The sequence below is a fragment of the Phodopus roborovskii genome, unplaced genomic scaffold (assembly GCF_943737965.1).
Source record: "Phodopus roborovskii unplaced genomic scaffold, PHOROB, whole genome shotgun sequence".
NCBI classification, from domain to species: Eukaryota; Metazoa; Chordata; class Mammalia; order Rodentia; family Cricetidae; genus Phodopus; species Phodopus roborovskii.
The window spans coordinates 6,523,005-6,667,183 of record NW_026126540.1 but is presented as its reverse complement, the minus strand read 5'-3'; the positions used below and the strand labels follow the sequence as shown (position 1 = coordinate 6,667,183).

Here is a 144,179-nt window from a genome sequence, read left to right as displayed (position 1 = left end):
TACCTACATAGGAATCTTTTTCTATGCATATGATAATTTGTTTGTATTATTTTAATAAAATAGGTTTTTGCTATAGTGTTTTTTTTTCCTTTTTCAATGCCTATAGTTTGAATTTTGATCCTTCCATTATATTACAATGCACTAACATGTTTATTATGGACTTTTTCTGAGTTATCTAACATACAAACTTTTCATACAGCTATGATTGTCTTCCGTATGATTCACTCTTTCGGTGAAGTTTTATTCAGCTTCTAGAACTTCCCATGTGCAACATTATTACAGTTTGATTTCTCTTATGTTATTTTATCCCCCTAGTGAATCCTGGCCCATACATTGTATTGTCTTTCTGATATAATGTTTGATGTAAGATGTCATTCTGTAAATATGTTTGTTGGTTAATGAATAACATACTTTTGGTCTATAGGAGAACAAGATAGGCAGGATTATGGGAGAGGAGTCAAGATGTAGGACTTGAGAGAAAAGGTCCAGACCCTCTCTCTGGTAAGATATCACTACATGAAAACACTTAGATTGATAGAAATGGGTTAATATTTAGGGCACAGATAGCCAATAAGAAATGCTAGTAACAGACCAGCTTTATATCTACTACCATGTCTCTGTGTGTTATTTGAGGCTGACACAGGTGTGGGAACAGGCTGGCAAGAAAGTGCTCTTCACAAAATGGCTCCTACAATTTGAGTACTAAAACTTCCACTTAAAACTTGTCAAAAAGCTTTAAAAGGGATTTTAGAAACAAAAGAACAGAGAAAAGCAAGGATTCTTGTTAGCAGCAATTTTCTTGGGAAGGCTCTGTTTTGTTATAGACAAGCAAAGATTCAAGCAGCTCCTTTAAAGGAGGTTTCCTGACTTAGTATAAGCAGAAAAAACCTCAGGGCTCTTTTAAGACGCACTGTTAACAATTCAATGGTGTGCCCCATCACTGGGCCTCTGCCAGAGGTGAGTCTGTGACCAGTTCATGTCCCAGAGTTCTATGAGATGAACAATAGGCATGATGGCCTAGAACCCAGGGTGGAATGGGGTGGGAAGGAAGGTTTAGAAAATTTTAGGCCTCAACACTATACAAAGAATAGCAGAGGCTGGACCCTTGTCAGATACCCAGCTATCCACACAGGAACACCCTGATCTCCCACCTGCCTGATCTTTGACTCCTAATACCGGCCTTTGCCTGAGGTGAGTCTGAAACCAGTTCATGTCAAGTCATAGCCCATACCCTTCCCTGAGTACTCCCTGGTAAGCCCCAAATCTCCCTTTCCCATATATCCTGTTCTCAGCAAGAACACTCCTAGTATGCTGATCCAAAACCACCCACTACCCAGAACTGCCCTACCCCTGTGCCCTACCTAGCCCACTGCCCTACTGCTATGGTTGAGCACTGAACCAGAGGGCAGGACCAACAATTTTGTCACCTCCAATGAACTTCCTAGATCTGCTCTGAGCAAACTAGACCCACCTATCCATGCTGAGTCATTTTCTGCCTTATCTTTGACCCCAAATAGCCAGGTCCCTCCCTGAGGAGAGACATCATAGTGAGTTTGGACCACCCAGAGCTACAGACATCGAACTCCTGTCCCACCTAAGCCCAAAGGGGGAGTAGCATAGAGACAGAGAGAGAGAGAGACCATACCTGCACCCATTGGAAGAAGCAAAGGGAGGAAGGCAATACAAGAAAGCACATAATAATAGAAAGATAAGCATTACCTCACCAAAATCTAAGGGCTCTACAACAAGTAGACCTGAACACACCAAAGAAGATAAAGCAGAATAGAAGGACTTAAAAAGTATCTTCATAAAAATGGTAGAGGCCCTCAAAGACAATGTGAGAAAATCCCTTAAAGATATGGAAGAAAAAAAAAAAAAAACAAACCAAAAAAAAAAAAAAAAAAAAAAAAAAATGGAAGAAATGAACAAATCTCTTAAAGAAATTCAGGAAAGCCAAGATAAACAATCAAACAAGTGAAGGAAACAGTTCAAGGCTTGAAAACAAAAATAGAGACATAGAGAAAACACAAACTGAAGGAATCTTGGAAATAGAAAATCTGGGCAAACAATCAGAGAGTACAGAGGCAATCATTGCCATCAGAATACAAGAGATAGAAGAGAGAATCTCAGATGCTGAAGATAAACTAGAGGAAATAGATTCATCGACCAAAGAAAATCTTAAGTCCAACAAATTCTTAATACAAAATATCTAGGAAATGTGGGGCACCAAGAAAAGGCTAAACCTAAGAATAATAGGCATAGAGAAAGGTGAAGAAGCCCAGCTCAATGGTGCTGAAAACATATTCAACAAAATCATCAAATAAAACTTCCCCAATATGAAGAAGGACACTCCCATGACAGTGCAAGAAGCATATTGAACACCAAATAGACTGGTGCAAAGAAATACACCCCTCGACACAAAATAATCAAATACCTAACATACAGAATAAAAAAAGAATATTAAGAGCAATGATAGAAAATCCCAGGTAACATATAAAGGCAGACCTATCAACCTGACTTCTCCATGGAAACTCTCAAGGCCAGAAGATCCTGGATAGATGTTCTACAAATACTAAGAGTTCACAGATTCAAACCCAGGGTATGATACCCAGCAAAACTCTCAATCACTATAAATGGAGAAAACAAGAAGACATTTGATGACAAAGCCATATTTTCACAATATGTATCTACAACTCCAGCCCTACAGAAAGTTCTGGAAGGCAAATTTCAAACCAGGGAAGTAACTATGCTCATAAAGACATAGGCAATAGATAGTCCCATTTCACTAGAACCCAAGTATAAAGCAGGGCAAATATATTCACAATACCACTGCCAACAACAAATCTAAAACAGACAAGCATTAACAGCCAATGGTCCCTCAACATTAATGGTCTTACCTCGCCTATAAAAATGCACAGGCTAACAGAATGGATACAAAGATATAATCCATCTTTCTGCTGCATACATGAAACATATCTAGCTTCAAAGACAGACATTACCTCATGGTAAAGAGTTGGGAAAAAATCTTCCGATCAAATAGACCCAAGAAGCAAGCAGGTGTAGTTACCCTAATATCTAACACGTTAGACTTTAAACCAAAATCAATGAAAAACGATGAGGACTGACATTTTGTATTCATCACAAGAGAAATCCATTAAAACAAATTCTTAAATCTGAACATCTATGCCCAAATACAAAACCACCCATGTTCATAAAACAAAAGCAACTAAAACTTAAAGCTCACATAAAACCTCACACACTCATTATGGGAGACTTCAACACTTGACTCTCACTGCTAGACAGGACAACTAGACAGAATCTTAACAAAGAAATAAAATCTTAACAAAAAATTTATGTTTCAATCGGGTTTAACAGACATGTATAGCGCATTCCAACCAAACACAAAAGAATATACTTTCTTCTCAGCTCCACGTGGAATCTTCTCTAAAACTGACCACATACTAGGCAACAAAACAAACCTCCACAGATTAACAAAAAAAAAAAAAACAGAACCATCCCCTGTATCTTATCAGACCTCCATGCTATAAAGTAGTTGGAATTCAACAACACAAATCGCAGAAAACCTACAAACTCATAGAAACTCAACAATGCACAATTGCACCATACCTGGGTCAAAGAAATAAACAAAGAAATTAAGGACTTTCTAGAACGTAACAAGAATAAGGACACAACATACCTGAATTTATTGGACACCTTGAAAGCAGTGCTAGAAGGGAAGTTGATTGCACTAAGTGTCCACATGAAGAAAATGTAGGATAGTCAAATTATAGAATTAACAGCCAACTGAAAGCCTTAGAACAAAAAGACACAAACTAACCCTTGAGCAGTAGAGGCCAGAAAATAATCAGTTTGAGGGCTGAAATCAGTTAAGTAGGAACCAGGAAAACATCAGAAAAAGTCAATCCAACATACAGTTGGTTTTTTGAAAAAAATCAACAAGATAAGCAAACTTTTATTTAAACTAACCAAAAAGCAGAGAAAGAACATGCAAATAAACAAAATGAGAAACTAAAAGAGGGACATAACAACTGACACTAAGGAAATCCAGACAATTTTCAATACTTGGAAAACATGTACTCAACAATTTGAAAATTCAAAGGAAATGGACAGATTTCTGGATAACTATCACTTACCAAAATTAAATGAAGAACAGATAAGCAACTTAAAAAGATCTATAATCTCTAATGATATTGACACATTCATCAAAAGCCACCCAAACAAAAAATTTAAAAAAAAAAAAAATCCATGGGCCCAGGCACAGATGGCTACAGTGCAGAATTCTACCAGAATTTCAAAGAAGAGATAATACCAATACTCCTCAAATTGTTCTATACAATAGAAGCAAAAGGTTCACTACCAAACATTTTTTACGAGGCCACAATTACCATGGTATACAAACCACAAGAAGACACAACTAACAAAGAGAACTACAGACCATGAACAAAATACTGGCAAATTGAATCCAACAGTACATCAGAGAAATCATCCACTATGACCAAGTAGGCTTCATCCCTGGGTTGCAGGGATGGTTCACCATATGAAAATCTATCAATAGGATCCACCATATAAACAAACTGAAAAAGAAAAAACACATGATCTCCCTAGATGCCGAAAAAGCTTTTGACAAACTTCAATACCCCTTCATTATGAAGCTCTTGGAGATATCAGGGATACCAGGAACATAGCTAAACATAATAAAATCCATATACAGTAAAGCAACAGCCAACATCAAATTATATGGAGAGAAGCATAAGGCAATTCCTCTAAAATCTGTAACAAGACAAGCCTGCCCTCTCTCTCCATATCTCTTCAATATTGGACTTGAACATCTAGCTAAAGCAATAAGACATCAAAATGAGATCAAGGGGGTACAAAGTAGAAAGAAAGAAGTCAAACTTTCTCTATTTTCAGATGATATGATAGTTTACATAAGCGACCAAAAAAATTCTACCAGGGAACTGCTACAGCTGATAAACACCTTCAGTAAACAAGCAGGATACAAAATAAACTCAAAAAAAAAAAAAAATCAATAGTTTATTCAGACGACAAAGGGGCTGATTAAGAAAGCAGAGAAACATCAACCTTTACAATAGCCACAAACAACATAAAGTATCTTGGGATAACCCTTCCAAACAAGTGAAAGACCTATATAATAACAACTTTGTGTTAAAAAAAAAAAAGAAATTAAAGAAGATACTAGAAAATTAAAAATCTCCCATGTTCTTGGATAGGTAGGATAAACATAGTAAAATTGGTAAACTTGCCAAAAGCAATCTACAGATTCAGTCTAATCCCCATTAAAATCCTACCACAATTCTTCACTGAACTTGAAAAAATAATAATCAACTTTATATGCAATAACAAAAGATCAAGGATAGCCAAAACAATCCTGCACAAAAAGGGATTCAATAGGCCTCTCCATCCCGGACTTTATGCTCCTCAACCAACCTATAGTCCTGAAAACAGCCTAGTATTGGCACAAAAATAGACAAGTAGACCAATAAAATAAAAAATTCTGACATTAACCCATACATCTATGAACACATGATTTTTGAAAAATAGCTAAAAGTGTCCAATAGGAGGAGGAAAGCATCTTCAACAAATGGTGCTGGGCACAACTGGATGATGATGTCTAGAAGACTGGAGATACACCCATGTTTGTCCCTGTGCACAAAATCAAATCCAGATGGATCAAAGACCTCAACATAAATCCAGCCACACAGAATCAACCCCTTAGAAGTGAAAGTAGTAAGTAAACTTGAACAAATTGGTACAGGAGACCAATTCCTTAACATTAACATAACTATAGTATCACAGACATTTATATCAATAATTAAGAAACAGGATATCCTCACACTTAGAAGCTTCTGTTAGGCAAAGGACATTTGACAAGACCAAACAACAGCCTACAGACTGTGAAAATATCTTCTGACAGAGGACTGATCTCCAAAATATACAAAGAACTCAAAAAGCTAGTCAACACAACACCAAATAACCCTATTAAAAATGGGGTACAGAACTGAATAGAGAACGCTCAATAGAGTAATTCAAAAAGGCTGTAAGACACTAAAGAAAGTCTTCAACATCCTTAGCTATCAGCAAAATGCAAATCAAAACATCTTTGAGATACCTTAATACTCCTGCCAGAATGGCTAAAATTAGAAACACCAATGACAATTTATGCTTGAGAGGAAGTGGAGAATGGGGAACACTCCTCCACTGCTGGTGGGAGTGCAAACTTGTACAGCCATTTTTGAGATCAGTATGGTGGTTCCTCAGGAAAATGGGAATCAGTCTACCACAGGACCTGGCAATCCCCCTTTTAGGTGTATACCCAAATAATCCATATCAATGCAACAAAGACATGTGCTCAGCTATATTCTTAGCATCATTGTTTGTAATAGCAAGAACCTGGAAGCAACCAAGATGTCCCTCAACTGAAGAATGGATAAAGAAGATGTCACACATTTACACAATGGAATACTACTCTGCAGAAAGAAAAAAAATGGAATCTTGAAATTTCAGGCAAGATAGAAGTTGAAGAAACCATCATGAATGAAGTAACCCAGTCACAAAAAGAGAAACATGGTTTGTACTCACTCATATATGAATTTTAGACATAGAGCAAAGGATCACTAGACTGTAATTCATACCGCCAAATAAAGTAGGAAACAAGGCCGATTCTAAGCGATCCATATAAGGTCCCTCACAGAAGGGGAAAGGAAAAGATCTGAGCACATGGCGCATGGGGGGGGGGTGCAGTGAATGAAGAGCGAACTAGCAGAAATAGAAGGAAACCATTATAGGCTTGAAGAGAAAACTGAACCCAGGGAACTGTTTAGAGACATAGAATACTGACCCCAATTGACCATTTGAGCAACAGTGGAAAGGCTACCATAAATGTCCTACCCTGATAATGATATTGATGACTATCTTATCCACCATCATAGAACCCTCATCTAGTAGTGTATGGAAACAAAATCAGACACCCACAACTAAACACTGAGCTGAACTGGAATCCAAATGCAGAGTGGGATGACAAGACCAGGCTACAGAAATACATAGAGACAGCTGACCTGAACAAGGAGGAGCTAATGGGCTCCCAGACGAATAGCTGGAAATCCAGCACAGAACAGACTCAGAAGCGCTGAACTTGGGTCTCAGCTAGAAGGCATGGGTAGTCTAAGGTACCTTGGACAGTGAAACTAGGATGTATCCCTGGTGCAATAAAGGATTTTGGGAGCACATTCTTATGGAGGGATACTTCCATATCCTAGAGACAGGAGAGAAGTCCTAGTCCCTACTCCAAATGACTTGACAGATTTAGATGACCCCTCCTGGAAGGCATCACCCTACATGTGAAGTGGGGTGGGAATGGGAGGGGAGGGTGGTCAGAGGGCATGAAAGGGTTTGAAAGAGTGAAAGAGGGAGTAAGGGAGGGAGAGAGAGGGAACTGGGATTGATGTATAAAATAAAAATACAAAAATACAAAAACAGAAAAAAATAAATAAAACTGCTATAATGAAATAAGAATTTCAATTCTGCCTTATCTGAAGGAATCCAGTAAAGTAGGAATACTAGTCATACTAACTGAAGCAAGAATATTTGAAGTTCAATTTAATCTTATTTCAGTTGTACACAAATATTGTGGAAATTCTTATCACTATCACCTTATATTTCTCTCTCCTCTCTCTCTCTCACATATGTGTGTGTGTGTGTGTGTGTGTGTACATATATGTGTGTATACATATATTTGCAATAGTCAAGGTAAAACAAATGTGTGCCATCAGATAGTCATTATTCATTTCTTAGTAGCAAAATATTAATAAAGAAGTTCATCCTAAACTTCTCAGTTATAAAGTCAACATCCACTGGAAATCATGAGAAGTTTACTTTTAGTGGCAAACAGTAAAGAGATTGGATATATTTTTACTATGAGAAACACAGAATGACTTTTTTATAGAGTTAATAGTATACTGAGCATGAATGGAAATGAACACCATAAAAGGGAAATTACAAAGCAATCTTTACATATTACACAAAAAGAAACTGCAGAAGACCTACTGTGTTATGAGCACATAAGTGATAGCTTTAATGGATAGAAAGTTAATGTGGACTACCTTGAAAGTATAAAATACTGTATGTAAAAGCTGGATCACATTTACACTACATGTGTAGGGGACCTCATCTCACAGCATTTATAGCTATATGAAACAGAGTAAGTCAAAAATGAACTATGTCATATGCTATTCTAACAGGAAACGTGGTAACTTCTGGACCATAGAGGTAGAAGTACCAACAATGTAAACTAGAAGAAAGATGAGACTATTTACTTGGTGATCTGGGTGAAAGGAGAAATTTTTTTTGTTCTGGCTAATCAGGTAGTTACCGGGTAGCTAAAAATTTTTGTTTGTTTGTTTTTGTTTGTTTTGTTTTGTTTTGTCCAGGACTAACAGGTGGTATCAATGATCAAATGGCTGGACTGCATTACATAGCAGAACATACTCAAACACTGTGAGTTACAAATAGACAATAAGTATAGTGTCTATGTTTAAATAAACAAGAGTGGTGAAAGAAGTCATGTAATTAATGAAACATTATTTTTCTTGTGCTGAAAAATTGAATATGTGCATGACTTTTTTCTCAATTTATTTTCAAATCTGAAATGGATGTGTATAATGAAGAGACTTGAGGAAACACTCACATACTGAAAAAAAATTGAGGTCTGAAAATCTAATTTCAATGCAATATTTTGAGGCTGTAGTGACTGAATATATGACATTTATAACAATATCTACATTAGAATATAAAACACAATTTGGTTCATTGAAAATAATAAGTTATTACTATTGTCTTTTGTTTATATCCCAGAGACCCTGAGCAGGAACTGACCTACTCTAAGGACTAGCTTCATGGTATAAAAGTCACTATTGTGGTTTCAGTATCAATCATTTCCATTGGATCATATATTTTAATGTTAGGTCCTCTGCTGGTGGAAATAATGGAAAAAGTTAGAGGTCTAGTTTTGCTTGAAGAAATGCCACTGTGGCCTGGTTTTGTGGTATCAAAAACCTATGCCCTTGCCAGCTCTCTTTACCTCCTACTTACAAATAATGACATAAGCTCATAGGTGTTGTCCCAGTGCCGTGCTTGCCTACATGCTAGCATGTTGACTTCTGTGACTAGCATGCACTCTCTAAACTGATGGAACCATGAAACATTTTCTTATATAAGTAGCTTAGTCACATTGTCTCTCTAAAACAACAGAAAGGTAACTGTGGCAGGGGTCATTCTTGGTGGCAGCCATGAAGTCTTGCCAGGTATGATACATATAGACCACAATAACATCTAGCAAGGCACGATACAGTAAGAATGTAATGGAGTCATGTACCTTGGTGACAACCAACAAAACTTTAATTGGACTTAACTTCTGCTCAGGAAAAGACAAAATGAAGCTGGTACTGGAAACGTATTTAACTCCCCAGCTTGAAATCATTGATATTGGAGATGAAGCTACATGTTCTGCTTTACTAAATGGGGATAATCCCCAAGTATGTTTTAAATATTATCTTTGCAAATGCAGAGAAGTGTAGTCCTCTGATATTATTTAGAAAAACAAAGTCTCTTTGTAACTCATAGAGATGACTACCGAAAACCAAAACTAAACAAAATACAAAGTTGTGGAATCAAGATCCAGGAAATCAACTGCTATATGTAAGGCTCAGAGATCAGTGTGGAAATGCAGGTTCAAAGGTGGGAAGAACCAGAGGATACTGTAGTTTGCTGTAAGATTATACTTCATAGTAATGTTCGAAGCTATGTGTGGGAAGTAGGGTTGACATGTAAAACAAGCTTGTTTCAGAGTTAAATAAAAAACATTTTAATTAAAATAAAAAAAGTTATGCCCATAAAGTCTCAGTGTGATTGCCTGTTTCAGAAGAAAATGACAACAGCAATAGACATATCAAGTGGTTGGAGAAAGAACCAAGAGGTCTTAATCATACAGAAAGAACTTCATGCAACTAAGGGATGATGAAAGCAGGATGAATAATCTTCATTAGAGAACAGTATATTAATCTATTATCCTATACCAAATGGTCAGCTCTGTAAAAAAGAATGAATGTAACACTATACAAAGTGAGCAGTGTATAGTGTACATTTACATGTGTAGAAATATGGATGAGTGTGTGTGTGTGTGTGTGTATAAAACAATCCATTTAAAAAGGCCATTATATTTAAAAGGAAAAGGGCAAGGAACAAAATTTGAGACAGTGTAGAGGGATGGCAAAAAAGGAGTGAATTATGAATTATTTTGTAATTTCAAAAAGAAACTCATTGAAAAAATACCCACATTCAATTTTTTATATATATATATATATATATATATATATATATATATATATATATAAACTGGGTTAGGGAAAGACATTATTTTAACCAAAATATACTAGAAAATATTGATTTCTTTGTACAAGTAAATTTGAATACACAAAAATTTTATAAAATTTTCGTATAGTATTGTAGGCCTAAATGGAAAGCTAAAAATGTTTTATAAATACTAACTGGAGAAAAAATCTAACATTTTGTGATACATTTTATACATATTTAGAGGTCTGCTACAAATAAGTTGTCAAAAACTTTTTTTTTCGGCTGACAACACTAGATTTGAAAATAAAAATCTCTCCCACTTGTTAGAAATATCATTTCAAATTACTTATTACTTAGTATAATTTTAAACAACTCTTTATTGATTCTTAGGGAATTTCACATCATGCATCCCAATCTCATTTATCTCTGAATCCCTCCATATTTGCCTGTCACTCTTCATCATGGCCCTCCAAAGAAACTCTTAAAATTAATTAAAAATTAAAGAACAAGAAAACCACCTTGTTCATCAATCTTTTCAACATCTCTTCATTTATTACTGGCATAGGGTCATGCGGTGTGTCACTGAATATACACTTTGGTTCAATCAGCAACATTCACAAATGTACTTTTTGACTTTTTGATGAATCATTGTTCTGGTTCAAGGCCTCTGGCATACCATCAAAACTGAGGCCTCACAAAACTCCTCTTAGATATTTTGCTCTTGCTCCAAGTCACTGAATTCCTGTGTTTATCCTTTTATATAACCAGTTTCTTCATGAAAAACAGTAGGTCATAGATGGGTTAGATGTTAGTGTGGGACAACCCAAGGCCCAGGATGTGTGTCAAGTAGTAGCTTGAATTTCAACATGAATTCTCCCAATAATCCTCTGTAATAACACTGGTAATAGATATCATCTCAGACCCCAATTGCAGCTGGAACAAACTCTGACACATGGATGGAGAATATGTATTGTTTCTATGTAAAGGTTTACAAAATGGATGCATTTTAAATTTTTTTCTTCTTATTTTACATATCGATCCCAGTTCCCTCTCCCTCCCTCTCTTCCTCCCATGCCCCCCAACCACCCTTCCATCCCACTGGTAGGATCAACAAAATCTGTCAAGTCATTTGGAGTAGGGACTAGGTCCTCCCTCCTGCCTCTAGGTTAAGGAAGTATAAAAATAAATGCATCTTGTACATAGTTATTTAAACATTAAAGGTTAGCATCTGAGATAGTATTAGGTATCAGTTACACTATTATAATTTTACAAGGACATAATGCAATTATTTTTCTCAAAACAACCAACTCTAGGCAAATCACGAACAAAAAATTTAAGCCAACAATGGTGGATACATTTGAAAATATGTATTTATAGTATGTCAGTATCATACTGTGTTGTAATGATGTTGGTCTAAATAGTATCAGTGTATTCATCAAGGAAATCTATACTGAATTTTTCTCTACTTATGTAGCTGAAGGATGCATGTCTTTCAAGGTGTTGGTTTTTATGTATGTAGATGTCATGGGTCATCTATGAGTACCCTTCCTCACAAGCAATGCATTTTGTGTCTATGTTTTCCTTTTCTTTTTTATGTTCTGATGGGTGTTTTGCCTCTATCCCTGTCTAGGAGCACATGTATAACTTTTAAGTAAAGAGTCCAGAATGGGTGCACTTGGAATGGGAGCTATAACCCCAGCACTCACATGGACACTAAAAGTGTTTGTTACTATTATGATTGTTCACATGGGTGTTGGGAAGAAATGAATACTCTTAATGGGGCTGTATCTCCAGCTCCATCTTTTGTGTCTGCACATGATAGGGTTCCTCCCTAATCTCAAAGGCTTGCCAATTAAGTTATGATGGGAGATGCCATTCTGCATATATGTTTCTTGTATTTGTTAATGAATAAATCACTATGATATGTTGGCTGGGATGCCACAGGGACCAGACTAGCAAGGAAAACCTGCTTGTAACAATATGGTGCCTTCAACGTGGCTAATAAGAACTTCTACTTAAAATTTAACAAAAGCTTAAGAAAGGTTTTAGAAACAAAAGAAGAGAGACAAGCAAGGCTTCTTGGTAACAGCAATTTTCTCGGCTTGATTCTGTTTTGCTAGAGACAAGCAGAAATTTGTGCATCTCCTTTAAGGGAGGATTCCTGACTCAGCATAACCAGCAAAAAACCACAAGGGTTTTAAAGAGCTCTGCTAACAACTAAATGGTGTGTACTAGGGCAGTGACCACATCTCTAAACCAGCAACATGCTGCTGGACAGCAGCATAGAACAAGTCAGTGAGCGCAGCTCACAGTTCTGGCAGTAAAGTACCCGCTGCCATCTTGAATAGACCACAGCAAATATAGCTGTGGCTTTCATTTTAACAATGTTATTTACCAGATAAAAGACTCATGGCTAGAAAAAGATAAAGATTTACAGTAAAGATAAATTCAGATTAAGAAAAACATCTAAAAGTTTACAGTGTGTTTTAAAATATACATATCTTTGGAAGAGAAAAAAACAGGATGAAATGGTTTTAAAAAGAATAATAAAAAGATAGAGAGTAGCTGATTCTAGGACTTGGGAAACAGAGGCAAGCAGATCTCCGTGATTTCAAAGTAAAACTGGTGTACAGAATAAATTCCATGGCAGCCAAAGTTACACAGAGAAACCCTGTCTCAAAAATTGAAAAAATAAAAACAAAATAGATTAAAAAATGCATAAAGATGGAAAGCACAGAAAGTATATGGATAGTGTGATATTATATTATCTTTGTATCATTTGACCGCTAAGGAAATAACAACATCTGTTAAAAGAAATGCTGCTGAATTAATTGAAATTATATATTTTAAAAATGCTTTGACTTCAAAATTTAGATTCAAGAACAGGATATTTGGAAAAAGGATTTATATTTTCTTTCCACAGAAAATAAAAAGCTATGGATTCCTTCTAGATTTACATGGTTTGATCAAGCCTGATCTCCTGAAACAGTGTCCCAGGTGACACATTATTCAAAAAGTTGGGACAAGGCAGCCTTGCAGACAAAGCCAGGATTTCTGCATCTTCTTATTTATTTATTTATTTAATTTAATTTTATATAACAAAGTCCAATTAAATGAAAACAAACATTTATACACAATATTTGGGAATTTGGGTGTTATTCTTTCCAAACTACTTCCTCCTGGTAAGAGGCGTTGTCATGGGGGATTCGAAGAAGATTCAGATATCCTGACTGTAGTCTGTAGGACTGTTCTGTCAAGCTGTTTTGAATGTAGGATCACCTCATACTCTGTTTCAGGCGGTCTGGCATGATCAAACCACATTAGTCTGGAAGGAATCCACATCTTTTCATTTTCTGTAGAAACAAAAATAGAAATCCTTTTCCCCAGTAACTTGTCCTTCAACATAAATTTTGGAGTCAAAGAATTTTTTTTAATTTAATTTATTATTTTACATGTCCAACCCAGTACCCTCTCCCTCCCTCCTTCCTTCCCTTTTACCCTCTCTGCCCTCTCACATGCACTCTAAACACCCTCCCCACCCCAACCCCATATGTAGGGGAATGCCATCCAGTTGGGGTCATGTAGATCTGACAGGTCCTGTGAAGGAGGGACTAGGGCTTCTCTCCTGTCTCTAGATTAAGGCAGTTATCCCTCCATGAGGGATATGTTCGCAAAGTCTTTTTGTGCACCAGGGATACAATCTGGCTCCACTGTCTGAGGTCTCTTAGACTGCTCAGTTCTTCTGGCTGAGACCCATATTCAGAGGGGCCTGGGTCAGTCCCATGCTGGCTTCCCAGCTATCAATCTAGTGGCCATTATCTCCTCCTTGTTCAGGTAAGCTGTCTCTATGTGTTTCTGCCACATGGTCTTGTCCTCTCCACCTGCATCTGGGTTCTAGTTCAACTCAGTGTTTATGTATGGGTGTTTGATCCTGTTTTCAACAGGCATTAGTTGAGGGCTCCATGGATAAGTTAGTTGTTGATCTCACTCTCCAGTAAGGGCATTTATGATAGCCTTTCCACAGAAGCTCAAATTGTTAGTTGGCAGTAGTCTTGTAGTTCTCTAGACCTTTCATTGTGTTCAATTTTATCTTCAAACCAATGTTGGCTCCCTCTTTTAGGTTCTCTCTCGGTCTCTCTCTCTCTCTCTCTCTCTCTCTCTCTCTCTCTCTCTCTCTCTCTCTCTCTCTCTCTCTCTCTCCTATCTTCTATTCCTAACCAGGCTCAATCTTTCTGGTCACACATGTTTTCCTTTCCTCCCCCTCATTTTCTCCTACTTCTCTCTCCATTCGCTGCCCCCGCCCCACTTCCCCTGAGTTCTGGGGGATTTGTCCCTTCCCAGTTCTGTGAGGGACTTTATATGAATCTCTTAGAATGCACCTTGTATTCTAATTTGTCTGGTGATGTGAATTATAGGCTGGTGATCATTTGATCTAGGTCTAAAATCCATATGTGAGTGAGTACATACTGTGTTCCTCTTTTTGTGACTGGGTTACCTCATTCAGGTTTGTTTCTTCAAGTGCCATCCACTTGCCTGTGAATTTCAAGATACCATTATTTTTTTCTGCAGAGTAGCATTCCATTGTGTAGATGTGCCACATCTTCATTAACCATTCTTCTATATTGAGGGGCATGTAGGTTGATTCCAGGTTCTTGCTATTACAAATAGTGCTGCTATGAACATAGTTGAACAGATGTCTTTGTTGCATGGATGTGAATCCTTCAGGTATATGCCTAAGAGGGGGATTGCCGGGTCCTGTGGTAAACTAATTCCCATTTTCCTGAGGAACTGCCACACTGATCTCCAAAATGGCTGTATGAGTTTGCACTGCCACCAGCAGTGAAGGAGTGTTCCACTTTCTCCATATCCTCTCCAACATAAGTCATCACTGGTGTTTCTAATTTTAGCCATTCTGGCAGGGGTAAGATGGTATCTCAAAGTTGCTTTTTTTTGCATTTTCCTGATAGCTAAGGATGTGGAGCATTTTCTTAAGTGTCTTTCAGCCTTTTTGATTTCCTCCACTGAAAATTCTTTCTTCAGTTATGTACCCCATTTTTTAAAATAGGTTTATTTGGTCTTTTGTTGACTAGTTTCTTGAGTTCTTTGTGTATTTTGGAGATCAGCCCTTTGTCAGATATAGGATTAGTGAAAATCTTTTCCCAGTCAGTGGGCTGCCGTTTGGTCTTGTCTACTGTGTCCTTTGCCTTACAGAAGCTTCTAAGTTTGAAGAGGTCCCATTTATTAATTGTTTCTCTCAGTGTCTGTGCCCTTGGAGTTATGTTCAAGAAGTGGTCTCCTATACCAATTTGTTCAAGGGTACCTCCTACTTTCTCTTCTAAGAAGTTCAATGTGGCTGGATTGATGTTGAGGTCTTTGATCCATTTGGACTTGAGTTTTATGCATGTCGACAGACATGGGTCTATCTGCAGTCTTCTACACACCCTCATCCAATTGTGCCAGCACCATTTGATGAAGATGCTGTCCTCACCCCAATGTATAATTTTAGCTGTTTTGTGGAAAATCAGGTGTTCATAGGTGTGTGGATTAATATCAGGATTTTCAATTTGATTCCATTGGTCTAACTTTCTATTTTTATGCCAATACCAGGCTGTTTTCAGAACTATAGCTCTGTAGTAGAGCTTAAAGTCAGGAATGGTGATACCTCCTGAAGTTCTTTTATTGTATAGGGTTGTTTTGGCCATCCTGGGTCTTTTGTTTTTCCATATAAAGTTGATTATTATCCTTTCAAGGTCAGTGAAGAATTGTGGTGGGATTTTAATGGGGAGTGCATTGAATCTGTAGATTGCTTTTGGTAAGATTGCCATTTTTACTATGTTAATCCTACCTAACCAAGAGCATGGGAGATCTTTCCATATTCTGGTATCTTCTTTAATTTCTTTCTTTAGAGGCACAAAGTTCTTATTATATAGGTCTTTTACTTGTTTGGTAAGCGTTACACCAAGATACTTTATATTGCTTGTGGCTATTGTAAAAAAAAAAAATTGTTTCTCTGATTTCTTTCTCTGTGTCTTTGTCGTCTGAAAAAAGTAGGGCAATTGATTTTTTTGAGTTCATCTTGTATCCTGCTAGTTTGCTGAAGGTGTTTGTCAGCTGTAGGAGTTCCATGGTATAGTTTATTGTGTCGCTTATGTAAACTATCATACACCCTTTCATGATAAAGGTATTGGAGAGGTCAGGGATAACAGGGACATACCTAAACATAATAAGAGCAATATACAGCAAACCAACTGCCAACATCAAACTGAATGGAGAGAAACTTAAGCCAATTCCTCTAAAATCAGGAACATATCTCCATATCTCTTCAATATCGTACTAGAAGTCCTAGCTAATGCTATAAGACAACAAAAGGAGATCAAGGGGATCCAAATTGGAAAGGAAGAAGTCCAACTGTCTCTATCTGCATCTTCTTAAGATCCCCATGACAGTGCCCCCTACCAGCAGGAAGGAGTTTGGAAAGAACTACATCCAAATTCCCATACATTGTCTATAAATATTTGTATTCATTTATATGCAGTTGGTTATAAATGGTTAATGATCACAACCAATGTCTTTAAAGTAGAAAGGGGATTATGGTATAGATATGACTACTTTGTTGTAGAATGGGTTTTCATATATTGTTACAATTTAAGGTCAATTTGTGATATGTTTATTATTTCTCCACTTGTTTAGTTATTGTTTTTATATAGCTCATTTAGAAATGTAATATATAATTTAGTACAGAATATAGAGAGTTACCTATAATAGTCAAAATGTATAGTGTTAGGTTTTCTAGGTAATTTAAGATATCTTTCAAATGGATAGTCTTTCTTTAACCTTTCAAAGACCCACAGAATATGGCATTTAAAATAGTTTAGAGTTTTTCTTAACAGTGAGACATAACTGCTCCTGGCAACACCACCTGTGTCAGAAAGGAAGATGGACATCAAAGAATCTTGTTAAAGAGTTTGCTATTAATATGGCAAGACTAGCAATTTGATCAAGATACTGCTCTTGTCTGGATTGTTAAACTTTATGCTATATAAACTGGGCATGCAGGACCCACAGGAAAGTGACTGCTAATACAAGGTGGATATTTCTACAGGTTTCCTGCATCATAGAAGAGTCTGCCAGACATTCTGCAGAACACAGAGAAAAGAGACTGCCAAATTTCCAATACAGGAGGATAGTTTAGTTTCCTGTTTTGCTGAGGATTCTACAAGACATACTATGGCCTATAGGCTGCAGATGAAATATTACAGAAGTACATCAGGTGACTGACCAGGCAGTGAGTTGGCCTGTAATTTCTACAGTTTATATATTATCCTTCTGTGATCTTTGGTGGACGTGAAGACAGATAGTTATGGTTACAGTTTCATTTCCCTTAGTTAAGATTAAAGATAAGTTACATATGAGACTTTAGACTCACAAAGATAGAATAGATGATAAAATATTTTATTTAAATCTTGATAAATGTTAATGGACTAAATAATGTTAACTGTGATTCTTATTTGATAAATGTTGTGTTATATATTTTGCTGTGCTAAGGTTAAAACCCTTTTTATTTTAGACAGAAAAGAGGAGATGATAAGAGGTGTCATTCTGCAAATATATGTCTCATATTGGTTAATGAATAAAGCACTGTTGGCCAATAGGAAAGCAAGATAGGTGAGACTAGGAGACAAGGGGGATTCCAGAAGTAGTAGGGAGGAGATTCAAGATGGAGGACAGAGAGAGTAGAACACTGGGTGCTCTTTCCGGTAAGATAAAACCACATGGAAATCCTAATGAATAGAAATGTGTTAATATTTAAGACAGAGCTAGTACATAAGAAATTAATAATTGGCCAACAGCTTTATCTCAAACATGGTGTCTCTGTGTGTTATTGGGGGCTGTCGTGTAACAGCGACCAGACTGTCATGGAAAACCTGCAAGTAACAAACTTAGCAGGTGATCAGTTAGCAATGTAAATCCACTTTCCTCTTCCTTCCTACTTCTGCAATTATAAGTGCATCTCATCACACAAAGCTTCTTACGTAGGTACTAGCTTTTGGTGTCAGGTCCTGATCCTTGCATAGCATGCACATAACCTACTGACCCATTTCTCCAGAATACCAAATGCCTTTTAAGTCTCTTATTATAAACACATGAAGCTCAGGATATTTTTGGGGCAACCTTGTTTCTACATACCATGTCTTTGAAATTAAAAACTATCCCTTTCTTTGCTCTCCCACCTAGTCACTGCCCTGATGCCTCCATACTCTTCTCTCATATTCTAATTGCCCATAATCAACCTTATACCAATTTTGCCCCAGTTTGCCAGGAGATCCCCTCTATTTCCCTTCCCTGAGCAAAACATGTGTTCTTCTTAGGGTCTTCCTCTTCACCTTGCTTCTCTGGAGCAGTGGATTGTGGATATAATATCCTTTGCTTTACTTCTATTATACATTTAAGAATGAGTTCATACCCTGTTTGTTTTTCTGAGTCAGGGTTACCTCCCAAGTGCTGGAATTAAAGGCATGTACAACAACCTCCCAGCTAAAATTATTTATTTATTTTTTAATTCAACTTACAATTTTCTTTTATTTAAACCAAGTAAGCAAAGATGTAATACAACACACACATCTTGAAAATTTGAAACAGATTAATATTCAATGAGCTTTAAATATGGTAGCTATCAAGACATATCTTTAGTTGTTCACATAATTATGCCAATAAATTTGGCTTGAAATTAGGCCCCTTCAAAATAAAAATAGTACTACTCACTTCTTAACAAGAAAGGAATGTGGAACAGATAAATAAAGTAGAACAGAAATTACTCTGTGGCATCTCTACTTCTTACTATTCTAAGTTTTACTTCACCATTTTTCTGCAGTTTTATATGTGGAGTAAACACAACTGGCAAATGACACCCACATCTAGATTTTTTTCATGTAGAAGAAATTATTATGGACAAAGAACAAATTCTGTCTGTTCTGTTTGGAAGCAATATCCTGTGCTCTAAGAAATAATAATAAGAGTGGTGGAACAAAGAAGTTAGAGGAAGAGGAGAAACAAGGTAACTCAGATTCTAAATTCAAACTGGTAGTTGAACTTGAACCTGGGTGGACTGTAAGTGTGGGTGTGTAATGTCATATCTTCTCTTTGTGATACTGCATACATATAAGTCCTGCTATGCTCAATCATTCAAAATCAATTTATTTTCATATATTTTATGTGCATTAAAAAGCATACACTTAAAATTGTTTTAGAATTTATCTATTCTCTATGTTTAGGAGTTCTCTTTATTAGGTAAAAAAAAATCTGAGAATTCATAAGTTTAGTTAAAGATTATTTTAATGTCACAGATTCGTTAACACATCAGAGTGTGACATAAAACTTTTATTGACTATTATTTCAATGTGGTTTTTGTTTATTTGTTTATTTTGTGTCTGTCTGCCTTTTTGTCTGTATAACTCTGTTTCTATGTTTGGATACACATGCAAGGAATATTCTTAACATCAACAGTTACTAGTCACTATAAAATAACCTATATGAAAAATAGGAAAACTTACTATTTAGTAAATAGATTAAAATGATTAACTAAAAATGGGGAGAAGGGAGATATTCTTCTGGCATAATGTACTTAACAGAAAAAAATGGTTTGTAGAATATAAGCCTCAATAACAAGTTTGGGATGCCACTTTATAATTTGTTGATCAAAAAAGGGTATTATGACAATTGGCAAACTGTTGGTTTTGTATCTCAGTAATATCAGAAATTGCATCCATAAATTTTCATCAATGTAACACCAATAGATATAGCAAAGTGGATGGAGGAAATCCATGAGGCCTCAAACCTACATAAATTACTACAGGCAAATAAGGAATAATGAGAGTGGTAGAAATAGTCATCACCAGATATGACCATACCCATTGGCTGTCTCATTCCAAATGATAAGGTCTGAATAATGCACACAGTAACATTAGACAGGCTGAAAAATTGTCATTGTTGCTTTCCTATTGACACCATGATCCAGAGAACTCTTTTAAAAGAAAACATTTTAATTGGGACTGGTTTACAGTTTCACAGATTTAGTTCATTATCATCAAGGAAGGAAGCATACAGGCATGTTATGGGAGTTATTATCGGGGAGTTTTAAATCATCATCACTGATGACTAAACATGTAAGTATACTAATATGTTAGCCCATGGAGAGTACTCTCATGCAAACTACCACCATCATGTATTATAAAGTTATAACCTCATGTAATATATATTAATATAAATTTATGAAAGGTTATGTATTGAAAAACTAGTGGGAGCACACAGAGGATGTGAGGGAGTATATCCTTCTGTATGCTGTAAATATATGTTTCTCTTATTAGTTGATGAATAAATGATGATTGGGCAGTAGGCAGGCATGAATATAGGAAAGTGTACCAGATTAGGAGAATGCTAGTAAGAGGGACAGATAGAGTGAGTCTCTAGAGAGATGCTACATAGCCACTGGGAAAACAGCACACCTGGATATTCTCCATTAAGTCAAAACTATGTGGAGATAAATAGATTAATAGAAATTGTTTCATAATTAAGAGAAAACTTGCTGTTAAGAAGGCTGATCAATCAGCTAAACAGTTAATAATTAGTATAAGCCTCTGTGTATTTATTTGTGAATAAATAGCTGTGAGACTGGTAAGGAGAGAGTATCAGTCTATAACCCTGGGCGATTTTGGAGGGAATAAGGGAAAAGAAAAACAAAGTTATAATATCCAAAATGAAAGCAAATATAACTTCTAAAACAGAAACAATAATAATAATACTTATTTTTAAAAACACTATACACCCTCTTTGCAAGATAGAAAGAAATCAATGTACAAACAAGCTGAAATTTTCTCCCTGCTGCTTTGCTTCCATAATGCTGAAGGATTGTTGCAGATTGTTCAGTAGAAAAGATACTTATCAAACTATGAATCTCAAAAAATTATTATTCCTACATATAGTACAAGATGTGTCCAGTTTTTCAAAAGTGCCATAGGTGTTCCAGTGCCAATAAAATGCTGTCTTTAATTATCCAAAACCTTCTATGCAAAAAGAAATTCATGTCTAGTACTGTAAAATCAGATAAAACATAGTGAAGTCATGAGCCCTTGAATAAGACCTACTAAAGTTGTTTAGCAAAATTGATATAGCATCTAAATGTTAATTTGCATATTACAGATAATATCACTACTAGTCTTAATCTCAAAGTTCAGAAACTTTGGAATTTCAAGCATTTTTAGGCCTCTCTGGCCAAAACTAGGAGAGAGGTCACTAGGTCCAGTAATAGAGTTTTTGCAAATAGTTCATGGCTCTATGTGGAACATTATTATTTTGTGTTGCTTAAGTAAGCAAATAAAATATTTTCCTATTGCTTTGTAAATGTCTTAACATTATTAGTATGTTTTTCTTCTCCCCTTCTCTGCATTACCCACCATGCTCCCACTCCACGAACAGTTATTAATGGGATTATTTCTTAATGTTGAAACTCTATGTGTGTGCATATCTTCTACTGATTAATTTACGTCTTTAATACTTTATCATCTAATCTAATGGATCAACTGACAGAAAGAAAGCATTATTAATGTCTCAGTAATCATGATGGGTCATAGTTTAATAACAAGAAGTAAGCATCATTTGCATTTTGGCTTATGAAATAAAGAAGCAGCTCTTTCACTTGAAAGTGTACCATCATTTGGCTAGTGGCTGACACAAATCTCTTGGTATTGTAGTGTTAATGTGCATTACAACCAAGTAGGACCCTGTTTGCATTTCTTTCTTGGAAGCTTGCATAGTGTCTTCTGATTCTAGGAGAAGTCCTATAAGACAGATCCCCCAGAACAATTCCCTCAAGTCTTGTGTCGAAGTGTGTAACTTCTTCAGCAATATAGGTTTGTCTTTACATCTAGGAAGTAACCAAAGATAATGTTAAAAGCTCATTTTTTTAAATAAAATTGAGTGGAAATATATTCATATAGAGCTAAATACCATATATCTACTTGTGAAGTTCCCCAATGATTATTTTACCACATATCCAGGGCTAAAAACACCTATTTCCTGTGTTTGATTACCCAGTATAGTTCAATTAGTACAGAACATTCGTATATGTATGTGAGAAATTCATCTCGAACACAGGAACCTTCTCAATTGAAACATCCTCAAAACAGAAAATAACTCTTGCTTAAAAGGGATAAATAGAAATAATAAACACACCATTTTACCATTTCAATGATTTATTAGAATGAATTAGGCTATAGAGTGTCTATTGTATTAGTTTTGTTAATAACAGCTAGAGCTTGATTATAGTATTTATGGATGATTGCCTTTCACTTTACGAAATCTTTTAAATGAAAATCTTATTCTATAAAACTGGAAGGCCTGGCAAGAGTGAATTGGAAATTATATTGATCTTTCAGTTTCAACCTCCTAAACCCTAGGATTTATAGGTTTCACTTACCGTAAACTACATAATTATGGTAATTTTCTTGGTATCCACATCAAAATAAAATGAATAGTATGAGAGAAAACAAATATAGAAGTCATTATGAAGCAGTAGATAATGTGAAAGCAAGTGAAATGTGGAAGATGTATTGTATAGATGTGTGTGTGTGTGCGTGTGTGTGTATGCTGAGTGATAAAAATACATAAAACTACAAATTACAAAAAACAATAATGATCTACATTAAATATTAAATCTACATTAAAGGCAATTAGTTACTAAACATTGTCTATGAATGTTACAGTATCAGAAATTTTAACCTGGATAGGACAATTATTCACCGTTTTTATTGCATTAGGCTAACTTCTTATTGTATAATGAAACCACAAATAACAACTACAAATAAAGTTATTAAGCACATTTTAGCTGATGCTGAGTTATAGAACCAATAATTTAGATTAACAATGTTGTGATTTTTATGCAAGATTTTTCAGGTTGGGTCTTACCAAGAGTAATTAGGTCATAAGGGACCTGAACTAGCAATTTCAATATATGCCTGTTATGTGAAAACAATGAAAGAAGACACTGTATAGGAAATCTAAGCATTTATATTAAACATAAGGGTTAATAGGTTAATATCTTATTTTATGAGAAATACTTTAAAATATAAGGAGAATTTTAATTTACAAGCTGGCGTACAAAAAAATAGGGCAGACAGTGGAGTATGCCTTTAATACATGTGCTCAGGAGTCAGGGCAAATGGATCTTTTTAAGTTTTCAGCTGTATTGGTCTGCAGAACGAATTTCAATATTGCCAGGGCTACACAGAGAAACCCTGTCTCAAAATATTTAAACAAAAAGCCATAAGTACAAAAATAAATGAGAGCAATGAGTAGTGGTTTTCATCTAGGAATGAACCTTAGCTGATTCATTGTCAAATATTTTCACCCAAGCAAACCAATTTAAGACCAGGTAATTTCGAGTAGTTAAGATGACTCACAAAGCTTTATTCTTTGCTCTATTGCCCTTACTGTTTATTTTAATATCTTATTTCCTCTTGATTATATACTCCATGTTCAAAAGAAAGAGAGATAGAGAGACAGAAATCTGTTACAGGATATTTTCATTGTTCTTGCTTACTCTCCAGAACCTCATGGCAAGAGCCTGTTGCTGAAGAGAACACATACTTGGCACACAGAACATGATGAAATCAAGGTGGTAACTGAACTGAATCTTCATTGGTTATCTTCAGAAGTGTTGAAAGACACTACACATCCTTCTGGAACAAAAAAGGTAATCATCAATCATAACCAGCTGTAAGCCCTGGAAATAACAAATATGTTTGGCCAGGAAAGACATGATCATTGATACCCTACACTTTCTGATTGGAATGGGGTTACACTTCACAAGATGAAACACACAATTGTAATGATTATTCAGAAACATGTATGCCTTGGCATGCCACAGTTACTAGGGAAGAGCCTAGTACTACTATTGTACTTATTATACAATGTTTTAAACTGACTTCTAATGACTTATTGCTACATTATATATAAACCCTACATTATAAATCAGTCCCTCTCTGATCCCTAATAAAAGAGGTTTTGAAATGCAGGAAATGGTAATTAACCAAGATGCTTGACATGTGCAAGGTGAATAGAGTAGAATGTTGCAAAATGACCAATCTTAAGAGAAACATATGCACTGAAACACTTCTTCCCAAGGCCCAGTTATCTAAGTAGAAGAGAAGAGAAATTCTAAAAAAATCTAAAGGTGATAAGTGAATACAAAAATAGAGGAAAAAGGTACTTAAAATTGGGTAAAGAGTGACAAATCTAGGAAAATTTGAAGTATGAGAGGAAAAAGAATATTATCAAAATATATTATATATAATTATTAAAAATTATTTTAAGATATAAAATGATATTAATGCAAATATTCAGCATTGTTATATTGGTGGTATTTTTAAACATAAATGTCTTCAAATGAATATATTTTAAAGAAATATTAAATTAGTTCTAATAATGCAGCTATTATCAAAGTTAACTTGAGGTTTAATTAATAAATATCCTTCATGAAAAGAAAAAAAGATATGTTTTGTATTTCTAGAAAAATAGTTACCTTTTAATTCACAGTAGAATAAATGATTGTTTTACTTCTCTCATGTTCATCTTTATAAAGTTCAAACTTTATAAACTGACCATTAGATTGTGTCAGACTGGGGTCACTTCAGTTTATAGACTTTATCACTTTCATTTTTAGTTTAAGAAGAATGATAGAGGTGTCTATAGTATTCCCTCTTATTTGTTATTATCTTAATATGAAAATTAAGAACCATAGGCTCTTTTAACAGAAAATAATGTATCTTCTATATCATTACCATTTTGAAAATGTAATTGAATTTCAAGATTTTCATTTTTGAAAGACTGAATATTAATTATATAAATACTGTTGAGGAATAAATTTCAATACTTACTGCCAAATTGCTGTGTTTCTAATATATCACTCAAAACATGAGGAAACAAAGATGACCTCAAATTTTGATTTTAATTTAAAAAAAGCTTAGTTATAGTTAAAAATCCTTGTTTTTGTATATATTTAGTTTGAATATGTGTGTGTGTGTGTTTAAAATCACACACAAAAAAAAAACTAAAACATCTGAATGAATGAAAAGTTTTATATGGGATTACTGCTTTTAAGCATTTGAATGTGATTAATTGTTTGTATAATAAACTTTAGCGGTCTTAAAGTTTGTACCTACAACCTGGGAAGTGATAGTGTACCCCTTCAATCCCAGTACTGGGGAGGAAGAGGCAGGAGGATATGTATTAGTTCCACGACAACCTGATCTACAAATCTACTCAGAGAAACCCTATCTTGGAAAAAAAAAGGTTGTAAGGAAAAGTCACAGGGTGAATTGGACTATAATACACTGCTGGGTGACATACATAAACTTTTCTGCCCTCCCAGCCACTTCCTCAAGTAATCCCATTGATGCTTATTATTAATTATAAATACTCAGCCAATATCATAGACTTGTTAATAGCTAACTCTTACATTTTAAATTGAGCTGTATTTATCAGCTATACTCTGCCAAGTGACTGGGTACATTCTCTCAGTACAGTTAGTTCATCTTCTGTGCTGCCTCATTATTTCTGAGACACTGCCCTTCTTCACTTCATCTAAGCAACTTTTCTATCAATCAGCTTTTTATTACCAATGAGAGTAACATATTACCACTGTGTACAGAAAGCTTATTTCACACCAGAGAGGTGATAAGTCTTGGGTTCAAGTTGGAGAGGAGAACACAGGTACTTTCTAACACAGTTAAACTGATACGAAAAGAACATTCTAAGTACTTTCTGTAGCCAATCTGATTCTCAACCATAACAGGATTAAGGTCTATTTAAAGTGCAAATTCTTGAGCAGTTAACAGAATTATAAATGGAATACTAGACATGTGTCAGTAGATTCTTAATTTCAGAAAGAAATCTTTGAAATGTATTCTATATTCTGAAAGATCACAACTACCTACTCCGATGGCTCTACACTAAAAATCTACTAAAATAGAATAAATCAAACCATTCGTGAGAAAACTGACTTAAAGAATTGATAGTAAACAGGAAGAGCAACACACTATCTAACTAAAACCCCAACACCAGCCATAAGAACTAATCTTTTGAATTGTTTGTTGGGGTTGCCCAAGAGAGTTCAAATGCATAATAAGCTATTCCTGCCCTTGTTAGCTACAAAGGTAGAGATTAGTCTCCATTGCTAAAGACACCTATATTTTGGACACATGACGCAGAGAGCTCAAAATGTATCTCATCAGCAACTTTCTTCTAAGAAGTAACTTTCATGATACCAAGAGACCTCATGCATACTTCCTAAGGTGGGAAGAAAACACTAGTCCTACTCAGCTGTGAAACAGAGAAATCAAAATAATGACCAGCATGGCACAATAACCTATGGTGCTCTGGCACATTGACATCAATAGTTTTCTAATTTTACACACACACACAAACACACACACATGCACACACACACGCACACACACACACACACACACACACACACATGCACATCACAACACAATTCCATTAAATAGCAATATAACATGAAACATACTGACAGTAAATACACTTTAAAGACTTTTATCCAGAAATTAGAGAAAAAGTAAGCATGAAGGTTGATTTCCCTCAAATGTATGTTTTCATGCCCAGTCCAGTTACATTAATCAGTATTAAAAAAGTATTAACAATCTCTTACTTTATATTCTCAGCACAAAAAAATTTAAAATGCCATGTAGCTACAAAAATAACACTAAAATTTGTTCTCTACATTTTTAATAATCAGTAATAATGCAAGAGATTGAAGAATGGAATAGAAATAGAAATAATGATTAAACAAAAGTTAGAAAGCAAAAAAAAAACTTGCATTATCAATTTCTGATTTAATTAATTGTAGTAGAATGCATACTATTACGCCTATGGTCCACACCATTTCATCTACTACATGTAAATACTTTATTTTACAAATTAATTAATGAAAATCATTGATTTCTATTGCTATCTCTCACTCTTCAGCTAAATATAATAGGTATACATTCATAAGAAAGAACTTCTTATTCTAAAGATACTATTAACTGGGCCTATTGTTGTTGTCTTTCTGAACATTTCAAGACCAGGAATAGGATATTTAAAGAATGAATATTTAAGGTCATTTATGAAAAATGTATAAAACTTGGACATGAATTTTATTTAATACATTCTTTACAGTATAGTCATGTGAACACTTACTCTATGGAGGTTATCACAGGTAGCTGACCTGCCCATTACCCACCCAACGAGTCCAATACTGATGAATTCATGGAAAGCCAGATTACACTTCTCCACACAAAACACAGGTTCAGTACTGCTGGTCTAGATGGCAAAGCTTTTGAGAGAATGTCTATGCTTGCTCTTTCCCAAGCATGTTCTCAAGGACCTAGTAAATGTTAACATCATGCAATATTCCTTTTCTTTTTTCTTGCAGTTACCTATGTATATTTTCTATGTTGCATTTTAAGTACAATGAAAGTTATTTTCAATATGATTTTCTTTGTAGTTAATTTTAATTTATAATATAATTCAGATATGATTCACACCTGATGTTTCTTTTAAACTTTTATACCTGAACACTTACAGCTTTTTCAGTATCCTTTTACTGCATAATGGATGCCAACCCATACATATGAAATGTTTCATAAATGTTTCTCATATTTGTGAGATTATATATGTATGAAGATATATGCATATATGTAGCTGCATTCTTAATAACTATATTCATATTTTACCTTTATATTTTACGTAATTTCATCATCCCTAAGATTTTTTTATTATGGCTTGATGTTCTGAAACACTATGATTCAAAAATATTAGAGTTGGAGTCAAGGCTACAGTCTATCACAATTTATTTATAAGAAAACTAAATTTTCTCTTTCTGTTTAAGTTTGTTCTTCCTACTCTTCTCAGAGTGCTTCTCATATATCCCCCTGCCACGTTCCCACAATTCAATCAACTGACTGCCATACTGAGGGAAGCTTGAGCAAAAGAGACCTCAAGGTCCATCCCCAGAGTGATAGACTTTTTCCAACAAGGCCACACCTCCTAATAGTGTCACTTCCTTTGGGAACCATTTTCTTTCAAAGGAACTCAGTACTATACCCACTCAAACACACCCATTAATTCTTATGTATTGCTCTCTTTTTTAAGTTTAAGTTTAAAAATCATTGTGCATTCCAACAACAATTCTTCCTCCCACCCTTCCTCCAGCTTTCCTCTTTTCCCCCATATGCCAGCTTCCCATCCACTTTTCCTACAGGCTAAAGCCATTAAGTTGAGGCAAGAGCAAGACTCCCCTCCCTGCATTAAGTCTGAGCATTGAATCCCACTCTAGGGAATGTGCTCCAACAAGGTATCTCATGTACCAGAGATAGATATTAGTCCTACAATCAATGACCTCTCAGAACCAGCCAAACAATTGTCTCTCACATGCAGAAGGCCTAGTTCACCCCCCCCAAGCTGAGTTCCCAAGAATTTAGTCTAGCTCTCTTAGTATATTTCCTCTTCATGATCTTGGCCTCCCTTGCTCATGTATTCCCTCCTGCTTCTCTTCAACTGGATTGCTAGAGTTTGACTTGGTGCTTGGTTGTGAATCCCTGCATCTGGTTCTATCAATTACTGGGTGAATTTGCTATGATAACAGTCCAGACACTTTCTCCACTATTGCTAGGAGACTTAGCTGAGGTCATCCTTATGGATTACTCGGAGTTTACTAAGCAAGAGTTTTCTCCCTAACCCTATAGTGGCTCTCTCTATCAAGATAGCTCTTTCATTGCTGTCCCACTCCACCCCTCTTCCAAGTAGATCCCCCATCCTCTTATGTTCTCATCCTCTACTCCTTCCCCTTTACAATCCCAAACTCTCAGTTTACCCAGGGGATGTCACCTAATTCCCCTTATCAAGGTAAATCTTATATCCTACTTATGGTCTTTCCTGTTACCTAGCTTCTCTGGAGCTGTGGATTGTAGTCTGCTTATCCTTTAATTTTCATCTAGTATCCTCTTATGAGTGAGTATATACCATGTTTGTCTTTCTGACACTGGGCTACCTCACTCAGGATGGTTGTGTTTTTCATAATTCAATTAATTTGCCTACATATTTCATGGTACTTGTATTTTTTACAGCTGAGTAATATACAGTTGAGGGATATCTATATTGTTTATAGGTTTTGGCTATTTTGAATGATGCTGTTATGAACAAGGATGAGCAAGTATACTTGTAGTATGATTGATCATATATTGGGTATATGCCTGTGAGTGATATCATTGGGTCTTCAGGCAAATTGATTACCAATTTTCTTAAAATCTGCCATACTGATTCCCAATGTAACTATTCAAGTTTACAATCTCAATAGTATTGGAGCTGTGGGAGCTGTAAGCAAATTACATGACTTTCATTATATTATTCAACAATGAATAGAAGCAAATAATATGCTTCTCTTAATTAGTGAAAAAAACTTTAAATCAAGTCTGTGTCCACACATTTCAAGAATTCTTCCTTAAAATGAATTAAAATGTATAATATTGTTCATGTAATAATCACTTATCATTGATAATCATCGTCAGCAAAAATTTTTCTGTGGTGTATTTTGTGGCCTAGTTATTCATTATAGTAATGTGGAGATTTGAGTCTGGGTATTAATTGCAAATTTTTTGTGACATACTCCTGACAGAATCAGCAAGAGATCCACGATGTTGCCAATCAGGGCTGAGAACTGTATGAATAAGAGTTATTGCATTCTGTGCACCAGTGTAAAGATGTTTCAAACTCCAGTGTGAAAAGCCTAACTGATTTTCTCCAGAACATTAATCAAAGCTCCTTTGACAACTGGAGAGTTATGCTGTTATTCATGTGAAGCACTCAAAACTCTTCTTGATTCCCAGGTGTCATGTATTACTACCCTGAAACACACACACACACACACACACACACACACACACACACAGAGAGAGAGAGAAAGAGAGAGACAGAGACAGAGACAGAGAGAGACAGAGAGAGAACTAAAATTATCAAAGGAAATAAAAATGAGGGATGTTTCAGTTAAGTAAGTAAATAAATACTTTAATCTCTAAACCAAACATCTTGCTGCCCATCACTTATGACCTATTAGAGAAAATGAACTGCAGATGTTTTAATGTATTGATTTATAATTTGATAGTTACATTGCTCAATATATTTACATAATATTTATAAACATTATCTAATTAATACATAGCACAATTAAACTTTTTTCCAATATCAGAGGACCTTCTTTATTCATAAATAGTAAAAAAGTAAATAATAAACCAATACAAAATTGCAAAGTGTTTTATGCAATGACTTTTGGACAGCAGAGTTCCTAGTAACGTGGAATTCAATCATTTTAAATTTTAAGATAAATATTTAGTTAAGTTCTTTAAAGTTCTTACAGGTATTATGTCTGTCTTGTTAATAAGTCTTTCTTAACTGTCATACTAGATTATGCTTCTTTACTCTAACACACTGAGTTATGAAGTACTGAATTTTATAGTCTAGAATTCCTGAAATGTAATTTCCTCCTGTTTTGAGGCAGTAAGACTTTGGTGTCCGTAGGTGAAAAAGTTTGTTCAAGGATCTCCAGGCACACCAGATTCTGCAGTTGTTGCACTCCTGTGTCTAGGAGATCAAAGATGTAAAAAGCCTTGTACTCCAATTTACATCAGTGTTTGTCTAAGTTACTTATGGTAGCTAACACAATATAAATAAAGTGGATATTTTCATGTTCTATTGCATATGATAATGGCAAGCATGCCCTTCTGAACTCAGTATAGTCACAATAATTTCTCTTTTGCAGTTGACTTCAGAGAGGCAATATCCTCTTTACATGTTGAATCAACTACTTCAACTTTTTTTTAGTTTCAAGAACAGAAGAAAATTTCCTGTTTTGGAGGAAAACAGCAAATATATATTATGTACTTGGGAAAACCATGATAATGACAGTTCTTAAAGATAGGAATAGAGCTATGCACCACTAAATGATCATTTCATCATGTGTGTGTGTTCCACCTGTGCTATGATTTATCTTAAGCTCATTTAGGAAAAGTTACCATTAGTGTATAAATTATGGCAGAGAAGACACATTAGAAATATGTACTGCACAATCTACCACACTAGCACATCTAGTTCTATTATAAAGAAAAACACTAAATAATATGTCTAAAATCACTAAACATATGACAGCATATGTTGGCAAGCTTTGCACTTCTCTTAACAATGTGATCATCTTTACTTAAACATTTGATAAGAAGTTTTTCCTTGTTGTTTGTTTGTTGTTAACTGTAATCCTCAGTTCTTTTCAAGATGCATTTGAAACTTCTGGTGTTCTTCTTTGTTTGTTGCTTGATATTTCCTTTGTTTGCTTTTTATTATTAGTTTTTAATTTCACTTCTTGAGTATATAAATAATATTATTATATCATTTCCCCTTCCTTCTCCATTTTCCAAATTCTTCCATTTTCTCTGCTGTCATTTCATGGCCTTCTTTCTCATTAATTGCTGTTACAAACAGACACTCATACATAAACACCTAACTACATGCACACCTAACTACAATCTTACTTATATTTTTCAAAACTGACCATTTCTTATTGGAAACCAATTGGTGTGCTTTTCCATATCTTTGGCTATTCCACTCTCCACATTTCTTGTTGCCTTTGCTCTTTGGGGGTTGAGGCTTGAACCCACTTTACGGGCTTTACTGCCATTGTCCTTCTTTTCATGTTTAGACAATCCTGTCAGGGAGACATCATGGCTATACCTTTGACATTCTTAGGACACACAGATCTATTAATAAAGTCACTCATTCTCTGGCTCTTGCAATCTTTCCTCACTCTTCGACAATGTTCCATGAGTCTTTGCTGCAGGAGTTGGTTTATAGATATATCTATCCATAACGATTCTGGGGCAAAGCAGATTCCCTGTGGTGAGGCTTCCAAGTAAAAGAACAAATACCTGAAGCATGATTACTTTAAAAAATAAAGGGCTTCAGGTCATCTTGTACAGCTAAACTGTGGTAGCCAAATGGAGTTCCCTGTGAAGAAATTCTTTAGTAGAGTAGGATATTCCTTCCATTAAGGTTTCCTTGAAACACCACAAATGACATCAGGTAGAAGAAAAAATAAAACAAAACAAAACAAACACACACAAAACAAAACAAAACAAAACCAAAACCAAAACAAAACAAAAAATCATCATTCAGGCTCTCAGAACCTCCAGTGGAAATCACCAGAGTAAGCTCAGTCAGTTGGAGTTCCAGACAGATTTCTATTCTTCACGAGCTTCCCATGGCTAAATTTCAGGCCTCTTTTTCCCACCTCATATGCTTTTTTGTCAAGTAATAGCAACATGTTTTTGGAAGTGGTTATCTTCTAACTCCTCTAAAAAAAATCAGAACTTTTCCTCCTGAAGTGCTATACATTTTATTCTCCCTCTCTGATATAGAGTTAAGAGGCCAGTCCCATTCCCAAGCCAGAGCCACTGGTTGATACTGGCTTTTGTCAGAATTGAAGAGACAACACCATTTCCATAGACAGTGTCACAGTGAGCTAAAAAAAAAAAATCCTGTCAAGCCTGGAGTTGGTGACACGTGCCTTTAGTCCCAGCACTCGGGGACAGAGACAGGCAGATCTCTGTGAATTAGAAGCCAGCTTGGCCTACAGAGCAAGTTCCAGGACAGGCTCCTAAACAATACAGAGAAAGCCCTGTCTTGAATAAAGCAAAAATAAACCATAAAAACAAACAAACAAAAAACATGTCTATTTATAAATATAATATTCATTATATCCTTATAAAATCAAATTCACTAAAAATCAATTAAATATGAAAATAATGTTCACATGTGTTGATCATGGTCAATTATGGTTTTATTTACCAAGACAGACTTTTCATTGGGAAGAGAAAGTTATGGTATGAATGAGCACATAGAGCTTGTCACTATTGAAGGTCATGAAATATTCAGACAGACAAGGCCCTGTGAAAAATTCTAGAGCTCTGTGGACTCTGTTTCAAAGGATTGATAATCTCTTTTAGCCTCTCATTCATACATATACAGAATTAGATCCCTTAACCATACTTTTGCCATAGGCCATGTTACATACAAAAACTTCCCATATCTTAGTGAAATAAATGTACTCTTTTTATGTAGAGTGATCTATCCCATATGCTGTTTAAAGTGATGGAAATAACATGAATATGAATTGAAATCCTGAGTATTTCCCCTTAATAATACATGTGTAAGTATGTGGCATGATACCAAATGATACAGTTTTTGCAAGTGTTCCTACCCCTGCAAGATTAAATGGTTAATAAAAAAGAAATAGTCCAGAATGTGCTACTCAGAAGTAATCTTATTTCTTTTAAAATGATGCATTGTTTTTGTTTCTGATGTCAAGAAAAAATAAAAAAATAAAAAGGGTTGATGAGGCAGGCTTTAACTTTGTCCTGTGTTTGAACCATTTTGGTGAGTTATCTCATCCTGACTACCTTTATCTGACTGTTACTCGGTTTACTTGTACTTGGGCCATTTTATTCTTTGATTTCTGATAAGAAACATGTAACTGGCCAACAGAATTGTATCTAATACAGAGTCTCGGTGTATTATTTGGGGTTGGCCCTGCAGCGGGACAAGACCAGGCAGCGGGCAGGAAAACCATACTCCTTACATATGGCGCCCACGTGGCTAATAAGAACTTCCACTTAAAATTTAACAAATGCTTAAAAAAGGGTTTTAGAAACAAAAGAACAGAGACAAGCAAGGTTTCTTGGTAGCAGCATTTTTCTCTTGCAAGAGACAAGCAGATTGAGCGGCTCCTTTAAGGGAAGATTCCTGACTCAGCATAAGCGGCAAAAAAACTGCATGGCTTTAAAAAAGCACTGCTAACAATTTATTGGTGTGTATGAGAAATAGCAATGGCAGTGACCACATCTCCAAGCTGGCAGCATGCCTGCTGGATGGCAGCGTTGAACAGGGCAGTGACCACAGCTTTCATTGATGGCAATCAAAGTACCTGCCACCATCTTTGGTAAACCACAGCTGTTGTTGTTTAACAGATAAAGACTTGTGGCCAGACGAAGATAAAGATTTACAGTAAAGACAGATTCATATTAACAAAAACCTCTAAAGGTTTACAGTGTGTTTTAAAATACACGTAGACATGGGGAAAAAATAAAATGGTTTTAAAAGACAAAGAATAACTGGGTGTTGTAGCACACGCCTTTAATCCCAGCACTCAGGAGACAGAGGCAAGCAGATCACTGTGATTTGCAAAGTAAACCTGGTATGCAGAGTAAATTCCAGGACAGATAAGAGTTACACAGAGAAACTCTTTCTCAAAAAAAAAAAAAAATTGAAAAGAAACAGAATAATAAAAAGGCCACAGATGGAGAGAATCTGGATACTGTACAGTATTATATTGTCTTTGTATCATTTGACTGCTGAGGAAACAACTGTTCAAACAAATGCAGCTGAATTAATTCAATTTATATATTTTAAAAATGCTTTAACTTCAAAATTTAAGTCTAAGGACAAGTTACTGGGGAAAAGGATTTCTATTTTTGTTTCCACAGAAAAATGAAAAGCTGTGGATTCCTTCCACACTAATGTGGTTTGAGAAAGCCAGACTCCCTGAAACAGAGTCGCTGGTGATCCAACATTCAAAACAGCTTGGACAAAGCAGCATTACAGACTACAGCCAGGATTTCTGCATCTTCTTAGGATCCCCATGATAACGCTCCCTATCAGCAGGAAGTAGTTTGGAAAGAACGATGCCCAAATTCCCAAATATTGTTTATAAATGTTTGTTTTCATTTAAATGGGGTTGGTTATAAATGGTTAATGATCACAGCCAAATCTTTTTAAAGGTAAAAGGGGATTATGGTATAGATATGAATACTTTTTTTGGAATGGATTTTCATTTATTAATACAATTTAAGGTCAATTTTGTGATATGTATATTTCTCCTCTTGTTTAAGTATTGTGGTTATATAGCTCATTTAAATATAATGTATAACTTAGTAAAGATTATAGATAGTTACCTATGATAGTCAAAATTTAGAGTTAAGTTACTTAGGTTTTCAAGAAGTATTTGAAATGGATAGGCATTCTTCAAAACGTTCAAAGACCTACAGAATATGGCATTTAAAATACTTCAGGGTTTTTCTTGACAGTGAGACATAATTGCTCCTGGCAACACCACCTGCATCAGAGAGGAAGATGTACATTGAAGAAACTCATTATGGAGTTTACTTCCAATATGGCAAGACTAGCCATTTGGACAAGATACTGCTCTTGTCTGGACTGTTTGACTTTATGCTGTATAAACTGGACATGCAGGACCCACAGAAAAGTGACTGCTGATTCAAGATGGACATTGCTACAGAGTTCCTGCTTCATGGAAGAGTCTGCCATACAGTCTGCAGGACACAGAGAAAAGTGACTGACAAACTGCCAATACAATAAGACAGTTTAAAGTTTCCTGCTTTGCTGAAGAGTTTGCCAGACACACTATGACCTATGGGCTGACGATGGAAGATTACAGAAGAACTTTGGTTGACTAACCAGGCAATGAGTTGTCTCTGTCATTTCTAGAGTTTATATACTATCCTTCTGTGGTCTTTGAAGGAGTTGAAGACAAATAGTTATGGTTATAGTTTTCCTTAGTTAGGATTAAAGATAAGTTACATAGACTTTGGACACACAAAGTTAGGATAGATGGTGGAATAGTTTCTTAAATTTTGCTAAATGTTAATGCACTAAAAGTTTTAACTGTGATTCTTATTTGATAACTGTTGTGTGATATATTTTGCTATGTTAATGTTAAAACTCTCCTTTTTATTTTAGACAGAAAAGAAGAGATGATGGGAGATGTCATTCTGTATGTTTCTCATAAGGGTTAATGAATAAAGCACTGTTGGCCAATAGGAAAGCTAGATAGGCGTGATTAGGAGACAAGGAGGAAAGAGGAAGTAGAAAGGGGAAGATGGAGAGTCTGGAGAGAACAGAACCGCTATTTCTCCGCTCTCGGTAAGGAATACATAGAAATGGGTTAATCATTAAGACAGAGCTAGCTGATATGAAACAAGTAACTGGCCAACAGAATTGTATCTAACACAGAGTCTCGGTGTATTATTTGAGGTTGGCAGGGCAGTGGAACAAGACCAGGCAGCAGGCAGAAAAACCATACTCCTTATACTTTTCCTACTGGATTTTTCTCTTGAGGACAAGCTTTTTTTCTTTATTACCTCTGAATATTATAGAAAAAGAAATGATGTTGACAATTATTTACAGAACAGAATATTTATTATGGTAGTGTAGTTTTAACTTCCACCTAAAGCCTAGTTCTTGGAAGTTTGCACTCTGATTTTGAAGCAGTACTTTATTTAAAGGGGGTAAGTCAAAGATTACCATAGTCATTACAGCATTATACTGAAGATGTATATTGAAATATAGACTCTGCCAGTGCTATGAGATGTTAATGAGCAGAATCTACAAAGGTTAAATATAAATACCCATAATTATAGCTTTCTTGTGACAAATTATTACTTTCTTTCTTACCGCCAAGACACAGCTCGAAAATAACAAACTGAAATGAAGTATATTTATTCTGCAATCAGAAATCAGAGATGTATAAATATCTTACAGAACTGGAAACATTTCCAATCCACATTTCTACTGCTTGTCAACCAAATTCAAACCTTCACCAAAGTTTTAAATAAAATCACATTTAAATTTTTATTTTAAAAGATGTTGAAATATGTGTCTTTCATTTTGATAAAACTTAGAAAATCAATCATAATGAAAATATAATATATTATCTTAAAACAATATTTATGTATCAATACCAGTAAAATGAGATTGCTTCTAAATTAAATACATCAATTTAAAAAATACATAAAAAAGCAAAGATTATTGATAGGTATTTTGTAGTAAATTTACTAAATAAAGGATAAACTGAAGTATGTAATAAACATTCCTACACTAAAACTCAAAATATAAACTTACACATGTAGGATTTTGCATTTACTCAATGTGAACATAAACATGAAACTTTTAGAACATGATGAAATTTTTAATTTAATTTCTAACTTTAACTAATAAAGTACATGCATTCATATTCAAATCAGAACTATGATTAACATTCTGAAGTAGTGACTGCAACATAAATTTTATAAATAATATATTTATGTATTTCTTTTCAAATTATTCTTATTACATTAATTCTGTCATGGTATAATGGCTAGTATAATAAAAGATCAAAAATATTTTCGAGGAAACAAATCATTAATGTTGCACAGCAATATTCTATTATGATAATATGTAAAAAACAGAATGAATAATAATATAATGCTAATACTTTTGTGCCTACTGACTATACAGTGTGAAAACATAGGTTTTCTAGATCCTTTATGACATGGCAATTCAAATTAGGTTGGGATTTGAGATGGTTTATATTCATTGTCAACTCGACTGATTTAGAACCACTTCTCCAAATTGCTTCTGAGTACTTCTTTGAGTTTCTGGAAAGATTTAACTGAATAAAGAAGACACACCATATGTATAAGCAGCAGCGAACCATGGGCTGGCATCTTTTGAATGGGTCATTGTTCATGGGAAGATGGACACAAATGTCTGTTCATCACAGTAACAAAATTTATGAGAAACCAAAGGAGGGATACCATCAATGTTCAGCTTCATGAACTGATGGGTTTTACTCAAGTTATTAAGAGATAATTTATCGAAGCAGAAAATACTCAGAGGCAGCTTCACCACCACAGCCCAACATGGAAGCTGGAAACATGGGGGATATTACACAGCCAGAAGGCAGCTGAACATATTAGAGAGTATTTTTCTAGAAATTTGATTGGTCTAATCTACTTCTAGGCACCAGGGCTAGTCTGTGTATCTTCTTAAATTATCACGGAAGTTATGTTAACCTTTTCTGTTATTTTAGCGAAATAACATATAATAAAAGCTGTATTTCCCATATTCCTTTGATCCCCTAAATAGATTAAAGACGATATCTATTCTTTTTTCTTTTAATCTTTTGTCATGAGATATGTCCAATTGTGCTAAACATGTTGTTATAACAGTATGTTTTTATATATGCCTCTACAGCATGTTCCAATGATAAAATGAAGTTATTCACTTATTTATTATAAATCATCGTTGTAAAATATATCACACACTTGGACATATTGTACTTTTTATTACTTTAAGTTTATTTACTTATCTTTTGTTCAGTATGCTGTAAATATTTAGATAAAAATCACTGATAAACATATTCCTTAAATGGGAGGTTCTCTCTCTCTCTCTCTCTCTCTCTCTCTCTCTCTCTCTCTCTCTCTCTCTCCCTCAGCAGTAAGGTTATAAATGTTTACTGTCCAAAAATGGGAGAGAGAAGAATATACCAGTCAAAAAGTAGGAAAACTGCATTATTTCTGTTGCGACTTTTGGAAACAAAGATGTTAGTTATGTTGCTCATTTACTGCTACTTATGAAGTGGAAATATGGCTGAGATTAGTACATTGTTTGGAGAAGGAAAAAATATTTACTAAAATTATGTGACCCTTACAAATATATTACAAATGCCTTTTCTTTTCTTTGTTTACACAGTAAAGTAAGAAGACACACAAGAAATTTTTGATTTAGGATGGTTTTTGTATTTTTAATGTTTTAACAGGTATAAGAATTGGAAAAAAAAGAATTGATCATATTGGCACTATCAGATGTGATGATTTTACTCAGTCCTTTTTGTTTATATGGTTAGAAATGTATCAACATTTTGCATGGTTTAAAAGTGGCATAATTTGAATTAACTGAATATCCTCTATTATTTCAATTTCAAATTTAGACTACCTTAGGTACATTTTATGCTTCCTATAATAGTGTTTATGGGGCGTACAGGTTCCTTTCTTTTTTATCTTCATTTACTATTATAAATTTCCTAGAAGTACTTCTTTCATTATTTCCAAATGATTCCAATGAAATAAGCTTTTTTTTTTCATGAGAGAAAGAGAGACAGAGATACACAGAGAGAATGTGTGCACAGGTATTGTTCATGAGACTTCTAAGCCATGAAATATTTTGAAGCCCATTTTCTTTTTCCAGATATTTGCAGAGAATTCTTCTTTTATACAGATTATTTCTACTTTTAAAATTTTTTTGCATTTTGAAATAAGTTTCAAATAGTTATTCTTTTAAGTTATTTTTCTTAAAATATTTCTTCTATTAAATTTCCTTAACATCACTTCCAATTAATTGATTAATTTGTTGATTTTTGGCTTTTGATTTTTTGAAACTGGGTTTCTCTTCTTTGTACTCTGGCTAATCTAGAACTCACTCTGTAAACGAGGCTGCCTTTGAACTCTCAAAGACCTGCATGCCTCGGCCTCCTAACTACCAGAATTAAAGTTGTGTGCCAGGACCACACAACTCTTAAATTTTCAATGATTTATCTAAGAGTTAGGTTTTCTGAAGTGGCCACGGATTAATATTAACACTGTAGCAACAAGTATGCCTAAGACACAAAGTGTAGACAGTAATGGATTAAAATAAATAAATTAAATTCCATGAGTTTACAATAAGCAATTTAAATCACCAATCATGACTGACACATAGCAGTAAATATGTTCACTTTAGATTGACTAATAAATGAATGAAAACATTTGCATTAGTTTAGTTTCTTCACTCAGTTAAATAAATTTCAGAATAAACAGTTTGTAGGTTTGTCTCTTTCTATTTCTCTCTCTCACTCTGTGTGTGTGTGTGTGTGTGTGTGTGTGTGTGTGTGTGTGCGTGTATGTGTGAATGTAGGTGGACACAGGTGTTTTTCTGAAAAAGAACACCAAGGATCATGATAAGGTGTCATAGGCATTATCCATATTATATTTAGTACAGTTTTTAACTTAGTTTTGAGAACTTTATATATTTGTAAAATGTAGTTAGGTCACCTCATTCTCTGCTTCTCCTCACAATATCCCCCATTGTGTCTGCCTCTAAATTTCATATCCTCCTTTTAAATACTTTTATAAAACACTAAGTCCAATCAGTATGCTTAATGGCACAACACTTTCCACTACAGAATGTGAAACCTACTAGGGGCAAAATTGCTGAAAAAATTGACTCTTTCCCCATTACTATTCAGTTTTCTCATAAGCTACTTCCCTCCTTACTTCTTGATTCTTCCTTCCTTCCTTCCCTCCTTTATTCCTTTCTTTTATTTTTTCTCTCTCTTCTTTCATATTTTATGAGTTTCATTTTACATTCCAATCACATATCTACTACCCACCCTATCTTGTGTTCCCCTCACCTCTCCCTCAGCCCCTTTCCCCCTATCTATTCTCCCCAAAGTGACTCTTATGAGGAGTCATCCAAGCCTGGCCCATTAAGTTGGGGCAAGACCAAGTATCTACCTCCTGCAATAAGGCTGAACAAGGAATTCCATCCTAGAGAATGGGCTCCCACATGCTACTTCATGGACCAGATAGATCTCATTCCTAATGTCAGGGGCCCCTCATATAGACCAAAATTACATAATTGAGTTGAACATACTGAGAGCCTAGCTTGGTCTCATGGAGGTTCCACAGCTGTCAGTCTAGAGTTTTTTGTTCCCAGAAGCTTGGTCAGCTCTCTCTGTAGATTCCCCCTTCATGATCTTGACCACTCTTACTCATATATTCCCTTCTCACTCTTTTTCAACTGGATTCCTGGAGCTCAGCCTGGTACTTGGCTGTGGATTTCTGCATTTAGTTCCATAACGTACTGGATGAAGAATCTATGATGACAGTTGGGGCATGTTGCCTGGTCCTAATAGCTTCTTCAAGGGACAGTGTTAGAAGGCTTAGCATCGGCAGTACAGACACCAGGGGTCAGGTGAAATACAAACAGCAGACTCATTTATTAAGTGATGGGGCATAGCCTTATATACCCTCCTCCTTAGCACCAAGGCTCTTTTTTGATCTGGTGATACTAAGTGCTCACCCTTCATTTGCTCGGCATGATCAGGACCTCTAAAAGTGCTTCTTGGTCAACCCTCAGTCAGATGACATGTAGGCTAATCTCTGGACTTTGTAGAACTTAACTTCATACAGGAAAATTGACCAATTGAGAACAAAAATCAATAAATCGGACCTCCGAAAACTGAGAAGCACAACTACAATTTTCAGAAAGGGAAAAGATTTTCGCCAAGCCCACATCTGATTTCTAACATATATAAAGAACTCTAGAAACTAGACATCAAAATTCCAAATAATCCAGTTAAAAATGAGGTGCAGAATTAATTAAAGAAGTCTCATTATCCCATTTCTAATCCATGCTGCAATGTTGACTCACTTTATCTAATATAGATAATCAACTCACAAGAGCTGTCTTTACTTCAATATAAATTTTTAATTTCAATTACTAAAGGTACTCTAATGGTTTAAATACTTGAAATGTGTCAATGTTGTGTGTGAGCTCAAATGAAATATTTACATTCTGCTGTTGAAGAGAATAGTCTATAAATATTAATTAAATCATGTAGAATAGCCTGAGTGCTTAACATCTGATCCATCCCTCTGTCCACTCTTCCCTTTTGTACTCTCATAATCCTTTAATTTTAATTGGAATGCTTGTGTAATCACATGGAAAAGGCATAGTAAGAGTTTCATTCCCAAGTCCAACATGTGAAGTGCTTGAAAGTTGTTATATCTTTACTTCAATGAGTTGAAAATACATTCCAAAAACCAATTATATTTTCTGAACCTATCAGACAGCCAAGGCAGAACAAATTGACATCTTATTATGTGAACAAATACATTTTAAAAGTCTCAGCCAAGATGTACAAACCTGAAATAGACCCAGCTGAATAAAGTGCTAGAAGGGCATTTAAGTGGTAATTTTGAAAAATTACTGGAGGCAAAATGTGAAGTACAAAGGGAGTGAGACTTCATGAGAGCCAGAGCACTTTCATTGGCATTTCTATGAGAATCTTCACTATATGATAATCCAAGAATGATCTCCTCTAAGTTCAGGCATGGCAAAATAGATAATATCCAGTGTAACATCAGCTCTTGATACTCTTCCTAAGACAAGAGGAAAATTTACACTAAATATTTACACTAAATTTTACAGTGTTATTTATTGTCACTCAGATCCACAACAGTGCATTTTTATTGCTGAAGATTTTTTTCTAAAATGGACTCTAACAGTGAAATAAAGTGTGTTTCCCTGACTATATTGACTGGCCCTCCCATCTTAGATCAAAGCTATGAAAAGCACAGCTGAAGCAGGCCATAGGAAGGATTGGAGTGGTTTTCATTCATCACTCTGATGTGAACTTCCAAATACTATGTTTTAGTGTGCATGATAGCAGGATTCTATGATCTCCATCATAAATGGCAATGAAGAGGATTTGCCATCTAAGTCTGTGAATTTAAAAATAACATGGGAAATATGCTGATATTCCACTTTGACAAAACAAAATAAAATAAACTTACTTACTTCAAATTAGGTAGCATATGCAAGCAGGTGTACTATATAAAATGGATATGATTTTGAAACTAAAATATCACATTAAATACTGAAATTCAAATAAATTACAACAAAACATGATGAATGCTTGTGCCTTGGATGGGCTACTCTTCACCAGACTGTTCACAGAAATAACATATCAGAAATTTAAAAATCTGTCAATTAAATTTTATAAAATGATATTTAAAAGTAATGAGTAATTCAATGGGCTAAATAATCCAAGAAACACAATTCCTAATATTTTTTTTGGTTTGTTTTGTCTTTTGTTCATTTTTATTTTCTCATTCTGTAGGCTAGTTGTGGTAATTATTTTTCTTAAATTGTGGAAATTTAAAAATTTCTGTAATCATTTGTCAGTTTTTAATTTATTTCAAAGTTCTTTACTAGGCCTATATCTTGAAGTTTATTTCATATATTTTCCTCTAGCAGTTTCATTTATCTATCTTATTTCATGGTTTTTATCCATTTTTTTTTAAAATGAAGCATAGCCAAGTTTATTTAAATTCTTCACAATTTATAGCAAACACCAATTGCTTCTAAAAATGTATGTTGTCCTTTATATATAATGGTTATTATGTCTTGCATTATTCATTTTTCTTCTTTTCTTTAAAATTCTTTAGTAGAAGCCAGTATCTTGGGTTTCCCAGTTGGGAGCCTCTGATGTACTGTTCTGGTTAAGTTTTTTTTCGATATTCATGGCCAACATTTGGCTTCTAAAAGAAAGACTTATAGTCTTTTCAATCACTTACTGATAGGGTGAGACAGCATTGTTACCCATTACCACAAAACCTAATTTAGAATCAGTCTTGGCATCAAACCTTGCATTCCTAATCAAATTCACATTATACCTTTCAGCTTCTTCTGAAGTCATATTCAATTTATCTGCTAACATATTAATTCTGCTGATTCACTGGTGGATACAAGAAAAAGCTGCAAATATGAAGAGACAGGCATTTTCAATGAAGTCCTCAAGACAAGCCACCAATTCACAAGCACTGATTTACATTCCCTCAGCTTTTTCTAAGCCCCCATGAAACTCAAAGTTAACAAACAAGCATTCAACAAATTCTGTAGTCAAGTCTTTATATGTGTAAGACTCCTGTTGAATAGCTTTCAAGAGATCTTTAAGCACCAGCCGGGGTTTCTGCACATCTTTATTTGTTATGACTGCAGTGGTCAAATAGTGAAGAATATGTAGACAAATTGTCTGTATTGCATTAAGGTACTGTGGTTGGTAAAGGAAGAGATCAATAATATTAACACAGCCTTTCAGATGGTTGAAAAACACAATGACCAATGAATGAGCCATGTTCACTGCTGAAGAAAGTGGACAACTCACAGAATTATTGTGTATGGTCTTTTTTAACCCAGTAAGGTCTGCCATGGTTGCATTCCAATTCTGCCTCTAGATTTCAGAGGCCAGTTTTCCCCAGAGTGAACATAATGTGTTTCTATCTGTTGTTAGAACTAAAACCCTAAAGAAATAAAGATAATCTGCAGCTCCTGAGTAATTCCCACATTCATACTGGAATTTTCATATCTGTACAGTGTATTTCAATACCCGTGCCTAAACCCATGCTTGTCTGCAAGGAAATCAAATAACATCTGACCATCCCTGGTTACTACATCTGCCTTGTAGATTCTGTGTCTTCAAACATCTTCACAATTGTTTCTGTTTCTGCCTGGAGCTGTTGCAGTTGTGCAACAACTGTAGTTCTTTGTTCTCTCAAAGCAAGAGGATATTATCAGAATAAATGTCTTTGTAGGCATCCATAGCAAAGTCTACCATGTTGGTATCACTAAGAAGATCCAATTTCCCTTGTGATAATTCTTTTGAATTATATATCTCTTTCACAGAGATAAACTCAAGGAGCCGGAAGACCAAGTGCTAGTCCAGAAAGTTCACGATAGAGGTGGTCAAGTCGTATTCCACCAACTTGCCCCGGAAAGGAGGTTTTTATCCATTTTTAAATTCATTTTTTTAAGGCAACCAAGAGATATAAATCTAGTTTCATTCCTGTTCATGTGGTTTCTCAATTTTATAATACTTATAGGGAACACTAAGTTGCTTTTTTTTCCCCATGTATGTATTAGACAGCTTTGTGGAAAACTAAATAACTATGACTGTGTGCATTTTTTTTTACTAGATTCTCTATTTTATTTCATTACTCTGAATTTGGATACCCCACAAATGAAAATCAAAATCTAAAATGATATTACAATGGGAAAGGAAATGGCTAAACAGTCACTGTTGAGAAATTAAACCAATGTACTTTTGGAGAATATCAAACTAAATAAACATTTTAGAAAACAGAATGTTGTTCATGAAAGTGTACACAGAGTTAACTTATGATCAAGTAATTTACATTCTCATCAAATGTTTTCAAGCTAATAGTCAATACAAACCATGAATGCAAATATCCATATCAATGAAAATCAAGTGAACATATCAAGTTTTGGATGAATAAAATTTTATACCATAAAAAGCAATTATGCATTGATTGTTTCAACATACAAACTACAAATTTTGCAAAATCAGGTAATACCAACGAAAGAATTTCTACATTAATTATACCTATTTTCGGTATGTGATACACACATTTCTATGAGTTTGCATACATGTATACACACAATATGGAAATCTGTTAAAGAAGAAAGCATGGCAAGTAATTCATAGAATTGAATGTATCAGAGAGAAACAATCTTCTAATGAATATTAAACTATGGAAATGATTAAAAGTATTTTCTAATTAATAGTGAAGGAAGCATTGTTCACCTTGGTGAATTAACTGAAATTCACTGTACTGTGAACTTAGGAGAGCTATAGTGGTACATAACAACTGCATTAAACATTTTTTTTTCAGGCATCATACACACCTCTACATCCAGTGAGTTGAGGAAAGGGCAATCTCCATGATTTTGCATGTACATTCATCTGCATAATTCTAGAACAGACTATGCTATAGGTTAAAATCCTGAATCAAAACCAGTAACAACAGCAAAAACAAAACAAAAAACAAAAACCACCAAGAGCTGATTGGAGATGTCATTCTGTATATATGTATCTCTCATTGGTTAATGAATAGAGCACTGTTGGCCTACAGGAAAGCAAGACAGGCAGGGATGTAAGACAAAGAGGATTCTGGGAGATGTAGCAGAGAGGAGTCAAGATATAGGCCATTGGAAGTAGAAGAGGAACAGACTATCACTCTCTCCAGTAAGACCATGTGGAAACACTTAGATTGATAGAAAGTAGTTAATAGCTAAGATGGAGCTAGCCAATAAGAAGGTCTAGCCATTGGCTAACAGATTTAAGACTAATAGAGTCTGTGTGTGTGTGTGTGTGTGTGTGTGTGTGTGTGTGTGTGTGTGTGTTTGGGGTGGGGGAATGACTGAAAAGTCTCTGGGACAAGGCTGGCAGGAAAGTGCTCCTAATAAAGAGTACTGCTACAATGACTGAGCAAAGGCTTCCCAACATTCAAATGATGGTCAAAAAATTTTATATTTTCTATAAATTTTTCTTTTCCTAATGTATATCCACTTCATATGTTTCATATATTAAAACTATAAAATATCAACTGTAGTATATTTGAATATAATGTTGATGAACAATTAATATCAGAGAATATAGGTTCTGTATTTCATATCAGCATGGAATTTAGGATTAACCTTGTTCACTATAGATGTTATAACACACTAAACTGACTCTATAAATTCCATTTTAAGTGACATATCAGTTCATGAATCTGTTCAACATCTCTGTCTTGGTTTATTCCTGTGTCCGTTATTTTTAAACTCTGAGGTTTTTCTATTGCTGGTTTCTTATATTTCTGTTACCAAATAGTCAGTGTCAGTGTTTTTGGTATCTACAAATTAGTTTTATCACATTGAATTGAGGAATACTGAGATTTTCATAATGATTTGACATTTTAACTGATTGTCTGAAGTGATTGTCCCAGCTGACATGATGTGCTCCAGCCATACCTGTAAGAATGGACAAGGTAACAACAGATAAGCATAAAACAAACAATAGGTAAGCATAACACCTTTACAAAACAAACCTAGGGAGATTGTGCATTGGTCATTTCTTGCAAGTTTGTGGACCTGAATTTTTGTACATAGTAGCCATTTCAACATTTGATTGAGTGTGGCAAGCTGCCTGTAATTTCAGTGTTCAGATGAAGAGCATTCCTCTTGGTATCAAAATAGTTAGCTACTCTATCCCATATCAGTGTGAGACCTTGTTCACACATAAATATATAACTTTTCATACAAATATCCATGTGCAAATATATATTTATTCAGATATTAATATAATGATAAGCTTCAAAATTGGGGAAGATTTGTAAGATATGTCTATTTAGATTGTTCTTGGCTTTTGTTGTGCTTCATTTCCTTGTGTATATGGTAGGATTTTTAAAAAATGAGGGCTCTATTGTCTCGAAAGCTCTACTTTGCCATCATGCTTATTAGCTGTAATAGTGTTCCTTAATTTGCAGTCAGACCTGTGTGAAACAAAATATTTACTATTTTGATTTAGAGAAACAGGCTTACCATGTCTCATCTTTTGACTCTATTCTCTCTCTGTCTCTCTCTCTCTGTCTCTCTCTCTGTCTCTCTGTCTCTCTCTCTCTCTCTCTTACACACACACACATACACACACACACACACTCTCTGGTTTGAAGTACATATGTAGAATTATTGCTACTTTATAGACTGTCAATGCTCTTCATACTCACTATGACTTTTTATTATTTTTTCATTCAATTCATGTGTAAAATGATTGTTGATATACTATAACAATTTCTGTAATTGTTTATAGAAATTTCTGTTATTGGGCTGGGAGATAGCTCAGCTGTTAAAGGCTAGATTCACAACCATAAATATAAGGAATTTCTGTTCTTTTATTCTCCTTCTTGTTTGTTCAGTTCACTGTCCATTAATCAAAGATATGAAATCAACTATGTTATTGCCTGTCTATTTTTATCTCTTTTTTCTTTATTCCACTTTTTTCCTCTCTTAGTATTTGCATTGAACATTCCTTTCACATGTTTTTATGGTTTCCTTCCTTTTGCAATACATTCATAAGCATATTGTCTTCTGTTAAATCACAATATACCAGTATCCAGGAAGTATAAATACCATAAAGCAATATTTTCTTTTAATTTCTCCTTTGTAATATTGTCCTAATTCATTTCACTTATTAATAAGTTTGATTTACTGAACACATTATTATGCCATCATTATTATTAACTTTTAATCTCTTAAATTTATCATGAATAAGTGCAATAGCTTTTTATTTTGCCATTATTTATTTCTTCTGTACTAGTCTTTAAAATAGTTTTATTTGTATGTATGTATGCACATACACAAATGAAAGAGTGCTCAAATATTGAAAAAGAGGGCATCAGGTCTATTGATCTCTAGTTACATGTGATTATTTTTAGTAGTCTGAAGTGTGTGCTAGATTTCTTTGCAAGAGCAGCAAAACACCTGCTGAGCCATTATCAATCTCAAGAGCCATCTTTTCTACTTTTAAAACTTTATTATTCTCTCATACATTACTACCCAACTGCTATTATCGTTCGCTCCTCTCTTCCAAGTCCTTCCCCCAAACTTTCCCTCTACCAGATCAATTCTTCATCTGTTTCATTTCAAAAGGGGGAATGGTGGAGAAAAGAAACTTCAGACCTCTAAGGGATATACACTGTACATAACCTAACAAGATATAAGACTGGACACAAATCCCCATATGGACATGGACCAATTATGTGTCTAAGCTAGATCTTATGCATATATGTTATGGTTTTGTAGCTTTGTGTTCTTGTTGTACTCAGAAGTGTGGGAGTGGGGATGGTGTCTCTGACTCTTTTGACTGTACTGCATATCCTTTGTTTAAAAGTAAATGCTGTTTCCTCACCACAGAAATGGAACATTGTTCTCTACTGTATCACTTGGTATTGGCAGAAAAAGACATGAATAACCTTTCATTTACCAGAGCCTTATTGCATTTTTTTGCTATTATAGTTATAAAAAGAGTGATTATGTTCCCTCACAAGGCTTCCTTAAATTTTATAAGATAGGTGAATGTGAAAACAGTCTTTATATGAATGTTTCTTTAGGAAGAGGCCTTGAGTACACTGTCATAAAATTTTCTTTTCCTACCATGTGGTGCTCCATGTTTTATGTACACTGAAGTTCTAACCCACAAAATTTTTATGTTCAAAAGTGTTCATTACAAAACAGAACATTGGCAGAAAAATCCTTTAAGTTTTATTTGTCCAGGCTTTGCTGAGCCCAGAATAGTAAATTGATACTCATTTAAAAACATTAATATTTCACTCCATTCTGTTTTTGCTAGCATGTTTTCTGCAGAGGAATTTAGTCATTATTCTCTTCACTTATACCTTTGTCTTCTTAGTCTATTATATTTTTAGAAATATTTATTTTACATGATGTATATGTGTGTTTTGCAGGCATGTCTGTATGTGTACTATGGGAAGAAGAAGTTGCAACTGGTGAAGGAGGAGGAAGGGAAATATAAGATTGTAGGTAAAATAGCAATATGTACATTGCAAAAAGTCACAAGGAATCATTATTAATTATTAACTATCTAATTACAAAATCCTATAATACACATGAATATGGGTAAAAAATACATATATAATTTAACTAAAATCATCTAATTTAAGAATACCCTCTTTTGGGAACACTCCTCCACTGCTGGTGGGAGTGCAAACTCGTACAGCCATTTTGGAGATCAGTACGGCGGTTCCTCAGGAAAATGGGAATTAGTTTACCACAGGACCCGCAATCCCCCACTTAGGCACATATCCAAATGATCCACATCCATGCAACAAAGGAAAGTGTTCAACTATGTTCATAGCAGCACTATTTGTAATAGCAAGAACCTGGAATCAACCTAGATGCCCCTCAATTGAAGAATGGATAATGAAGATGTGGCACATCTACACAATGGAATTTTACTCTGCAGAAAAAAATAGTGGTATTTTGAAATTCGCAAGCAAGTGGATGGCACTTGAAGAAACCATCCTGAATGAGGTAACCCAGTCACAAAAAGAGGAACACAGTATGTACTCACTCATATATGGATTTTAGACCTAGAGCAAAGGATCAACAGCCTATAATTCACACCACCAGAGGAACTAGGATACAAGAGAGAAGCCCCAACTTTACATGACCTGTCAGATCTACATGACCCCAACTGGATGGCGTTGCCCTACATATGGAATTGTGGTGGGGGATGGGAGGGGAGGGTGGTTAGAGTATATGTGAGAGGGCAGAGAGGCTAAAAGTGAGGGATGGATGAAGGGAGGGGGAAGAAGGGAGTGAGGGAAAGAGGGAGAGGGAACTGGGATCGACATGTAAAATAATAAATTAAAAATAAATAAAATAAATAAATAAAACATGCTTTGACTCCAAAATTTAAGTTCAAGGACAAGTTCCTGGGGAAAAGGATTTCTATTTTTGTTTCCACAGAAAATGAAAAGATGTGGATTCCTTCCAGACTAATGTGGTTTGATCATGCCAGACCGCCTGAAACAGAATGCCAAGTGATCCTACATTCAAAACAGCTGGACAAAGTAGCCTTGCAGACTACAGCCAGAATTTCTGCATCTTCTTAGAATCCCCCATGACAGCACCCCTTACCAGCATGAAGTAGTTTGTAAAGAACAACGCCCAAATTCCCAAATATTGTCTATAAATGTTGTTTGTTTTCATTTAAATGGACTTGTTTATATATATATAAAAAAAATAGAACCCTATCCCAAGAGAAAATATATGTTATAGCTAAAGCCACTCAGAGACATAACACATGTCAAGACAATTGGAATGTGATAATTTCTTACTCTAATGCAGTCTGGCAGGAAGATGAAGAAAGTAAGGTGGCCCCTAAGAGACATTTCATGGAGGTAAATTTCATAGTATGTCTGAGAATTGCTTCAAAAAGATAGTGAAAGGGTAGAGTGGCTGGTGCTTTGGATGAAATAAGTTTAGACGTATGTTGTAATGATTATGATGGTTTCAACAATAAAAGCATTCATGCATATGGATGGACACACACACACAAACACACTCATGAAGTGGGGCTGGAGGTTATGCAGAAGGCAGAATGTTTGAAATCCCCCTACTGGCAGGAGCTAGATTTGTTCTCAGTTCCTGAAAGGCAGCATGAGCACCCTGAGCATTGAGAAGAAAAGGCAGTCAGTGCTGGTTTCTGGCACCTAGTAAAACTTTGCCCTTTATCCTAATAATATCAATGGAGACTATTAAACATCTGGGTCAATTTTTTTTTCATAACAAATTATTCAGGTTATACAGTAGAGTTACAACAGCAAATATGGGGAAGAATAAGCAAAGTGGAAGAAATGAAATGAATGAAAGGAAATAATTCTTGTAATTTAGACACAACACTGAAGGAGTTGATGCTACTCTTGTGCACCTATGCAGGTAGAAGAGCACAGATACAAAGTGACATTAGGAGGAAAGTTAGAAGAAAATGTTAAGACTGTCTCCCAACATTCCAAGTCTGCCAAACTTGAACTGTCCCTAACTAAAAATAAATAAATAAAATTCTGTTTGCAAATAATTTAAAAAAATGTATTTTGCCCTTGGCATCTTCTTCATACCATGAACTTTTAAAAAACACATGCTTTCTTGTCTCTGAAACACAAAGTAGTGCACAAAGAGTGCCCTCCTCTGCAGTGTGGGGGCCACAGAAACAGACGGACTTTGGTGAGGAAGATGAAGCATCATTAACATCCTGGATCCTGATAAGGAACTCAGGATATGAATTATACTTGTACAATCTTGCTGACTAATTCTCTTTTGTGGTTGTATAGATTTTCCATGTCAGGAAATGTGGACCAGTCCTTAGAAAAATACAATATATATTCAAAATATAAAGTTGAGAAGTTATTAAAATAAAAATTTATACGAAATAAAAGAAAAATAAATGAAGAATACCATCTTTTGAGTTGGTAATCAAGGATGGTCAATGGAATTTCAAAATATTATAAATATTGAGATTGATATTAACATCATACACTTCAGACATAGGGTCCAGAGTTTCTTGAGCTGTAAAGTACTGAATGCCTCTTTCCTGAGTACTAGCTTTCATAGTATCAGAAAATGTGAGCAATCTTTGAAAGGAGGGAAACAACCAAAAGTCCTATCTAGCTATTGAAACTTTTGATCCACAAAAATGCATAGCATGGCAAGAAACCCTTGAGGTTTGTAAATGGCATGCATACCTTGTTAATAACCAGTAGCTACCTAATTAGATTAAGGAGCACTCGACAAGAGGAAACCATGATATATACTCAAAGCTTAATCAATTACTCTTATTTTTAAATTCAGGTATCTTGGATGAAATCTAAAAGTTTGACTTTACTAGATCAGAATAATCCCTAACTTTATTATAAATATTTGTCATGATACCCACATGCAAGTATAGTTATAGTTCCTCAGCAAGGAAAAAAATCTCTTTACAACATACAGAGTCCAATATAGAAATACTACAATATTTAAACTGTAAACTTATGGACCATATCCACATTGGGTACAGCTACAAAACAACTTCCTCAAAACACAACACAAAAATATTGTGGAAGACATGGTAGAAATAGTGGGAGAGCCAGAGAATCAAGAAATTTTCTAGGAGTCTCTGTCTCGTAATAATTCCAGAAGCTTCGCTAATAAAATAATACCAATTATGCTAACTAAACATGAACTAAGCAATGGACAACTAAAGAAGGGCACAAGTGAACAAGACCACAATGTCTCAATCTTACATATATAACTATAGGTAATTAAGGAATGTTGACAGAGGGAAAAATTGTCCTCCTCACAGACTATACCTTACATAGTTGATTGTTCAATATCAAGTAGTCAGCCATGAAAAAACATAAAAGTAATACTGCACAGGTTGACCTGGATAAGTTTAAGAAATAAAAAGAGAATATAATCTTGTCTTAAGCAAGAAGAGTAAAAGGGAAAGAATTGGTGGTAAGAAAAAGAAAGGTGAAATGATGTGATTGTTTTATCGTTTTAAGAGTAAAATGAATATGAAATCAAAATTCTCAAGAAACTACAGGATTATAAAACAAAATATACTAAATAAATTTAACTTTACTGTTTTTATTTCATGAAAAATAGTTTTTTTCATATAATATATTCTGATTTCGTTTGCCCTTCTCTCTACTCCTCCCACTTCTCACCTTGCTTCTCAACTGGATCAACCCTCATTTTTTCTTTCATTAGAAAAAAGAAAGGTAAGTTTCTAAGGGATAAGAGTAAAATCTAATATAAGATACATCAAAAGTGAACATATCAGAGTAGGAAAATACTACAAACAGAAGGAGAAGAGACAAACAAAACAAACAAGAAACACATATATGTACCATGATCCTCTCATTTCTACACTTAGGAATCTCATAAAAACATAGAACCACAAACCATAGTATAGGAAAAGGATTTGTAGGGTACAAAAAGAGATATTCCAAAAATAAAAAAAAATAATTTTAAAATGACAAGAAATTAAAGATAAAAAAGATTTGACATGATTTTATAAGATAAGAAATCCCCCAAAATGTCACTGTGTGTGTTTCTGTTGGCTAACAGCTGCTGGACATGTTTTCTGTTGGTGATCAACTTCTAATGCCTATCAACTAACCATAAAAATAGTTCTTTTCTCTACAGAGACTCCCTTGGAGAACAATTAATTTTCATTTACATTTGGATATAGCTTCTGGGTTAGTGATAGGTGCATATACCCACTTCCCTTTCAACTCTATGACCTCATCATATGCAGACCCCTGTAGGACCTGTCCAAGTTGCCAAAATCTCTTCCAGTTAATATGTGTGTTGGTCCAGTTGTGTTTAGAAGGCATTGTTTTCTTGTTGTCTTCTTTCCTGTCAGACTGATGTTGCAGTTACAGCACCCTATTCATAACTATGCATTTTATTTCCCTTGAAAGATTGATATATTGCCCCTGTTTCCTTCCTCTATACATAAACTTTGTGGTAGGTTGGCTGTGGACTTAACAGCTAATAGCCATGTATAAGCCAATAATACTTTATTTTTATTTCTGAGCCCAGGTTATCATTCTTGGGATAATTTTTCTATTTATTTCAATTTACTAACTAATGTTATTATTTTTATGTTAATGCCTAAGTACTATTACATGTGTAAATGTACAACCATTTTTACCCATCCATCTGCTAAGGGACATCTATGTTTTTTTCCAGTTTGTGGCTGTTATGAATAAAGCAGCAATGAATAGTTGGATAATCATGTCTGTGGCTATATGATAGAGAGTGGTATAGCTAGATCTTGAAATAGATTTATTCCCATTTTCCTGAGGAACTTCCAAACTGATTTCCATAGAGACTGTCTAAGTTTGCAGTCTCAACCGCAATGGATAAGTCCCCCCTTAATCCATATCCTAGGGGAATAAGCTCTCTCTCTCTCTCTCTCTCTCTCTCTCTCTCTCTCTCTCTCTCTCTAATTGGATTTAGCCATTCTGACAACTTAAAGGAGAAATGGGAAGGTTTTGTTTATTTACATTTGACTGGTGACTAAGGATATTACTTTAAAATTTGATACAAGAAGTAGGGACAATCACTATGTACAATACTAGTTTTTTTGTTGTTTAGTTTCTGTTCCTATGACACAATATTCTACCAAAAATCTATTTATGAGAGACAGGGTTTCTTTAGTTTGTCATTCCATGTTACAATCTATCACTAAGCGAAGTCAAGGCAAAATTTTAATAGGCCTGTTTACTACTCACAGAGCTTTACCTCTAAAATCACAGAATTTAAAACTAATCACTATACCAGAAAGTATACAGGAAGTTGCTTGCTGTCTCAAAGCTGATGCTAAGATAGCTTTCCTATACAGAGTAGGCCACTTTCCCCCCAGGAAATGGTACCTCATATAGTGAGATGGCTCTTCTATATAAAAACCCAATCATGCCCACTATCCCCACACACTCTCTAATGTAAATTTTTAATGTTGTGAAAATCTTGAGTTCTGTAAATCAATGGACTTGACTGCCTATTAATTTGAGGTCACTTCCTTAAAGTAGAACACATGATTGGGAATTTAAAAGAAAACTACTTGGCAGATTGTAAGTTTTATATACACAAAGTAATCAAATTTCAATTATAAATGAAATGTCTGTATCCTAGGACTACAGTCAAGTAACATTTGAATTCAGAGGGACAGATGGTTGCCTAAAATAGTGCATATTTTAGATTCTTTGGTCGCAGAAATTTAAACTTAAATTAACATGATGAGGTGCTCACTTTAATCAGGGCAAGCACCAGTTGTTATATTAAACTGTGTAAAATTCAGTGAAATAAAACAATTTCTCTTGCCCCAATCTTCCACTGAGATAATGAATACACCTAAGTTTCCATTTTTCAGGCTAGAGATCTGCCTGTCTCATAGAAATGTACTTGATGGATTTAAAAATAGACATAAAAGTGAAATTAGCTCAAACATAAGAAGTCAGAAATAACTGATGAAGAAATAAATATAATCCAATTTAAAATGTAGTCAGAATTTGTCCAAGTCTTATAAAAACACATTATTGGCCAGGAATGTGGAATACAAGTGGTGAAATGCTTACAAAGTTGAAGCAAGCTTTGTGTTGGATCCCCAATACCTCCAAAACCAAGGCACCACTATTTGCATGTACAATCACAGCATTTAGGTAGAGGCAGGGAGATCAGTCATCAAGGTGAGCCTGGAAGATATACAAAATTAAAAACTCACTGGGTTAAAAACAATCTATTATTTAAGAGACTTTAACAATAGAGCAAGAAGTGACAGGGAAATAAATTTTAAATTACTTTAAAAATATGCAAAACTTGTTTTCTTTTCCATCATTAAAACTCAACACAGACTGAATAATAGCTCTTATAGACTTAATGATTATCACAAGTTTATCCATAACAAATTGTGATAAAATACTGCTAAGATTACTTTACAATATGATATTCTCCAATTCTATAACTCTCAATCCACACCATTCCTTTCTCTCTATATTCATTCATCCAAAATGTATATTAAACAGCAACAGGAGAATGAAACACAACAGAAAGAATAGCGAGGGAATAAAGAATGTGTGGTATGTTCACTCTAAACACACATGTAATTGAGTAAAAAAGTAAGAAAACAATCAATAAACTGTAATGTGTAATATAACCTAATGAAGATGAAAATTATTTTACCGAGGGTGTGTCAAAGTGCGTGGGAAAAATAAGGGAAAACAATTGGAATAAATTCACAGGAATGTGCATTTGAACATAGGCTTAGTTGTCTTAATACTGCTTCTAGTTATTCTTTAAGAACGTTAGTTTTGCTTTCAGTGCTTGAAAGCCTTCATCTTTCTGAAGTATTGAAGGAAGTGATATTTCAGACATATATTCAAAAAATTCATGAAAACATGTAATCAGTATTAATCTACAGAATTAACTTTTGAACAGAATAAATATATCATACAATAGTAATTTAAAATACAATTACAACAATAGTAATTTAAAATATGTGCATATAGGGTTGATAACTTTCTTGTTTATATTTTATTTTAAAGGAAAATTATATCAATTTTAAGAAATGTTTCAGCTCTGTAGAATGTAGCGTAAGTCTAGGTAGAAAAATTAGGAATCAGTGACTATAGCAAATTGATGTTTACTTTTTAGAACTTGAACTTGAAGAAAAATCAACTAATTAACCAATAATCAATCCATGAATCATCAAATTTTAATTTTCACATTTTTGAAACTATGACATTTGTTCATTTGTTTGACTAAATAATAGATTCTAGCTTAATATAAATGGACCTTGTATTTTATGTAATGTAAATGTTCACTTAAGCATTATAGGACATATAACTGTAATGAATTATATGAATCCAATATTTAAGGTGAATTTTTCATTAAGCATCTTGTGATTATATATTTGTATGTTCATAGGTAGATTATATGTGGATTAATATTTATGTGTGTTATTATCTGTCTTGTTTTGTTTTTATATTTTAACATATATTTAACATATATTTAACATATATTTAACATATATAACATTTTAACATATATATATATGGCTATCTAGTTATTTCTCATTTTATTATTTATGTATCTAAAATCTATTATTTATGAAGACTTAAGTATCTTTGAATTACAAATTATAATATATGATAAAGCATTTGATTGGAAAACTTGAGGACCTGAAAATTTCAAGTTTTAAACAGTTTTCACTATTTTATTAATGGTGAGATTCAGAAAACAGAAGCTGCACAGTACAAGTGAAGATTGAAAGGACAGGAGTTGTGACAGGTACTTTCAGAATAAGAGTGTGCAGGATGCTCAGCATGGAAGGGAACATAAACACCTTACCGCCTGCCCCTGCAACCTCAAGGACAAATGTGAAAAGTGTTGGTGTTACAGAGATAAAGCTGAGGACAATAGGACAACTGCACATACAAACTCACAGCTATTTTCACAGCATGCAGAAAACTTCCTCAAAACCATGATTAACCAAATTTCAACTTAGAGAAGACACAAAGTTTCCATTCCTAACCATGGAATTATTAGTATCAGTGGATGGAAGAGGGAAAGACCATTACTTAGGAGTGTAGCGTCTAATAATCTGATTATGGTCTACTAGAAGACCACATATTCAAGAATGTTTGGACAGCACAAGTTTGTCTTGAAGAGTTTTGCTTTGTTGGTATTTATTTGTTTTATGTTTTTGGATTGTTTGTTCTTAATTTGTTCTGGACACCATGTTGATTGGGTAGAGAATAGGGGTTAGATATAGAAAGAGTTAGGGAAGAGTGCCAATATGGCCAAAAAGTTGTGTGTGAAACACCCAAAGTACTTTTTTCTGCAAATTAAAACGGAAAGGAAAGAAGAAAATGAATGATTCTTTCAAAGTTTTTCTTTGCTGCATATGTAAGCAAACTTTTATTTTTGATTTTGTTTTTTTTTTTTTTAATTTCATCTCTACACAAACCAACTATGGCAACATTTGGTGTACATTAATAAATACTTTTTAAAGGTACTCCATAAATCAGAAACAAATGTAGGGACTATAAAGCCATTCCATCCTATATTTCTTATGGGTATAAGAAAACCATCATGAAGAAGAGAGTCTAAAGAATGTCACTCAGAGAATTTCTGCATTATTCCCCTTTGAAAATAATTTGAATATATAAAACCCTATTACCAAGCCGAATTCCCTGAATGTGGTGTTAGTTGGAAGGACTGGGCAGATTATGGGGCCTCTGGTAGTGGATCAGTATTTATCGCTGGGATACAAATGTACTTTGAGAGCCCATCCACATAGAAGGATACTCCCTCAGTGTAGACACATGGTGAAGAACTTAGGCCCTGCTCCAAATGATATGAAAGACTTTGAAGACAACCCATGGAAGGCCTCACCCTCACTGGGGAGCAGAAAGGAATGGGATAGGGGTTGTTTGGGGGAGAACAGGGGAGGAAAGGAGGGTGCAGGAACTGAGATTGATATGTAAAACAAGCATGTTTATAATTTAGATATAAAATTATAAAAAAAAATCCCCTATTGAACATTAAGCTGAAGCATTCTTTGATTTGGTGTTTCAGGTCCCAAAGTTGTAACCATTCCCAACATATTGCAAAGTAACACAGAATTATAACAACCTATCAAGAAGACAATATTTCAAATTACATTAAATTTACACCATGTAAAATGCATTACTGACAAAAAGCATGATATATTAGATTTAAAATTTAATGAATTATCTTAAATAATCACACTGTATGTTGTCATTAATTTCCTTATGCCCATATAAGGATCCAGCCTTTCATCAGTTACCTTCATGTCCATCACCCTGTGTTAACTTAGTACCTTGATAGATTTAATGAACAGTCTCTCCAGCTTGGCAATTTTTCCTCAGTCTCTATGATCATGCAAGAAAAGGTTTGTCCTTTCCTTACATAACTTTTTTTTTTTTTTTAACCAGGAATGCAAGGAAGTGCTTCAAGCTAACTCATCTTTTATGATTTTTACCTTTTGCAAACTATTTATGAAATGAATTGCAAATATGTAGTCCCAACCTCCTACAAATCTTGTAGAATTAAATTCAATAGTAAATTTTAGGTACACCATATTAACAACAACCACTATCAGAAAGGAGAAATATTGAAACTTATTTAAAATAAAGAAAAAAAAAACTGTTTATGTAATACTGGTATACATAAAACAGAAAAATCTAATGCATTCCTATGAGGATTAACCTAATACAAATCTATGACTTCTTTTTTATTTGAAATATTTCAAGTTATTTTTCTTGGTTTCACACTTGATTTTAACAGGCTTTTCCATAAGTATTAAAAATGCAAAATTTCTCAACCACAATTTACCACCTTTCGAAACTCCAAGTCACAGTGTACCCAAACACTTTCTAGCAGTGCTGTGTTGTATCTGCAGGAGATTAAAAGGAAGTGCCGAAATCAAATTATGAAGTGGGTGTATTTCAGCACTTAATTCCCAAGTGCTACTAGAGACATAATTTCACCCTTCGGGTGTTTGTGTAACTGTCTGGCAGACATTGAAACTGTGACACAGCTTCCCTTGTGTGAATTCTGTGGCCAACAACTGATGTATAGGATCAATGATTATTATGCATAACATTTTTACTCATTAGTAAAAGGTGTCAACATCTGCTACAAGTACTGCAGTTAGAAAATAGACACAACTTTCTCACCTTTCCCATGGATTTCCTACACAGAAAATATAGTTTGCAGTCCCACTCACAAACTGTTGAATGATAGTGCTAGGGGAAAAAAATATACCTAAACATACTTTGGGCTCCAATCTATTACACATTTAAGATGTGCTATCTTAATCTACAGCAGAGAAGTCATCTAAGGATACTCATAGGAAATTTCATGTGTTTCTATTACTGTTATTCTAACATGCTTTTTCCGGTTTGGATTTCTATCATTTCCACCCTATCATTTCAAATAGTGACCTTATCTTCTACCTTCCCGCTCAGAGACTATCTGCCATGAACAGCCCAATTTCCCAAACCTATATCTAAAAATGTAACTGAAATAATACCTATTATCACTTAAACCCTGACCTTGTCTGAGATAACCACACTTTCCTCAAATTCAAGGTTAACACATTATCCCATCACTCTCATGCTATTTGAATCACATTCTCAGGAAATAGTATCAGCTCCCCGTTTTGTGTTTTCTATTTCACTCACTCATTCTCATTAATCTTTAACTACTATAGATTCCTCAATAAAATAGCATTTTCACTAAAATATTATGCCAAGTTGCATTTTATTATACTATTATTGTCATAATAACAAAGTAAAACTTAATAGTGGCTAACAAGCAAATTTTCTATAACTTTTCTGTTTCTCTTTTTAAATTTTTTATATTTATATTTTAAAATTTAAATTAGAAACAAGCTTGTTTTCCATATCCACCCTGGTTCCCTCACCATCCTGTCCTCTGCTGATCCCCCCAACAAAACCCCATCCCATCCTTTTTTTGATGGGTACATATCTTCCAAAATAACTTTGCATTTGTTCCTTCAAGCAATAAAGAAAAATATAATTAATATATTAACATTTCTTGGTTAATAAGTGTTAGCATTGAAATGAAACAACAATGAATGCAAAGAAAGTATGGTGGCCTATACCTTTCAACTCAACATTAGAGAATAAGAGACAGGCTATCTCTGTGAGCTTGTCTATCCTAGTCTACACAATGTGTTCCAAACAACCAAGAACTAAGAGAGACTCTGCATAAAAAAGCAAAAATAAATTTTGAAATATTTTAAAAAGAAAATATGGATCAATTTAACAAAAATTAGATTTTTATCATTTTTAGATATTTCAATTTTTGTTTTAATAGGTCTGGTATTTTTTTATTGTCTGTGAAGTTTATATCATTACTACAGCTAAAACACTTCTCTTATTAGAAATTATGTCCTTTACTGTTATACTTATATAGTACACACACACACACACACACACACACACACACACAAACACAAACACATCCTGAAGCATAGTAAAGGCATTTAAAATAACCAAGAATGATGACTTACTCCAGATAAAGTTAAAGTTGAATTTCTTTAACAATTATTCAAGTATTCTTTTCTACTTTTAATCTCTACATTTTTTCATTTTTTATTATTTAGTATTGTGTTTCTTATTTTACTTATTGATCCATGAGGATCAAAATGTGTCAAGTCATTTGGGGTAGGGTCTTGACCTTCCCTGTGATCTAGGATAAGGAAGTATCCCTACATTGGGAATGGGCTCTAGGAATACATCCTGGTTCCACTTTCAGACATCACATAGACTGCCCAGGCCTCTTAAATACGACACAGTTTCAGGGGGTCTGAGTCGGTCCTATGCTGGATTCCTAGCTAACAGTCTGTTGTCCATGAACCCTCTCCTGTTCAAGTCTGCTATTTCTGTGGGTTTCTCCGTTTTTGATCCCTTTGTTCATCAATTCTCCCTCTCTGCAACTGAATTCTAAAAGTTCAGCTTAGTATTTAGCTGTGGATGCCTGCTACTGCTTTGCTTAGCTACAGGATGGAGGCTCTAGGTTGGCACATAGGGTAGTCATCAATCTTATTATCAGAGAAGGGCATATAAATGAACCATTATAGATTTAAGGAGAAATATGGCATTAGGAAAAAGCCCAGAGATCTACAAGGATGAACCCAACTAACAGTCTAAACAATAGCAGAGAGGATACCTTTAATGTCCTTCCATGATAATGAGATTGAATACTACCTTATATGCTATCCTAGAGCCTTCATCCAGTAGCTGATGGAAGCAGAAGGATACACCCACAGCTAAACACTGAGCTGAACTCCTGGAATCCAGTTACAGAGGTAGGAGTGATGAGCAAATGGGTATAGACCAGGCTGGAGAAACCCACCATCTCTCAGTGCTGAGAGATGGAGGAATACACAGTGTCCCAACCCTAAGAAAGAATTGATAACCACTAACAAAGTAAAAACGTGTGTTAACCAATAGAGTGTCACAGTTACAGGAATCACATTTGACACATTTGACAACTCAAAAATCCTACAGAAGTTGTTGTTGTTCTCTCTTTCTTTCTGTCTTTCTTTCTTTCTTTCTTTCTTTCTTTCTTTCTTTCTTTTTTTGCCTTGTTTTTCAATTTTTTCCCATTTCATTTATTGAGGGAAAGCATAGATGGAGGAAGGATAAAGTTTAAAGGCGGTTGAGTATGTAGGTGGGGACAGGCAAGGATCTGGGAGGAATTTGGTAAGAGAAACTTGATAAAATCATTTCAGAAAAAAAAAATCTAAATAAGACAGTATATTAAAAACTCATACAGCCATTTTGGAGATCAGTATGGTGGTTCCACACGAAAATGGGAATTAGTTTACCACAGGACCCGGCAATCCCCCTCTTAGGCACGTACCCAAATGATCCACATCCATGCAACAACGACATTTGCTCAACTATGCTCATAACAGCATTATTTGTAATAGCAAGTGCCACGCCCAACCTCGACCACCAAGGAAAAACACGACTAAGGGAAGATCTTCTAGCAGTTTAATCGGGATCCTTGAACATGCTTCTTCTTCTGACGACCGGGAAACGCTGGCTCGGGCTTAAATCCCCTTGTGCTGACGAACCCCACTGAGCCACATGGACCCTGCAGATAGGCTGCTCTTATACGGAAGCAAACAAGCTGAACAGGCTTAGCCAAATAATGACATGTTAATGCCAGAGAGCGCTCACCATCGGGAAGGTGGAAGGCTGAAGCCAGCTTCATTTTTAAGGTGCAACACTTCGCAGATCTCTACAAGCAAGAAACTGGAAGCATCCTAGATGACCCTCAACTGAAAAATGATTAAAGATTTGGCACATCTACATAATGGAATACTACTCTGCAGAAAAAAAATAATGGAATCTTGAAATTCGCAGGCAAGTGGATGGCACTTGAAGAAACCATCCTAAATGAGGTAACCCAGTCACAAAAATAGGAACATAGTATGTACTCATTCATATATGGAATTTTTGACCTAGAGCAAAGGATCACCGGCCTACAAAAAATAATAAATAAAAAAATTAAAAGAAAAACTATTCCTAAAAAAAATAATTAGAAGCACAAAGCTTAAACTCCAATAAGCTACTAATTATCAATTGGTCATAACTGGACAATGCTTTAATAAAATGGATATCAAATAGAGATCAGTGATCTTATAATGTTGAGGAAGTCAACATTAATCAGAAATGGAGACTGTGGTGTAGTTAATTTGGGAATTTCTTATGATGTTACTGATGAATTTTCATAACTCTTATACATTTTTCTCTATGAATTCAATCCACATATGCATAAGGAATGGAAGATTAAACAAAAAAGGTACCACAGGATATAGAAATGCACATTGAAATTCAACCTACTCAGAAAAAAGGAGATGTCACTGAGCAAATGATACATTGATTAGGACATTAGACAGACATACTGACATGTAGATATATGACAGATATAATTACTCATATACAAATCCCTTTGATATATAATTATTTGAAAGGTTATAGTAGGGCTGGAGAGATGGAGCAGCCATTAAAGGCTAGGCTCTAGAGTACTACTCAGTGGATTAAAAAAAAAAAATGGAAACTTGAAACTCTGTGCTGGATTGTCACTTGGCCTCATAGGTACTGTCAAGATTTTCTACTTTAATAATGTCTGGACTTCTCCCCTTACACATTGCATTAACAATGTATAGTGGATACAAATGCCTATATTTGCATTACAATCATAACAACAATAGTGAAATAGTAGTATTTTTTTCCTTGAAAATACTGAATATGTCTAAGAAGAATACTGTATCTAAAACAACAGAAAATGTCATTAAAATTGAATTTTAAATTGATGATAGTAGAAATCAGAAGTAATATTGAGACATTTATATATAAATTGATATAAGTATCATTAACAAGATAATAGAAAATTAAATTAACTAGTACCACAAAAACAAAAGTGTGTGTGTGTGTGTGTGTGTGTGTGTGTAACAAATAATATAGGGTCTTAATTTAGTTAGACCAGTCATTTGTTTAACATTCCTACAAGCTCTGAGCCACACAAACTCCAGCACATCTTATAGACAGGACAGATTGCGGGTTGAAGATTTTGTGGAACCAGTGATATTTTTAACATTGTATAAATTAGTGTTTTGTGCTATTTTAACATGATTTTTTTACTGAAATATATTTTTAAAAATAATTTTAAGGAGCAAAATATGTTGTTGAATCACACATCATTCTTAACATGAATTATCAAAATATATTTATGGTGTTAAAATATGTGAAACATGAAATATTTTGGTAGGAAACTAACATATTCTTTGCATAAGTGCACTGACTTTGCATATGATGTGTCCCTTTCACAGGCCTTTGTGTTGTGTAAGCTTCAAGACTATCTGTCACAAAGAGGTGGATATGAGTTCTGTGTCCCAATCTCAATTAGGAGAGAAAATACTACATTATATTATGAAAAAGTACAATTGTGTTAATTTTATATAAACATTTCTGAAATTATTAAGGCTGAACATAATGAAGTACACTTAATCCTATTCATTCTATATACCATTAGTGTTCTATATTTGACAGTAATAACTAGAAATGTGTTCCATCCTTTCTTCAGAATTCATTGTTGAACTAACTATAGCTTGTGACTTAAAACACTATTTTTTTCCTGGGAACCAACTACTAGGGATACCTCTGATACATAATTTTAGATGTCCATGGTTATATCTTAATTTGTTTCTTATTTGCTTTTCTCTCCATTGATTGTTGTAATTGCTGCCACACATCATTAAATATAAAATTGTAATGTCTTGATACTTGCAGATTTCTTCTTTGCCAACCATGAGAGCACTGCTATTCAGTTCTCCATGAGTTTAGAAGTAAGGGAGGTATAAGGTCAATTTGATTACCTTTTGATCTCCATTTGGTAATGGCTTTACCAATAGTAGTTTAAACTCTATAAACATTTAAGTGTCACAAAGTTTGGAGAAGTGTATTACAATAGCTCCTCACTATTAAAAGATTAGTGAAATTCTTTTAAAATCACAGAGGGATACTCCCTCAGCTTAAACTCATGGGGGAAGGCCTTGGCCCTTCTCCAAATGATGTGACAGACTTTGAAGACTCAGCATGGAGGGCCTCACCCTCCCTGGGGAGCAGAAAAGAGAAGATGTAGGGGTTGGTAGGGGTAACAGGAACAGGAGAGAATGGGAGGACGGGAGGGTGCGGGAACTGGAATTGACATGTAATACAAAGATGTTTCAAGTTTAAATAACATATATATATATATATATATATATATATATATATATATATATATATCCCAATTTATGGAAGTGTGATTGCTTTGCCTCATGTTCCAAGAGCCCAAACAGTGGATCATGATGTCATAAAACCAAACCAAACAAAAACAAACAAACAAAACACCCCAAACCAAATCAAACAATAGTCCAATCAACTTAACCAATAAATGAAACAACAAAAATATTTTAGTGTTATTCTTTATTCTTCAATCATATTTCTAAATCTGTTTCATATAATTGAAGAATAAATGATTATAAAATATTTTTGTCTCTTGAAACAATAATATGGATAAGACTTTCTGTTTTAATTAATGATTATTTCTCACAGTATGGAAGTCAGTAAAGTCAATAATCAAGTCACCAAAAGCATCAAATAGATGTTCTTCCAAACTTAGAGGTTGGGGTCTTTTGCTGTTCCTTAGAAATTCCATTAACTTAGGGAACAAAATGGTTGCTGCCATGAAGATATGGTCTGTTAGAATCTACAGCAAATTATTTTGGGGGAAAAAACCTAAAACAACAAACAAACAAAAAATAAAAAAAAGAAAAACTATATCACAACTATCAACTGAATCCCTACAGTTCTGCTGAAATATCTGCATCATATCAGTGCAGACATGACCAATTAAAGACCTCCTATCAAATATCAATGTGCAGGAACTTAGGTTAACTTTGAGGTGGAACACTCAGGTAAGCATAGCACTTCCAACATGATTCTGAAAGTCTAACCAGCTGTGTAACAGGCTTCTGGAAGCACAGAAATAGACAACAAGAGAGTCTGGGCTTCAATCAGCAATTGGAGGAGATATATTCAGACTACTTACTCTTCTACTTGGTTTCATTACTTCACATTTATAACTTCCTCACGTAATATCTCAGGTCAGGTCAGCAGCTCAGCTCAGCTCTGTTCTGTCTAGCATTTTCTCTTCTTTATTTTATTAATTCTCTAATTTTACAGTTTTCCTTTGATAAGTTTTCCCCGAGGATGTAAAATAACATAGGTTTGTGTTCTAGCATTTATTCCTCTGACATGGGGGAAGGTTTCATTTCTGACTGCTTTTCCTTGGCCTCTATTTTTGCCATTTTACCTGTAGCCAAAACTTCCTCAATCCCCTAACCCATATTGTTTACTCACTTTGTTTACATTACTATCCCAATTTTCCTGTAATGATTAGTTACTTAATATTATTTTGTTATTATTGCTGTTGGTCCCTCTTCACTAATACTATGAATAGTATCCTGGGGTACAGTACACATAGATTCTTTACATGCATAAATAACTGGAGAATAAATTTCAACTTTTTTATTGCTTGAATATTAGAGTATACTCATAGAAGGCCTACACTTTGTTACAAAACAGACAGAAATGATACTTCTATAATATCATAACCTTGTCCCTATTGAAAATTATAAAGATCAGTGAAAGAAAAAAAGGTTCATAAAACAATGACTTAACATTAGATGCCCAATGTCCAGTGGGAAGGAGAAGTTAAAAAATATATATATACACGAAAATAGGCAAATGAAATCTGCCAGAAATTAGAATTTACATATAAAAGTTTTCTAAAGAAAATGAAGCAACTAAAATCCCAGCCAATGGATTTAAAACAACATTCATAATTACATTCCAAGAAATAAAAATGATACACATGAACTTTTTAATGAATGACAAGGAAACATGTTGTAGAAAGCTAATATAGTTCATAATTTAGTAGTCAACATGAGATATACATAGTAAAAGAAGAAACAAAAACTTTAAAAAACAGGAGTAGAAATTTCAGTGAGTCAAAAATCACCTGTATAAGGAGAGAAGTCCTAGTCCCTACTTCAAATGACCTGTCAGACCTACATGACCCCAACTGGATGGCATTGCTCTACATGTGGAACTGGGGTGGGTGATGGGAGGGGAGGGTGGTCAGGGTGCATGTGAGGGGGCAGAGAGGGTAAAAGGGAGGGAGGGAGAGAGGGAAAGATGGAGTAAGGGAGAGAGGGAGAGGGAACTGTGATGGACATGTAAAATAATAAATTAAATTTAAAAAAATAAAACAAAACAAAACAAATCTGTATAGGAAACATTTCTTATAGAATAGATGATTAGGTATCAAAATGTAATTACATGTCAAGAAAAAATTTAAAAACTTCAGAAAATGACATAGGCAAATAAGATGCTACAGATCAACGAGACTCTAGGAATAGAACAAATATATAAAAATGAACCTAAAAAGAATAGAAGATAATCATGCTGAATGCATAGCAAATATTTTTAATTTCATTAAATGACCATGAGGTGTTCAGCCACAGCTGAACTTCAAAGCTAAACCTGCACTTATCAACAAATAACCATGATTTATCCAATTGCAACTGTGTCTAGAGCACTATCCCTACCTTAAAGGCTTAGAGAATTTCACGAAAGTATTAAAAACCAGAGGACCAGAAGACCAACTAAGAATCTAAGCAATAGTGGAGAGGCTACCTTAAATGCCCTTCCCCGATAATGAGATTGATGACTGTCTTATATGCCATTATAGAGCCTTCATCCAGTATTTGATGGAAGCAGAAGCAGACACCCACAGCTAAACATTGAGCTAAACTCCTAGAATCCAGTAGTACAGAGGGAAGAATGATGAGCAAAGGGGTCAAGACCAGGCTGGAGGAACCCAGAGAAACTGCTGACCTAAACAAGGGGAAGCTCATGGACTGATAGCTGGGCAACCAGTACAGGACCAACCCAGATTCCCTGAATGTGGGTGTTAGGAGGACTGAGCAGTCTATAGGGCCACTGGTAGTGGATCAGTAGTTTTCCCTAGTATACGAATGGACTTTGGGAGCCCATTCTACATAGAGGGATACTCCCTCAGCCTGGACACATGGGAGAGGGCTTAGGCCTTGATCCAAATGACATGACAGACTTTGAAGACTTCCCATGGAAGGCCTCACCCTTCCTGGGGAGCAGAAAGTGGATGAGATGGGGATTGCTGGGGGGGGGGAACAGAGGAGGACTGGGGGGGGACTGGGATTGACATTTAAAACTGGCTTGTTTCTAATTGAAATTTAAAAAAGAACCATAGGACCAAATTGTCTGCTGAAAAACAAGGTTTACAATACAAAATAGGAAAGCGGTAACCCCCCCCCCAAATTCTCAGCAATGTAATTGCCACCTGATAAATTACAGCAAATTACCTGCCCACAAGGACATAAAATTTTTACCAGGTCCTAGCCCAAGAAAAAGAGTGAAAGATAATTAATAATTGCTGAAAGGAAAAATCAATCTTCAACTATTAAGCCTGTGATAGGCTATGGAATTACAAGAGCACTTATGTATGAACAGTACAAATAGAAATCAACAAAAAAATATGAATATGTGTATATTTACATTACGCATATTTACATTATAGATAGATAGATAGATAGAAGTTAGATAGGTAGATAGATAGATAGATAGAAAGATAGAAAGATGGGTAGTAGAATAATGGTTACAGAATGAGAGGACACAATTTAGGAAGGAATTGGAGGGAAAGACATTTACAGCAAAGTCTAAAAAATAATTAAATAAAATGAAATCACTTTATTTTTTTCTAAGAAAGATGGCTCAATATCAAACACAAATGTAACAGCAGAATGAAACTATCACATGACATATTTAAGAAAATGAAAGCAGAAAACAAACAGGTGCAACTGTCATAATTTCTGGAAATATGGACTTCAAACCAAAATTATTCAGAACTGTAAATGTGGCAACTTTATACAGTTTAAGTAACACATAAGAAAATAATATCATTAAAAAATCACATCCTAAACACAGGCACACTCGTTTTCATAAAGAGTAATGGAATACTTCAATATCCCCCTCACTTAAAGCTAACATCAACAAAATATGCAGGAATACACTTTATTTTTTTGCCTAGTTCTTTCTTTCTTTTAATTTTATATAACCAAGTCCATTTAAATGAAAAGAAACATTTATAGATAATATTTGGGAATTTGGGCATTGTTCTTTCCAAACTACTTCCTGCTGGTAAGGGGTGCTATCATGGGGGATTTGAACAAGATTCAGAAATCCTGGCTGTAGTCTGTCAGGCTGCTTTGTCCAGCTGTTTTGAATGTAGGATCACCTGATACTCTGTTTCAGGTGGTCTGGCTTGATCAAACCACATTAATCTGGAAGGAATCCACATCTTTTCATTTTCTGTGGAAACAAAAATAGAAATCCTTTTACCCAGTAACTTGTCCTTGAACTTAAATTTTGGAGTCAAAGCATTTTTTTAATTTAATTTATTATTTTACATGTCGATCCCAGTTCCCTCTCCTTCCCTCCCTTTTACCCTCTCAGCCCTTTCACATGCACTCTAACCACCCTCCCATCCCCCCACCCTAATTCCATATGTATGGGGATGTTTTCCAGTTGGGGTCATGTAAGTCTGGCAGGTGATGTGAAGTAAGGACTAGGGCTTCTCTCCTGTCTCTAGATTAAGGCAGTTATCCCTCCATGGGGTATGTGTTCGCAAAGTGTTGCTCCAAGGATACATCCTGGCTTCACTGTCTGAGGTCCCTTAGACTGCTCAGTCCTTCTGGCTGAGACCCATATTCAAGGGGGCCTGAGTCAGTCCCATGCTGGCTTCCCAGCTATTAGTCTAGTGGCCTGTTAGCTCCTCCTTGTTCAGGTAAGCTGTCTCTATGTGTTTCTGCCACCTGGTCTTGTCCTCTCCCTCTGCATCTGAGTTCAACATCGAATCAGTGTTTAGGTATGGGTATTTGCTTCTGTTTCCAACAGGCATTAGTCAAGGGTTCCATGGATAAGATAGTTGTTGATTTCACTCTCCTGGAAGGGCATTTATGGCAGCCTTTCCACAGAAGCTCAAATTGTTAGTTGGCAGCAGTCTTGTAGTTCTCTAGACCTTTCTTTGTGTTCAATTTTATCTTCAAACCAATAAGAACTTTGTGGCTCTAAAGAAAGAAATTAAAGAAGATACCAGAAAATGGAAAGATCTCCCATGCTCTTGGATAGGTAGGATAAACATAGTAAAAATGGCAATCTTGCCAAAAGCAATCTACAGATTCAATGCAATCCCCATGAAAATCCCACCACAATTCTTCACCGACCTTGAAAGGATAATAATCAACTTTATATGGAAAAACAAAAGACCCAGGATAGCCAAAACAAACCTATACAATATAAGAACTTCAGGAGGCATCACCATTCCTGACTTTAAGCTCCACTACAGAGCTATAGTTGTGAAAACAGCCTGTATTGGCATAAAAATAGACAGGTAGACAAATGGAATAGAATTGAAACTCCTGATATTAACCCACCTATGAACACCTGATTTTCGACAAAACAGCTAAAATTATACAATGGGGCAAAGACAGCATCTTCAACAAATGGTGCTGGCACAATTGGATGAGGGTGTGTAGAAGACTGCAGATAGACCCATGTCTGTCACCCTGCACAAAACTCAAGTCCAAATGGATCAAAGACCTCAACATCTATCCAGCCACATTGAACCTCTTAGAAGAGAAAGTAGGAGGTACCCTTGAACAAATTGGTATAGGAGACTGCTTCCTGAACATAACTCCAGGGGCACAGAACACTGAGAGAAACAAACTTAGAAGCTTCTGTAAGGCAAAGGACACAGTGGACAAGACCAAACAGCAGCCCACAGACTGGGAAAAGATTTTCACCAATCGTATATCTGACAAAGGGCTGATCTCCAAATTATACAAAAAAATCAAGAAACTAGTCAACAGAACACCAAATAATCCTATTTAAAAATGGGATACAGAACTAAAGAAAGAATTCTCAATAGAGGAAATCAAAAAGGCTGAAAGACATTTAAGAAAATGCTCCACATCCCTAGCTATCAGGGAAATGCAAATCAAAACAACTTCGAGATACCATCTTACACCTGCCAGAATGGCTAAAATTAGAAACACCAATGATGACTCATGTTGGAGAGGATGTGGATAAAGGGGAACACTCCTCCACTGCTGGTGGGAGTGCAAACTCATACAGCCATTTTGGAGATCAGTATGGCAGTTCCTAAGGAAAATGGGAATTAGTTTACCACAGGACCCGGCAATTCCCCTCTTAGGCATATACCCGAAGGATTCACATCCATGCAACAAAGACATCTGTTCAACTATGTTCATAGCAGCACTATTTGTAATAGAAAGAACCTGGAAGCAACCTAGATGCCCCTCAATTGAAGAATGGTTAATGAAGATGTGGCACATCTACACAATGGAATACAGAAAAATTAATGGTATCTTGAAATTCGCAGGCAAATGGATGGCACTTGAAGAAACCATCCTGAATGAGGTAACCCAGTCACAAAATGAGGAACACAGTATTTACTCACTCATATATGGATTTTAGACCTAGATCAAAGGATCACCAGCCTATAATTCATACTACCAGAGGAACTAGGATACAAGGTGTGTTCTAAGAGATTCATATAAAGTCCCTCACAGAACTGGTAATGGACAAGTCCCCCAGAGCTCAGGGGAAGTGGGGGGGCAGCGAATGGAGAGAGAAGTAGGAGAAAATGAGGGGGAGGAAAGGAAAACATGTGCGACCAGGAAGATTTAGCCTGGTTAGGAATAGAAGACAGGAAATAGAGAGAGAGAGAGAGAGAGAGAGAGAGAGAGAGAGAGAGAGAGAGAGAGAGAGAATATAAAATAGGAATACATTTTATAAACATGACACATTTCATTATTTTACAATCTTTGTTCCATATTTGCTTTTTTTTTAAAATTTAGCCAAAAAGAGAAACTTCCTTTTTACAAAGATTACCATTTAAAATGATTTGATATACTTGATATACTTTTTTCTACCCAGTCAATAAATTTTTTCTACTGAGAATAATGATTAGGTTTTAGTGGTAAACAGTATACCAAGTCAAAATCGTATATTATAATTATTTTTGTTTTTTTGTTTGTTTGTTTTTCAAGACATTGTTTCTCTGTGTAGCTTCGGAGCCTATCCTGGCACTTGCTCTCTATGGACCAGGCTGGCCTAGAACTCACAGAAATCTGCCTGCCTCTGCCTTTTGAGTGCTGGGTTTAAAGGCATGTACCAACACTGCCCAGTACTGATAGTATAATTTTTAAAGCATTTTGTTTGTTAATGACAGAAAATCAAACAGCAACCAGTCTGAGTGTAAAGCATAGTTTCTATTCTGTAATAATACAACTGTGTTGTCGCCAATCCTAAACTTGATTTCACCAAAATATTTCATGCTAGCGAGAATTCCAAATTTAAAACAATTCCTGCACCTAATATTTTCTATGTGTAACTTAAACTGAAAGTCACTGTAAAGAATTATAAAAATAATTTCAAATATAAAAGATATCATCTTGAAAAGAAATAGCTATTTTTTATCCTAAATATCATAGAAATGTCCATAACACTCAGTCTGAAGGATGAGGTGATAATGACCGAGCATATCAAAGCCTGTATGAAGCTTATGGAGAAACTTCTACTTCACAGCATAAGCAACATTACAACATCATGGGAGGGAAGAAAAGCTGGATGAATGTTTAAACAACAAAGAAGTGAAGTTCATGCAGAGTGTTCAGTCTGGGCTCTTTTCACCTCATTAGTTTGTGAATCTGACATTATAAGCAAGTGTAGCTTCACTAATGAATAGAACAATATGCAAAAAAAATAATGCACAGACTCATATTTAAATACAAGCAAAGGAAAATGTACTAACAGCTTCCAAAATCATATTATCAAACACTAAAAGCAATTGCAAAATTAAAATACAGTGATATATAAAATGGTTGACTTCAGAACACTGACCAAGATACAAAATACTTTATTTCAACATGATTCAGGTTTTTGAATTGTGTGATTAAATCCAATATTGCGGTTAAATCAATGTTATTAACATTGTACAGGAAACATTTATCACATTATATGAATTCAAATAATGGAAAGTAGCCTTAATATATGAAAAAAGTAATGATGATAACAATTTGATACGGGATTATAATGTTGTCTCAGAAGTGTACATCAGATATAGGTACATAGATTCAGTAATCCTCTTTATTCTCTGAATTACTTTTGACTCAGCTTGATAGGATATTTCATCCTTTAATTTTAAGAGCATATTTTGCATACATATGATAAATGGATATGGATGGTTTCATATCATATTTCTAAATAAATACTCCTTGAAAAAGTTAACAGAGTAAGGACAAAATAGACAACATAATTTTGACTTCCAAGAGGTTTTTATTCCTCTAACACAAACACATACATAAACACAACACAAACCCATATATCAATTGTACATTTTCTATTGCATGGAGCTCATGGAACTATTGTTTTCATTAAAAGAATCCTTCATAAAGTAAATCCACATTTTAAACAATCCTGAAAGAAGGCTTAAAGCAATGTGAAGAATGTACAAGTGTTGGAGTTATCCCAACTTATGTTCTGTGTAATGAGTTAGATTACATAACCAGTACAAATTTATAGAATAGAAACCCTGCCATAAAGGAAACTTTCAAAATCACAGCATTCTTCTAACTTCTTTTCCCACTTATAGATGAGTTTTCTGTTCATTACAATTTAGTTTTAAATGTATGATCAACATCAACAGTCATAACAAGTTACCAGTAAGAGGAGAAGAAAAATGTAATAGGATTTTACAATCTATTTATAACAGATGAGATGACAGAGTATTTTTTGAAAACCCAGAGCTTAAGTTATAGATTGGTTAATAAGATATCTTCTCCTTCCACTAAGGCACAAACTGCTGCAAAGCCTCATTGGATTTCACATTTGAGCTTGTTGGGAAGCCTACAGAGAAACAGATGGAATGTTTTGCAGATTAATTTGTTTTGTGCTGGGACTAAAATCCATGAGGATATTGTATCCCTGACTACAACTTCCTTTTATATGAATCTATTGAAGCTGTCAGAGTTTTAAAAATAATAAGATTTCATATTTCCACAATGATTCTGTTAATTTGAAAATGTTTTTCTTTTAGTATTTGATAGAATAAAATGTTACAATTTATAACCAGGACTCTTATATAATCTCTAATATGAATTTTTCTGTACCAGCTGAGAAATTTAGGTTATTGATCTGTCTTTTGTGAAAACAATAAAGTATTACAGTGTGATTATTTTATGCCATTTGACAAATGAGTGATCCATAGCAAGAAACAAAACTAGAACAGTGAATGGGTATAAACATTAAAATATGAAATATGGGACTAATAAGACAACTCATCAAGGAATTGTGTTTGCTCCCTGCCTATATTTGTGAATATGATACTCATAAACTTCACCATTGAGATAAGATACTCCTGTAAATTGTACTCTGAATTAACATAAACACACAGAGAGAGAGAGAGAGAGATCAAGTAAATAAAAATTGATTGGACTAGAGAGATTGAATACTGGATAATATGTTTTCCTTAATCTTCCAGAGAACCTATAAGGTTAAAAGAACACAGGAAGAACAGAAAGAAATATGAGACAGAGAAGGAGGAGGAGTATTATGAAATGTCATTGCCTGACATGTCTTGCACATATGAATTTACAGCTTGTAGTAAAGAAGTTCTTCACAGTATCAAGACAGCCTACACTGTGACATAGATGAATGAAGGACTTAGTCTCAGTTGACGACCTAATGGCTATTGATAACTAATGGGCTTTCCATTTATTTGGAAAAATACCACGGAGACATCTGTCTTTTTGGACTGAACTGCTAGTAGATTTTTGGAACTTTTATTGGTGGACAGTCATTTTTGTACTAGCTGGACCACAACCTGTAAGCTGTAAGTCATTCTTACACAACCCATTTATATTATACATTTATGAATGAATATATAGAACATATATACAGAACCTATGTATAATATGTAGATAATGGATATATATTTGTATATAAATATATATACATATATATTCATTATATAAGTTCTTTTCCTCTAGAAAAACCTGAAAATACAAATTTTAGTATTAAAATGTATAGAATAATTATTTATCAAGTTTTATACAATGAAAAAATAGATGAAAGATAGATAATGAAAGAAATGTCCTTATCAGTGACTTAATGGATCTAAAATTTAAAAAATCTTGGATACTTCAAATAATTATTTTTACTCAATGAAATTTTATCATGAAAAGCATGATAAAATATCTGAGAAATTCACAAATATAGCATGCAGATCTACTGAAGTATCTAGAGTAACATAATCTACTTGTGAAAGGAAGGTCTGCAAAAAGCTATTGCCTTGGGAGCAAAAACAATAAAAAAAAAATGTGAAGCACAGAAGAATCCACCAGTGTTTGGGTGCAGTGATGTAATGTCTTCAGTGTAACTGTTATTGAGGGTTACAGAATTTGATAACAGAGGCAACTGATTGATATAGAATCCATGTTCCAGAGAAGTATGCATACCTTCTCAGAATTTAGTATAGAAGTACATGTGGCTTTTGATGAGCCATTAATAATAGAAAAGAGGGGAAAAGAGAAGATGCTCCATATTGAGAAGAATGCTCCAATGCCTATTTAGTTCAGGAAGAACACATACATCTTCACTCTCTATTTTTGACACATTTTCAAATCACTTGTGATATTCTGCAGATGTATTTGAAATATAGTTCATATTTTCTTTCTTGTCAATTGTTTAAAGTGTTTTGACTTTGAGAAATTTATGTTTTCTATAACAATATTGGCTCATGAAACAAGTGAATTATAAAATATTTGGATTTAATCATGTGACTTTAGCAAAAATATATTTTCTATAGAAAGAGTGAATACATAATGATGGTGAATACCAAGTATTGCAGACAGACAACATTACTTAACGTATATCATATACTGAGCTGTATGCCATCTCAGAAAGATGCATTAAAGATAACATGCAAAGTTCTGAATTCTCTGTGTAGAGATAGTGACACATATTTCATTCCTTTTCTGGCATCCAGGGAAGACTGTCATCAGCTTATCTCACTATAAACTCTCAGGTCCAAAGCCTCCTACTTAAGCCTAGAATTTAGTCAAGTCAAAATAATTCTGTATATAATCTGAAGGTAAAATTTAAAAAAATCACATAAATGACTACCTGTCTATAACCATTTCCGTATGCACAAAATTCAATCACTGTGATATAAAAAGTTCTGAATATTAGACAGAATATATCATGAGAAGAAGATAACCCAAGATCACAGAACTGAAACAACTACACTAAATTGAAAATACCAAGTTTTATTCAGTTTTTAGTTATTTTATGGTTCCAAAAGTGGAACTGGTGACTTTTAGGATAAGTAGCTTCTAGAGGCCTGTTAAAGAAGTCCTTGTCCAGGATGCTGGGATTTGTGCTGAGCAAACTTCCTGAGTTCTAAACGGAGTGTCCTGTCACCAGAACCATCTCCCTCATCTGGTTGGGATTCTACATTTCTAGAAAAATCTATCACCATTGATTTTACCTTATGTAATGTGATCTCAAAACAAATAGCTAAACTGAAAAGGAGGAAGGAAAAAGTGGATATGAAGACAACAGGCACAGAGAAGGAGAAAACTTAAACAGGAAAGATGTGCATCATCAGCAACAGCTGGAGGAAGATGACCTTCTGGGAAGTTAGGCAGATACTCCTGGTTCTCAAGCTGTCTTCTTACCTCATTTAAATATAACTTTACTAAATTGGCTATGCAGAGTCTCCAGGCCATGATATTAATAATCTGATTCTGTCTGAGAGTCATCTCATGAATGGTGCCCCTACGGTAGAGTGAGTGTGGATAGACAGACAGACCTAGAGATTCAGCTCACTATGGCCAGCATGATGGGTTGCGGGAAAAGAGGACCATACCTCTCCATTATTTTTCTGAGTACATAGTCACCTGGCCCTAATGGGATATTGATACAATTGAAGAATGTGAAGCTATTGTAGTTAGTATCTTGAAGCCAGTGGATGTGGGAGTTTTTGATGATTTGTAAATATGGTTTGACAATCGTGCTATGACATTTAAAATTTTAAAAATGTGATTTTTTTTAAAAAAAATCACACAATATTTTTCATCATTATGTAGCAAAATTATTGGATACCATTTGATGAGAAGTGACCTGGTGAGAAGGGCTAGTCCAGATGTCTCTTTCTAGGGATGATAGGGCATTTGATGCCTAGCAGCATGAGTTCTAGTTCTGCTACACTCTGATATTTTTCAGTAATTGTAATGTATTTCAGCTACTGAAGCAATGCAAGAAAGATAACATTTACCATCTGGGTCATTTTAGGATACAAGGGAATTACATGGATACAGCATCAGCTAAGGAGGAGATACTAATAGTTCCATCAGAACTTGGAACTTTTGTAAAACCATGGAGGTCATAAAGTGAAACCAAGGTTAAGAAAGGCTAGGAAATATTTCTTAAATGTTGGATTCCTACAGTATTCCTCTAATTTTGTTAGCTAAGAGAAGCAAGGAGGTGCAGAGTCCTGAAAGTTATGAGAAGTTGGTGATCCTGCTGCTGAGAGCTAGGATACACAAGAGGGCTCAACTTTCAGTTGGCCTGGATTATTGTCTTTGAATAGTTCTGTTATCTTTTTCTTTAAGATAGAGAAATATATAATGTTAACAAAAGGGACACTTCTTTAGCCAACTCTGGAGAAACAAATGTGAAAATGATTACCTAGTCTGTGTGATTATCACTTTACCTCAAAGATATTATTTGAACCACATAAAAGGATGCATATATTTGTCAATTACCAAACCTAGCTGGTGGGTAATTTGGAGTTTAATCTACTCACACTGATAAACATTGTGCAGTCCTATTTTCCGGTCTCTAAACCCTACCTGAATTTCTTGAGATCAAAGATATCTATGTATGCAAGGCATACCATGGCACTGACAGAGTCTCCCCAAGAAGAATCATTTTTAGATCATTTCTAGAATGCATTCACTTGAAAGATCTGCCTGCACTAATTCTAGAGAGAGAAAAGTCATTATTTCAATTTTCTGAACAAATCTACCTATATCCATCACCCATCTCATATTATATACTAATAATAAACCATATACACAGTAAAGTTCTGCCTACTTAAAAATAATATATCCTCAGTTGCCAAAAAAGTTTTCAATAATATAAGTGGCATGCCCTACAAAAGAGATTTAGTAGAGTGACGCTAATATCCCTTATAATGCTGGTGCAGGCAGGCAGAGATAGTGTAACATGAAAACTGCATAAACGTGTAATTTCTGAGTGTGGCAATATTTTCTCTTGTCATATAGACCATTCTTTCCAGGAGAAAGGGCACTGGATATTCACAACATATATAAAATCATTTTATTTTTTACAAAATAATAATGTTAAAACTTCAATTGTTCAATGTCATAAGGTCTGAAACATATTTTTACATTTACAACAGAATGAATGCCAATCTATGATACTGGTTTCTCGGGTTCATTGCTTCCATTCCTAAGGGAATAAACTGCCAGAACGAAGTTGGCAAATAAAACTGTATTTATTGCAACTTAGCAAACGGTTATTTTTTCCTCTCTCTGTCTCTGTGTCTCTCTATGTGTGTCTCTCTCTGTGTGTATAGTGTGTGTGTGTGTGTGTGTGTGTGTGTGTGTGTTTGTGAATGTTTATATATAAGTTAGGTGTGTGCTTACACAGTCATGTGTGTGACAATAAGAAGAAAATCTCAGAGGTGTTCTTTTTTTATAATTTATTTTATATAACAAAGTCCATTTAAATTAAAACAACCATTTATAGACAATATTTGGGAATTTGGGCGTTGTTCTTTCCAAACTATTTCCTGCTGGTAAGGGGCGCTGTCATGGGGGATTCGAAGAGGATTCAGAAATCCTGGCTGTAGTCTGTCAGGTTGCTTTGTCCAGCTGTTTTGAATGTAGGATCACCTGGTACTCTGTTTCAGGCAGTCTGGCTTGATCAAACCACATTAGTCTGGAAGGAATCCACATCTTTTCATTTTCTGTGGAAACAAAAATAGAAATCCTTTTCCCCAGTAACTTGTCCTTGAACTTAAATATTGGAGTCAAAGCGTTTTTTTTAATTTAATTTATTATTTTACATGTCGATCCCAGTTCCCTCTCCATCCCCCCATCCCTCCTTCTCTTTCTCCCTCCCTCCCTCCCTCCTTCCCTCACTTTTACCCTCTCTGCCCTCTCACATGCACTCTAAACACCCTCCTCTTCCATCCCCCCACCCCAATTCCATATGTAGGGGAATGCCATCCAGTTGGGGTCATATAGAACTGACAGGTCATGTGAAGTAGGGACTAGGGCTTCTCTCCTGTCTCTAGATTAAGGCAGTTATCCCTCCATGGGGGATGTGTTCGCAAAGTCCTTTTGTGTACCAGGGATACTCAGAGGTGTTCTTTATGCCTTGTTTGAGACAAAAATCTTTGCTTTGTTGTCTTTAGCCGTTTGTCTTCTCTGCTAAGTACTTCAGCTTGGCTTTCCATGAAATTCCAGGAAAACTCTTGTCTCTGCATCTTCATATCTTACCATGGAAGCACCAGGATTATATTTATATTTATGTGGTTCTAAGATGCAACTGCAGGTCCTTGTGCTTGCTCTGTATGTTTTTTATTGATTTGTCATGCATGTTCCAAAAGAGAGTTTGTTAATTTTTATTCACTGTGTTTGTGACAGTATCATACTTTAAAGAGAAAATTGAGAGAAAATGCAGCAGATATGTAGAATTAGCTGTGAGATATTAATTGGTCCCTTCCAGAGAGAAAAACAGTTCATCCAAACATGCCTTAAATTCTTTGTTTTTCCTTTCCAGCTTTATTTCAGTTTTTATTTCAGTGATTCAATTTCAGTGTTAAATTCTATTTTCATGTCTTGAATTGTTTTCATTATTTGATTCAATGGCTTATTTGTATTTTCATAGACATCATTAAGAGATTTATTCCTTATTTTTATCATATCCACTTATAATTGCTATTTTGAAGTCTTTGTCAGTAGTTTAGGTACATTGTAATTATTATTGCTTACTGCACTAGGGTTACTGGCTTCTGGTACTGGTTACTGGATATGTATTGTCTTGATGGTTCAGGTTTATATTTTTATGCTTTGATATAAATATCTGGAAGTATGATGTTTGTGTTTGAGGTATTTCTACCTGATAATAGCTAGTTTTACTGTTGGGTGGTTGTTCTCATCTTTGATTATTATTGCCCTTTCTAAAGACTAGTCAAGTTTGGTTGCTGTGGGTTCTCTGATAGAGATTGTCTCTGTCAGTTTGAAGGGAAGAGAAAGGAAAATAAAAAAGGGAGAAGAAAAAGAGGGAAGACTGAGAGGGATACAGGTAATAGACAACTGGGTCCAAACTAAGATATGTCCCTGACTCACAATAATGTATGTGCAGGTGTGTTATAATAATTATTTGCTGAAAGCCACAAAATAGAGGTTGGAATCAATCTTATAAAATACAGACCAAACATAAATGTTCAACACAGCATTAGAATATTGCATTAAAAATAATATGGTTTGCTGTACTGTTTGTGATCTCTGTCACTTACACTCAAGAGTCAGTGACATAATCCCCTTTAAAACTTTGTTAAGGTTTTCTGGAACCTATCCCCACATTCTCTCACCTTGCAATAATGCTTTCTATGATATTCAATAAATAATAAACACAGCACAATGTTAGGGACAGACACACACAGACAGAGCAAACAGACAAAGGAAAACCATCAAAATTGGTTTTCAAGTTGATAAAGATTCAAACTCAAAAAAAAAAAAAAAAAAAAAAAAAAAGAAGACAGAAGACACAGGGGACAGGAAATAGACAATTTAAATCTGGGCTGCTTCTTGTCTAAGGAAACAGAGGCGGGGTGCTTTGATTTCTTTTGTTAGTGTGACAAGGATGCATTATTGGAAAATTCATTATATTAATGAATTCAAACTGACCACATTTTGATGCCTCAGTTAGGAATTATTAATGTTTTTAATCCATGATATTTAATATAATATAATACAATGAAGTAAAAATAATATAAACTTTATAAATAAAAAAAACAAAGAGCCACTGCTAAGAGTGTGAAATGATTGGTAAGAGATGAGAGAACATGCACCCAGCTCTGCATTTACTGATGTCTTTACATATAAATATATACATGAGAAATTGTAACTTCTTAAACATGTAAGTGCAACAACATCTCACTTCATTTTCCTTTCATTTTATTTTCTCCTCATGCAAAACAACCTTTAAAGAAAAGTGTTTTTTTTATAAATTATCACCAGCCTCAATTCTCCATGTAAGTACATAGATGATTTGAGAGGTATTTATAACAATACTTCTGTGTAGGGTCTAGGCAAAGGGAGTTGAAATGTAAAATTCTTAATTGTCTGTTAAAATGAACATGACCTCAGGAATTTGCACTGATTGTCTTGGCTTTACAGGTGCTCTATATGATTAATTTTCACCACTTGTAAAATCTGATATTCAGATAAGAGCTTGACAAACTTTATATTTATTTAACCTAGACCAAGCCTTTTCAGATATTCATTGCTATAAAATACTCAGCTAATCAAAAAATAAAATATGCTATGTTACAGTATATTGATGATCCTATGGCAACCACATGAGCATATAAATACAATTAAGTATATTACTAATAGATATATGTGTATGTAGAGCACTGTGCATGAAGAGGTGACATAGCATATCCTGTTAATAAATATGGGTTTATATAATTTGAACTCACAGTTTTAAAATAAAATTTCAAAATGCTTACCCATAATACTCTTTTAGTATAGCCAAACACAAAACCTATCATCTCTCAAAAACGTAAAGCCTGTCAATCAGAGACTAATTAAGTAATTCCATGCAGAACAGATGGGAATTCTGGAAACGTCTTCCATTTTTAGTACACAGTTTTAGGGAACAATGATGATGTTTGTAATTATATCTGTGTACATGCTACAGAGGTTAGCAGGGTTTAATTATTATATATATATATATATATATATATATATATATCTCCATTTGTTAAAACATCTAAAGCAAAACTAACTCAGAATATAGTGGTGGTTGCCCCAGCTTTCACTTCATCCACACTGTGAGAGATTTGGTTAAACATACAGACATAGTGATTATTGTGGTCAATTTTCTTTTGCACTTTTATAGATGAGATATTCCCCCAAGACCTCAGAAAAAAAATTCACCCAAAGAACAAAAACCAATAAATAAATAACAATGACCTAGTTTATTCTTTACTGAATAAAAAAGATATCCTATTGGGAGCTCTGCATTTCTGATGGTCCCCTAGAGATGCATTGTGGCCATGAAAGAACAAAGGACTTGTGCTGAGAAACCCTCCTTTTCATCATCTACATCTCCCCAGGGTGTGTCCTTTAGGTATTCATTAGCTGAATCTCTGCTTCCATCTGAGTTATCAGGACAATGCATTTGTTCATGAAGATCAAAATGAAAGAAACAAAGATTGCATTTTAAAATTTCCAGCCTCTATGCTAGCACAGAAAATATAAATTAAATCACATTTAAACTGTACATGCTAGCTGTTATTTATGATGGAACTTCTTAAGTAGAAAAATTTTGTGAAGTTTTACTTTTCCAATTCAAATTTAAACTCTTAAAACCAGATAGATTGACCACATCTTAACAATGTTAAAAATGCTGTCATAATTTTATTAGTTCTGCAAATATGGAGTACAACACAACATGCCAATTATACTTATTCTTTTTTATAATCATTTTATTTAAAGATGCATTATTTTTTCATACAATATCCTAATTACAGTATCCTAACCCTCTCCTCTGCCAAAATCCTGTCCACTGCCCTCTCATGTAGATCCAACCTATTCTGTCTCTCATTAGAAAACATCAGATGGGCCATATTTGCTACTGATGGCCATGGCTTGTTCCATGTTCCTGCTGCAGCTGGGTCTGTGCTGATACATGTGGCCTATGTCAATTCAGGAGTCCATAGGAACCATGCATGATGAAATCAGAGGGACATGTTGAGCCAGCTGGCCTTTAGGTGACTCTGGGAAAGCTAGCACTGCCCCCATTGAACACAGTAGCCAGAGAGGTACTCTTCCCTCAAGCACTCAGGAGAAAGGACCCCTCTTCTTAGTATGTGCAAGGAAGAACTGGCTCTGGTGGCATGGGTCATAATGGAGCTGGCTCTGCTCACAGTCTGTAGGGCCACTCAGCTTCTTCCCAGGACCAAGGTCAGGCCTTTGATTGCCACACCCTTACATTTACACCATCTAGGACCAGATGAAGATCCTGGTCCTGTGGATCAACCCCTGCAGGATCTTCTGAACTCAAAGAGGAGCTCCAGTGATGGTATACCAGAAGCCAAAGGCCATGAACCAGATTAAAGACTTGTTGCAATGAAAATGTGCTAAAAAAGCTGATTAGACAAAAAGATATATACTCTGTGACACACCAAAGCTCCCCATGTCACCAAGACAAATGAAAAGTTTTTGGAGAAGTACCTAGGAGTTGTTTGTTTTGTTTTGTTTAATTTTTTGCTTGTTTGGGTTTTTAAAAAAAATTGGGGGGGGCATTACAGGGATGAGGAAAGGATATGAAGGGACTGTGTGGTGAGCTAAATTAGGGGACCTGGGTGAAAACCCCAAAGAACCAATAAATAAATTATGTTAAATTAAAAAAAACAACCAAAAAACAAAACAAAAAAACAAAAACAAAAACAAAAACAGAAAAAAACTTCAAATAGAAACCAACAAGAGGTAACAAAATAAAACATAAGACTAAAAAAAAATATCAAAGTAGGACAAGGCAATCAAACAGAAGGAAACTGTCCAATAGAAGGAACAAGAATCAGAGACCTACTCATTCCCATACTCAGGAAACACATGAAACACAAAACTTAAATCCATTATAAAAGCAGAGGACCTGGTGAAGACCCATGCAGGCCCTGTATATGCTGCTTCAGTCTCTGTGAGTTTATATGATCTCTGTTCAGCTGATTAGTGGGCCTTGTTCGCCTGATGTCCTCCATCCTCCTCTTCCATCAGTTGCCGTGGACTCTGAAGGGAGAGATTTGAAGAGAAATTTCATTTAGAGCTGCATGTTCCAATGTCTCTGTTGATGTCTCAGTCTCTGCCTCTGTCTCTTGTATACATCTCCTCAATGTCTGCCCATGGGTCTCTGTATTTGTTCCTATTTCCTTCAGGAGGCAGTTTCTCTGATGGCTGAGTAAGACTGACCTATGACTAAGCAGATTATCATAAGAAGTCATTTTTATCAGGAATTTTATGTTGTTTTGGTTTATAGACCTGCCTGTAAAACCCGAGATGGACAGTGCTTGAGGTAGATGCCTAATGACAATCTATAACCTCCAGTTACATGAGTTTATGGTTCTCACACAAACATACATACAAACAAAAACACACAGACACACATACACACACATACACAATCACACACAAAACAATAACACTAACACAGGAAAAAATAGCATATGTAGGCTATGTAGATAAAAAATGAAGAAATCATTATTTCTGCTGAAAACAACCTCCCTTTAGTCATTTAATAGTTTTTCAAATAGCACTATTTCATACTCCCTTACAGGCTTTTATTTTATTTCAATAAACAATTGCCTAAGACGATAAAAATTAAAATAAAATAACTGATCAATCCCAAGAATATATTCCTAATTATTCCTTTAGTCATTATTCAAATCAGAAATCAGAAGTAAACATTTTATAAACATAGTTATGTGAAAACAGGTGGTATTTGATTATTTTCATCTGAACATTCTAATGAAACAGTGAGAAATGAATTGCTAGTAAATTATTAAATGTAATAAGGGAATTTTTAGCTGATACCTCAGGGTGAGAAGAATGCTTCAAGAAATCACCAAGAATGAAATTTAAATTCCCCTGCTGAGTTAAATATGTCTTGACAATGTCAGCGAACTTGGAAGAAAAAAATGATAAATTGCTATTATATGCTCAAGTTTCTAATAGTCATGCTGATAGCTATTGTAAATATTGCAGGTTTCAATTGAAAAGCATGTTTTATATTTATCCTTATTTTTGTAAAAAAGTACTGGCCTCTTACAATGCCACAAACTTCAAGTGAGTGCAAAGAATAGTAAGTGATTTATAAAATGTCTTGCTCTCAAGAAAACTGACATCATACAATATAGTTTGGCTTTAAATTTCATTTTTTATTTTTAATAATTTTTATAGTAACAAACCTGTAAACTCCCTCATCCCCAAATTGACTAATTTATATATATATATATACATATATATATATATGTATATATACATATATATATATGTACATTATATGTGTGTGTGTGTATGTATGTATGTATGCATGTTAATGCTCCCAAAATATTTTCAGTTTCTTTGGTTTTGTTGAATATGGAGGTATAGAGTTCTATAAAAGTGAAATACTCCAATTGTATAATAAAGTTTTTAAATTCATTTAAAATTTCTACATATTCAAGAAACAATAATTGTTTTGCACTATAAAATGTAACAACAGGTATTAAAATTATTTTTATATCTATTTTGCTGGAGAAAATGTGCTTATTTAAACTTTAAAACTCTGAATGCAGTGAAAATCATTTCTATTTTTAAGCATTAAACCATTTTGATAGGCATGATGTTAAAAAAATGAAGCAGATCCACAATACATGAATTGATGATAATTATCTACTAACTTTTACAAGACAGAGATAGACTATTGAATTCATGGGTTGTCAAGAATGTACTTTATTAAGAACAAAAATCTTAAAATATGGTAATTTTTAATGCTTCCATAATTGAATTCTGATCCCTAAAATAGAAGAAATTGCATCATAATTCGTTGCTCCCTCTCTGATTCTCATGTCAAATCTGTCACCAACTACTTTTAATAAATCTGATAACATCTCTTAACTCTAGCTGGGTTTTTCCATCTTCCTCATTTCTACTTTAATATACATAACTGTTACATTCTCTAATATGAACTATTTTTTTTAAAAAATCTTCTATACTGAAGCAGACACCCACAGCTAAATACTGAGTAGAACTCCTGGAATTCAGTTGAAGAGAGGGAGGATTGATGAGCAAAGCGGTCAAGACCAGGCTGGAGAAACCACAGAAACAGCTGACTTTTACAAGGGAAAGCTCATGGACCCCAGTCTGACAGCTTGGAAACCAGCATAGAACTAAAGCCTCCTGAATGTGGGAAATTAGGAGGACTAGGCAAGTTTATACAGCCTCTGGTTGTGGATCAGTATTTATCCCTAGTATATGAATGGACTTTGGGAGATCATCCCACATAGAGGCATACTCTGCCTAGACACATGGGAGAGGGCCTGGGCCCTGCACCAAATAATATGGCAGACTTTGAAGATTCCTCATGGAAGGCTTCCCCCTTCCTGAGGAGGAGAAAGGGGATGGGGTGTGGTGTGGTTTGGAGACAGGGGAGGAGGAAGGTTGAGAGAACTGGGTTGATATGTAAAACAAGCTTGTTTCGAATTTAAATGTAAAAAATTATCATAAAATGTTTTCTTTCTTTTTACATTATCACCAGACTTTTTTGCTTAATTAATCTTGAAAATGATTATGAGACATATTTTCTCTTAAATGAGAAAAGTGAATTTAGTTCCTGATCTGTATAACTCTTTCTTTATGCTAATTCTTTGGTCTAAAGGCTATTTTAATCATTTGATTACCTATTCTGAAATATTTTCACTACACATTTCTATCTCATCAGTTTTCACTGATACACATACACAAAATGCCACATTATCTTAGAATAATCCTAGATTTGTCATGCAGCCCATGTTTTCAGTTTAAATTATTTTCATGAAAGCCAAGTTGATTTATTGGTCTGTTAGGCAAAACTATTCACATTCTCCTCAACTGAATTAATATGTGATCTACAAATTGAATGCCTCCTTAAAACATAAAGTAGCATCTGATTTCTCAAGATCATATATGAAAGTGATGTTAGTGGACCAGCTTATTAGCAACAAAATGCAATATAAAATCTATAACTTTTCTCTTAAACTCCTAAACAAAAACATTCACTTTGAGTCGATCCTTGTGGTTAATAGAAAACAAACATTAAAGCAGTTTTTAGTACTGTGAAATCAAATACTTTTCATTCAACCAAATACAAATTCCAGTTAAAGCCAAAAATACCAGATTTAAACATATTCTTTTGAATTTTACTAATGGTGTTGCTGTGGGTTACCAAGTCCTACGCTACAAGCCACTCTTCTATATAAATTTGTGGACAAAAATTGCCTTAAAGCCTTTGGCAGTTGTACTATCCTTGACAGAGAATGAAACATCAGAACCCACTGAAGGAGATGAAAAATGAACTCAAGAGTCTATTCAGTTCCAGTTCATTCAGAATAATAGTCCTTAAGAGAGGACCATGAAAGAAATATTTTACATCACACCTTTAAGCGTGAAGAAGAACCTACATACAGCAGGACAGACCCAAACTGAAGTTCTCTTCACAAAAATCACTGTTGAGCTTCTGCCCATAACAGGCAATGCAGTAATAGATGCCACCCTCTTTAATTGTTAGTCTGTTTTTTACACTTGCATATTCAGGATTGAGAGACCATCAGTTATGATAAAGGTTTCCTTGGTCAAATTGTTTGTTCCATATCTTGAATTGGAATGAAAATCATCATATGCAAGTTTGTTTTTTCCATTGTTTTACATCAGGGGACATTAAGGAGCCACATAACTTACTTAGATTGGGTTTCATTTCTATGATCTTTGGATAAAAAACACAGTAATTTGCAGTTTTGTTCTTCAACAGAAAACCCTATCCACATCAGCTAATATAACTTACCAGGCAATGAAAAGTTGTTGAATCAGTTTCAGTTTGACTTGATCAGGAAGCTGTGTGGATACCAGTCATATACTGTTTAATATCTCTAAATGTGGCAGTTTATTGGACAGGTAAGACTTGAAGGACAATGTGGTCAACTCAGCCTTAAGGCAATACTGGCATAACTTCAAATGTTTCTAACATAAGTTATATCTTAATGAGTGCTTGCCTACTTGCAGGTTGTATACATATCTAAGCAACATGCAAAATTGTATCATATAAAATATATTGTGCTTTTGTTAAAGGATATTTTTAAAAGTCACCTCATGAATTATATTCAAATTGATCACACTGGGCCTTTGAAATGACACAGTTGGTAAGAGGGCTCTTCCCCTGGTGATATGAGTTCTTTCTTTAAAACTATCATTAAAAACAGTGGATATGGTAACACATGTCTGTGATCCGATGATTGGAAAGTAAAATGGAGACACCAGCTAGAGAATTGCTTTTCAGACCTAGCACTAGCTAATCATAAGTGTATAGTGTAGCAGAAAAGTTGGAAAGCCTGTTTTAACAAAATAGAAGTCTTAAATAGCCCTCTAATGTCCATATGTACACGGCATGATACATTTGTTACTAATGTCGATGATGATGACAATGATGATGGTGATAATGACGATGCTAATGATGATTATAGTTATGGTGCTGCAGATGATACATAATTTTGTAGAAATAGTTATTATTTCATTTTATTAGAGAAGATGTTTATGCAATTTAAATTTCATTTTTATTTTTATTCATTGGTATGTGTGTACACAAACTCGGTGTAGATGGGTGTACATACAGGCAATGTACAGAGGCCAAAGAAAAGCTTTTGTGACTTGGTCCTTGCTTTTTGCATGCATAAAGAAAGTTACATCCTTTCTAATCTTCTGAATTGTATTCTCTGTTCTCTTGTGTGCATATATATATATATATATATATATATATATATCCCCCTGAGAAATGCTGCACAGATCTACCTCTCTAGGACCTTTCAAGTTCGAAACATAGATAACAATTGTTAAAATTCTAATGGGGATGAATGGTTAATTTTTAAACGAAACATTTCTAAGCACTTGTCCTGATGTTCATTTTAATGCATATAAATACAGACATTAGGTGTGGAGCAATTAAACTAGTAGTAGCAAATATAGTCTGTTATTGACAAAGCTGACTTGAGCTAAAGAACTAACAGACTAGCTTTGTTGAAAACTCTACACCACCATCATTCCCCTGGAACATTCACAAACTATTTGAGATAGCTACACAAAGGGTGCTGCAGAGTTCCCTGGCACAGAACCATCTACGGCTGGGTAGGGCAATTTGTATCAGACCTTGCAATCACAGTGCTTGATGAGTCATTTCCTTCTCAGTCAGAAGAATATTTCCTCTGGTGTAGGCTTCCTACTATGTTGGTGCTAAGAAGCAAGGGAAGATTTGCTCCAAAACAAACACAAGTCTTAATGACTATGGTTGGTGCTAAAATTGCAAGGCTATAACTAGCCCAATCAAGTGTCTGAAATAGACACATGGTTTAATAGCCTTACTGACACTGTGGGCAACCTGTTTGCCTGAGTCCTGAGGAGAGGGATTTGATGGTGACATCTCAATTAAGATTGAGAGTTCCAAGGTCTCTTATATTATGTAGATTGTCTGGTGTGTGTTAGTTTCCAACTACTTCAACAGGAAGCTTCTCTGAAAAGGACTGAACATATCACTGTTACATGGGTGTAGCAGGATGCCATTCAGAGTCATTTTAATGCTAAATACCTTTAGTAAAACAGACACATTTGGGTTTCTCCTAGACTCTAGGCTATCTAGTTTCAGGTTCTTGGTCACTCAAGAAGCATTACGTATTGATTCCATCCAATGAAATGGGCATTAAGCCAATTAGATATTTGTTGGTCATTAGCACAAGTTTGTGCCACTATTGCACTAGCATTTATTTCAGGCAGGATGACATTGTAGATGGACAGTTTTGTAGCTGGGGTGGTGTTTACAGTTTTCTGTTAGTAACATGCAAAGTGCCTTCTGGTACCCTGAACACTAGTCAGTAGTCGTGAAAGCTCTAGGTAGGCATCAGTTCAAATTCTCTGTGTTCAAGGAATTGTGTAGGCATTTTCCTCAGCAATAGGGACCTGCTATCTGTGGGGAGCAACCTAGAACATGTCAACAGTGGGTTGTTTCAAGGTTAACATGTCATCCTTTTGTAACCCACTACTGATACTGGAATCTTCATTTGCTGAAACATATCCATTTAGGGCTTTGTATTCTCCATCATTTGCTGATTTCATTTCATCATTTTCATGTATATGTATATTTTAGAAAACTTCTATTGTATTAGGTTTGCACATTTTCCCTCAAATGCCCTGAAATTTCAGTAATGTCTTAATATATTTCAGCCCTGCCTGATTTCATCTTCCACATTTTTAATTATTAATCTCTATTAATCTGTGGTTCTATGGATTATGTAATTCTTATGATTTTGAATTAATAGATAATATTACATATAAGAGATTGCAGAGCATACTTGTGTTTTTGGAATCTATGGTACCCCATGCAAGTTAGATTTTTCAAATATTATGCTCTCTGTTTTTATCTGTGAATTTTATTTCTTTTTGTTTCAGTAGGACTGAGAAGTTTTGTTTATTTAATTATTTATTTTCCAGATCAATCCCTGTTCCCCTTCCTTGCCTTCCTCCTGTCACTCCCACCTTCCCCCCATACCATCCCACACATGGTCCTCAAAGAGGGTAAGGTCTCTCAGATTAAGTCAATGAATTCTGTCCCATCACCATGTTGAGATAGGACCAAGGTTCTCCTGACTGAGCAAATAAGCTCACACCACTTCTCCCTGGGAAGTGGATGGGGGATGGGATGGGGTGCCCAGTGGGGGGGGGCATTGAAGAATAGGAGGGATAGGGAACTGGGGTCATTCTGCATCATAAGAAAAAATTATAAAATTGAAAAATAAATAAAAAAGATAAGCACATGATATAAAGCAACAATTATAAAACTTCTCCCCTGAATGCAAGTGACACTGGATGATTTGGGCAGTTTGTGGGGCCACTGGCAGTGGGACCAGGATCTATACATAGTGCATGAACTCCCTTTTAGTCTTGCCATATCGGAAGTAACTTCATCACACGTTTCTTCGATGTCCATCTTCCATCTTTCTTTTTGGTGCAGGTGGTGTTGCCAGGACTATTTATGTCTCACTGTCAAGAAAAACCCTAAACCATTTTAAATGCCATATTCTGTAGGTCTTTGAAAGATTTGAAGAATGCCTATTCATCTTAAATACATGTCTGTATATCTAGAAATCCTAACTAACTTAACTATAAGTTTTGACTATTATGGGTAGCTATCTAAAATCTGTACTAAATTATACATTACATTTTTAAATGAGCTATATAAACACAATACCCAACAAAAGGAGAATATACACATCACAACATTGACCTTTAATTGTATCAATAAATAAAAATCCATTCCAAAACAAAGTAATCATTAAATGAAAATCCATTCCAAAACAAAGTTTTCATATCTATACCATAATACCCTTTTTACTTTTAAAAAGAGATTGGTTGTGAATATTAACCATTTATAACCAACCCCATTTAAATGAAAACAAACATTTATAAACAATATTTGGGAATTAGGCATAAAGCCTAAGTGATCATGGTGGATAATCATTTTAATATGTTCTTGATTTCAGTTTGTATATATTTTATTCCAAATTTGTTCATGGGATAATTTGAGGAGTATTAGTGTTAATTCTTCTTTGGGTGTATGGTAAATAAGTTAAGCAGATTATTGCAAAGTGTTCAGTTTTATTAAATAAAGGATCATGGCATGTTTTAATTTGAACCATGTGATTATTTTTATGCACAGTCATCATTAATGTCACTTCAGTCTACAGCTATTTTCACAATAAAGGCAATATTACATGGTGTAAAAATTTCATTTTTATATTAGACATCCCCACGGTGTTATGTACTTTCATGTGTACATTACAAACTGATGGAAATTTTCAATTGGAAGCATCTGTACTTTAGCTATAAACTCAGCTTTAGTTTGTCCTGAGTGTAGCTTGGCCTTTGTGGCATCAACATACAAGTCTTTTTCTAGCTTGGCTTCTGGCTGATATGTGCAGGTGTGGAGAAAATGAATGGTTTTATATTATCAGTTGTCTTCATTTACTTGGGTGTTTGTACAAAGCTCCTAACTAATAAAATGACTGAAAAAATATCAACATATTCTTCTACACAGCTCATTACTTACTACCACTAGTATATCTCGTTTCCTCTTTATTAAACAGACCCTAAGGTCACAATATATATTTCCCATATTTGTGCAGAAATATTGGAGGTTGTGTTCTTTGCAGATTTTCTTGTGTCTAATGTTCAATAATATAGTGAATTATAGTAAAACATATTCTGAGAACAATTGGACTAAGATGAAGAAAGAATCTTTGAGTGCAATATGTATTTTTGAGGTATAACTGAATAATATATTTTGAATATTTTGAAGGCTTCTGTTGTAGATATATATGAATGTGAATGCAGTAACAGGGAAAAAGGTGATGAATTTGAAAAAGTGTAGAGAGGGATATATGGGGGGAATTGTAGGAAGGAAATTGAAAAGTAAATTCTAAAATTAATTTATAATCTCAAAATTAAAATAAGAAACAAAACTTATCCTGAATTTAAATTACAGAGCAGCTTGGCTATTTTATTGTTGGACCTACACTGAATGGATACCTCATAACAATGCAAACTTAGTAAATATGCTAGCGTAAATATCCTAGATTCACAACAGAATTTCAGCTTACACAAGCTCAGAATTATTACATAGTGATAGTATTTAAAAATATAGATTTTATTATTTTATATTTTTGAAGAAGTGTAAGATGTTAATCTCTATTTTGAGATTATCTTCATAAGCAACTCAAATATTTCTATTAGAAAAAGAAAAATATTTTGGGTTGTGAGCCTAGCCTTTAACAGCTGAGCCATCTCTCCAGCCCTTAGGCATGGGAGGAAGGGAGGGAGAGACAATTGGAATTGATATATAAAATAAGAAAACATAATAAATATATAAAAGAGAAAAAGAAAAATAGAATGGATTTGTTTGAGTTTTTAGTTTTACAAACTGTTTAGCAACACATAATTTGGATCCTATACAGTCTTATATTTTATGTAGAAAATATTATTATTCATACTTTAATTAATTAATTCTTCCTCACGCCTCCAAGGTACATTTTCATCTCTGTATTTCCTCAGTTATGTGTCCTATTTTAAAGTAATCTTTCAAATCCAAGTTTTCCTGTTGATAAATTATGATTGTTCTGACAAGATTATATTGTATTGTCAACATTTTGTAAAAATCCAGTTTTTATAGTTTCATAATTATTATTATACTCATATTTTATTTTAGCTTGATTTTTAATAATTTCTATGAACTCAGAAAAGCCTTGTATTTTTATAAAACTTGAGTTACCTAAAGGAATAGGCTGAAAATTCAACTCTTGATAACAATAACATGATAGTAATGTTATAAATAATTCATTATAACCTCAAATTACAATTAAAGAAAAGTAGATATATTGAGGCATAGAAAAATTGTTTATATTAAAAGCCATCTTTAAATGTAAAGTCTAAGCAATATTCCAATTCAGGATTGAGAAACTTAGTTCAGGCTTACTAACTATGAATGTTCAAAACTCATTTAATTCAGTTCAACTCACCAAACATTTATTGAGACTTTATGTATTGGTTCCTAAAATATAGATGTAATGATTCTGTATATGTTTTCTGTAACTTTTAAAGGACAGGGAGAAACAGATAGCTATATAAGAAATGCACATCTTGTACTCAATAAAAATAGATACTTGGAGTTTCTGGTACTATGTAGAAGACACATAACAGGACATATACTATTGGAAAGGGTGAAAAGTTAGTAAATATTACAGACAAAATGGTATTCATTTATATTCATACATACAACAATTACTGAGCAAATAGTATCTTCAAGTATCCTTTCTAGACTTGATATAAATGCTAACAATTTAGTACTTGGTGACAAGGAGAGATAATGGTGCTTATGTTAAGGCATGTAAACAAAAACATGCAAAACTGCTAATTAGTGTAGTTGATATTCTCTCTGGTGGATGAAAATTGATTTCTAAACCATAAAGAAAAATTACAGTAATATATCTGTCACTCATATTTGAAAAGTGATAAATCTCTATGTTTAATTGCTCTGCAAATAATGGTTAATTAAACACTTTACACTATACAAATGTTACCCAAGAAGCCCATCTATAAGAGGCAATTATTCCCTCTTGTTAAGATTTTTAAGCTTAGGAACATCTTTGCATTATTCCTTTCATAATGGATTGTGAAGAAGTGTATGCTACCAAACTCTTTCCTCTCTAAGGCAATTTTTGGCATGATGCTTTTCACATTAACTGAAAGCAAAATAAAAAATAAATTCATACTGAGAGTGCAATACTACTCTAACAGACCTGACTTTGTTGTGTTTTTGGGTTGATCAGGTAGTGGAGGGAAAATTCTGAACTTTGAACTAGAAATGGCATTGAGTTGTCAATGCTTATTGGACTGTTCTATGTGCTTGATAGATAAAAATGCTGAAATCAATGCACAGAATGAGTCTGGCTTGTGAAGTTATATAGGAAACAAAGAGTCTACTCAGAAAATTAGTGTAATATTATAGACGATTCTGTGGAGATGAAACTTTCTATTCTTTACTGGTACAATGAGTGCTGGTAAGTAATAAAAAATCAGTTGCAATTAAGAGAACTACATTGAGGTGAAGACTCTGAAGGAAGACTTCCACTGAGTCAGCACACTTATGCTATAGTGTAGATATGTGACTGACTATATGCTGCGTATCAAACTAGTGGTTGAACTTGGTATTGTGTTAAAGTTTCTACACTGGCACTTGTTTTGTTGACTTGAAACCATCAAAAATGAAGGGGTCATGGAGATAAACACATGTTTGTCAATATAGAAAGAGAAGGTGGTTGATGCCATTAACCAGGTGCAGCTTCAGTTGCATTTGAAAAACCAGAAGATTGGTGAAGTCATTGAACAGCCTCTAAGCACAGGGATAATATGGAATGAAGACTTTCTAAGCTGTGTGCACTGTGGGTGGTAAAAATAGGCAAGTGCAGCTACTCAAGCCTTTTAGATTCAAAAGATTAAGAATGAGTCTCAGATGTTGGACCTGGAGATTTTATACTGTGGGGTTTTTATTTTGCTCTGATCTGATGGTAATCATGATCTTAACTCCCATCTTAGAGAAAGAAAGTACAAGATTTGTTTTGGTTTTATAGAAGCATGGTTAAGTGTTGAGGTTTTTAAACACTGATAATTTTACAAATGTACTATATCTTATAATGTGGTATTAACCTTAAATCCTTGAGTCAGGTTATAATTTAACAGCAGTGATTTTGTATGAAGTTGACAACAGGTGGATTTGTGATGGCTAATCTTGGTCCTTAGCTTGACACACCTCATTACAGAGTTGTATCCATCAATTTGCCTGTTGGTATGCTTTTGTGGCAGATTGTTGATTAGTAATTGATGCTGCAGAAACCATGCCACTATAGGATCTACTATCTTCATGTCAATGGGCAAGGGATTTTTCAGGAAAGGAGCTAATCTGAGTCTGGAAACAAGCCAGTACACAGCATTCCTTCATGTTTTCTGCTTCAGGTCATATTGATTTATCTCAGTGATGGATTGTGACTGAAAAGTTTTAGCCACAGAAACCCTTTCTTCTGCAAATTGCTTTTGATCATGGTGTTTATCAAGTCAACAGAAAGCAAACTGGAACAGCTATAAAACTCATCCTATAAAGGTATGAATGAAAATATTTTAATGGTACCTAATCATATTCTACTGTTAATTTTAATTATTTTTTTTATTTTTTTAATTTATTTTTTTTACATTCCCTCTCCAGTTCCCCTCCCTTTTTCTCACTGCCTCCAATCTCCCCATGCTCCCATCTACTCCATGAAGACCACCCCTATGAAGTCTACTAAGTCTGTCCCATCATCTCATTTAGGCAGGACCAAGGCAGCTCTTCACCCCCACACCCATGTTTAGGCTAGAAAGGTATTTCTCCATATAGAATGGGCTCCACTAACTCAGTTTGTATATTAATGTTAAATCTTGGACCCACTCTCATTGGCCTCATATATTGTTCCAGTTGCACAATTATCTCCTATATTAAGGGAGTCTAGTTTGGTCTTATGGATGTTCCCCATTTGATAGACCTAAGTCAGTGATCTCTTACTAGCTTGGGTTAGCTTATTTTATGCATTTCCCCATCATGATCTTGACTCTTTTGTTCGTATTATTGCTACTTCCTCACTTTGATTACACTCCAAGAGCTTGGCCCATTGTTTAGCTGTGGATTTCTGCATCTGCTTCCAACTGTTTCTGGAAGAGGATTCAAGCTTCTCTGGAATTATGGTTTGTAAGCTGGATATCTTTTGCTTTATGACTGGTATCTAATTATGAGAGAGTGCATAGCTTATTTGCCTTTCTGGTTTTAATTACCTTTTCTTAAGTTCTTTTTAAAACACTAATCTTTCTAGAGACTATAGCAAATACTATTTTATTATAATTTTGGTACCTATGCAAATTTTATTCTTATTTTACCTAACAAAATTGTTACTTTTATTATTTTTAATGAGGATCTTTTCTGAATTTATCAAATATTTGCTTCCATTTTAAATAAGTTATTTATTTATTTATTTTTCTTATTTAACATATCGATCCCTGTTCCCTCTCCCTACTTTACTTTCTCCCTCCCTGACCACCTTCCCATCCCACACCCAACCCCACCCCACTCCACAGGAAAGGTGGTACCTTCCAGGAGGGGTCAACAAATACTGTCAAGTCATTTGGAATAGGGTTAGGCCCTCCCTTCTGCCTCTAGGTTAAGGGAGTATCCCTCCACAGGGAATGTGCTCCCAAAATCCTTTGTATATCAGGAATACATCCAGGTACCACTGTCAGAGGTCTCTTAGAGTGTCCAAGCCTTCTAACTGAGATCCATGTTCAGGGGATCTGAGTTGGACCAATGCTGGTTTCCCAGCTATAAGTCTGGGGGCCCATTGGGTCCTCCTTCTTCAGGTCAGATGTCTCGTGGGTTTCTGAAGGTTGGGCTTGTACTCCCTCTCTGCATCTGGATTCCAGTTCTGCTCATTATTTAGATGTAGGTGTCTGCTTTTGTTTCCACCATCTACTAAATGAGGGCTCTATGACAGTGGATAAATTAGTCATCAATCTCATTATCAGGAAAGGGCATTTATAGGAGCCTTTCCACTGTTGCTCAAATTATTAGTCAGGGTCCATCTTTTAGGTTTCTGGACATTTCTCTACAGTCAGTTTTCTCTTCAAACATATAATGATTTATGGTCTCTCTCTCTTTCTCTGAGAACAAAAGAAAAGAAGGGGAAGAAGGACCCCAAGAATTAAAGTTTGAAATTCCTAGATTGAAACTTCCATGAGTGGTTATGTTTTGTTATATTTAAAATAGATTTTTTTTCTGTTATGATTATTGTTTTCCCCTTGCTCTACCACCCCCAATTCTTCCCTTCCTGCCACCCATATCCACTCACTATTCTGTCTTTCATTAGGAAACAAACAGGCTTCAATTGGATAAAATAAATTAAAACAAATCAGAAGGAAAATAGTACAAGAAAAGACAAAAAACAAAACAGATATATAAGTAGAGACCACTCAAGGTCATTCAATTAACATTTATAACCAACATATATTTATTTATAACACTAGAATATCCCCATTATTTTTATCTTAAGTGTTTTTATGGGCATGGTTATGACTTCATTAATTCATTAATAATAAATATGAATTGAATAATAACTGTGTGATCTTCATGACCTTCATTTAAATGCTATAATCATGAAAATAAAGCATATATTTCTCCTGTATTATCATAGAGGGCAGCCAGTAATATACATCACAGATAGGCAATAGTTTGAAGAAAACCAAGAATGTGAGAGTGAAGCAATGGGAGGACGAAAGACCCCAGACTGATAGCTGGGAAACCAGCATAGGACCAACCCTGACCCCCTGAAAATGAGTCTCAGTTAGGCAGCCTGGGCAGTCTAAGGGACCTCTGACAGTGGAACCAGGATGTATCTCTGGTGCATGAAAGGACTTTGGGAGCACATCACCCATGGAGGGATACTCCCTTAGCCTGGAGACATGAGACCTAGGCCCTACCCCAAATAACATGACAGATTTTGATGATCCTTACTAGAGGCCTCAGCCTCCCTGGCGAGAGGATGGGGAATGGGACCAGTGAGGGGGGAGGGTGTAGTCCATGGGGGGGGGGATGGGAGAATGGGCTGGACAGGGAACTGGAGTTGTTATGTAAAATAGAAAAAAAATATAAAATAAAATTTAAAAGAGGAAAGAAGCATAACATGTAAATAATACTCAAAAGTGTAGAGTGGGAGAAGTAGGAGAGAAAATGAAGGGAATAGAGTGCACTCAAAAATTAAATTAAAGAAAACACTCTTAGAAGCTAAACTGCTTGCATTTGGAAGATTTTATATTATTCTCAACTCAAAGTGATTAACTGTATAACTCATCACATCCAATTCCTAAAAAAAAAATAATAATAACATGAGGGAAATATTCAGTAAATACAAAAAAAATAAATGTCAGTCTTACAAATATAAACTTTCCAGCAAATGATGTGTTATTGCACTGCTTCATTCATGGACCTCAATCAGTAGTGTATATAACCTATATTTTCCATCTCAGTTTTTTGATTTGGGGATATAACACTTTGTTCTGTAGTTAAATTATTTTGAATAGTGATGTAATAAATGGTGGTATGCAAGTATAAACAATGCATTGAATTTGAGTCCTTCAAATAAAGACATACTCTAGAATGGTACAGCAACATTATGCAGCAAATCTATATTTTATTTTTTGAGAAAATTATATGACTAGCTATATTACAGGGATATTTCATATTACCACCAGCAGTATATAAATTGTCTGATACTTGCCAACATTTCTGATTGTTTTCTTGCATAACGGTTGTCATTCTAACTGAAGTATGATCTAATCCCCATGTGGTTTTGCTTTGTATTTCTTTAGTGCCAATGGAGATCAGTTCACTTTTCATATAACATTAGTTTATTGTTAATTTATTTTTGGGAACTGTTTCATTAACCCATTTATTGACTGGATTGCTTAAGTTCTTGTTAGTTTCAAAGATTTCAGCTATTTGCATATATAGATATTAATCCAGTCAGATGCATAGCTAGCAAATATATTCTCTCATTCTGAAAGTGACAATTTTTACAAATTATCAATTTATTTAACTAATATAAAACCTTTCAAAAATAGATAAATTTGAATATGAGACACAAAATGAATAGTTCATTATGAGTGACCCATCAAATATTAAATAGGCCATTAAAGAAGAATATTTTGATATTAAAGTAAACTATCATCACATGCATGTATGAACCTAAAATGAATTTAAACATTATGTGTGTGTGTGTGTGTGTGTGTGTGTGTGTGTGTGTGTGTATGTGTGTGTGTATCCTAGTTCTTCTTGATTGCCTGGACCAATGTTCAACTGATGGACAGTGGTAGAGAGACTTATTTTATGCTATTCTTTCAATACAGGCATCTGGGAGGGCACAACCATATTTTCAGTGATACAATTACTAATGTCTAAATGTGCTGTCATCATAGATCAACACCTTTTTCAGCTATCATCATAGATGTTTCCTCTACAACAGTTGGCAGTAAATAAAGAGACCCACAGGCATCACAAAACATAAAATGAGAGACCTTGAAACACTCAGCCCTAAATGGAATGTCACCAGCAAATCCCTTCCCTAGAACTCAGGGCACCCCACAGAAGAGAATGCAGAGTATGAAAAAGAAGAGATGAAGGACACCAAGAAAATGAGATCCTGTAAAAAAAAAAAAAAAAAAAAAAAGCATGAACAAAGCTTTTTTGAATTCATAGACTTGTAAACAGCATGCATAGAGGCTGCAGAGGTCTGGTGTGATTGGCATTAGAGACATCTGCTTTCATTAATCTTCATAGGGGCAAAGAAACCCTGAATTAGGAAGATAAGTGAGTCTTTCATCATCAAGACAGAGCCTAGCAGACGCTGTTTATATAGGGCATACATAGCACAGGGTACTATGAATCAAGCATATGAATCAAAAGACAACAATTAACTTTGGCTGGATCTATAGAAAAATATTTTCACATAAAAATATTCCCCTTTACTAAAAGTGTGCATCATGTTTGATTGCATAGAGAGATAGAGCACTATGTGGAATGATTTCCTTTTATGTTGTGAAATAAGTAAAAATACTAATTATGGAAACAAAACCAATGAATCTTCTGACTGAGCTATTTCACACAAACATTGCAGGCATTCCAGGTGGCCCCATATGACCACATTATTGTAGGTTTTCAACTTTATTTTAAATTATGTAATTAACTGACACCAAATCCAGTTAAGAAGCTTCCATTGCTGATAAAAGTTTCTTATAATAATTTTGATTATTTTCTCATTTTGATTAAAGCGAACAGTCAATTTTCAGCTGGTTATGTAGAAGCACTAAACTTCATTATGAAGTGGGTATCTTAGCTTTGAGAGCTCTATGAATGCCAGTCACCTGGAGAAACACATGTGCTGTGTGTCTATGTGACACACATATGTTTTCTTCCATGTATTTCTGACATAAGCAAATCACATTTTTTAAAAATATAAATTGCTGTCTACAGTTGTTTAAAAAAATGTACTGATACTTGATGCTGAGGAATACTCAGATCAAGATTCAGATGCAAGCTAACGAGACAAAAAAGACATACATTATGGTAATTCACAGAAGGTGATAATTATTTACATTGTGTTTTGCTTTAGCTATGTGTGCTTATTTTCTTGTCATATGTATGATTAGTTTGTATAACTATATATAATAGGATCAGTTCAAATATAATTATGGAAATAATATTTTGATGTGTGCAAACACATATCCATTTCCATACATGAAAATTTAAATATTTGTAATTTAAACACAAAATTACTAATTCAAATTGACTTAATGCTAAGATTTATTTATTAAAAATAGTGATGATCTGTTAAATTTTATGTATTTCTATGGTAAATAAGAAAAGCAGTGTATAAGCTTTAGTTGCAGATATTTTTATGAGTTGGAAGGTGACTCCAAGTCATGTTCTATAATATTTATCACAAAGTCTAAGCTCCTAATGTTCACCATGTTATTCAAATTATAATACCATGACTAAATATTTGATTAATTTTCTAGTTTCATCTTAACATACAATTTTACATTTTGTATTTGTTCAACAAAAATCCTAAAGATTTAAAATAGTCTCATTCATGAAATTTACTGTCAAAGTATTTTGATTATAAAAGGAAAGTAAATTATAGAAAAGAAAGAAGATTCACTTTGCTATTAGAAAGTTAAAAAGGATAAGATACTTCAATCAACATTTATAATTTCACTGATTTTAAGTTTATTTATATTTAACCTGCCCAAATCATATTGCCAGATGAGAAAACATATTTCTGAAAATTTTGATATGAGGAATTGTCAGTAAAGGGAGAAAATGGAATTAAGACTGCAGTGCCTTCCATTGACACTATAATGCTACTGAGCTCTGTTAAAAAGACTTCAAAAGTAAAGAAAAAAGAAAGGATTAGTACTTGGGTAGAGACAATCACACAAACACTCTCTCTCGTGATGAATATACTTATCATGTTATCAGTTATAAACTTCTAATACTGACATGTAAATTAATAATTTTTAATAATGTACTAGAGCATCACAAAAACACAGAACCAGTTAGTGTGGTTATTTTATTACTCCATTAATACCTTCTCAATTAGCTCTTTACTTGTGTCTCTGACACCATTTCTCAACTACTTCCTCAGGTATCCACTGATTTGTTTTTGGTCACTGTCTTTTGCATTTTCTAAAAGTTTAAATAAATAAGATATGTACATTTTGTATAACTTTTAATATTTTCTTTAGTGATTTATTTATTTTGAGTACTTTTCAATAGTTTATTACTTTTAGTTTTTATTTTTATTTTATATACCAATCCCAGTACCCTCTCCCTCCCTCCTACCCTGTTTCCATCTCTGCCACCTTCTCATGCCCCCCCAGCCACCCTCAACCTCCCATTCTCCCTCCCCCAATCCACTTGTAGGGTGATGCCTTCCAGGACAGGTCATCTAAATCTGTCAAGTCATTTGGAGTAGGAACTAAGAATTCTCTCCAGTCTCTAGGTTAAGGGAGTATACTTCAATGGGGTATGTGCTCCCAAAGTCCTATTGTGCACCAGGAATATATCCCAGTTCCACTGTCCGAGGTTCCTTAGACTGCCCAGGCCTTGTAGCTAAGACCCATATTCAGTCCCATGCTGGATTCCCAGCTGTCAGTCTGGTGGCCCATTGGCTGCTCCTTGTTCAGGTCAATTGTCTCTATGTGTTTCTGTAGCCTGGTCTTATCCACCCTTTCTGCATCTGTATTCCATCCAGTTCAGCTCAGTGTTTAGTTGTGGGTGTTTGCTTCTGTTTCTAACAGCTCTATGATGGTGGATAAGTAAGTCATCAATCTCATTAACAGGGAAGGGCATTTATGGTAGACTTTCCATTGTTGCTCAAATTGTTAGTTGGGGACATTCTTACAGGTATCTGGACATTTCTCTAGAATCATTTTTCTCTTCAAACCTATAATGCCTCTCTCTCTCTCTCTCTCTCTCTCTCTCTCTCTCTCTCTCTCTCTCTCTGACTCAATCTTTCTAGTCCCATGTGCTTTCCTCGCCTCCCCTTTACGTTCTCCTAGTTTCCTCTCCACTTACTGCACCCACACCTCTCCCGATATGCTCAGGAGATCTTGCCACTTTCTCCTTCTGTGCAGGAACTTATGAAACTCTTAAAGTCCCCCTTGTATCCTAGTTTTTCTGGCGGTGTGATTTATAGGCTGGTGATATTCTGCTCTATCTCTAAAATCCATATATGAGAGAGTGCACACCATGTTCCTCTTTTGGTGACTGGGTTACTTCATTCAAGATGGTCTCTTCAAGTTCCACCCACTTGACTGTGAATTTCAAGATTCATTGTTTTTTTGTGTTTTCCACAGAGTAGTATTCTTTATCCAATCTTCAGTTGAGGAGCATCTAGGTTGCTTCCAGGTCCTTGCTATTATAAATAATGCTGCTAAGAACATAGTTATGCACATGATTTTGTTGAATGGATGTGGATCATTTTAGTATATGCATAAGAGGAGGATTGCTGGGTCCTGTGGTAGACTGATTCCCATTTTCCTGAAAAACCACCATACTGATCTCCAAAATGGCTGTACAAGTTTGCACTCCCACCAGCAATGGAGGAGTGTCCCCTTTCTCCACATCCTCTCCAGCATAAGTTGTCATTGGTGTTTCTAATATTAGCTATTCTGGCAGGAAAAAAATTGTATCTCAAAGATTTTTTGATTTGCATTTCCGTAAAAGCTAAGGAAGTTGAGCACTTTCTTAAGTGACTTTCAGCCTTTTTGATTTACTCTATTGGGAGTTCTCTTTTCAGTTCTGTACCTCATTTTTTTTAGTAGGGTTATTTGGTGTTTTGTTGACTAGTTTCTTGATTTGTTTTTATGATGGGAGATGTTGTTCTATAAATATGTTTCTCTTAATTGTTAATGAATAAAGCACTGTTGGTCAATAGGAAAGCAAGATAGGTGGGACAAGGAGATAAGGAGGATTCGAGGAATTAGTAAATTGGTGTCAGCATGTAGAGAATGAAGAGAACAGAGGTCCAGGCCCAATCTCGGGTAAGATGAGACTAAGAGGCAATAGATTAATAGAAATGGGTTAAGACAGAGCTAGACAATAAGAAACAAGTAACTGGCAACAGCATAATATCAATTACAGAGTCTGTGTGTGTTATTTGGGACTGGCGCCATCATGGGTCCAGCCTGGCAGGAAAAACCTTACTTGCAACATTTTTATATTTAGAGATCATCACTCTGTCATATGAAGGATTGGTGGGCTTCCATTTGGTGTCCTTTGCCTGATAGAAGCTTCTTAGTTTGAAGAGGTCTCATTTATTAATTGTTGCTCTCAGTGTCTGTGCTACAGGAGTTATGTCCAGGAAGCAGTCTCCTGTACCAATATGTTACAGGGTACCTCCTACTTTCTCTTCAAAAATGTTCAGTGTGGCTGGATTGATGTTGAGGTCTTTGATCCATTTGAAATTGAGTTTTGTGCACAGCATTAGACATGAGTCTATCTGCAGTCTTCTACACAGCATCATCTAATTGTGCCAGCACCATTTGTTAAAGATACTTTTATCCTCCTATTGTATACTTTTAGCTGTTTTGTCAAAAATCAGATGTTCATTGATGTGTGGGTTAATATCTGTGTATTTGTGTGATTCCATTGGTCTACTTGTCTATTTTTGTGCCAATACCAGGCTATAGTTCTGTAGTGGAGCTTAAAGTATAGGTTGGTGATGGCTCCAGAAGTTCTTTCATAGTACAGGGTTGTTTTGGCTATCCAGAGTCTTTTGTTTTTCTATATAAAGTTGATTATTATCCATTCAAGGTCAGTGAAGAAATGTGCTGAGCTTTTAATGGGGATTGTATTGAATCTGTAGATTGCTTTTGGCAAGATTGCCAGTTTTATTATGTATATCCTACATTTCCAAGAGCATTGGAGATCTTTTCCATTTCCTGGGATCTTCTTTAACTTCTTTCTTTAATGACACAAATTCTTCTAAATAGGACTTTCACTTGTTTGGTAAGCATTATCCAAAGATACTTTATGTTGTTTGTGCCTATTGTAAAGGGTGATAATTCTCTGATTTCTTTCTTAGCCCATTTGTCATGTATATATAGAAGGGCTATTGATTTTTTTTGAGATTATCTTGGGTCATGGTAGTTTGTTCAAGGTGTTTATTAGCTGTAGGAGTTTCCTGGTAGAGTTTTTTGTCACTTATGTAAACTATCATATCATCTGCATATACTGAAACTTTGACTTGTTCCTTTCAAATCTGTAACCCCTTGTTTTCCTTTTGTTGTCTTATTGCTTTAGCTAGAACTTCAAGTACAATATTGAAGAGATATGCAGAGGGCAGCTTTTTCTTGTACCTGATTTTAGAGGAATTGCCTTAAGCTTCTCTCCATACAGTTTGATGTTGGGGTGTTAGTTTTCTCTATATTGAATTTATTATTTTTAGATAAGTTCCTGTTATCTCTGATCTCTCCAAAACCTTTACCATGAAAGGGTGTTGATTTTTGGAGAAGGCTTTTTCAGTATCTAGGGAGATGATCATATGGTTTTTCTTTTTCAGCTTGTTTATATAGTAGATCACATTGATAGAGTTTTGTATGTTAAACCATCCCTGCTTTCCAGGGATGAAGCCTACTTGGTCATGGTGGATGATTTCTCTGATGTAGTCTTGGGTTTGGTTTCCAAGTATTTTATTGAGTATTTTTTCATCAATGTTCATGAGTAATATTCATCTGTAGTTTTTTTTTCTTAGTTGTGTCTTTGCGTGGTTTGTGTACCAAGGTGATTGTGGCCTCATAAAAAGAGTTTGGTAATGGATCTTCTGTTTCTATTGTGTGGAATAATTTGAGGAGTATTGGCATTGGCAATTCCTTGAATTTCTGGTAAAATTCTGCACTGAAGTCATCTGGCCCTGGGCTTTTATTGGTTGGAAGTCTTTAGATGAATGCTTCTTTTTCATTAGGGGATATACGTCTATTTAAGTTGTTTATCTGTTTTGGTTTAATTTTGGTAAGAGATAGTTATCCAAAAAGTTGTCCATTTCCTTTGAATTTTCAAATTTTGTGGAGTATAGGTTTTCAAAGTGTGACCTGAAATTTGTCTGGATTTCCTAAGTGTCCATTGTTATGTCCCCATTTTCATTTCTGACTTTGTTAATGAGCATATTTTCCTTCTGCCTTTTCATTAGTTTGGATAAGGGTGTGTTTATCTTGTTGATTTTCTCGAAAAACCAACTCTATTTTGCATTTTTTTGTATTGTTTTCCTGGTTTCTACTTTATTGATTTTAACCCTCAGTTTGATCATTTCCTGGCTTCTAAATATCTGAGGTGAGTTTGCTACATTTTGTTCTAAGCCTTCATTTCAGTCGTGCTGTTAATTCTCTAATGTCACTATCCTCTATTTTCTTCATAGGGGCACTTAGTGCAATGAACTTCCCTCGTAACACTGGTTTTTATGTGTCCCATATGTTCGGGTATGTTGTGTCATCATTTTCATTGAATTTTAGGAAGTCCTTAATTTCTTTATTCTTTGGCTCATGTATGATGCAATTGCATATTGTATAGTTTCCTTGATTTGTAGGGTTTCTGAGACTTGTGTTATTGTTGAATTCCAACTTTAAAGCATGGTGATCTGTTAAGATACAGGGAACTCTTCCAAATTTTTTGTATCTGTTGAGGTTTGTTATGTCGCATATGTAGTTGATTTTAGAGAAGTTGATGTGGAGCAGAGAAAAAGGTATATTCTTTTGTGTTTGGTTGGAATATTCTAAAGATGTCTGTTAAACCCAATTGAAACATAACTTCTGTTAGTTCTTTTGTTTCTTTGTTAAGTTTCAGACTGGAGTCCTGACTAGTGGTGAGAATGGGGTGTTGAAGTCTCCCACTATGAGTGTGTGAGGTTTTATGTGAGCTTTGAGTTTTAGTTGTGTTTCTTTTACAAATATGGATGTCTTTGTATTTGGGGCATAGATTTTCATAATTGAGACTTTGTGCTATTGGATTTCTCCTGCAATGAACACAAAATGACCATCTTCATCTCTGTTGATTAATTTTGGTTTGAAGTCTAACTTGTTAGTTATTAGGATAGCCACACCTGCTTGCATCTTAGGTCCATTTAATTGGAAGATCATTTCCTATCTCTTTGCTCTGACATAATGTCTACCTTTGAAGCTTATTTGTGTTTCTTGTATGTAGCAAAAGGATGGATTTAGTCTTCATATCCATTCTGTTAGCCTGTGTCATTTTATAGGTAAGTTAATACGATTAATTTTGAGGGAAAATAAGGGCCATTAATGTTAATGCTCATTTGTTTTAGATTTGTTGTTTGCAGAAATATTGTGAATATATTTGCCCTTCTTTACCCTTGGGTTCTGGTGAAATGGGATTATATATTGCCTATGTATTTGTTAACTTCTTTGGGTTGGAGTTTCCTTTGCAGACCTTACAGTAAGGCTGGATTTCTAGATACGTATTATGAAAATAAGGCTTTTTCATTAAATATCTTATTTCCTGTGTCTATAGTGATTGAAAGTTTTGCTGTGTATAGTAGCCTGGGCTACCATCCGTGGCATCTTAGTACTTGTAGAACATTTATCCAGGACATTCAGCCTTGAGTGTTTCCATGGAGAAGTCAGGTGTAACTTTGATAGGTCTGCCTTTATATGTTACCTGGCTTTTTCCTTTTGCTGTTCTTAATATTCTTTCTTAATTCTGTTGTTAGGTGTTTTGATTATTATGTGTAAAGTCATCTTTTTTCTTTGTTTCAGTCTATTTGGTATTTGGTATACTTCTTGTACTTTCATAGGCATATTCTTTTTCAGTTGGGTCAGTTTTCTTCAATGATTTATTATATATGTTTTCTGCACCTTTGTGCTGGGCTTGCTCTCTGCCTTCTTTTTTTAAGTTAATTTTTTTAATTTAATTTATTATTTTACATGGTGATTCCAGTTTCCTGTTCCTCCCTCCCTCCTTCCCTTTTACCCTCTCTGTCCCCTCACATGCACCCTGACCACCATCCCATCCCATTCCCCACCCAATTCCACATGTAGTGCAATGCCATCCAGTTGGGGTCATGTAGATCTGTCAGGTCATTTGAAGTAGGGACTAGGACCCATATTCAGGGGGTCTGAGTCAGTCCCATGGTGGATTCCCAGCTATCAGTCTGGGGGCTGTTAGCTCTACCTTGTTCAGGTCAGCTGTCTCTATGTGTTTCTACAACCTGGTCTTGTCTCTCCATCTGCATCTGGATTCTAGTTCGACTCAGTCTTTAGGTATGGGTGTTTGATTCTGTTTCTAACAGTTATTAGATGAGTGCTCCATTGATAAGTTAGTTGTTGATCTATCCGGGAAGGGCATTTATGATAGCCTTTCCAAGGTTGCTCAAATTGTTAGCTGGATACAGTCTTGTAGTTCTCTAGACCATTCTTTAGGTTCGGTTTTCACTTCAAACCAATAATGGCTTCCCCTTTTATGTTCTCTCTCTCTCTCTCTTCTCTCTCTCTCTCTCTCTCTCTCTCTCTCTCTCTCTCTCTCTCCTGTCTTCGATTCCTACCTTGGCTCAATCTCCCTAGTCACATGTGTGCTGTCTTCTCCCCCCACTCTTTCTCCTAATTCTCTCTCCATTTACTACCCCTCCCATTTCCCGTGTGCTCTGGGGGACTTGTCGCTTGCCTGTTCTCTTTCTCGTATTTCCCTCTCCATTCACTGCCCCCACCATTTCTCATGTACTTTTTGGGGACTTGTTCTTCCCCTTTCTGTGAAGGACTTTATATGAATCTCTTAGAATAAACAATGTTTACTAGTTCCTTTGGCAGTGTGAATTACAGGCTGGTGATCCTTTGATCTAGGACTAAAATCCATATGTGAGCTAGAACATACCATTTTTTTTTTTTTTTTTTTTGGACTGGGTTACCTCATTCAGTATGGTTTCTTCAAGTGCCATCCACTTGCCTGAGAATTTCAAGATTCCATTATTTTTTTTTCTGTAGAGTAGTATTCCAATGTGTAGATGTGCCACATCTTCTTTATCCATTCTTCAATTGACTGGTATCTGGGTTGCTTCCAGGTTCTAGCTATTCCAAATAATGTTGCGATGAACACAGTTGAGCAGATGAGTTTGTTGCATAGATGTGGATCATGTGGGTATATTCCTAATAGGGGGGATGCTGGGTCCTGTGGTAAACTAATTCCCATTTTCCTGAGGAACTGCCCTACTGATCTCCAAAATGGCTACTGATCTCCAAAATGGCTGTACGTGTTTGCATTCCCACCATCAGTGGAGGAGTGTTCCCCTTTCTCCACATCCTCTCCAGCATGAATAGTCATTGGTGTTTCTAATTTTACTATTCTGGCAAGAGTAAGACAGCATCTCAATGTTGTTTTGATTTGCATTTCCCTGATAGCTAAGAATATTGAGCACTTTCTTAAGTGTCTTTAAGCTTTTTTGATTTCCTCTACTGGGAATTCTTTCTTCAGTTCCATACCCCATTTTTTAATAGGGTTGTATTTTGTTTTGTTGACTAGTTTCTTGTTTTCTTTGTATATTTTGGAGATCAGTCCTATGTTGGATATAGGATTGGTGAAAATCTTTTCCCAGTCTGTGGGCTGCCGTTTGGTCTTGTCCACTGTGTCCTTTGCCTTACAGAAGCTTCTAATATAGAAGAGTTCCCATTTATTAATTGTTACTCTCAGTGTCTGTGCCCCTGGAGTTATGTTCAGGAAGCAGTCTCCTATACTAATTTGTTCAAGCGTACTTCCTACTTTCTCTTCTAAGAGGTTCAGTGTGGCTGGATTGATGTTGAGGTCTTTGCTCCATTTGGACTTGAGTTTTGTGCATGGGGACAGACATGGGTGTACCTGCAGTCTTCTACACACCGCCATCCAATTGTGCCAGCACCATTTGTTGAAGATGCTGTCTTTGCCCCATTGTATAATTTTAGCTGTTTTGTCGAAAATCAGGTGTTCATAGGTGTGTGGATTAATATCAGGATTTTCAATTTGATTCGATTGGTCTACCTGTCTATTTTTGTGCCAATACCAGGCTGTTTTCAAAACTATAGCTCTGTAGTAGAGCATAGCCCTACTTTATTCAGACAACAAAGAGGCTAAAAAAGAAATCAGAGAAACATCACCCTTTATAATAGCCACAAACAACATAAAGTGTCTTGGGGTAATGCTTACCAATCAAGTGAAAGAACTATATAATAAGAACTGAAAGATATTAAAGAAGGCAGCAGAAAATGGAATGATCTCCCATGCTCTTGGAATGGTAGGATAAAAACAGTAAAAATGGCAATCTTGCCAAAATCAGTCTACAGATTCAATGCAATCCCCATTAAAATCCCACCAAAATTCTTCACTTACCTTGAAAGTATAATAATCAACTTTATATGGAAAAACAAAAGACCCAGGATAGCCAAAACAACCCTGTACAATAAAAAGAACTTCAGGAGACAACACCATCCCTGTTCGCCTTCTTCTATGCCTGTTATTCTTTGTTTTGGCCTATTCACGGTGTCCCATATTTCATGGATGTTTTGTGATAAGGAATTGTTGGATTTACTATTCTCTTTGGTCGATGAATCTGTTTCCTTAGTGCCTGAGATTCTCTCTTCTATCTCTTGTATTCTGTTGGTTATGCTTGTGTCTGTAGTCCCAATCATTTCCCAGTTTTTGTATTTCCAGAATTTTTTGATTTGTGTTTTGTTTTCTTTATTGTCTCTATTTCAGTTTTCAAGTCTTGATCTCCTTCACCTGTTTACTTGTTTTTCTTGCCTTTCCTTACTCTTTAAGACATTTGTTCAATTTTTCCAATTTTTTGTTTGTTTTTTCTTCCATTTCTTTAAGGGATTTTCTCACATTGTCTTTGAAGACCTGTATTATTTTTATGAAGACTTTTTTTTATGTTGTTCTCTTCTGCTTCATCAGCTTTGGGGTATTCATGTGTAGTTGTTGTAGAGTTCCTTGATTCTGGTTGTGTCATGTTTATCTTTCTATTGTTAGGTGTTTTCTTGTATTGCCATCTTTCCATCACTTCTTCCAGTGGGTGCAAGTGGGGTAAAGTTTTTTATCTTTTATGTTTTAGATCATCTATAATTCTGCCTTGACACACTATGTATTTTAAAATACAACATACCTAAATGTACCTCCATGTTCTTCTAAGAGGTTTAAAAGTATCCATTTTGGAAACTATGGTCACCAGAGACTAAGTTCTCACTTTGGAAAACAACATTGAAAGTTTTTAAAAAATGAATTTACATTTAGAACATGCTATATTAAGACAGATAGGAATAAAATACAACAGATTTAAACCACCCAAACTTTCTTTCCTTATAATTCATTTACATGATGATGTGGAGAATTTCTACTGTTTTAAACAGAAAATAATTATAAATAAAACACACCCAAATTTCTGTTTTGTCTTCAAGATACTCTTTTCTCCTGTAAGCCAAGTTTCATGTCCATGAGGAATCTACTAATTCGTGCTTGGAAAGGTATTTGGTAGCTATTATTGTAGTTTTCTTGTAACAACTTTAATTATTTCCAGTGTTTGGGCAAACACAATCCCTTAATAAAAAACAGAGATTCCTTGCTTCATTTGGCTTTTAACAGTCAAAAGTATTACAGCAACCTCATTTGACATTTTTGCTAAGGAAGTCTGCCAGCTATTGTCCCAGTACAATTATTATTTTCTCAAAGTGTACTAAATCTGTCAGCAAGAAATACATGAACTACTGCAAAATAAAGCTGTTATGGTGACCTAATTGCTCCACCACAACTGTTCCCACTGGCAGAGGCAGGTAGACAACCCTGTTGATTAACATTGTCATGTTAACTAACACAATTAGAGTGGGATTTATTTTTTCATTATCTGAAGAGAGATTTTAAAGGTTAAAAAACAATTTCATAGAATTTTAGAATTTGAACTACCTGAAAATTTCTTAAGGGATTATTATAGACCATGAGCTTCAAATCCTTATAAATAAGAACAGAAAGGATAAGTGTGGATTGAGTGGCAACCACACATGGTCTCTTAGTCATACCATTTCCTCATAATCTCAAAAACTGTGTAGTAGATAATAAAGAAAACAGAATTGGAATTTTAAAAGTTTATTTTCCAAGACCCTATTACATATTCCCGATGAAGCTTAAATGCATAAAGTGAATTTAATTTTAAAAGTTTTCTTTCATGTCTCAGTTCTTTGTAAATATGTGTGATGTGTCTCAGCATCCAGTTGAATACACTAGTAGATACAACATGTTTTCCTCATTATCCAAGTAGAAGTATATTATCTTTATTTAAACTTCGCGATTAATAAAATTCAACTCATGCTAATATGCTGTGGATAACATTATTACTGACACTTAAATCTAGAAAATATACATAAAGTTTTTAAAAATAACTTTGCTTATACTCCACAGATCAACCATCTCTATGCTCATTGCCACACACACACACACACACACACACACAAAAAAAAAAAAAAAACCTTTTGTCAATTTCCTAAAGATACTAGTCTTTAAAATTCTAAAATCTATGCCTTCTCATATAGCAACACACTGCCCAACTCTGTCTCTAAATGAATGTTCTTAATATTAGACTAATTCCATTCTTATTGATCCTCATAAACTAGGATCATTGTTTTAAAATATTTATGTAATGACCTGAACAAGGGGGAGCTAATGGATCCCCAGACTGATAGCCAGGAAACCAGCATTTTTGCATTAGGCCGACTCAGATCCTCTGAACATGGGTCGCAGTAAAAAGTTCTGGGCGGTCTAAGGGACCTCGGACAGTGGAACCAGGATGTATCCCTGATGCACAAAAGGACTTTAGAAGCACATTCCCCATGGAGGGATACTCCCTTAGCCTACAGGCAAGAGGGAGGGCCTAGTCCATACTCCAAATGACTTGACATCACCCTCCCAGTAGTGTAGAAGAAGGGATGGGAGGGAGGAAGAAAGAGAAGGAGGGAGACAGGGAAGGAGGAAGTTAAGGAGAGGGAACTGGGATCGATATATAAAATAAGAAAAAAAATTTGGTACAAAAAATCCATTAAAAATAATATTTAGGTAAATCTTATCTTGCTTTTAAAATCCTTCCCTTTCTCAACTTTATTTGAAATATGCCCTTATTTTGAAATGTGTCTGTATTTAAATTAAAATGATATGTTATTCCCTCCAAATTGGTAATCATTAGGGACTATTTCTCTGGAGGACACTTGGGTTAATAACACCCATTTTATTTCCAGATGATGGGTTCTGACACGTTGTTATAGAACCGACTGAGTAGAGGAAACATATGTCTTATCATAACACAAGAAAATTATTATTTTTTCATTATCAGCAACTATAGGTGCTTGGTTATCAGGAACATACGCCACCATCAAGCCCGTGCCTAGTTTGTATGCACTCGAAAGCAAGAAACACCCTGCTCCTTCTCAGTATGCATCCTTCATTCATGGAATAGCCTGTAGAGAATGAACAGCCAAAAAATTTCTTCTCTTCAGTTTTTAAGGTAATCTCTTAACTTTGCCCGGTGGTATTAGAATCTGGTGGAGCCCATCCACAGCAAAATGTCACTGAATTCAGGATATTAGGGAGGAAATTTATTAGTGTAAAATTCATACTGTAAAATCCTTTTCTTCTCTCCATCACCATATACATTTTGGTAGATGGAGAATGGCTGGGACTCGCCAATTTACTGGACAGTTCACTCACTGGATTTGTGATTTGTGTTTCAATATATGTCTATCCCCACACAGTTCACTTCAATGAGGGAACGGTATCCCAAGCTTACCCAGTTTTCTTTCCTTTCCCTTGAAAGGTTTGCAGTCAGTGTTACTGTGAACTCATTCCTCGCTTTTTAGACTGTGGGTCAGAGCTTCGTTTGAAGTCATTTAATTACATTTGGGGTTGCAAAACTGGTGTCAACAGCAAAACATTCCTGAGTATGTAACTACTAAAACTGATTTCAAATCCAGGGTGTAATTAATCTCCAGTGAGTGCTCTGGCAGCTCACACCTGCATCAGAGGACCACACAAAGTGCTTTCCATTCTGTGGATGCTGACATAGGACCCAATACCAACAGCCTTTGTAGGGGACACTACAACTCTGATTCAAGACTCTTGTTTGTTATGAACTACAAGGTTTTATTGTATATAGCACATTCTCTAATCTCACATAATATAATGGTCTAATCACCTTATACAAAGATTGATTTAACATTTTCTGAACATCTTTCTGTAGTGAGATAGTCCTGTGGCACTGACCACGCCCATTGAGGGGTGGAGCCATGGGTGGAAGTGACCTGTGGAAGGAGGTCAGAGGAAAAGCTGGGAAAACTCTCTTGCTGGCCGGACTTGGACAGGAGAGCGTGGAGTGGAATTTCATGGTGTTCATCTGTCTAGGTTGTAAATTATTTCTCCCTGAATAAACATCTGTTCGGCCTATTTGTTTAACCTGATCCTTATTTAACTGCAATATCTGGTGTCAGAAGTGGGATTAGGATTTTTAGGGGACCTGGGTTTCACCCAGGCAGCAGATGCCGCTCCCCTTCTCCATCTTCCCCAACAGGCAGGGTCCCTTGCCTAATTAGGTGGACTCACCACAGCTTTGGGACATTTGTCTCTTCCTTATGGCAAAGGAGATCTTTGCCGCCAAAGCAGGCCTGAGAAGGCACTCACCGCTTCTCATTTTTTACCCATTTCCGCACTGCACTTTGCATTCACGCAGAGCCTCTCAGCACCTGCCCTGCTTATGCATTTTCCCATCCTTAGTCTTGCGGTCGGTCCCAGCAATTCCACAAGTCTCCTTTTAACAAAATTTTGCTTGCCATAGTTTGTTAAGAGCTATTCTACAGGGACCGGAATCAGAAGGATTATCTGCTGCCAGACAATATTTGGCAGTACACTTCCGGGCAAAACCGAGATCAGACGGGCATCAGCGGCTAGGCACTAATTGGTGGTACACCTCCAGATGTAACTACCACAAGCTGAGATCTACAACTAAAAGCATCAAAGTTCCAGGACAGCAGAATTACACCTAAGGTAATTGTAAAATCCTTTGCAATTTAAGCTGATACAATATCTGAGATCAATCGTTCCATAACTACCACAGATAATTTTACAATGCAGGACTTTAGGAATTATTTTACTTCATATATAGAAGGGATTTAAGCAGAAGAAACTTATGACTGGAATAATATGTACTTTTATTTTGTAATAGCAATGGGTTTCATCATTAACATGATATTCTTAAAGAAATGGTTTGAGATTACAGCAAACAATAAGTAACTTGTACAAACCATAGGAGACTTAGTAACAGGGATTTGAAACATTGAAAATGATAGAATTCAAAGCATAGAAACAAGGACTCGAAACATTGAAAATGATAGAATTCAAAGCATAGAAAGTATAGAAAGAAAGTTTCAGAATACTGAAGATGGTGTTGGAGAGCTGACAGGTAGAATACAAACCGTGGTACATAAAAATGACAAAGTAAAAAACAGAATTTGTTTCATGTCAGATACCTCAATAACCAGAACAGAAACAATGCAATACATTAACATGCTAGCAGAAATAGCTCATTCCTGGTCGGAGGAAGCTACTAAAGTTTAAAAAACTGGAACATCAGATAGAAAGACTAGATGATAGAATCTCTTCCATGTCTGAGGATAATGGCAAGCTAGCAGATAGAACATTGTTTCTGGAAGGTAGTTTACATGCCATTCAGATAATATCTAAGGATGGAATCATTTGTAGTTGGAGAAAGTAAGAAACTGATGCAATGAAGTCTCTAGAAAGTTACTTGAATCAAGAAGTTCAGACACTCAAAGAAACAATGGTAAATAGATTTCAGGCTTTAGAAGACCTTCAGTCTGATATATCAAAAGAAGAACTACAGGTAACAGGGCATGAACAAGACTTAAAATTTTCCACACCACTTAGGGTCAGGGGAGCTTTCCCTGTATCTATTAATGGAAAACCAGCAACGAAAAAACACCCAAAAGGTGACGTTGCATATCAGTGGGCACCAATACGTATAAAAGATTTAAAAGGTATAAAGGAAGCAATAGTCTCTTATGGCATGCACTCACCTTATGTGAAGCAATTAGTAGAATCATGGGCAACAAGGATTGGTATCAATTAATATCAGCTGTCCTTGAAAACTCCTCTCAATTAGAATGGAAGGCTTTATGGAGAGAGGAAGCAAAAGCTCTTGAACTTCAGGGCTTAAAGAAAGGTTATAAAGCTCCCCAAGATAAAATTCTTGGTGAGGGTCTCTATGCTGACCCAGAAACCCAAGCTGTTTATGACGAACATATCTTGTCTCTATGCAGTAGAGCAGCTTTGAATGCTTGGGATAAGGTTCATGAATTAGGAGAGAGGATAGAACCTTATACCAAGATAAGGGAAGGACCTAGAGAACACTTTAGTGTCTTTCTAGAAAGATTATCTAGGACAGTACAATTAGAGGTAGCAGACATAGATGCTAGGCGAATACTCATAGAATCTTTAGCTTATGAGAATTCGAATCCTCAATGCAAATAGGTGCTTTGGCCTTTAAAAATGCGATCAGCACCCTTGGATGAATGGGTCCTATATACAGGCAACATTGAGTATAATGACAATAAGACTGAAGCATGGGTAGGAGAAGCCATATCTAAAGGTCAGAGAAGACATCAAGATAACAGAGTGCCGTACTATGGTGACTTAGAAGCTTGGGTAGGAGAAACCATCTCCAAAGGTTTGAAGAGATATCAACATGTCAGATGTTATAACTGTGGTAAGATAGGATATCTAAAAAGAAATTGTAGGCAAAGCTTCCCTAGAAATAACACTCCCAGGAATGAATCAAATAGCCTCCTGGGTTATGTAGAAGGTGTGGCAAAGGCAGACACTGGACAAATGAGTGTAGATTGACCAGAGACAAGCAAGGAAACCCTTTACCATCAGGAAACTCCTTAGGGGGCCTCTCAAAGGCCCCTACATCACAGGTGGTCTGAACATTTCCAGTCACAGTGGAAGACAATCTCCCACAGGACAATTAGAAAATTCTGTGCCTATTATAAAACTCATACCGCTCTGGATGACAAACTAGTGATGGAAATTGAATCAAACATGACACAAGGAAATAAAAAATGTATCTTTTGGAAAACCGCTATAAATAGTCATAGGTCTAGATTGATAGTTAAGATGAATAATAGACTGTTTGACAGTCTCCTGGACACAGGGGCAGAAGTAACTATCATATCTAATAAATCTTGGCCTCGAAGATGGCTCCTGCATGAGGTAAATGTTCTCTTCTTAGGGATTGGAACCTTGTCTCAGGTAAAACAAAGCACGAGATTGATTGAATGTATAGGACCAGAAGGACAGAGAGGAAGGTTGAGACCATATGTGGCTGATGTAGTGATAAATTTATGGGGTCATGATCTATTACAGCAATGGAATACACAGATTAACATTCCTCCAGTATTAGATAGGAACCATAGACTACCTCATGATTGTGGAAAAAATATTATAAAGTACTATACAAGACAGATACCAAATATCCAGGTGGTACAAAAACAGAATACAAGTGCTGAAAAAATAGAGGAACCAAAGCCCTATCTTTAAAATGGCTAACAGAGGAACCTGTCTGGGTAGGACAATGGCCTATGACCTCTGAGAAGTTAGAAGCTGTAGAAAGCCTGGTTCAGGAACAGCTAAATGCTGGACATATCGAGGAATCAACCAGCCCTTGGAATTCTCCTGTATTTGTGATCAAAAAGAAATCTGGTAAATGGAGAATGCTTACAGACCTGAGAACCATCAATAAAGTTATCCAGCCAATGGGCTCTCTACAGCCTGGAATGCTCTTGCCTTCTTTCATACCCAAAGAATGGCCTATTATAGTTATTGATTTAAAGGATTGCTTCTTCACTATACCTTTACAAGAACAAGAAAAAAGAGGAATTTGCCTTCACGGTACCTAAGTACAATGATTCTCAACCGGTGAAGAGATATCAATAGAAGGTTTTGCCACAGGAATGCTAAATAGCCCCACCCTGTGCCAATATTTCATAAAAAACCATTAGAAATAATTCGTAAACAGTTTCCACAATTCATAATCTATCATTACATGGATGATATATTGTTAGCTGACTCTAAAGGAGAAATATTAGAAAAAATGTTTGAGAAAGTAAAGGAAGTTTTACCTCGCTGGGGATTACTAATTGCACCTGAAAAAATACAAAAAGGAGTCTATCAACTACTTAGGATATAAAATAGGTCTACAGAAAATTAGACCACAAAACGTACAGATCAGAAGAGATCGCTACCAGACTCTTAATGGTCTTCAAAAATTACTAGGAGAGATTTCTCAACTGCAAGCCATTATTGGAGTAGAAGGGCATGGTTTGAAAAACCTGAAAATAGCTCTAAAAGGAGATAAGGACTTGAATAGTCCACGGATACTATCAGAAGAAGCTGAGGAGGAATTAGAATGGGTAGAAAAGAGGATACTAGAAGCACGTGTGGACCTTGTGGATCCAAACCTAGACAGTATTCTGGTTATATTACCATCTAGAGAATGTCCTTCAGGGATTTTGATGCAGAGAGAAGATATCATATTAGAATGGATATTCCTACCACATAAACAGAATAAAAAACTAAAAACATATATAGAAAAGATCTCTGACTTGATTATAAAAGGTAAATTAAGACTTCGTCAGCTAATAGGAAAGGACCCAGCAGAAATTATAGTACCTTTAACTAATGAGGAAATTTCCTCCTTATGGAAAGATAACGAATATTGGCAGAGAGCTTGCAGTAACCTTTTGGGAACGATTAGCAACAACTATCCCAAAACTGAGAGAATCAAATTCATAAAGAAAACGATTTGGATGCTTCCATGCATTGTAGGAAAAACACCTATTTCTGGAGTTCATACATTCTACACTGATGCAAACAAATCAGGTAAGGCAGGATATAAATCAGGAAAAATTAGCAAAGAGGTTCAAAGCCCTTACAATTCTGTACAAAAGGCAGAATTGTATGCCATTCTCATGGTACTTATGGATTTTAAAGAACCCCTCAATATAGTTACTGACTCTCAATACTCAGAGAGAGTAGTTTTACACATTGAGACTGCAGAATTTATTCCTGACAATACAGAATTAACTTCATAGTTTATACAGTTAAAGATACTATCAGAAAGAGTACTCATCATATATATATATATATATATATATATATATATATATATATATATTACACATCAGATCCCATACGGGTCTGCCAGGTCCTCTAGCACAAGGCAATGATGAAATTGATCGTTTATTGATAGGAAGTATGCTAGAAGCCTCAGAGTTTCATAAGAAACACCACGTGAACAGCAAAGGTTTAAAAAAGGATTTTTCTATCACTTGGGAACAAGCCAAGGAAATAGTAAGGAAATGTCCTACATGTCCATTCTATAACCAAACTCCTTTAACACCAGGCAGAAACCCTAAAGGTATAAATAGGAATGAAATATGGCAAATGGATGTGTTTCATTTTGCAGAATTTGTAAAATTAAAATATGTACATCACACTATAGATACATTTTCAGGGTTTCAATGGCCACTGCTCTGAGCTCTGAAAAGGCTTATTCTGTTATCACACACCTATTAGAGGTAATGGTCATTATGGGCATACCTGCACAAATAAAAACTGACAATGCTCCAACATATGTCTCCAGGAAATTGAAACAGTTTTTTGAGTTTTATAAGATAAAGCACATAACTGGTATACCACACAATCCTACAGGACAAGCAGTGGTTGAGAGATCCAATCGTACTTTAAAAGAAATGCTCCATAAACAGGCGGGAGAAACCAAAACACCCAAACACAGATTACATAATGCTTTATTAACATTAAACTTTCTTAATGCTGATGAAAAAGGAAAAGCAGCTGCAGAAAGATATTGGACAATAGAAAAAACTTCTGAACTAAATCAGTCAGTGTACTTCAAGGATGTACTGACCTCAGAATGGAAAGCAGGATATGTGTTACGTTGGGGTAGGGGTTTTGCATTTGTATCTACAGGAGAAGAGAAACTATGGATACCATCTAAGTTAATCAAGATCCGAGTTGAACAAGAGAAACATCTTAGTGAAGAGAAATGATGAGTCATCCAACAAATTAAGTCCCAGGAGATGTGCATAGACCTCTCAAAGGTAGGGGAAATGTTCTGTTGTTCTTACAGGAAAACAGAAAAATCCTATCTTCAAACAGTCAAAAGACACTGAACATGTAGGTACCTACAAAAGAGAAGACAGCTCTCCAGAAATAATCACTTAATGAAGCAGAATCTGATATATGGTAAAAATATTTAATTCTAGTTAACTATTTCTAAACAGAAATCTATTTCTCTCTACTATCTAGTATTCCTGAAGTCCCAATTTTTGTAAACCAATGCTGACTTTGGAGTTGGATTTGGCTTTCCTTCTCTAAATTCAAGCATGTTGTTAAGATTAAATTTATGGTTTCTGCCTTAAATCAAGAAGCCAATTGGTGTAAGGCAGAAGAAAACAAAATCTGGGGACTCATATTTTATATGCAATTTTCTCTCTGAAATCCTAATATTCTCACATACTTTTAATGCTTATTGTTGTCTTTCCCTAATGCATACCTTAAAACTTGAAAATTTTACTTTAATATTGATGTGTAACTTTTCCACAGTGAATAATAAGGATTCCTAACAGCAGTCTTTGAACTCTCCAGAAAGAAGATGGGTCCCCACATCATCGTTTCCACTTGACTCAACCTGATGCATCGGAACTACTAACATCACCCTAAAACTGGTTTGAGACTGTTTTGCTCAAGACAACTCATGACTAGCTAGCTGTAATGGTGCACCTTTTTATTATACCCTGGCCAGAGTTTCAAATAGAACTACAGTCAAGAATTTTCTGCCACACAGTGACTAGCTACATATGTCACAGCCAGTTCTGTTGAGAAATTTGGTTGCTAAAAATTTTCTTCCTACAGGATCCATTGGAGCAATCATTGTCCCATTTCAGCAGGAAGTAACCTTAAGATAACGATGGCCCCTTTCCCTACCTTTGGAATTTTGGAATAATAGTCATCGTCTTTGTGTTGGTTTTAGTTATTTAGGGTTGGGTATGGAAGGTGATGCTTACACTCGGGTTTATCTTTTAGTCAGGGATAGGGAATGGTTGGGAAAGGTATGGTTTAGATGGGATATAGGTAGATTAACCTATATTCTTGAGAATTTGAGTAAGAATGAGATAGTGTTTTACATCTTACAATGTTATGTATTCTTATGTGGTAAGCTATGTAAAATTAAGTTTATATTTTGTTATATTGTGTGAAATCTTTCCACTCACGATGTTTTATGCACATTATTTTCTACCATATTCTATGTATGAATACTTTTCTTGTATTCAAGACATTTTGTATATTGATACAATTTGGGATATTTATCTTGCTGTCCTTTATAGTTCTACCTCTTGGCTTGACATTTATACTATACCTCTATTTTAGGGATTTACATGTATGTATATGTAAATAGTTATAATGTTTAAGTATTTGTTCCTGCTTTACTCAGGGAAGTTTTAATCAGTCTTTTAGCTAAGTTCCTGAGTATTACAGATTATCTTCACTCACATTTCCTGTACCTATGAGATTATTCAGATATAGATGCTTGATCTTCACTTCATAGACATGCAGAACATGGCATTTCAATGTTTTAATATTGTACTCCATTGACATGAGACACTGTTGCTCCTGACAGCACCGTGCACTTTCCCGAAAATATGTTGGACACTGTTGTTGTTCCTGCTGGAGTTCATTCTTGCTTCAGCTAATGGCCTGTTGGGCAAAGAATTGCCCCCACTTTGACCACTGATTTGGACATGCAGTCCTATGTGCTTGCAGGAGACAAATATAGAAGACTGCTTGACCCTGCCAAGTCAGGGTAAGACAGCCATTCTACCTCCCTGCTGTTGTTGTGGTCTGTCAAGTTCTCTTGGCCTTAGCCAAAACTAGGTGTACCAACGTTGCTGTGAGACCTTGGGTGACTGTCCAGGTGGCTTGCTGTTACTGTCCTTGCTGCACCTTTTGGAAGTTGTCCATCCGCACTTCCTGTCTAGTATTGTTATTTTCCTTCTCAGGTCTTGATGAGGTTGAAGATTAAACTATCACAACTATTATTCTCTCTTCCTAGTTAGATATATCAGGTACTAGACTTACGTTTTCCAGCTTAGGACAACTCTATTGTAAATTCCATTATGCCTTCACTATAGGACTAGATATGTTGGTCATGTTGTTCTCTATTTTCCTTTTCTTAGAGCACACTTGTTATTCACTGTTTTGTATATAGTTTTGTATTAAGCCTAAATCTTTTCTTTAGACTAAAAGGGGAATTGTAGTGAGATAGTCCTTATGTGGCACTGACCACGCCCATTGGGTGGTGGAGCCATGTGCGGAAGTGACCTGTGGAAGGAGGTCTGAGAGAGAGCCAGGAAAAGCTCTCTTGCTGGCGTGACTCGGACAGGAGAGGATCGGGTTGAATTTCCTGGTGTTCATCTGTCTAGGTTGTAAGTTATTTCTCCCTGAATAAACATCTATTAGGCCTATTTGTTTATCCTGACCATTACTTAACTGTGATACTTTTCCTTTCACCTCTGGTGCTCAGACTTGTGCATATCCTGTTCATGTTGAGTCAGTTTCTCTTATCATATTTGGTTTGATCCTGTTGTGTTGGAAAGACCTCAATTCCATAGTGTCCTCCATTCTCTCTACTCCTACACTTTTTTTGTGTTCTCATTTTCAGGGTTCCTTGAGACATGAGGGAAAAAATATTAAGACATTCTGTTTGAGGCTGTCTTTTTCAAGGTCTTTCACTCTTCACATTGCCTGGCTGTTTGTCTCTGCATTTGTTCCCATTTCTTGCAGTAGGAATCTTCTCTGATGATGCAAGACACTGTAGAAGGATTGATAAAGAGTCATTATATTGCTATGTTCTTTTAGTATAACAGAAGTGTTTTGGACTTAAGTCTATAGAAGATAGATTTTCCTGCCAGGATTTTTAACATTTTTCTTCTCCCACACACTTTCCAGCATGTGTTTTCTTTTGTTAATGGCTGTCATTGTTCCGTGGGTGAGATAGGACTTCAACACAAAATGAACACACATAATTTTTATTTTCATTTCTCTAGTTAATACTTTGAATATTTTTATATATCTATAAGTTGTCAACATTTCTTATTATTTAAGAAATATCTTAATATCCTATAAGCACATTTGCATGTTGGATTGTGTGGTTTCTTGTGGTTAATTCTTTTGTTCATATATTTTAGATATCAATCCTGTGTTAAATTTGTAACTATCAAAGATAATCTCCCATTTTGTTGGCTGTCTCTTGACTTGATAATATTTTAAGTCATAAAGTATTTTTAATGTTCTGAGCAAGTGGATCCTACTGTAATAACCATTTTCTATGCCTATATCTTGAAAAACCTTTACTTTTTTCCCTATTAGTTTCTGAATACTGGGTTATCGGAATAAGAAGGTCCCAGTTTAATTTCTCTTTATGCTGATAACAAAGTTCCTCTGTATGCTTTACTGTAGAGGATATGGTTTCTCCTCTGTATAGTGTGGATTTATTTATGGAACGTCTGTTCTATTCCATGCATCTATGTATCTATATTTGAGTCAGTATCATTTTTTGTTTTTTATATGACTCTGTAACATAGCTAGAAATTAGGGGACATGTCCGGTATTATTCCATTGTGCTCAGTTTCTCCAGTATCTTTATGTTTATATGGGAATTTTAAGATTGTTTTTTTCTCTTCTGGTGAATAATGACTTTTGGGAAAATAGTCATTTTTATAATAGTCGTTCTTCCAGTTACTGAACATGAGAAATCTTAATATTTTTGTTCTCTTCTATAATTATTTAGTGTTTTAAAATACTCAATGTAAAGCTATTGCACTTTCTTCCTAAGTATATTCTAGGAATTTATTTTATTTTGTAAAGAATATTAGATGGGACTGGTTTCCTGATTCGTCAGTACTGATTTATGTATGTGTAGAGAGCCACTTTTGCCATTCCCGAAGATGGCGCCGGTTTCCTGTCCATAAGCCAGCAAGGCACAGATGTGCGATCCATGTCATGGGGTGACTGTTTCTAGTGTTGCGGGCTGCAACTGTCAGTAACGGACTCGACTCCTCTGAGCATATATAAGCAGAGCCCTTTTTCCTCCTCGGGGTCTTCCCTCAACTTGCTGTAATGAGCTGCACAATAATCATAGCTGCAGAAGAATCCTGTTGTTGAGCATAGTTCTTGCAGGCAAGGCGATAGCGCTCGACAAGTGGTGCCAAAACCCGGGAAACTGACATCAACGGCACACGGGAGACCCTTCAGGAGACTGGAGAGGATTCAGAACTGTGGCACAAAGGTAACAAATAAGGTGAGTTCTGATAGTCATGCTACTGTTTGGGCTTGATCCTGCCATTAAAGGGTTGATTATTGTGTGTTTGGTTGCCTGCTTGTTTTTACTGTATTTGTTTTGTTTTGGGGAAGCACATGATGGGCAGCTAACAGCAGGAACTAGACCATTATCAGATTTTCAAGAAAGCATGTCAGAAGCAGAACATGAAGAAAAGATGGGTTCACATATAAAAGAAAACATAATAAAGAGAAAGTGAAAGGTCCCCACGAGACAGATCCATCTCACGGAGGAAAGAAAAAAAATCTTTATCCTTTAGAGGAATTGGAGGCTTTAGAGCTTTCCAGTCACCCCTCAGAAGAGGAACTATAGCCCTCTGAGGAGGAAGATTTGGAGGAGGAGGCTGCACGAGTCCCTATGGCGCCTCTTCCTTATGCAGAGAAGGAGTGTAAATACTCCTTTTGCTCACCTGAAACCAGACATGAGATAACCCGGATGTTTCCTGTGTTCGAGGAAGATGGGAATTGTACCCATCACACTCTTGAGCATAAAAAGGTTAAAGAATTGGTAGAGTATGTTCGCACTTATGGTATCAGTGTGAACTACACTTTGTCGCAAATAGAAAGACTGTCCGCTGTGGCCATGACTCCCTTGGACTGTATGTTCGTTGTGAAGGCTTGTCTCACTATGGGACAATACTTAGAGTGGAAGGCCATATGGCATGATTTGAGTCAATCACAAGCCCGTGATAACACTGCAGCGGGGCAGCCCGCTTGAACATTTGAAATGCTCACTGGACAAGGACAATGGACAAATAATCAGACAGTGTATACTTTAGAGGTCTATGTTCAGATTAACACATGTGCTGTTAAGGCCTGGAAGGCACTACCTAATAGAGAGGAAGTATAAGGGAACCTTACAAAAGTCATTCAGGGACCAAATGAACCATTTTCAGACTTTGTAGCACTTATGATGGAGGCCGCAGGAAGGATTTTTGGAGATCAAGAACAGGCTATGCCCTTAATAGAACAACTAGTTTATGAACAATGCACCAAGGAATGTACACAAGCCTTAACTCCTTGGAAAGGAAAAGGCTTACAAGCTTGGCTTAAGGCTTGTAGAGAAATAGGTCCTTTGACCAATGCAGGGCTGGCGGCTGCTATTTTACAAGGACAAAGAAAGGGCAATATGGCAGACAAGAACAAGACTTGTTTTCAATGTGGCAAAATGGGACATATACAAAAGAATTGTTGGGAATGCATGTCAGGACCTAAGAGGATGCCAGGAATATGTCCCCGATGTAAAAAAGGGAAACACTGGGCAAATGAATATAAGTCAGTCAAAGACATTAATGGTAAACCATTGCCTGAGCCAAAAAAAAAAAAAAAAAAAAAAAAAAAAAAAAAACGCCTGCAGGGCCCCTGCCCTCAGGGCGTTCAAATATATGGGGCAGTGAGCTCCCCCCTGAGCCTAGAAAGGAGGAAGCCCCATGGAGAGCCACTGCAGGTTCTGCAGGATTGGGCCTCCGTGACACCACTAGAATTGTCTTGACCCCCCCCAAATGGGTGTACAAACTGTTCCTTCTGATTTTTAGGCCCTCTGCCAAAAAACACAGTAGGACTATTACTAGGAAGGTCATCTACCACCCTAAAAAGTTTAATTGTCCATCCTGGAGTTATAGATCAAGATTATGAGGGACAACTCAAGATCATGTGCTCATTGCCACGCGGGATTTTTCCCATCTCCTCAGGTGATCGCATAGCACAGTTACTTATTCTTCCTAGTTGTCATGAGGATTTTGGGGCCATTAAACGAAACAGAGGGGCAGAAGGATTTGGCCACTCAGATAAATTTGATTCTGCTTATCTTGCAGTTGATCTTGATACCAGACCAACATTAACATTAAATATAGAAGGAAAGAATTTTCAGGGAATTTTGGACACAGGAGCTGATAAAAGCATCATTGCCACCTCCTGGTGGCCTTCAAAATGGTCAATAACCCAGTCAGAACATTCATTGCAGGGACTAGGGTATGAAGCCACTCCTGCTATCAGCTCTAAATCCCTAATATGGAAGGCACCAGAAGGTCAGTCAGGGTTGTTTACCCCCTATCTTCTTCCCTTGCTGGTAAATCTATGGGGAAGAGATATTTTAAAAGCTTTAGGATTAAAATTAATGAATGAATATTCCATCTCTGCACAAAATATGATGTTAGATAAGGGATATATACCAGGGCTAGGGATAGGAAAGCAGTATCAAGGCATTAAAAAACCTGTTCAAGTCATTTAAAAAAATGATCGTGCAGGATTGTGTTTTTCCTAGGGGCCGTTGGGGAAGGGATGCCCATACCATGGATAACTGAAGCGGCAATATGGGTACCTCAGTGGCCACTTTCACAGGAGAAATTAGAGTCCTCTTATCAATTAGTAAAAGAGCAATTAGATTTGGGACATTTGGAAGGATCCAACTCTCCTTGGAATACTCCTATTTTTGTTTTCAAGAAGAAATCTGGAAAATGGAGATTGTTTCATGACCTCAGAGCCATTAATGCACAAATGCAACTGTTTGGCCCAGTCCAACAGGGCCTTCCACTTTTATCAGCTTTACCTAAGCATTGACAAGTTATTATAATAGATATTAAGGATTGTTTTTTTTTCTCTATTCCATTGTTTGAGCAAGATAGAGCTAGATTTGCCTTCACTTTACTGGCCATTAATCACGAGGGACCAGATGAGAGGTTTCAATGGAAGGTGTTGCCCCAAGGCATGGCCAATAGCCCCACTATGTGTCAACTTTATGTACAACAGGCATTAGCACCAGTTAAGGAAAAATATATTTCTCTAAGAATTATTCATTATATGGATGATATTCTTCTTTGTGGGAATAATGAGAAAGATCTTGAAAAGGCTTATGCGTATTTGGTAAACTGGTTGGAGAAATATGGTCTGAGCATAGCTACAGAGAAAGTACAAAGGTCAGAAGTAGGACAGTTCTTAGGGGCTGTTGTGCGACCAGAGATTATACAACCTCAAAAGATGGAGATTAGAAGAGATCAACTTAAAACTTTGAATAATTTTCAAAAATTACTAGGAGATATTAATTGCCTACGGCCTTATTTAAAAATACCCACAGCAGAGTTAAAACCATTGTTTGATGAGCTTGAAGGGGATCCACAATTGACTTCATTAAGAACCCTATCTCCTGCAGCTGCAGAAGCTCTCCATAAGGTGGAGCAGGCGATCACTGCAGCACAATTAGTTAGAATCTCAGCACGGGAGCCTTTTGATCTTTGTGTGTTTCAGACCGATTTGCTGCCAACTGCAGTCTTATGGCAAAATGGTCCATTAATTTGGATACACCCTCAAGCTTCCCCAGCAAAAACTATAGAATATTATCCAACTGCTGTTGCAAAAATTGCCCTGAAGGGCTTAAAAACAGCTCTTACTCATTTTTGGGGAGTTTCCTAAGCAAATTATTACACCTTATAATATGGAACAAATTCAGACCCTATGTGCTATGTGTGATGATTGGCCAATTCTTGCCTCTACCTTCTTGGGAACTTTTGATAACCATTATCCGAACATCCTTTATTAACATTTGCTAGAACACATCCGTTGATTTTTCCAAAAATGGTAAGTGCCATGCCTCTCCCTGATGGGGAGATAGTGTATACAGATGGATCAAGAACAGGAATGGGGGCTGTACATGAAGGAGTTGTTACCACTCACAGATATGCACCAGACTCCCCACAAATGGTGGAATGTAACATAATTTTGGAGGTATAAAAGGTGTTTCCTAGACCTTTGAATGTGGTCTCAGACTCTGTTTATGTAGTCAATGCTGTTAAAACCTTAGAATTAGCTGGATTAATTAAGCCTTCTAGTACAGTGGCTGAGATGTTTAAGGAGATCCAAAAATGTTTATTAGCAAGACAATATCCTGTTTTCATTACCCACATCCGTGCCCATTCAGGTCTGCCCGGACCAATGGCACAAGGGAATAATATGGCAGATTTGGCCACTCGAGCAGCAGCTTTTGCTATTTTAGATCCTATAGAAGAAGCCACTAAATTTCATTCATTATTTCATGTAACATCAGAAACCCTGCGCAAGCGTTTTTCTATTTCCAGAGCATCAGTTTGGGAAATAGTCTTCCAATGCAAAAATTGTTCTGAATTTCTTCCAGCACTTCATGTGGGCATTAACACACGAGGCCTTCGGCCTCTACAAATATGGCAAATGGATGTCACTCATGTGTCATCTTTTGGAAAAATGAAATATTTACATGTTTCTGTGGATACCTTCTCGGGTATTATCCATGCCTCCCCACTAACAGGGGAAAAGGCCTCTCATGTCATCCAGCACTGCCTCGAAGTCTGGAGTGCTTGGGGCATGCCTCAAATATTGAAGACAGATAATGGACCTGCATATACTTCTGAAAAATTTAAGAATTTTTGTCAACAGATGGGTGTCAAACACCTCACTGGTCTACCTTATAATCCACAAGGGCAAGGCATTGTGGAACGCATCAATTGGACACTCAAACCTTATCTAATAAAACAAAAAGGGAGAATAGAGGAAATGCCCTCTCTCCCACCAAAAGCCGCCATATCTTTTTAACTCCTTACTTTAAATTTTTTAAATTTGCATTTTAATGGTCATTCAGCAGCTGATAGACATGGCCTCTGGCCTATACCTCCAAAAGAACAAGTCAAATGGAAAGATGTGCTCTCAGATACATGGAAAGGCCAGGGTCTTAATAAGATCCAGGGGAGCTATTTGTGTTTTTCCACAGGATGGAGAAAATCCAATTTGGGTACCAGAGCGATTATCTCGAAGAGTGACAACCATCCCTCAAGAAGATGCTCCTGTGGCTCCTGTGGTTGATGATACTCCTTGTGAATACTCTGCAGAAATCAGCGGAACCCAGATGGGGAATACTGTTGGTGTTTCCTAAACCCATGCCCAGTTATCATGATGCACGAGTAACCTTTCTAAACAGCTTGTTCAGTATCTTTTAGGTGAATGGACAGGAGAATTTGATAGCCTGATGGACCAACTCCGAATGGCCATCGTCCATGTGAATTCCACCCATGTGGATGCCTCTCTATTAGAAGGATCGTTCTCCTGGATCTCCACCGCTTTTCCCACTTTAAGGAGTGGGCAGGTGTAATGGGGTTTGGCCTGCTGTAATATGGTGGGGTGGTGCTCCTGCTCTGGTTGGTGTGTAAGCTAGTAAGCTACGTACTCAACAGACACATGACAAAGTGGTTATCGCTCCAGCCCTAGCTGCTATGGAGATAGGCTCCTCTCCCACTGTGTGGCTAAGCATGTTTAAAAATGGACATTAATTGTCCAATAGGACAGCCCTTGCACCCTGAGTCTTCTATGACATTGCACCAGGTTAGGATGTCCTTTTTTTTTTTTTTTTTTTTTTTTTTTTTTTTTTTACCAGAAACAGACCTAACATTCTGCAGGGGGTTTTTCCCATTGCACCATTGTGCTTCTTTAGTTTAGCCTACTGTAATAAGTTCTTCACGCTCAGGTTGTTTGGCTTAGCACTGCACTCCGGGTTGACTCTGGCCATGAGCAGCTCCAAGAAGGGCAAGTCTGGTTGCATGTGGGTTGGTTTCCAAGGCCCCACCTCCAGGGAAAAGATGCCCAATGGGTATGGCACTGACTTGGCTGACTACCAGGATTCAGGGTCATTACAATGTTCATCTCGTTACTGGAGATCAGACCACTACCCTTGCCTGTTGTGTTTATAAAACAAAAAAGGGGGAGATGTAGAGAGCCACCAGTGCCATTCCCGAAGATGGTGCCGGTTTCCTGTCCATAAGCCAGCAAGGCACGGATGTGCGATCCACATCACGGGGTATGACTGTTACGAGCATTGTGGGCTGCAACTGTCAGTAAAGGACACGACTCCTCTGAGCATATATAAGCAGAGCCCTTTTTCCTCCTCGGGGTCTTCCCTCAACTTGCTGTAACGAGCTGCGCAATAAACATAGCTGCAGAAGAATCCTGTTGTTGAGCATAGTTCTTTCAGGCAAGGCCATAGCGCTCGACATGTATGTTATTTTTGTGGCTTGCCACTTGTCTAACTATGCATTATCACATTTCAGAGTTTTCTGTTCCATTCCATAGTTTTGTTCATCTTGTAAATCATAGTTGCATTTGAAGACATTGATTTTACCTATTTGTATATGCCTTTTTTTCTTTCATTGCATGATTATGCTAGCTAAAAATTTTACATTTTATCAAAGTTGTATAATAATATCAAATTTATTTCATCTGGGGTAACATATATTTTTCAAAGACAATATTATATTTGAAGTGAAAAGTCAAGCTAGAATATCATTCCAATATCAGGAAATTGAGGATACCAAGGAAAAGCCAAGCATTTACTACATGAAGGAAGCTAATGAAATAAAAACAAAGCATCCTGATGGAGTTTGCTGTCTATTTCTTTAGGAATCAATACAAGAGACAATTAATATCTGCACCTAAGCTATTATACTACTGGAAAAGAATAGCAGAAAATATTTTACATCCTATAGACAGGAGGCTATCATAGAAGGTTACAGCTGATAAAGAATAATATAACTAAATTCACCAAGACACTGAGTCAAAAATACTCCAATTGTTTATTATTTAATGTCTTAAATGTGTAATAGTCCTTCAAAATTACCCTTTAATATTTGAATGATAAAAATAATTAGAAAATTATGTGACTAGCAAATCAAGTGAGTGAAAACAATACAAAATGTCTATTTTTCAATTGGTCCCTGACATCGTTATCAACTTAAAGTGATACTAAACACAATATTGCAATAGTGCCCCTGCACGGGTAAATGTAAATATATTCTCTTAATTTGATTTTTAGGGACATGAATCTATTATTCCATGCATTATAGACAAATTGAAAGTGTATAGATAATAGTAGCTTTATTTAACTGGAATGCAATTTTCTCAGCATTTTCATTTTGCTCTCATAGACTATAATTTCATATTTAAGTAAAAATTGTAGGGAGTGCATTTTCTGTGTGCTGTAATAAGTTCCAAGGATAAGTTGAAAGAAATTTGGCAGTTGTATCGAAATATATTTATTGGAGATACATGGTAAACTATGAAGTTGTTACCTGAACTGAAGTTAACAACAGCAAGTGCTAATGTTTGTTCTTTTATGACTATCAGGGAGTAATAGGATCTAAGTCATTTTTATGTGAAAATATTTTGGTAGATATTCTATACACATTTCAAAGTCATATTTTCACAATTATTTTTCTAGGGTAAGTATATATCCTGAGCACTTTTTAAATGGTTATATAAATTATAAAAAGAGACAAATTTGAAGAAATACATTAAAATCTTATACCACTATTCATTATCTATACTAATAAAAAATATGTAGTATAAAAATATAACATCATTATATACAATACAATCTATTTATAAACACATATAGTCATATAGTAAACATGATTTTGTAAGTGGTTTCTCCCTTTAATTCATCAAAAATAGAAAGCAGTAATATAAAAATTATGTTGACAAGAATTATTTTCATATATTATTTAAAAACTCACAAAGAAATATTTACATGTGTTTTGTTTGAAATTGTAATAAACTATTATTTATCCTCCTTACTTAGGTTTTTTATATGTGTAAGAACTTTTGTTTGTCACCACAGATTTAAGAAAATTTTGTTTCATGGGACAATGCAATATTGTAAATACAAATATCCACAAGGAACACTTGAAAAGATAGATTTCATCTAAAACAGTTGAGTTAATTTTCTTTACTTATATCTCCAGTGTTTTCTCATTTTGTGTGATATTGAGCTAATGAATAATGAAAACAAAATTCCTAAAAATGCTAAGTTTTTCAGATAGGCTTCATGATTCAACACATCTGGAGTATCCGTTCCAGAAAGTTCAGAAGGAGAAAGGAGAGCACCTGCTCATCCTGTGACAAACCAAGCATCTCCACTTCCATGACAGGAAGCAACAGGGAGAAGGATAGCTTGATTAGAGCTGATCAGGTTCTCATCACTTCTTCCTCCTAGAGTATGTATCATTTGTTTCTACTTGTGAATGCTGCATGGCCAAATCAGTGATTATGCTATTGACTCAATTTTTGTTTAATTTTTCCAATATTAATCATAGTTCCTAGAAGGATCTGAAGAACAATCACAAGGGAAAAATATTCTGTAACTTGCCAATTTAGAATATTGTATCCTTTAATTGATTCAACAAAATGCTTTCTACCAAGTGCATTACAGTGCCACAGAAGGACTCTCTTACTACACAAAAGTCAAAATATGCCCCCATCTTTAACCCCAAATCTATGTTCAGTTGATTATACTTGAAAACAAGAAAATTGGTTTTCTCTGAGGGAGTTTCATTGGGGAAACAAATCGCTCTTAAGTGTAGGCCACATTGGCAACAACATGACCAAATAAACCCAAAGCCTCTTTTAAAGATTCCTTTTCTATTAATTCCATTTCAGGGCCTTTTATCTTTCTCTTTTTCTTGACTACTTTCCCTTTTTAAATTGTATCATTTATTTCCTCCTTTCTCTCTCTGTCTCTATTTCTGAGGTTTTGGACTCTGGGGTGGTAATATGAGGTGTATCTATATCTGTTTTTGTGCTTCTGTTCCTTTGTTTTGACCTCTTCTGTTGTTTGTTTTCAGTTATCGTGTTATAATATGTTATCCTCCTGGATGTGGACAGTTGAGAAAAAGTTCAATAAAAGTAACCACAAGCTACAGAAAAAGTTGTGACAGGATGGAAATGCTTGGTCAGCACACTGCTGACCTTCTCAAGGAATGGTGATTTTCAAAAAAGAGTTTAGAAATTATATATATATATATATATATATATATATATATATATATATACTATTATATATTATAAATGAAAATCAGTCTTTCAAATGATTATTGTATAATCAGTTGCATATTTACAGTTTCGTATATTTATTTCCCAAAAGTAGATATAACTTTCACACTAGTATTTTCCTGAATCAGTTGGGCTATGATGTAGAAGTTAATTTATAAGTTATATCACTGCTAATTTCTCACCACTTATTATAATAAAGAAGATAAAATTCAATTCTAAAATTTACAATCATAGAATCTGCAATTATGATAGATTAAATTAGTATACTAACACACCTTTTTTAAAAAAATAAAGCTCTTTGAAATCCCATCTGATCTATATTCACAGAGGAAGATGTAATTTCTTAAAATTAAAATGATCAATTGCATTGCTGAATCTTTATTGATATATTTTACCAGTTACCAGTTATTTTGCACATGTGATCAATCACACCTTTTAATGAAATTTCACAAAATCTTTTTGCTTCTTTGAATTATTCCCTTAGAAAAGAATTATGAAAACATTTTTCATGGTTTAACATTTCAGGGTTTAAAAAATCATAATTAAATTTTTTGGTGAAAATAAATCAGGTCTCCAATTAATCATAATATTATACAATTAGTTGCTGAATTAGCCTTTTTCATTAGGTAAAGGTTTGAGTCTCACAGTAAGATCTCAATTTATATCACAGTTACTAATTTTCTCTTGATGTTAATTGGGGGCACTTTTCTGAGTTCATTAGAAAATTGTGTGCATTTCCCAAATAAAATTCCCAAATAAAATGAATGATCAGAACATTAAACAAAAAAATTGACGTTTTATCTCACATATCTGACATTTATGTCTGAGATTAATATGAGATGATGCAGAAATCATTTTATATTTTACTACAAATGACAGCCCAAAATGATGGAGTAGGATGATAACAATATTAGAGCTATATCACTGTAATTGTGTTGTTTTATACTTTGCAGATTTGATCTTCATATTTAATCTTATTTAATTTTAGTTTATCTCCTTAATTTCAGATTGAACAATTTGAATGTAAATAAAATTTAAATGTTATCCTTATATAATGCCACATAATAGTTCTATTTCATAAGGCTTCTTTGATATTTTAATTGGATAACATCAAAAAGAAAGTTCAAATAAACTTCATGTCACAAAATTGTGTAAACATACACCACATTATTATAATGGTATTCATTTGATTATCATAAGTGACAAAGTGTCTTCAAAGTGACAGCTTCAAAATATGTGGTGGGTGCAATAAGATCTGTCATTCAACTACATAATTGTTTCATGTATATGTAACATCAGAAAAAATAAATAATGGAATCTGCCCCCATTCCACATGGAGGGCTATACTATCCAGGTGGGGTCATGTAAATCTGTCAGGTCATTTGAAGTAGGGACTTGTGTAAGGAGTAAGGTTTTTCCTCCCACTGCTGCTCTAGTCCCACCACTGCACCTGCCTCAATTAACACATTGAAACTTTGTATTTGATAAAATGCTGTTGGACAGTTATTTGTTTCTCATCAGCTAGCTCTGTCTTAAGTATTAACCCATTTATGTTGATCTATGTATTTCCATGTGCTTTCATCTTACCAGAGAGCACGCTGGTGTCCTGTTTTCTCCAGACTCTTCAACTTGACCCCTCCTTCCTATTTCCTCTTTACTCCTTATTTCCTAGTCCCTCCTCCCTTGCTTTCCTATTGGCCAACAGTGCTTTATTCATTAACCAGTGTGAGAAACATATTTACAGAATGACATCTCCCATCATCTCCTCTTTTATGTCTAAAATAAAAAGAAGGGTTTTAACCTTAACATAGCAAAATATATAACACAACACTTATCAAGTAAGAATTACAGTTAACAATATTTAGTCCATTAAGATTTAGCAAATTTGAAGAAAATATTCCATCATCTACTCTATCTTTGTGAGTCTAAAGTCCTATATGTAACTTAGCTTTAATCCTAACTAAGAAAACTATAACCATAACTATCTGTCTTCAACTCTTTCAAAGACCATAGAAGGATAATATATGAACTCTAGAAATGACAGAGACAACTCACTGCCTGGTCAGTCACCTGAAGTTCTTCTGTAATCTTCCATCTTCAGCCCATAGGCCATAGTGTGTGGCAGACTCTTCAGAAAAGCAATAAAATTTATACTGTCTTCTTGTATTGACAGTTTGTCAGTCACTTTTCTCTGTGTCCTGCAGACTGTCTGGAAGACTCTTCCATGAAGCAGGAACTCTGTAGCAATGTCCATCTTGAATCAGCAGTCACTTTTCTGTTCTTGCCATATTGGAAGTAAACTCCATAACGAGTTTCTTAAATGTCCATCTTTCTTTCTGACACAGGTGTTGTTGCCTGACACAGGAGCAATTCTGCCTCATTGTCAAGAAAAACCCTAAGCATTTTAAATGCCATATTCTGTAGGTCTTTGAGGTTTAGAATGCCTATTCATCCCAAATATATCTTTGTTTATCTAGAAAACCTAATTCATTTAACTCTAAGTTTCGACTATCATAGGTAACTATCTATAATCTATACTAAATTATACATTACATTTCTAAATGAGCTATGCAACCACAATACCTAAACAAAAGGAGAAATATACACTTCACAAAATTGACCTTAAATTGTATCAATAAATGAAAATCCATTCCAAAACAAAGTATTCATATCTATATCATAATCCCCTTTTGACCTTTAAAAAGAATTGGCTGTGATCATTAATCATTTATAACCAATCTCATTTAAATGAAAACAAACATATATAGACAATATTTGGGAATTTGGGCATTGTTCTTTCCAAACTACTTCCTGCTGGTAAGAGGAGCTGTCATGGAGATAGTAAGAAGATGCAGAAATCCAGGCTCTAGTCTGCAAGCCTGCCTTGTTCAAATTGTTTTGAATGTTGGATCACATGGTACTATGTTTCAGGTGGTCTGGCTTGCTCAAACCACTTTAGTCTGGAAGGAATCCACAGCTCTTTGTTTTCTGTGGAAACAAAAATAGAAATCCTGCTCCCCAGTAACTTGTCCTTAGACTTAAATTTTGAATTCAAAGCATTTTTAAAATATATAAATTGGATTGATCCAGCCGCATTTCCTTTAACATTTGTTTCCTCAGCAGTAAAACGATATAAAGCCAATATAATGCAGTACAGTATGCCGATTCTCTCCATCTTTATGTGGCTTTTTTTATTACTTTGTTTATTTTACTTTTTATTTTTTCATTTTTTGATACTGGGTTTCACTGTGTTACTCTTATCTGTCCTGTAATTCACTCTGCATACCAGGTTTTCTTTGAAATCACCAGAGATCTTCTTGCCTCTATCTCTCCCGTGCTGGGATTAAAGGCATGTACCACCACACCCAGTTTCTCTTTGTCTTTTAAAAACCATTTTATTCTTTTTTTTCTCCCATATCTATGTATATTTTAAAACACACTGTAAAACTTTAGATGTTTTTCTTAATATGAGTCTGTGTTTACTGTAAATATAAATCTTTTTCTGGTCATGTGTCTTTTATCTGGTAAACAACAACATTGCTAAAATGAAAGTCATAGCTGTGTCAGCCCCGGTTTACCTAAGATGGCAGCGGGTACCTTTACTTAGCAGTGAGAGCTATGCTGAATGCCTAGGTTTATGCTGCCATCCATCAGCATGTTGCTGGCTTGGGGATGTGGTCACTGCCATTGCCAGCTTTTGTACACACCAATAAATTGTTAGCAGGGCTATTTTAAAGCTGTTCAGTTTTTTGCTGCTTATGCTGAGTCAGGAAACCTCCCTTAAAGGAGCTGTGAAAAATATCTGCTTGTCTCTCGCAAATCAGAGTCAAATGAAGAAAAATGTTGCTACCAAGAAACCTTGCTTGTCTCTGTACTTTTGTTTGTAAAACCATTTTTTAAGCTTTTGATAATTTTAAATGGAAGTTCTTATTAGCCACTTGGTAGATGTCATATGTAAGGAGTAAGGATTTTCCTCACACCACTGGTCTGGTCCATCCACTGCACCTGCCCCAATTAACACACAAAGACTCTGTATTTAATATAAAACTGTTGGCCAGTTACTTGTTTCTTATCGGCTAGCTCTGTCTTAAGTATTAACCCATTTCTGTTGATCTATGTATTTCCATGTGCTTTCAACTTACCAGAGAGCCTGCTTGGATCCTGTTTTCTCCAGACTCTTCATCTTGAAACCTCCTTCCCACTTCTTTCCTGCTTGTTTCCTAGTCCCTCCTCTCTTGCTTTCCTATTGGCCAACAGTGTTTTATTCATTAACCAGTATGAGAAACATATTTAATGAATGCTATCTCCAATCAGACTAGGACTTCTCTCCTGTCTCTAGGTTAAGTGAGTATCCCTCCATAGGGGATATATCCACAAGGTCCTTTTGTGCCCCAGGAATACATACTGGTTCCACTGTCTGAAGTCCCTTAGACTGCTCAGTCCTTCTAGCAGAGACCCATATTCAGGGGGTCTGAGTCAGTCCCATACTGGGGCCTGTTAGCTCCTACTTGTTTTGTTCAGCTGTCTCTATGTTTCTGCAACCTGGTATTGTCCTCTCTCTCTGCATCTGGATTCTAGTTCAACTCAGCATTTTGGTATGGGTGTTTTCTTCTGTTTCCAACAGGCAATAGATGAGGCCTCCATGACAGTGGATAAATTAGTGTTTGATCTCACTATCTGGGAATTGCATTTATGGTAGCCTTTCCATGTTTGCTCAAATTGTTAGTTGGCTGCCGTCTTGTAGGTCTCTAGACCTTTCTTTAGGTTCAGTTTTCTCTTCAAACCAATAATGGCTCCCTCTTTTATGTTCTTTCTCTGTCTCTGTGTCTCTGTCTCTGTCTCTCTCTATTTATCTCTCTCTATTTATCTCTCTCTCCCCTTACTCTTTTCTAAATGATGGAATCTTGAAATTAGCAGGCAAATGGATGGAACTATGAGAAACCATCCTGAGTGTGATAACTCAGTCACAAAAAGATAAAAACAGTATGTTATTCATATATGGTTTTTAAACATAAAGCAAAGGATTACCAGCCTACAATCCACACTGCCAAAAAAGCTAGGAAATGAGAGGGTCCCCAAGAGACACATACATTTTCTCCTGGGGAAGGGGAAAGGGTCAAAATCTATTTGGCTAATTGGGAACATGGGAGAGGAAAGAGATAGCTAAAAGAAGAGGGGAGAGGAGGACATGAGGGAGCATGAAGATTGAGTCAGGGGAAGAATAGAGGAGATGAAGAAATGACATAACATAATAAAGGAAGCCATTATGGGTTTTAAGAGAAATATGGCACTTGGGAAATGCCCAGAGATCTACAAGGATGACCTCAACAAGGAATGTAAACAATAGTGAAAGGCTACCTCATATGACCTTCCCCAATAAAGAGATTGAGTACTACCTGACATGCCATCCTAGAGCCTTCATCTAGTAACTGATAAAAGCAGAAGCAGACACCCACAGCTAAACACTGAGCCAAACTCTTGGAATCCAGTTGCAGAGAGGAAGGAGTGATAAGAAAAGGGATCATGATCAAGCTACAGAAACCACAGAAACAGCTGACCTGAACAAGGGGGAGCTCATGGTCCCCCAGACTGATAGCTGGGAAATGAGCATAAGACCGAACCTGACCCCTTGAATGTGAGTGTTAGTTATGACTAGGCAGTCTGTGGAACCTCTGGTAATTGATTAGTATTCATCCTTAGTATACAAATGGACTTTTGGAGCCCAGTCCACATAGAGGGCTACTCCCTCATCCTAGATGCATGGGGGAGGGCCTAAGTCCTGCTGAAGATGATATGACAAACTTTGAATACTCCCCATGGAAGGCCTTGCCCTCCCTGGGGAGCAGACTAGGGATGGGATGGGGGTTGTTGAGGGGAACAGAGGAGGACAGGAATGTGAGGGAACTGGGATTGACATGTAAAACAAGCTTGTTTCAAATTTAAATAAATTATTTATCAAAACAAAAAAAATAAAATAAAATGTGGCTGAGAAATAAAAAAATAAAAAATTATATCTCTTTTAATTTTAATATGCCTTTAGTGAACAATATGTGAAAGAGGTAAGGGACGTTGACATCATGAAATACAGTTCAAAATGTAAAATTATTATATAAAATGAAATAGACAGATTTTTAACAATCCAGAATTATATAGGAGGCAAAAGTTTTATCAAAGATTCAATATTTCTCAATATTTAATTGATGAATGAATATTTAAAGCTATATATATATATGTATATATATATATATATATATATATATATACATGCACAAAGTGTTTGTTCAAAATTTACATGACGGCTAGTGTTTAGTTTACATATGCTCAGAGTTTTATATAACCCAATGTCTTTTTGATAGTGTATTTGTCATTATTAATTCAGATTCTCCCCATATCATTTTATAATCAATTGCTTGTTAGGGTTTTGGGTTTTTGTTGCTTTTTTGTTTTGTTTTTGTTTTTGTCACCTTGATACAGCTAGAGTCATCTGAGAAGACAGATTACCATTTGAAAAAAATAATCCCATTAGAATTGCCTGCAGGTAAGTCTAGGAGATTTTCTTAATTCATAATTGATATGGAAAGATGCAGATAACTATGGATGATGCAGTTCCTGTACATTTGGTACTGCAGGATATAGGAGAGCCAATTTGAGCTCTGTTTCTGCCTTTAGGTTGTTGTGCTGACTTTCCCAAGTCATTTTGCTCGTGGTCTTTATCATAGGAAACTAGACTGGACACAGAGTCACAAGCCTTTAATCCTAGGATTCCAGTGGCAAGGAAAATGAGTATCTGTGTATTAAAGGATAGACTGATCTATATAGTGAATTCCTGTAAGTCAGTATTACATGATGAACCTTGTCTCAAACATACATACACACAAACACACACACACACACACACACAACACACACACACACGTATTCAAGCACACACAATCACACAGACAGATTGATACAAGAAACTATGACAATGTCTTCCCTTGGACACTTTATTATACCTTGGATAATTCCCAATTTATCATCTCATTGAATTACATTGTAATGAAATTCTTAACTAATATAAAAGGAATTCATCACATATTACACCTCTAGTCATTTCCAAATTACAATCACAACACATGAGGTCTAGATTTCACTAGAAGAATTATTATGAAATGTCATAGTTTATCTCATACGGTGAAATGTGACTTCATCAAAAAGCACTGTAATTTCTGCTACAATGCATAGTATTTATTATGTGTTATAGTCACTTAAAATGTTTAGCTTTACTATTAGTGTTCAGTAGAGTAGAATCATTGGCCAAGCAAATACAGACAATTTAAATGACAAGTATCACCTTTAAACTTTTGCTGAGCCTCCTTGAAATCATTTTTTCTTGAAGAAAGTATAAGTGATGCAAACAGGAAGAAGAACTGCTTTGATGACTCAGACCATTACCTCATTGATGAGAATGTCACCAGTCAGGTCAATTATGATTTTTCTGTTGCAGAATCTTGTTTTCTGTCATAATGCTTTTTAAATTGTCAAGAGTCTATAATGCATTTCAGATATATTCATATTAATGAAAACGATAGTGTTCAGAGCAAAAAGATAAATAGTTGAAGCATTAGATTTATTTCTAATAATTTTCACTCATCATCTGTCAGCAGATAATTTAAATGGATTCTTTTTATGCAAATTGAATTTTGCTTTTAAAATGTTCTCATTCTATACAATTTTCTAACACCATAGTCTTATTAGCTGCAAAAGTGCATGAGAGTTCATAATATTAATGAATTTGGATCGCATTTTTTTGACTTTTTCTTTGTGTTTTCTAAGACATTAGCTCATACTGCAACCCATGTTGAACTGGTTCATCTTCAACTAGGCATATGTGTCAATGTTACTACTCAAGACTCCAAAACAATAAGATTATTTCTATTAAAAGATTACTGAATTTATTTACCTAGTCACCATCACAAATTCAATATCCAATGAAACACAGAATAGTATATATTTCAAAGTAGTCAATAAAAATGGTCTATAAGCAATTTAGTTTAAAATGCTATTATAAATGTAATTTAAGTATCAGTTCCAATGTGAGTAATTCTTAATTAATTGTTAATTGCTATGAAGTGACACAAGACCAAGCTAACTCATTGAAGACAGCATTCAAGGGAACTTACAGTTTCAGAGTTGGAGTGCTTGATCATCCTAGCAGTGAGCATGACTGGATGCAGACATGCACATTGCTGGTTCAACAGCTGAGAGCTTACATGTTTGTTTTTCACTAGGTGGTGGAGAGAAAGCTTTCTCTGTATAGCCTGATGTATAAAATCTCCAATCCTGACCACAGTGACATATCTCTTTTACTAAAAAAAGGTCTCTTCTCCTATTTCTTCCAAAGTAGTTTCAGCAACTGAAGGCCAAACACTCATGAATAATAACTTGGGGAGCAGTTCTCCCTCAGAGTCATCCTTTATCTCTCATTCTTTTAAAGTACTATTGCTTGTAATAAACAATTGAGTTAAATCTCCAGGTTTTTTTTTCATACTGTTAACAGCAAGTAAACATTACAACATCACTAGCCACTAAAGCAAATGTTTCATCTCTTTTCAAAGGAAGTTCTTTCTAATTACAGATTGTTTTGGGGTAGTACTGAGCATTGCCAAAACTCATGTACATAGGTGAGTATATTTAGTTAACGATTTCTGGGATTGGCTCTCATGAAATATATAAGAATTAGCATGATTATAACCATTTCTAATAAAAAGACAAGATGATAGCAACTATAGAAACATTCATAAATGCTGAACTAATAGTCTGACTAAAACTGTAGGATAGAAATTTCCTATGGACAGAAATAGTCAATCTGAAAAGAGGCAAGCCATTCATTAGACTCAGAAAATAAATATTACAAGTCTTACAAATTTGAAACTTGCAAGATTCATTATCCTCTCCTCAACATTACAGATATAGAAACGATTGTTATAAATCAGAGACATTCAGACAGGCTGTAATTTCTGAAGAAGACTTTATGGTCTTTCAAATTGGCCTGTATGTGGAAAGACTTTCAAGATCATGGCTTTCATGAAAAGTCATCTACTCCAGTGTAGGCTTCTAACGATGCCATTCCTTTTGATTTCTCCATTTTCCTGAATGCAACTCTTCTTCTCTACTCTTGTAAATAATTCCAATAATCTTATTGCTCTGCAGGCTGGGATTGGATAGAATCCTTAAGTTGGTTGGTCATTTTTTTCTTTATTATGGTGAACAGACTTTTCATTTTGCCTCCACAATAAACACACACAAACCGTATAGTAGCATAGTATGTAAAATCAAAAAATAATATCGATCCCAGTTCCCTCTCCCTCCCTACCTGCCCCTGCCCTCCCACTCTCCCTCTTTTTCTCCCTCCCATGCCCATCCCAACCCCACCCCCAACACACAGGGAGGGTGGTGACTTCCAGGAGGCGGTCAACAAAATCTGTCAAGTCATTTGGAGTAGGGTTAGGCCCTCCCTTCTATATTCCCTGGGGAATGTGCTCACAAAGTCATTTTGTGCATCAGGGATACATCTTGTTTCCACTGTCAGAGGTCCCTTAGACTGCCTAGGTCTTCTAAATGAGACCCATGTTCAAAGGATCTGAGTTGGTCCAATACTGGTTCCCCAGCTATCAGTCTGGGGGCCCATTGGCTTCCCCTACTTTGGGTCATCTGTATCTGTGGGTTTCTGTACCATAGGCTTATACTCCCTCTTTGCATCTGAATTCCAGTTCAGGTCAGTGTTTAGCTGTGGGTGTCTGTTTCTGTTTCGATCAGCTACTAAACGAGGGCTCTATGATGTTGGATAAGTTAGTCTTCAATCTCATTATTAGGGAAGGGCATTTATGGGAGGCTTTCCACTATTGCTCAGATTGTTAGTTGGGGTCAGTCTTATAGGTCTCTGGACATTTCTCTAGAGTCAATATACTCTTCAAATCTATAATGGATCCCTCTTTTATGGACTCTCTCTCTATCTCTCTCTTTTTTTTCTCATTTATTCCTCCCTTGAACCAATCTTGTTAGTCCCATTGCTCTCCTCTCCTCCTCTTCTCTTTTTTCCTAGCTCCCACTCCACTCACTGGCCCCCACTCCCAATATGCTCAGGAGATCTTGTTCCTTTCCCCTTCTTTGAGGGACCTTGTAGGAATCTCTTAGACTCTTCCTTGTAACCTCATTTCTCTGGTAGTGTTAATTATAGGCTGGTGATCCTTTACTCTATGTCTAAAACCCATATATGACTAGGAACATACCATGTTCCTATTTTTGTGACTGGGTTTCCTCAAAATATTTTAAAGACAATAATAGAACCAAAAATCAACAACAAAATCGATTTGGATGAAATGTCTTCAGAGTGATACAACCATAAAAAACAAGTGTCAGCTGAGTTCTCACCCATGACATACCAACAACATATATTCTCTCCACAAAACTCTGAGAACAGAAGAAAAGAAGGGTAAGAAAGACCTTAAGAATTAAAGGTTGAAACTACTAGATTAAAACTCTGTCTTTTGTTCATGATAGACTATCTGTACTTGTAAGTTCAACACACCTGTCTTTCTCTGAATTGGGCTTATGCAAGTTCATACCAGTCAATATCCCAATATGTGGTTACTGATAAATATAATTACATTCTTATTAAGATATGAAATTCTTAAAAGAATTAAAATCTTAAATAAATACAAATTAAAACCCAATAATTAACATGTTAATGACTGTAACACTTTTACTTCTTTCATTTAAGAA

General features: G+C 35.3%; 1 pseudogene; it reads right to left on the bottom strand.

Moving 5' to 3' along the window:
- Nucleotides 1-43,585: 43,585 nt before the first annotated feature.
- Nucleotides 43,586-91,373, bottom strand: LOC127232896 (eukaryotic translation initiation factor 3 subunit E-like; annotated as a pseudogene).
- Between the last annotated feature and the right edge of the window lie 52,806 nt (nt 91,374-144,179).